This window comes from Tachyglossus aculeatus, chromosome 23, assembly GCF_015852505.1.
Source record: "Tachyglossus aculeatus isolate mTacAcu1 chromosome 23, mTacAcu1.pri, whole genome shotgun sequence".
Classification (NCBI taxonomy): domain Eukaryota; kingdom Metazoa; phylum Chordata; class Mammalia; order Monotremata; family Tachyglossidae; genus Tachyglossus; species Tachyglossus aculeatus.
This window is the reverse complement of record NC_052088.1, coordinates 4612869-4750924: the sequence shown is the minus strand read 5'-3', so window position 1 is coordinate 4750924 and position 138056 is coordinate 4612869. Positions and strand designations below refer to the sequence as shown.

At 46.4% G+C, this 138056-nt stretch overlaps 2 protein-coding genes across 2 annotated transcripts in view; both read left to right on the top strand.

The window, feature by feature from the left end:
- The first annotated feature begins 35867 nt into the window (after window positions 1-35867).
- MTHFD1 (methylenetetrahydrofolate dehydrogenase, cyclohydrolase and formyltetrahydrofolate synthetase 1) lies at window positions 35868-116695 on the top strand. Its single transcript, XM_038765475.1, has 28 exons — window positions 35868-36064; window positions 56541-56625; window positions 58804-58863; window positions 61008-61061; window positions 65409-65545; window positions 68217-68317; window positions 76038-76174; window positions 78104-78215; window positions 81568-81695; window positions 83219-83316; window positions 84358-84531; window positions 87153-87289; window positions 90464-90510; window positions 91150-91257; window positions 92583-92657; window positions 93068-93170; window positions 96964-97040; window positions 97730-97870; window positions 99955-100023; window positions 100272-100383; window positions 100533-100672; window positions 102495-102536; window positions 104108-104208; window positions 107819-107996; window positions 110042-110149; window positions 111010-111162; window positions 116265-116358; window positions 116538-116695. The coding sequence occupies exons 1-27, from the start codon at window positions 36024-36026 to the stop codon at window positions 116352-116354; spliced, it is 2808 nt and encodes a 935-aa protein (XP_038621403.1). The 5' UTR covers window positions 35868-36023; the 3' UTR covers window positions 116355-116358; window positions 116538-116695.
- Window positions 116696-134727: 18032 nt separating this feature from the next.
- Window positions 134728-138056, top strand: part of AKAP5 (A-kinase anchoring protein 5) — an 8885-nt gene continuing 5556 nt past the window's right edge. Inside the window, exon 1 of the mRNA XM_038765592.1 lies at window positions 134728-134822. The gene's annotated coding sequence lies outside the window, so the exon portion shown is untranslated. The remainder of the gene's footprint in view (window positions 134823-138056) is intronic.

Below are 138056 nucleotides of genomic sequence, written 5' to 3'. Positions count from 1 at the left end.
ATATCACTCCCCTCCTCAAAAATCTCCAGTGGCTACCAATCAATCTGCGCATCAGGCACAAACTCCTCACCCTGGGCTTCAAGGCTGTCCATCCTCTCGCCCCCTCCTACCTCACCTCCCTTCTCTCCTTCTCCAGCCCAGCCCGCACCCTCCGCTCCTCCACCGCTGATCTCCTCACCGTACCTCGCTCTCGCCTGTCCCGCCGTCGACCCCCGGCCCACGTCATCCCCCGGGCCTGGAATGGCCTCCCTCTGCCCCTCCGCCAAGCTAGCTCTCTTCCTCCCTTCAAGGCCCTGCTGAGAGCTCACCTCCTCCAGGAGGCCTTCCCAGACTGAGCCCCTTCTTTCGTCTCCCCCTCGTCCCCCTCTCCATCCCCCCGTCTTACCTCCCTCCCTTCCCCACAGCACCTGTATATATGTATATATGTTTGTACATATTTTTTTACTCTATTTATTTATTTATTTTATTTGTACATATCTATTCTATTTATTTTATTTTGTTAGTATGTTTGGTTTTGTTCTCTGTCTCCCCCTTTTAGACTGTGAGCCCACTGTTGGGTAGGGACTGTCTCTATGTGTTGCCAATCAATCAATCAATCAATCAATCGTATTTATTGAGCGCTTACTATGTGCAGAGCACTGTACTAAGCGCTTGGGAAGTACAAATTGGCAACACATAGAGACAGTCCCTACCCAACAGTGGGCTCACAGTCTAAAAGGGGGAGACAGAGAACAGAACCAAACATACCAACAAAATAAAATAAGTAGGATAGAAATGTACAAGTAAAATAAATAAATAAATAAATAAATAGAGTAATAAATATGTACAACCATATATACATATATACAGGTGCTGTGGGGAAGGGAAGGAGGTAAGATGGGGGGATGGAGAGGGGGACGAGGGGGAGAGGAAGGAAGGGGCTCAGTCTGGGAAGGCCTCCTGGAGGAGGTGAGCTCTCAGCAGGGCCTTGAAGGGAGGAAGACAGCTAGCTTGGCGGAGGGGCAGAGGGAGGGCATTCCAGGCCCGGGGGATGACGTGGGCCGGGGGTCGACGGCGGGACAGGCGAGAACGAGGTACGGTGAGGAGATTAGCGGTGGAGGAGCGGAGGGTGCGGGCTGGGCTGGAGAAGGAGAGAAGGGAGGTGAGGTAGGAGGGGGCGAGGTGATGGACAGCCTTGAAGCCCAGGGTGAGGAGTTTCTGCCTGATGCGCAGATTGATTGGTAGCCACTGGAGATTTTTGAGGAGGGGAGTGATATGCCCAGAGCGTTTCTGGACAAAGATAATCCGGGCAGCAGCATGAAGTATGGATTGAAGTGGAGAGAGACACGAGGATGGGAGATCAGAGAGAAGGCTGATGCAGTAGTCCAGATGGGATAGGATGAGAGCTTGAATGAGCAGGGTAGCGGTATGGATGGAGAGGAAAGGGCGGATCTTGGCAGTGTTGCGGAGCTGAGACCGGCAGGTTTTGGTGACGGCTTGGATGTGAGGGGTGAAGGAGAGAGCGGAGTCGAGGATGACACCAAGGTTGCGGGCTTGTGAGACGGGAAGGATGGTAGTGCCGTCAACAGAGATGGGAAAGTCAGGGAGAGGACAAGGTTTGGGAGGGAAGACAAGGAGTTCAGTCTTCGACATGTTGAGCTTTAGGTGGCGGGCGGACATCCAGATGGAGATGTCCTGAAGGCAGGAGGAGATGCGAGCCCGGAGGGAGGGGGAGAGAGCAGGGGCAGAGATGGAGATCTGGGTGTCATCAGCGTAGAGATGATAGTTGAAGCCGTGGGAGTGAATGAGGTCACCAAGGGAGTGAGTGTAGATCGAGAACAGAAGGGGACCAAGCACTGAACCTTGGGGAACCCCCACAGTAAGGGGTTGGGAGGGGGAGGAGGAGCCTGCAAAAGAGACTGAGAAAGAACGACCGGAGAGATGAGGAGAACCAGGAGAAGACGAAGTCTGTGAAGCCAAGGTCAGATAGCGTGTTGAGGAGAAGGGGTTGGTCCACAGTGTCGAAGGCAGCTGAGAGGTCGAGGAGGATTAGGACAGAGTATGAGCCGTTGGATTTGGCAAGCAGGAGGTCATTGGTGACCTTTGAGAGGGCAGTTTCCGTGGAATGAAGGGGACGGAAGCCAGACTGGAGGGGGTCGAGGAGAGAGTTGGTGTTGAGGAATTCTAGGCAGCGCGTGTAGACAACTCGTTCAATTTGTACTTCCCAAGCGCTTAGTACAGTGCTCTGCACATAGTAAGCGCTCAATAAATACGATTGATGATGATGATGATTACGGCCGCCAGGGGGCGGAGCCGAGCCCGCCCCGGGGGGCGGGGATGGGCCCGCTACGGCCGCCAGGGGGCGGAGCCGAGCACGCTCCGGCCGCCAGGGGGCGGAGCCGAGCCCGCGTCGGGGGCCGGGGCCGGGGCCGCTACGGACCTGCCTCTTGTCTGCTGTGTGACTTTGGGCAAGTCACTTCACTTCTCTGGGCGCCAGCTCCCTCATCTGGAAAATGGGGATTAAGGCTTTGAGCCCCCCCCGTGGGACAACATGATCACCTTGGAACCTCCCCAGCGCTTAGAACAGTGCTTGGCACATAGTAAGGGCTTAATAAATGCCATTATTATTATTATTATTATTATTATTACGGCCGCCAGGGGGCGGAGCCGAGCCCGCCCCGGGGGGCGGGGATGGGCCCGCTACGGCCGCCAGGGGGCGGAGCCGAGCACGCTACGGCCGCCAGGGGGCGGAGCCGAGCCCGCCTCGGGGGCCGGGGACGGACGGGGCCGCTACGGCCCTGTCGCTTGTCAGCTGTGTGACTTTGGGTAAGTCACTTCACTTCTTTGGGCCTCAGTTACCTCATCTGTAAAATGGGGATTAAGACTGTGAGCCCCCCCGTGGGACAACATGATCACCTTGTGACCTCCCCAGCGCTTAGAACAGTGCTTTGCACATAGTAAGCGCTTAATAAATGCCATCATTATTATTAGTAGTAGTAGTACGGCCGCCAGGGGGCGGAGCCGAGCCCGCCTCGGAGGGCGGGATGGGGCCGCTACGGCCGCCAGGGGGCGGAGCCGGGCACGTGTCGGGGGCGGAGCTGCGTCAGGGGGCGGGGCTGTGTCAGTAGGAGGGGCCGGTGTGCGTAATAGGGCGTGGCCATGATAAAGAGGCGGGGCTACGTCGGGGGGCGGGGCCACGCTAAATGGGCGGGGCCACGTTAAAGGGGCGGGGCCACGTTAAAGGGGCGGGGCTGCTCCTCAGATAATAATAATAATAATAATAATGGCATTTATTAAGCACTTACTATGTGCAAAGCACCGTTCTAAGTGCTGGGGAGGTTCCAAGGTGATCAGGTTGTCCCACGGGGGGGGCTCCCAGTCTCCATCCCCATTTTACAGATGAGGTCACTGAGGCCCAGAGAAGTGAAGTGACTTGCCCAAAGTCGCACAGCTGACAATTGGCAGAGCTGGAATTTGAACCCATGACCTCTGACTCCAAAGCCCAAACTCTTCCCACTGAGCTATGCTGCTTCTCTGCGTGACTTTGGGAAAGTCACTTCACTTCTCTGGGCCTCAGTTCCCTCATCTGGAAAATGGGGATTAAGGCTGTGAGCTCCCCCCCCCCCCAAGCCCCCGTGGGACAACATGATCACCTTGGAACCTCCCCAGCGCTTAGAACTGTGCTTGGCACATAGTAAGCGCTTAATAAATGCCATCATTATTATTATTATTATCATTACGGCCGCCAGGGGGCGGAGCCGAGCCCGCCTCGGGGAGCGGGATGGGGCCGCCACGGCCGCCAGGGGGCGGAGCCTGGCACGTATTAGGGGGCGGAGCCTCGCCAGGGGGCGGGGCTGTTCGTGGGCGGGGCTGTGTCCGTGGGAGGGGCCGGTTTACGTAATGGGGCGTGGCCATGACAAAGAGGAGGGGATGCGTCAGGGGGCGGGACCACGTTTAAAGGGGCGGGGTCACGTTAAAGTGGAGGGGCCGCGTGGGGCAGGCGGGGCTGCTCCTCAGATAATAATAATAATAATAATGGCATTTATTAAGCGCTTTCTATGCACAAAGCACCGTTCTAAGCGCTGGGGAGGTTACAAGGCGATCAGGCTGTCCCACGCGGGGGCTCACAGTCTTCATCCTCATTTTCCAGATGAGGTAACTGAGGCCCAGAGAAGTTAAGTGACTTGCCCAAAGTCGCACAGCTGACAATTGGCAGAGCTGGGATTTGAACCCATGAACCCGTGACCTCTGACTCCAAAGCCCAAGCTCTTTCCACTGAGCTATGCTGCTTCTCTGTGTGACTTTAGGCAAGTCACTTCACTTCTCTGGGCCTCAGTTACCTCATCTGGAAAATGGGGATTAAGGCTGTGAGCCCCCCCGCCGTGGGACAACATGATCACCTTGGAACCTCCCCAGCGCTTAGAACAGTGCTTGGCACAGAGTAAGCGCTTAATAAATGCCATCATTATTATTATTATTATTATTAACATTACGGCCGCCAGGGGGCGGAGCCGAGCCCGCCTCGGGAGGCGGGATGGGGCCGCTACGGCCGCCAGGGGGCGCAGCCGGGCACGTGTCGGGGAGCGGAGCCGCGCCAGGGGGCGGGACTGTGTCAGTGGGCGGGGGCGGGGCTACGTAATGGGGCGTGGCCATGAGAAAGATGGGCATGCGTCGGGGGCGGGGCCACGTGAAAGGGGCAGGGCCACATGAAAGGGGCGGGGTCACGTGAAAGGGGCGGGGCCACGTGGGGCAGGCGGGGCTGCTCCTTAGATAATAATAATAATAATAATAATGGTGGCATTTATTAAGCGCTTACTATCCGCAAAGCACCGTTCTAAGCGCTGGGGAGGTTACAAGGCGATCAGGTTGTCCCACGGGGGGGCTCCCAGTCTTCATCCCCATTTTCCAGATGAGGTCACTGAGGCCCAGAGAAGTGAAGTGACTTGCCCAAAGTCGCACAGCTGACAATTGGCAGAGCTGGGATTTGAACCCATGAACCCGTGACCTCTGACTCCAAAGCCCAAGCTCTTCCCACTGAGCTATGCTGCTTCTCTGCGTGACTTTGGGTAAGTCACTTCACTTCTCTGGGCCTCAGTTACCTCATCTGGAAAATGAGGATTAAGGCTGTGAGCCCCCCCGCCGTGGGACAACATGATCACCTTGGAACCTCCCCAGCGCTTAGAACAGTGCTTGGCACAGAGTAAGCGCTTAATAAATGCCATCATTATTATTATTATTATTATCATTACGGCCGCCAGGGGGCGGAGCCGAGCCCGCCTCGGGGGGCGGGCTGGGGCCGCTCTGGCCGCCAGGGAGCGGAGCCGAGCCCGCCTCGGGGGGGGCGGGATGGGGCCGCTACGGCCGCCAGGGGGCGGAGCCGGGCACGTATCAGGGGGCGGAGCCGCGCCAGGGGGCGGGGCTGTGTCAGTGGGCGGAGTCGGGGCCACATAATGGGGCGTGGCCATGAAAAGGAGGCGGGGATACGTCAGGGGCGGGGCCACGTTGAAGGGGCGGGGCCGCGTTAAAGGGGCGGGGCCACGTTAAAGGGGCGGGGCCGCGCGGGGCAGGTGGGGCTGCTCCTCAGATAATAATAATAACAATAATAATAATAATGATGGCATTTATTAAGCACTTACTATGCGCAAAGCACCGTTCTAAGCGCTGGGGAGGTTGCAAGGCGATCAGGTTGTTCCACGGGGGGGGGCTCACAGTCTTCATCCCCATTTTACAGATGAGGTCATTGAGGCACAGAGAAGTTAACCAATCAATCGTTATTTATTGAGCGCTTACTGTGTGCAGAGCACTGTACTAAGCGCTTGGGAAGTACAAGTCATGAGTGGAGTGACTTGCCCAAAGCGACAAAGCTGACAATTGGGGGAGCCGGAATTTGAACCCATGACCTCTGACTCCAAAGCCCGGGCTCTTTTCCACTGAGCCACGCTGCTTCTCATTTCTAACAGGCCACTACTCTCCCCCTCCATCCAAGCCATCCTAATAACACATCTCCTCTGTTATCGACAAGCAGGGTACAAAATAGGTTAATCGGTGTAAATCGGCCGCAGGGTTCTTGTACCCAGGGTGGTGACGCAGATAGGAAAAATGACTCGGAGACATGAGTTCAGATAGAGCAGTAAAGAAGGAAAGTGGCCACCTGCCCGTTCACCTCCCGGGAGAGGTACAAGTGACAAGCAGGGCCGATCCCATTCTCACTGTTTCTTTTATTGAGTTACAGCAACATGGGAGCGGAGCATTTAGGAATTTCAGGAATCCGATCAGGACCGACAAGATGTTACAAATTCTCATTATTCTCTGTTCTCACTGCCTTGTGCAGGTTGTTATCTGCCCCGTGGCCTTGCATAGGTACTTGTTACTTGTTACTGGCCTTGAAGACATCTGTTGCTGAGCCTTGCATAAAATACAAAAAGGAGTTGTTCTCTCGGCCTGTGCAAAATAGAGGGTTACTGTCAGCGTACACAAAATGGAGTCAGTCATGTCAAGTCCGCTAGTGGACAACACCTCCAGTTTTAGACTGGCCCATGTGGACCCACTCCAGGTCTCCCCTGGCAGCAACTTCCATCAAGCACTAGGCTGATGTGGGATTCCCATGCCACCACGCATGCGTGCATGGTGCAGTTAAGTAAGGCCTGATAGCTCCGTGGACTATAAGTCCCAGCCACCTATAGGATCTGGCCTAGACACATGCCTTTTCCTCTGCTCCCCCTCCCCTCCCCATCACCCTGACTTGCTCCTTTTGCTCTACCCCCCTTCTCGCCCCACAGTACTTATGTATATATGTACATATTTATAATTCTATTTACTTTTATTAATGATGTATATATAGATATACCTATAATCTTATTTATAATGATGCTACTGATGCCTGTTTACTTGTTTTGATGCCTGTCTCCCCCCTTCTAGACAGTGAGCCTGTTATGGGCAGGGATTGTCTCTACGTGTTAGAATTGTACTTCCCAAGCGCTTAGTACAGTGCTCTGCACACAGTAAGTGCTCAATAAATACGGTTGGATGGAAGAGGCCTCCCTCAAGTAATCTTCCCCACAGGCTCTCTCTTTTGCATTGCCTATGCACTTGGATTTATACCCTTTAGGCATCTGATAGCCAATTTACCCTCAGGCCTACACCACTTATGTACATAGCCTTATTCTCTGCCATATCCTCTATATTGATTTCAGTGTCTTTTCTCCCCCTTTCTACACCGTGAGATGGAGCAGCTCTGGGCGTCAGGGGGCGGGGCTACGTCAGGGGGCGGGGCTACGCCAGGGGGCGGGGCTACGTCAGGGGGCGGGGCCGGGCGGAACTACGTTAAAGGAGGCGGCTACGTCAGGGGGCGTGGTCACGTCAGGGGAGGGGCTACGTTAACGGGGCGGAGCCACGTCAGGGGCGTGGCCATACGGGGTGGGCGGGGCTGCTCCGCAGATGGAGCGGCTCCGGGCGTAGGGGGCGGGGCTGCGTCGGGGGGCGGGGCCACGTTGAGGGGGCGGGGCCACGCTTGGGGGCGGGGCTGCTCCCCCTTCCCACCTCCATCCCCCCCTTACCTCCTTCCCCTCCCCACAGCACCTGTATATACGGATATATGTTTGTGTGCATTTGTTACTCATTTATTTATTTATTTTATTTGTACATATTTATCCTATTCATTTCATTTCGTTAATATGTTTGGTTTTGTTCTCTGTCCCCCGCTTCTAGACTGTGAGCCCGCTGTTAGGTAGGGACCGCCTCTCTGTGTTGCCAGCTTGTCCTTCCCAAGCGCTTAGTCCAGTGCTCTGCACACAGTAAGCGCTCAATCCATACGATTGAATGAATGAATGAATGAAGATGGAGCGGCTCCGGAGGTAGGGGGCGGGGCCGCGATAAAGGGGTGGGCGGGGCTGCTCCGCAGCAGGAGCGGCTCTGGGCATCAGGGGGCGGGGCTGCGTCAGGGGGCGGGGCCGTCTTAAAGGGGTGGGGCCACGTAAAGGAGGCTGGGCCACGCATGGTAGGGCGGGGCTGCTCCTTGGATGGCGCTGCGCGGGCGTACGGGCGGGGCCACGTTTGGGGCGGGGCCACTCGGGTGGGCGGGGGGCACGTTAAAGGGGCGGGGGCCACGTAAAGGGGGCGGGGTCACGCATGGGAGGGCGGGGCTGCTCATTGGATGGCGCTGCGAGGGCGTAGGGGCGGGGGCACTCGGGTGGGAAGGGGAACGTCAGGGGCGGGGCTGCGTCAGGGGGCGGGGCCACGTAAAGAGGGCGGGGCATGCATGGGGGCGGGGCTGCTCCTTGGATGGCGCTATGAGGGCGTAGGGGCGGGGCCACTCGGGTGGGCGGGGCCACGTCAGGGGCGGGGCTGCTCCTCAGATGAAAGGCTCGAGGCGTCAGGGGGCGGGGCCACGCTAAAGGGGAGGGGCGGGGCCATTCTGGTGGGCGGAGCCACGAGGGGCGGGGCTGTGTGAAAGGGGCGGAGCCACGTGAAAGGGGCGGGGCTGTGTGAGGGGGCGTGGCCGCGTGAAATGAGAGGGCGGGGCTGCTCCACCTCTCCCCTCGCCATCCCCCCCAACCTCCTTCCCCTCCCCACAGCACCTCTATATATGTACATGTGTTTCTACGTATTTATTACTCTATTTACTTATTTTACTTGTACATACTTATGCTATTTATTTTATTTCGTTACTATGTTTTGTTTTGTCGTCCGCCTCCCCCTTCTAGACTGTAAGCCCGCTGTTGGGGAGGGACCGTCTCTCTATGTTGCCAACTTGGACTTCCCAAGCGCTCAGTCCGGTGCTCTGCACTCAGTAAGCGCTCAATACATACGACTGAATGAATGAATGGATGACCGTCTCTCTATGTTGCCAACTTGGACTTCCCAAGCGCTCAGTCCGGTGCTCTGCACGCAGTAAACGCTCAATAAATACGATTGATTGATTGCACGCAGTAAACGCTCAATAAATACAACTGAATGAATGAATGACTGTCTATGTTGCCAACTTGGACTTCCCAAGCGCTCAGTCCGGTGCCCTGCACACAGTAAGCGCTCAATAAATACGACTGAATGAATGGATGACCGTCTCTCTATGTTGCCAACTTGTACTTCCCAAGCGCTTAGTACGGTGCTCTGCACACAGTAAGCGCTCAATAAATACGATTGATTGCATGCAGTAAGCGCTCAATAAATACGACTGAATGAATGAATGACCGTCTCTCTATGTTGCCAATTTGGACTGCCCAAGCGCTCAGTCCAGTGCTCTGCACGCAGTAAGCGCTCAATAAATACGACTGAGTGAATGGATGACCGTCTCTCTATGTTGCCAACTTGTTCTTCCCAAGCGCTCAGTCCGGTGCTCTGCACACAGTAAGCGCTCAATAAATACGACTGAATGACTGGATGACCATCTCTCTATGTTGCCAACTTGGACTGCCCAAGCGCTCGGTCCGGTGCTCTGCACACAGTAAGCTCTCAATAAATACGATTGATTGATTGATTGATTGATTGCACGCAGTAAACGCTCAATAAATACGACTGAATGAATGGATGACCGTCTCTCTGTTGCCAACTTGGACTTCCCAAGCGCTCGGTCCGGTGCTGTGCACACAGTAAGTGCTCAATAAATACGATTGAATGAATGAATGAATGAATGACCGTCTCTCTATGTTGCCAACTTGGACTGCCCAAGCTTTCAGTCCAGTGCTCCGCACGCAGTAAGCGCTCAATAAATACGACTGAATGAATGAATGACCGTCTCTATATGTTGCCAACTTGTACTTCCCAAGCGCTTAGTACGGTGCTCTGCACACAGTAAGCGCTCAATAAATACGATTGATTGATTGCATGCAGTAAGCGCTCAATAAATACGACTGAATGAATGAATGACCGTCTCTCTATGTTGCCAATTTGGACTGCCCAAGCGCTCAGTCCGGTGCTCTGCACGCAGTAAGCGCTCAATAAATACGACTGAATGAATGAATGACCGTCTCTCTATGTTGCTAACTTGTACTTCCCAAGCGCTCAGTCCGGTGCTCTGCACGCAGTAAACGCTCAATAAATACGATTGATTGATTGATTGCACGCAGTAAACGCTCAATAAATACGATTGATTGATTGCACACAGTAAACGCTCAATAAATACGACTGAATGAATGAATGACCGTCTCTCTATGTTGCCAACTTGGACTTCCCAAGCGCTTAGTACAGTGCTCTGCACACAGTAAGCGCTCAATAAATACGATTGATTGATTTATTGATTGCACGCGGTAAGCGCTCAATAAATACGACTGAATGAATGAATGACCGTCTCTCTATGTTGCCAACTTGGACTTCCCAAGCGCTCAGTCCGGTGCTCTGCACACAGTAAGCGCTCAATAAATACGATTGAATGAATGACCGTCTCTCTATGTTACCAACTTGTACTTCCCAAGCGCTTAGTACAGTGCTCTGCACACAGTACGTGCTCAATAAATACGATTGATTGATTGATTGCACACAGTAAACACCCAATAAATACGATTGAATGAATGAATGACCGTCTTTCTATGTTGCCAACTTGTACTTCCCAAGCGCTCAGTCCAGTGCTCTGCACACAGTAAGCGCTCAATAAATACGATTGATTGATTGATTGATTGATGGCACGCAGTAAACGCTCAATAAATACGACAATGAATGGATGACCGTCTATGTTGCCAACTTGGACTTCCCAAGCGCTTGGTCCGGTGCTCTGCACACAGTAAGCGCTCAATAAATACGACTGAATGAATGAATGACCGTCTCTCTATGTTGCCAACTTGTACTTCCCAAGCGCTCAGTCCGGTGCTCTGCACGCAGTAAGCGCTCAATAAATACGATTGATTGATTGCACGCAGTAAGCGCTCAATAAATATGACTGAATGAATGAATGAATGACCATCTCTCTATGTTGCCAACTTGTACTTCCCAAGCGCTCAGTCCAGTGCTTTGCACCCAGTAAGCACTCAATAAATACGATTGATTGATTGATTGCACGCAGTAAATGCTCAATAAATATGACTGAATGAATGGATGACTGTCTCTCTATGTTGCCAACTTGTTCTTCCCAAGTGCTCAGTCCAGTGCTCTGCACATAGTAAGCACTCAATAAATACGACTGAATGAATGAATGACCGTCTCTCTATGTTGCCAACTTGTACTTCCCAAGCGCTCAGTCCGGTGCTCTGCACGCAGTAAGAGCTCAATAAATACGATTGATTGATTGCACGCAGTAAGTACTCAATAAATATGACTGAATGAATGAATGAACGACCGTCTCTCTATGTTGCCAACTTGTACTTCCCAAGCACTCAGTCCGGTGCTCTGCACCCAGTAAGCGCTCAATAAATACGATTGATTGATTGATTGCACGCAGTAAATGCTCAATAAATACGACTGAATGAATGGATGACCGTCTCTCTATGTTGCCAACTTGTTCTTCCCAAGCGCTCAGTCCGGTGCTCTGCACACAGTAAGCGCTCAATACATACAACTGAATGAATGAGTGAATGACCGTCTCTCTATGTTGCCAACTTGGACTTCCCAAGCGCTCAGTCCGGTACTCTGCACGCAGTAAGCGCTCAATAAATACGATTGAATGAATGGATGACCGTCTCTCTATGTTGCCAACTTGGACTTCCCAAGCGCTCAGTCCGGTGCTCTGTGCACAGTAAGCGCTCAATAAGCGCAACTGAATGAATGAATGACCGTCTCTCTATGTTGCCAACTTGGACTTCCCAAGCGCTTGGTCCAGCGCTCTGCACGCAGTAAGCGCTCAATAAATACGATTGAATGAGTGAATGAATGAATGAATGAATGAATAAATACGAATGAATGAATGAATGAAAGGAGGGGCTCCGGGTGTAGGGGGCGGGGCCACATAAATGGGAGGGATTAATAATACCACTACTACTACTACTACTACTGCTACTACTACTACTACTACTACTACTACTGTCTGTCTCCCTCTCTAGACTGTAAACTCGTTGTGGGCAGGAAGTGTGTCTACCAACTCTGTTCTATTTGTCCTCTCCCAAGGACATGGTACAATGCCGTGCACACACTCTGTGTGCACACAGAGAAGCAGCGGGCTCAGTGGAAAGAGCCCGGGCTTGGGAGTCAGAGGTCATGGGTTCAAATCTTTGTCGGCTGTGTGACTTTGGGCAAGTCACATAACTTCTCTCTGCCTCAGTTACCTCATCTGTAAAATGGGGATTAAGACTGTGAGCCCCCCGTGGGACAACCTGATCACCTTGTATGGCTCCAGCGCTTAGACCAGTGCTTTGCACATAGTAAGCACTTAACAAATACCACCACCATCATCTTCATCATCAGTAAGCATTCAGTAAGTGGGATCGACTGATTCAGCAGGATTAGGTTTAAGGTGTGGGTAAAGGCAAGGATAATGTTGAGGATTAGAGTTAGATTTAGGTTTATGGTGAGTGTTGTGATTAGGATTAGGGTTAGGATTACGCTGAGACATAAGGTTTGGAGTTGGGTTTATGGTGAGTGTTGTGATTAGGATTAGGGTTAGGATTACGCTGAGACATAAGGTTTGGAGTTGGGTTTAGGGTAGGGATAGGATTAAGGTAAGGTTGCAGTTCAGAATAGAGTTAGGCATGAGGTTTGGGGTTTGTTTTGGAATTAGGGGTAGGTGTGAGGATTAGGGTTGAGGTTAGGGTTGCCTTTGGGATTACAGTTAAATTTGGCATTAGTGATAAATGTGAGGGCTGTGGTTAGGGAAATTGTTATTTATAGGGTTAGTGTTATCATTAAGGTTAAGGTGAGGACCCCTTTCAGGGTCGCACCTGGAAAGTTTCCGGGACTCCACCCGACTTGGCTATGGGAGGGAGAGGCAAGCAAAGGCCTATCATCATCATCATCATCATCATCATCATCATCATCATCATCAATCGTATTTATTGATTCCGTTCCTAGCTTGGGCAGCGGCTAGCGAGGGGAAGGCAATCGGCTACAAGTCAAAACCCACCCGTGCTGGGCAGCGGCGGCGCGGGAGAGAGTCGAGGGCGGAGACTCGAGTTTACCACATGGAAGGGGGCAATGGTCAACCCCTTCCGGATTTTTACCGAGAAAACTACAGATATGCTACCAGAACGATTGCAGGTGGAGAGCGGGGCGTTCTCTGGGAGAGATGTGTCTGTGGTGTCGCTTCTAGGCTGTGAGCCCGCTGTTGGGTAGGGACCGTCTCTAAATGTTGCCAACTTGTGCTTCCCAAGCGCTTAGTACAGTGCTCTGCACACAGTAAGTGCTCAATAAATACGAATGAATGAATGACAGCATAAAAGAAGGGATTAGGATGGGAATTAGGATTCTGAGAGGGTGGAGGTCGGATTAGGGTCAGCTTGGGTTAGGGTCACAGATAGGGTTAGGTTTAGTGTTAGCGTTGTGGTTGGGTTTAGATTTCATTCAGTCGTATTTGTGGAGCGCTTACTGTGTGCAGAGCACTGTACGAAATGCTTGGGAAGTACAAGTCGGCAACATAACTAGTCCCGCAATAAATACGATTGAATGAATGAATGAATCTAGCTTTATTTCAGTTTATTCTGATGACCTGACACCTGTCCATATGTTTTGTTTTGTCTTCTGTCTCCGCCTTCTAGACTGTGAGCCCGTTGTCGGGTAGGGACCGTCTCTAGATGTTGCCAATTTGTACTTCCCAAGCACTTAGTACAGTGCTCTGCACACAGGAAGTGCTCAATAAATACGATTGAATGAATGAATGAATATATGTTGCCAACTTGTACTTCCCAAGTGCTTAGTACAGTGCTCTGCACACAGTAAGCGCTCAATAAATATAATTGAGTGAATGAGTAAATCTAGCTTCATTTCTATTTATTCTGATGACCTGGCACCGGTCCACATATTTTGTTTTGTCGTCTGTCTCCCCCTTCTAGACTGTGAGGCCACGGTTGGGTAGGGACCGTCTCTAGATGTTGCCAACTTGGACTTCCCAAGCGCTTAGTACAGTGCTCTGCACACAGTAAGCGCTCAATAAATACAATTGAATGAATGAATGAATGAATTTCATTGATTACTTGCATTGTTCACCTTCGGGGTTAATACTACTACTACTAATAATGATAATAATAATACCGTATTTATTACTTGTACATATTTACTGTTTCTTTTGTTAATGATGTATATATAGCTTTAATTCTATTTGTTCTGATGATTTTGACACCTGACCACACGTTTTGTTTTGTTGTCTGTCTCCCCCTTCTAGACTGTGAGCCCGTTGTTGGGTAGGGACCGCCCCTATATGTTGCCAACTTGTACTTCCCAAGCGCTTAGTACAGTGCTCTGCACACAGTAAGCGCTCAGTAAATACGAATGAATGAATGAACGACGGCATAAGACAAGAGGATTAGGATTGGAATTAGGATTCTGAGAGGGTGGAGGTCGGATTAGGGTCAGTTTGGGTTAGGGGCACAGATAAGGTTAGGTTTAGTGTTAGCGTTGTGGTTGGGTTTAGATTTCATTGATTAATTGCATAGTTCACCTTCTAGGTTAATACTACTACTAATAATGATAATAATAATACCGTATTTATTACTTGTACATATTTACTGTTTCTTTTGTTAATGATGTATATATAGCTTTAATTCTATTTGTTCTGATGATTTTGACACCTGACCACACATTTTGTTTTGTTGTCTGTCTCCCCCTTCTAGACTGTGAGCCTGTTGTTGGGTGGGGACCATCTCTATATGTTACCAACTTGTACTTCCCAAGCACCTGGTACAGTGCTTTGCACACAGTAAGCGCTCAATAAATACGATTGAATGAATGAACGAATGAATAATAATTATTATGGTATTTGTTAAGCGCTTCCTACGTGCCAGGAACTGTACTAAGCGCTGGGGTGGATACAAGCAAATCAGGTTGGACACAGTCCATGCCCCACGTGGGGTTCACAGTCTCAATCCCTATTTTCCCAGACTGAGCCCCCTCCTTCTTCTCCCCCTCCTCCCCCTCTCCATCTCCCCCACCTTACCTCCTTCCCTTCCCCACAGTACCTGTATATACGGTTGTACGTATTTATTACTCTATTTATTTATTTATTTTACTTGTATATATTTATTCTACTTATTTTATTTTGTTAATATGTTTTGTTTTGTTCTCTGTCTCCCCCTTCTAGACTGTGAGCCCGCCGTCGGGTAGGGACCGTCTCTATATGTTGCCGACTTGTACTTCCCAAGCGCTCTGCACACAGTAAGCGCTCAATAAATACGATTGAATGACTGAGTGAATTTTCCAGATGAGGTAACTGAGGCACACAGAAGTGAAGTGACTCGCCCAAGGTCACACAACAGACAAGCGGCGGAGCGGGATTAGAACCCATGACCTTCTGACTCTCAAGCCCGGGCTCTAGCCACTACGCCGTGCTGCTCCGGTACGTTGCCAGCGTGCCGAGGTGGAAGAACATGTGATGAGCAGCATCGTCCATTGTCTCTTAACCTCAGCATTTCCTTTCGAGGTGGTTTTCTTAATAACTTTGATTAGCCTTCCTATTCCGTATGTTTTCACTGTTTTGGGGAGAAGTACTTTAGATCCATCACCAGAGACCACTTTCTGGCAAGTGGCTCCAGTTGAAATTTATTTCCTAGGGACTGTCTCTATATGTTGCCAATCTGTACTTCCCAAGCGCTTAGTACAGTGCTCTGCACATAGTAAGCGCTCAATAAATACGATTGATGATGATGATGATGAAGCGAAATTGCAAAAGCACTGTGGATCGAGGTTCCAATTTTAAGAACCCTATACTACTAATAATAATAATAATGGTGGTATTTGTTAAGCACTTACTATGTGCAAAGCACTGTTCTAAGCACTGGGGGGGATACAAGGGGATCAGGTTGTCCCACTTGGGGCTCACAGTCTTAATCCCCATTTTCCAGATGAGGTAACTGAGGCACAGAGAAGTGATGTGGCTTGCCCAAGGTCACACAGCTGACGAGTGGCGGAGCTGGGATTCGAACCCATGACCTCTGACTCCCAAACCCGCGCTCTTTCCACTGAGCCACGCTGCATACTACAAAAACACATAGGCAGGCGATATACAACTGATCAATCGATTGCACCGTACACCTCCTAGAGGGATCAGAGGTCATGGGTTCGAATCCCGGCTCCACCACATGTCTGCTGTGTGACCTTGGGCAAGTCACTTAACTTCTCTGTGCCTCAGTTATCTCATCTGTAAAATGGGGATTAAGACTGTAAGCCCCACGTGGGACACCTTGATCATCTTGTATCCCCCCCAGCACTTAGAACAGTGCTCTGCACATAGTAAGCACTTAACAAATGCCATCATTAATTAATTAATCAGTTGTTCCCGGAGCCATTATCAATCAATCAGTCAATCAATCGTATTTACTGAGCGCTTACTGTGTGCAGAGCACTGTACTAAGCGCTTGGGAAGTACAAGTTGGCAACATATAGAGACGGTCCCTACCCAACAGTGGGCTCACAGTCCTTCTAGCTTGCTAAGGAGGAGAGCCGGGCGGAAGATACGAAGAGCTGCTCACCGTCTCTGTTTTCTCCCTCCGTTCGGAGGTCCGTTCAGAGCTGTGACGGTTATTTTAATTCCAACCCAAAGCTTTTCACATTTTATTCGAGGTTGAAACACTGCCAGGACACCAAGCTAGAAGAAAATGTGCTGGGCGGCCCTGCCCGTTATCTCTAACCCTGTACATTTCATTCAAAGAGGTTTATCTCATAAACCCCGTTTAGCCTTACAGATTCTGTATACTTTAGTTATGGGGAAAAGTACTTGAGTCGACCAAGTGTCGACCACCAGAGACCGCTTTCTGGCAGGTGGCGTCGATTGGCACTCATCATATTTACTACTCTATTTTATTAATGATGTGCATATAGCTCTAATTCTGTTTATTCTGACGGTTTTGACACCTGTCTACGTGTTTTGTTGTCTGTCTCCCCCTTCTAGACTGTGAGCCCGTTCTTGGGTGGGGACCGTCTCTATATGTTGCTGACTTGTACTTCCCAAGCGCTTAGTACAGTGCTGTGCACACAGTAAGCGCTCAATAAATACGATTGAATGAATGAATGAATGAATGAATCTTGTTATTCCGCTGTGAAACTGCACAAGCTCTGTGGATGAAGGTTCCAATTTTAATAATAATAATAATAATGATGATGGTATTTGTTAAGCGCTTACTATGTGCAAAGCTCTGTTCTAAGCAATAGCAAGGTTACAAGGTGATCAGGTTGTCCCACGGGGGGCTCACAGTTTTTAATCCCCATTTTTCAGATGAGGTCACTGAGGCACAGAGAGGTTAAGTGACTTGCCCAAAGTCACGCAGCTGACAGTTGGCGAAGCCGGGATTTCAACCCATGACCTTCGACTCCAGAGTCCGGGCTCTTTCCACTGAGCCACGCTGCTCCCTGTAACACATCTCTATATGTTGCCAACTTGTACTTCCCAAGCGCTTAGTACAGTGCTCTGCACATAGTAAGTGCTCAATAAATACGATTGATTGAAAGAATGAATGAATACAGAAATGCAGTGACAGGTGATATGAAAATAGAGCAGCCAATTGCACCGCACACCTCCGAGGAGGATCAGTTATCTTCAAGGCCACTGGCCTTCTAGCCTGCTGAGGAGGCAAGTTTGAGGAAGATTTGCAGTCAGGTCTAGGTTTTTTCCCTTCGGTAGAGAACTGTTTAAAGCCGCAACAGCGATTTTGAACCCAAGCCAAAGCTTTTTGCATTTTATGCTAGCTTGATACATCGCCAGCACACCGAGCTAGAAAGAAATGAGATGAGGAGTTTTGCCCATTGCCTATAACACTGCACATTTCAATCCACGAAGTCTTGTGTAGCCTTACATTTTCGGGATACTTCCCCTCCTCTCTGGACAAGTTTTCTCCGAGCATAAGAGGTGGTGACCTGACCATGGCAAGGACTGCACAGATTCCTGACCCAAAATATGGTGATGCACCTCATGGATGCCCAGGTTTGCCCAGACTGACCTCGGTGGGTGAGGAAGCCCCACTTTCGTGGCAGAACCAGAGAGGGGCAAAGGATATGGAGGGATATCCATAAAAGAGGGATATGGGCAATTACAGAATGAACAAGAAAATGTATTTAGATTCCCAAAGTCCCCATCTTCATCCAGGTGATGCTAATATCCACTTCCTCTCAATCAATCAATCAATCATATTTATTGAGCGCTTACTATGTGCAGAGCACTGTACTAAGCGCTTGGGAAGTACAAATTGGCAACATATAGAGACAGTCCCTACCCAACAGTGGGCTCACAGTCTAAAAGGGGGAGACAGAGAACAAACCCAAACATACTAACAAAATAAAATAAATAGAATAGATATGTACAAGTAAAATAAATAAATAAATAGAGTAATAAATATGTACAAACATATATACATATATACAGGTGCTGTGGGGAAGGGAAGGAGGTAAGATGGGGGGGATGGTGAGGGGGACGAGGGGGAGAGGAAGGAAGGGGCTCAGTCTGGGAAGGCCTCCTGGAGGAGGTGAGCTCTCAGTAGGGCCTTGAAGGGAGGAAGAGAGCTAGCTTGGCGGATGGGCAGAGGGAGGGCATTCCAGGCCTGGGGGATGACATGGGCCAGGGGTCGATGGCGGGACAGGCGAGAACGAGGTACGCTGAGGAGATTAGCGGCGGAGGAGCGGAGGGTGCGGGCTGGGCTGGAGAAGGAGAGAAGGGAGGTGAGGTAGGAGGGGGCGAGGTGATGGACAGCCTTGAAGCCCAGGGTGAGGAGTTTCTGCCTGATGCGCAGATTGATTGGTAGCCACTGGAGATTTTTGAGGAGGGGAGTGATATGCCCAGAACGTTTCTGGACAAAGATAATCCAGGCAGCAGCATGAAGTATGGATTGAAGTGGAGAGAGACACGAGGATGGGAGATCAGAGAGAAGGCTGGTGCAGTAGTCCAGACGGGATAGGATGAGAGCTTGAATGAGCAGGGTAGCGGTTTGGATGGAGAGGAAAGGGCAGATCTTGGCAATGTTGTGGAGCTGAGACCGGCAGGTTTTGGTGACGGCTTGGATGTGAGGGGTGAACGAGAGAGCGGAGTCGAGGATGACACCAAGGTTGTGGGCTTGTGAGACGGGAAGGATGGTAGTGCCATCAACAGAGATGGGAAAGTCAGGGAGAGGACAAGGTTTGGGAGGGAAGACAAGGAGTTCAGTCTTCGACATGTTGAGCTTTAGGTGGCGGGCAGACATCCAGATGGAGATGTCCTGAAGGCAGGAGGAGATGCGAGCCTGGAGGGAGGGGGAGGGAGCAGGGGCAGAGATGGAGATCTGGGTGTCATCAGCAGAGAGATGATAGTGGAAGCCGTGGGAGCGAATGAGGTCACCAAGGGAGTGCGTGTAGATTGAGAACAGAAGGGGACCAAGTACTGAACCTTGGGGAACCCCCACAGTAAGAGGATGGGAGGGGGAGGAGGAGCCTGCAAAAGAGACTGAGAAAGAACGACCGGAGAGATAAGAGGAGAGCCAGGAGAGGACGGAGTCTGTGAATCCAAGGTCAGATAGCATGTTGAGGAGAAGGGGGGGGTCCACAGTGTCGAAGGCAGCTGAGAGGTCAAGGAGGATTAGAACAGAGTATGAGCCGTTGGATTTGGCAAGCAGGAGGTCATTGGTGACCTTTAAGAGGGCAGTTTCCGTGGAATGTAGGAGACAGAAGCCAGACTGGAGGGGGTCGAGGAGAGAGTTGGTGTTGAGGAATTCTAGGCAGCGCCTGTAGACAACTCGTTCAAGGAGTTTGGAAAGGAATGGTAGGAGGGATATGGGGCGATAACTAGAAGGTGAGGTGGGGTCAAGAGAGGGTTTTTTTTAGGATGGGAGAGACATGGGCATGTTTGAAGGCAGAGGGGAAGGAACCAGTGGAGAGTGAGCGGTTGAAGATGGAAGTTAAGGAGGGGAGAAGGGATGGAGCGAGAGATTTCATGAGATGAGAGGGAATGGGGTCAGAAGCACAGGTGGCCGGAGTAGCACTTGAGAGGAGGGAGGAGAGCTCCTCTGAGGATACTGCTGGGAAGGATGGGAGAGTAGCAGAGAGTGTTGAGAGCCGGGGGGTTGGAGAAGCGGGGGAAGTGACTTTGGGGAGGTCGGACCTGATGGATTTAATTTTGTTAATGAAGTAGGAGGCCAGATCGTTGGGGGTGAGGGAAGGAGGAGGGGGAGGAACTGGGGGCCTGAGAAGGGAGTTGAATGTACGGAAGAGCTGGCGGGGGTGATGGGCATGGGTGTCCACCAGTGACATGTCACTATCGCAGTCCAGTCAATCAATCGATCAGTCGATGGTACTGAGCACTTACTATGTGCAGAGCACCGCGCTAAGTGCTTGAAAGAGTACAAACCAACACAGTTGGTGGACACGGTCCCTGCTCACAACGAGCTTACAGTCTTGAGTTCTAATCCCGGCTCCACCGCTTGTCTGCTGCGTGACCTTGGGCAAGTTGCTTCACCTCTCTGGGCCTCAGTTACCTCGTCTTTAAAATCGGGGTGGAGATGGCGAGCCCACGTGGGACTGGGACCGTGCCCAACCCGATTAGCTTGTATCCACCCCAGCGCTTAGTACAGTGCCTGGCACATAGTAAGCGCTTAACAATTACCGTAATTATTATTATTGAGGGAGGAACAGACATTAATATAAATGATTTATAATATACAATTTATAGCTATGTACAGAAATGCTGTGGGCCTGAGGGTGGGGTGAATACTAAATGCCCAATGGTCAGAGATCCATTGTAATAATAATAACAATGGCATTTGTTAAGCACTGACTATGTGCAAAACACGGTTCTAAGTGCTGGGGGAGGTTACAAGGTGATCGGGTTGTCCCACAGGGGGCTCACAGTTTTAATCCCCATTTTCCAGATGAGGTAACTGAGGCACAGAGAAGTGAAGTGACCTGCCCAAAGTCACACAGCTGACAGTTGGCGGAGCCGGGATTTGAACCCATGATCTCTGACTCCAAAGCCCGGGCTCTTTCCACTGAGCCACCCCACACTAATGTACCTCTGGCCTATACCCACCCCGCTCTGGCAGGTCTCACTCAGGGCCACGGGGTGTTATCTATCAGGCCCATTGTCTATTTGGGAAAGTCTGGGACAGGAGATTACTTTTCACCATGACCTACATTTATTAAGATCATCTCATTCCAAAAACAAAAGTGATCCTAAGCAACTATCACACCAGAGGCTGGTGCAACATCCTTTCCTATAGGCGAACGGGATGGACGGTCAGAATTTGTTGTTTTAGGTAAAAGGGATTCTTATTTTTGTAAACTTGAGTACCTGAAGTTGGCCAAGGTGCCTAGTTTTCTGTTCGTACTTCTACATCAGACTTGTTTTTCTCCCTCTTTTTCCTGTAATGGATTTCTTGACTGAGTTCTTCAGCCGGCGTGCAGAGCATTGTACTCCATCAGGTCTCTTAGGATTGAACCTAGAGAGTTTCCAGGGATTTGCCAGTCTCGGCTATGGTAGGGAGAGTCAAACAGAGGCCTAACCATTCCATCCTAAGCTTGGCCAGTGGCTAGCGAGTCGAAGGCCATCGGCTACGAGTCAAAACTCACCTGTGCTGGGCAGCCACAGCACGGGAGAGAGTCGAGGGTGGAGATTCAAGTTCACTGTGTGGAAGAAGGTGATAGTACACCGCTTCTGGATTTTTACCAGGAAAACTCTATGGATACACAACCAGAATGATTTCAGGTGGAGGGCCGGGTGTTCCGGGAGAGGTGTCTCCACAGAGTCGCTATGGGTCGGAGACGACTCGACAGCGTAAGACTCTCCCAATCAATCAATCAATCAATCGTATTTATTGAGCGCTTACTATGTGCAGAGCACTGTACTAAGCGCTTGGGAAGTACAAATTGGCATCACATAGAGACAGTCCCTACCCAACAGTGGGCTCACAGTCTAAAAGGGGGAGACAGAGAACAGAACCAAACATACCAACAAAATAAAATAAGGTAGGCACTTAGTACGGTGCTCTGCTCACAGTAAGCACTCAATGACCTCACCGTACCTCGTTCTCGCCCGTCCCGCCATCGACCCCCGGCCCACGTCATCCCCCGGGCCTGGAATGCCCTCCCTCTGCCCATCCGCCAAGCTCGCTCTCTTCCTCCCTTCAAGGCCCTGCTGAGAGCTCACCTCCTCCAGGAGGCCTTCCCAGACTGAGCCCCTTCCTTCCTCTCCCCCTCGTCCCCCTCTCCATCCCCCCCATCTTACCTCCTTCCCTTCCCCACAGCACCTGTATATATGTATATATGTTTGTACATATTTATTACTCTATTTATTTATTTTACTTGTACGTATCTATCCTATTTATTTTATTTTGTTAGTATGTTTGGTTTTGTTCTCTGTCTCCCCCTTTTAGACTGTGAGCCCAGTGTTGGGTAGGGACTGTCTCTATATGTTGCCAATTTGTACTTCCCAAGCGCTTAGTACAGTGCTCTGCACACAGTAAGCGCTCAATAAATACGATTGATGATGATGATGATGAATAGGATTGAATTAACTGAATGAATGAATGAACCTGGTCTCGGGATGCTTCCCACAGTTTCCAAGGTGCAGAATCAGATCCTTGAGACATTTTGACACATGCTGATTTCTGATCCACACCCCAGGGCCTTGCCCACGAGTGCCAATGTGCTGATGTAGATACCATGGCTCTTCTCTAAGTGCCATGACGCCGAAACCGTCCCCAGCGTACTCCCGAGAGGTTCCAGGGGACCAAACTGGGATCCGGGGCCTTGACTATCTCTCCCTCTAGACTATAAGGTATCAGGTTGTCCCACGAGGGGCTCACAGTCTACATCCCCATCTTGCAGATGAGGGAACTGAGGCCCAGAGAGGTGAAGTGACTTGCCCAAAGTCACACAGCGTCTCTATATGTTGCCAACTTGTACTTCCCAGGTGCTTAGTACAGTGCTCTGCACACAGTAAGCGCTCAATAAATACGATTGAAGGAATGAATTGAATGAATGAACAAGTGGCGCAGCCGAGATTTGAACCCACGACCTCTGACTCCAAAGCCCGGGCTCTTTCCACTGAGCCACGTCCTTCTAGACTGTGAGCCCGCTGTTGGGTAGGGATCGTCTCTAACTGTTGCCGACTTGTACTTCCCAAGCGCTTAGTACAGTGCTCTGCACACAGTAAGCGCTCAATAAATACGATTGAGTGAGTAAGTGTGGGCAGGGAATGGGTCTGTTTATTGTTGTATTGTACTCCCCCAAGCACTTACTACAGTGTGGCTCAGTGGAAAGAAAGTCAGAGGTCAGAGTCTTTGGAGTCAGAGGTCATGGGTTCAAATCCCGACTCCGCCAATTGTCAGCTGTGTGATTTTGGGCAAGTCACTTCACTTCTCTGGGCCTCAGTTACCTCATCTGTAAAATGGGGATTAAGATTGTGAGCCCCCCCGTGGGACCACCTTGTAACCTCCCCAGCGCTTAGAACAGTGTTTTGCACATAGAAAGTGCTTAATAAATGCCATCATTATAATAGTAAGTGTTCAATAAATACCACTGATTGACTGACTTCACCGATTTTGGGAGACACTCCAGGCTTGTTCCTACTTTCATTCATTCATTCAGTTGTATTTATTAAGCGCTTACTGTGTGCAGAGCACTGTACTAAGCGCTTGGGAAGTACAAATTGGTAACATATAGAGACGGTCCCTACCCAACAGCGGGCTCACAGTCTAGAAGGAGGAGACAGACAGACAAGTGGAGTCAGCACGGTCTTGAAGAAGTCCACTAGACTAAAATATAATATGCACTAAAAAAATGCATTTTTAAAGCTTGGCAAAAAAAGCAAAGAAGGTACTATGCTTGAGGTAAAAAAACAAACAGTATTACACTAAATGAATGGGCAACTGGTAACTAATGCACATTTTAGTTTGCTGTGAAGGTTTGATCATATTTACAAAGGTACATTAAAACCAGAATGGGGCACCTGCATCAACGGCCACCTTAAATCACCAACGTTGAGTTCCCACTGTTCAACTGTCACCTAGTTTTTTCACCTTTGCTAGTTCAAGTATAAAGTCGTTAAAAATGAATATACGCAGGCAGAATATAAAATTAGACAACTCGGAGGTGTAAAATTGATGTTTCAATTAAAAAAAGCCCCACAGCATAATAGAAGTTTTACTTCTGATCAAATATTAAGTCGGATCTCGGGGCCCTGCTCGCAACTGCTGGTTTGGTGGCCTACGTTTTATCGTTCTGTCTAAGGGTGCGGAAGGCTAACACACTAGGCTTTCGTGTGAACCAAGGGCGCAGGATGTCCCTCAGTCGCCAATGGGTTGACCCATGTCCCGAGACCCTCCCCAACCTCCAACGCGTCCTGTCTTGTCTTCTGCTGTTGAGTCGTCGTCGTCTCCGACCGCTACTCCCTGGACACATCTTGCCCCGAAACGTCCCATCTCCACCTGCAATCGTCCTGGTAGTGCATCCGGAGAGTTTTCTTGGTAAAAATGTGGAAGTGGTTAACTTCGCCACCTTCCACGTGGTAATCTTGAGCCTCCGCCCTCGGCTCTCTCCCAATGCAGCTGCTGCCCAGCACAAGTGAGTTTTGCCCTGCGGCAGATTGCTACGCGCCCTCATTCATTCATTCAATCATTCAAACAGGGGGGCCTGATCTGGCTAAGGGAGAAACAGCTCCTTCCAATTTTATGAACTTCACCAAGGTCCCTAATAAGGCAGACACCTGGACAGAATGAAAAAAGGGGGAGAGGATCCGTGATGTGCTCAGCCATCTTACCTCCTTCCCTTCCCCACAGCACCTGTATATATGTATATATGGTTGTACATATTTATTACTCTATTTATTTATTTATTTATTTTACTTGTACATATCTATTCTATTTATTTTATTTTGTTGGTATGTTTGGTTTTGTTCTCTGTCTCCCCCCTTTTAGACTGTGAGCCCACTGTTGGGTAGGGACTGTCTCTGTGTTGCCAAGTTGTACTTCCCAGGCGCTTAGTACAGTGCTCTGCACATAGTAAGCGCTCAATAAATATGATTGATGATGATGATGATGATGAGGGCAGCTTGGCCGGACAAAATGGCACCCTACCGCTCCTAAGGACTCTAGTGATTGGAGTTACTTTTGTTCACGTAAACAAGACGGCAATGAGGCAATCAAGTGGACCTAGAGGCAAAACCGGTCAGAGGGGACAGTTGGAAGAGAAGAGGCAGATGCAAAGCCCACATCAAAATGCTTCCACGCTATCCTCAAAAACTCTGGAATTCCTCTATAATAATAATAATAATGATGATGGTATTTGTTAAGTGCTTACTATGTGCCACGCACTGTTCCAAGCACTGGGGGAGAGACAAGGTGATCAGGTTGTCCCACGTGGGGCTCACAGTCTTAATCCAGCGAAGCAGCGTGGCTCAATGGAAAGAGCCCGGGCTTTGGAGTCGGAGGTCATTGGTTCAAATCCCGGCTCCGCCAACTGTCAGCTGGGTGACTTTGGGCAAGTCACTTCACTTCTCTGGGCCTCAGTTCCCTCATCTGTAAAATGGGGATGAAGCCTGTGAGCCCCCCGTGGGACAACCTGATTACCTTGTACCCCCCCCCCCAGTGCTTAGAACAGTGCTTTGCACATAGTAAGCGCTTAATAAATGTCATAAAAAAAAATCCCCATTTGACAGATGAGGGAACCAAGGCACAGAGAAGCGAAGTGACTTGCCCAAAGTCACACAGCCGACAAGTGGCGGGGCCGGGATTAGAACCCTCGACTTCTGACTCCCAAGCCAGGGTTTTTTCCACTAAACCACACCTCTATCCGACCACAGCCTCCCCATCCTGCCTTCTCAGTCTCTTTTCAACAGTTTCCTCCTGCGACTCCCACCCTCTAACTGTGGGAGTCCCTCCGGGCTCAGTTCCGCATCCCCTTCTGTTTCCCTGTTCTCCCCCACTCCCTCGGACAACTCATTTGCTCCCACGGCTTCGACTACCATCTGTGTCCGTGTGGACGATTCCCAAATCTACCTCTCTGTCCTTCTCTGTAATCTTGCATCTTCTACTGCCTTCAGGGCATCTCTACCTGAATGTCCCGCTGACACCTCAAACTTTAGCGATCCAAAACAGAACTCCTCACCTGCCCTCTCAAACCCTGCCGGCCCCAGAGACTTTCCCACCGCTGTAAACACGCCGCTACCCTCCCTGTCTTACAAACCCATAACCTTGGCATTGTCCTATTTCTTTCATTAAACCCACCAGCTCAGTCTGCCACCAAATCCCGCCATTTCTACCTCCACAACATTGCTAAAATCTGCCCTTTCCCCTCCATCCAAACAGCTACTATGTTGATTGAAACACTTAACCTGTCCCGCCTTGACTACTGCCTCAATCTCCCCCCACTCCAGTCTTTACTCTGCTGCCCAGCTCCTTTTTCTAAAAAAACTTTCAGTTCATTCAATTCAGTCGTATTTATTGAGCGCTTACTGTCTTTCCCCACTCCTCAAGACTCTCCAACGGCTGCCCCACCCACCTGGCCATCAGACACAGAGCCGTTAAATCATCATCAGTCGTATTTATTGAGCGCTTACTATGTGCAGAGCACTGTACTAAGCGCTTGGGAAGTACAAATTGGCAACATATAGAGACAGTCCCTACCCAACAGTGGGCTCACAGTCTAAAAGTTAAATGACTTAGTCAAAGTCACACGGCAGGCGTGTGGCAGATCTGGGATTAGAACCCCAGTCCTCACCATCTATATGTTGCCAGCTTGTACTTCCCAAGCGCTTAGTACAGTGCTCTGCACACAGTAAGCGCTCAATAAATACGATTGATTGATTGATTGATCAGGAAGGTTGTCACTGGACAGAGACCCTCCGCTAAGGTCACACGGCAGACAAAGAAGCATTGTGGCTCAATGGAAAGAGCCCGGGCTTTGGAATCAGAAGTCATGGGTTCAAATCCCGGCTCTGCCACTTGTCAGCTGTGTGACTTCGGGGAAGTCACTTAACTTCTCTGTGCCTCAGTTACCTCATCTGTAAAATGGGGATGAAGACTGTGAGCCCCACGTGGGACACCCTGATCACCTTGTATCCTCCCCAGCGCTGAGAACAGTGCTTTGCACATAGTAAGCACTTAACAAATGCCATCATTCTTATTATAAATGGAAGAGCCAGGGCCAGACCTTTTTTGCCTGCTCTAACCACTAGCCTTCTTATTCAAACCACATTTATACTGGTCACATATGAAGAGGATAGTCTACCCAATTTACTTATATTTCTCCTTTACCATTCTTTCATTCATTCCTTCATTCAATCGTATTTATTGAGCGCTTACCAATTTAGTAACTCTACAAAGAGTGTCCTTCAATTTGCAATATCCAGAAGCATCGTGGCCTAGTGGATAGAACACCGGCCCGGGAGTCGGAAGGACCTGAGTTCTAATCCCGGTTCCGCCAGTTGTCTGCTGGGTGACCTTGGGCAAATCACTTCACTTCCCTGGGCCTCGGCTACCTCATTTGTCGAATTCATTGATTCATTCATTCAATCGTATTTATTGAGCGCATACTGTGTGCAGAGAACTGTACTAAGCGCTTGGGAAGTACAAGTGGGCGACATATAGAGATGGTCCCTACCCAACAACAGGCTTACAGTCTAGAAGGGACTAGAAGGGTCGAATGAGGATTAAAATTAAGGATTAAGGTTCACATGATTAAGACTGTGGACCCCCTGTGGGACAGGGACTGTTTCCAACCCGATTCGCTTGTATCCACCCCAACGCTTAGTACGCTGCCTGGCACATTGTAAGCACTTAACAAATAGCACAATTATTATTATTACTAAGTGCAGATCAATTAAATCCCCACTAGCCTGTTTAAACTACTGCGCATTCTCCTCTCCTAGTCAAATATTTTGTATGATCACACTTACCCATTAGATAACAAGCTTTCCAACGAGTGAAGTCCATACCGCACCAAAGAAAAAACAAGTTAAACATTTGCTTGAGGAAGGCACCTTCCCCCAAAACAGATGAACTGTAATAAAACCCAATGCCCATTTTTTACTCTTTTAAAATGATAGCTCCAACCCCCAGAGGTTTTCCCTTATTCCCAAGGAGGTCAGGAAAAAAACAGATGATGGAGTAGATTCATTGCCTTCTTGCCTCAACTGAAGATTCCCTGCAACTAGTTATATGATTTGAAGAATGGCAAGGAGAAGGTAAATAGATTATAAACAACATACCAAATAAGGCTCAACCTGTGAAGCTATCCAGTTATAAACTTTTCCATATAGAAGACACATTTTCACAAACAGGTGCACCCGATCCCAACACAGTCATACAATCCTTTGAGAACCAACTTTAAAGCCAGTCCCAGATAAGTCAATCGTATTTATTGAGCGCTTACTGTGTGCTCAATAAAGTACTCGGGAGAGTACAATATAACAACAGACACATTCCCTGCCCACAGTGAGCTTCCAGATGTTTACTGGTCACTTTCAGGATCATCTCCTCACTTGGCTGAGGCTGAAGGAACCTCTAATCTCTTCTTCCAGAGATGTGATCATCCAGTTAAAGTACAAACAATAACTTTTCATGAGATGCTGGTATGGTGTCTGCAATTTAAACTTGGACAATGTCGATTTAATACATGCTTTGATCCCGTAAGTACCCCCATCTCCATCCAGAACCCTTTACACCCCAGGATTCAGGACGGCCCCATGATCCCATTTGGAGAAAACTTTCTCAACCTTTCACTGGGCTCTTGGAAAGCAGCTCCCATAGAGCCAGAGAAAGGGCCATTCCGGTATTGAGCAAATCTAGTTGCTGCTAAAGTTTTGTGAACCCTTAAGTCAACCCCTTGGGCCCCAAGGTCACACCCCTCCTCATGTCAGAGAGATGAACGTGATTCCGTCAATCAATCCTACTTATTGAGTGCTTCTGTGGGCAGAGCACTGTACTAAGTGCTTGGGAGAGCATAATATAACAATATAACCAACATATTTGCTGCCCACAAGGAGCTTACAGTCTAGAGGAGGAGACAAACATTAATATGAATAAAAAATAAATGACAGATAGATAGATACAAAGTGCTGTGGGGTTGGGATGGGGATGAATAAAGGGAAGAAGTCAGGGTGACTCAGAAGGGAGTTGAAGAAAAGGAAAAATGGCCTAGTCAGGAAAGGCCTCTCGTGCCTTCAGTAAGGCTTTGAAGGTGGGGAGAGTGATTGTCCGTCGGATTTGAGGAGGGAGGGCATTCCAGGCCAGCGGCAGGACGTGGACGAGAGGACTTTGTTTTCATTTTCTGATCACTTTCATATTTTGACCATTTTTTGACCATTTTCTTAGCGTGTCCGTGTTCTGGGGAATCCGTGGCTCCTGCCCCTGGGTCCCGAGCCCAGGGATGCAGGAACCACCAGTAAGGTATAAATCCGGGCCCATTTGCCTTCAGAGACACTTTTTGGCTGTTGAGCCAGGGGGTAGGGGTTGGCGGGTAGCAGGGTCTGCCTTTATCCTTTCCTCTTAGGTCAGGCCAATCACTGTAGCACTTATGGTAAGAGGAGTCGGCTCCGAGCAACTTCAGCTCCAGATATAATCTCTCCTGCATCTCTGAGGTTGCTAGGGGACGGGTCTCCGAGTGCATCCTTCTTGTGGGCTGGAGTTCCCCAGTGATCCTTAATCACTTCTTCCACTCCCTGAAGTTGTCCCGCTAGCCTCTGAATCTCCTCTCTCTTTTCCTGTAACTGTGGAGTCAACTCCCTGGCCGACACCGAATGACTAGTGGCTGTCTGTTGGATATTCTCCACCTCCTAAAAAGCCGCAATCCCTACTTTTAGGAAGCTTTGCCACAGCCCGTCGCCTCCTTTCCCTCCCAATCGGTCAATCAGTTGTATTTATTGAGCGCTTACTGTGTGCAGAGAACTGTCTGAAGCGTTTGGGAGAGTACGCAAAATTCAGATTCAGTCTGTCACCAAATTCTGTCGGTTCAACCTTCACGACATCACTATGTTGGCCCTTTCCTCTCCAACCAAACTGCTGTCTTGTTCTACTTATTTTATTTTGTTAGTATGTTTGGTTTTGTTCTCTGTCTTCCCCTTTTAGACTGTGAGCCCACTGTTGGGTAGGGACTGTCTCTATATGTTGCCAACTTGTACTTCCCAAGCGCTTTGTACAGTGGTCTGCACACAGTAAGCGCTCAATAAATACGATTGATTGATTGATTAGCCCAGCCCATCTTGATTACTGCATCAGCCTCCTTGCTGACCTCCCTGCCTCCTGTCTCTCCCCACTCCCGGCCGTACTTCACTCCCCTGCCCAGATCATTTCTTTACAAAACCATTCAGTCCACATTTCCCCACTCCTCAAGAAACTCCAGTGGTCACCCATCCTCCTCTGCATCAAATAGAAACTCTTTACCACTGGCTTTAAAGCACTTAACCACTTTATTCCCTCCTCCCTTATCTCCCTGACTTAACACTTCGCTCTTCTAATGCCAACCTACTCACTGTACCTCAGTCTCCTCTTTCCCGCTGTTGACCTCTTGCCCACATCCTGCTTCTGGTCTGGAAACTCCTTCCTCTTCTTATAAATAATAATAGTAATAACGGCATTTGTTAAGCGCTTACTATGTGCAGAGCACTGTTCTGCACAAGGTGATCAAGTTGTCCCACGTGGGGCTCACAGTCTCAATCCCCATTTTACAGATGAGGTAGCTGAGGCTCAGAGAAGTTAAGTGACTTGCCCAAGGTCACACAGCAGCCATGTGGTGGAGCCAGGATCTGTCTTCTTATCCGACAGATGATCACTCTTCCTACCTTGGAAGCCTTATTACATCTTCGTAATAAGTACATCTTGTCCGAGGGACCTTCCCCAACTAAACCCTCACTTCCTCTAATCCCATTCCAGTCTATGGATTTGCATCCTTTATCCACCCCAACCTCAACCCCACAGCACTTACGTACACCTCCCCTATTTATTTATTTATTTATTTATTTATTCATTAATATCAATGTCTGTATTCCCCGCTAGCTCACTGTGGGCAGGGAATGAATCTATCAGCTCTGTTTTATTGTACGCCCCCAAGTACTTAGTACAGTGCTTGGCATGCAGTAAGCATTTGCTAAATATTATTGATTGGTCGATTGAGAGAAGATGATTGATACAATTTAAGAAAGTTGGTAGACATGTTTCCTGCCCACAGAGAGCTTACAGTCTAGAGGTTCTTCACGCCTTCCAAAATACCTGCAGTAGACCTTCGTTTTTGAATCCCTGCTGGTCTCCTTACCCGGCAAGCAAACCTTCTCTACCGATGGGTATGTGCTCCTTATTGGACCTCCTGCATGGGGCAAGGGAGAAGAGGGTGAAGTGGGGTTGGAAAGGGCTCTGATCTCCAAGGAGAGGGGGAAGGGGACACCAGCCCCACGGCGGCCCGAGCTCTCGACGTTCATTCGTTCATTCAATCGTATTTATTGAGCTCTTACTGTGTGCAGAGCACTGTACTAAGCGCTTGGGAAGTATAAGTTGGCAACATATAGAGACGGTCCCTACCCAGCGTTGTGCGGGTGACCACCCTTGTTGCCGCCCGCGTCCCAGACCCGGGGCAGTCCTCCCTGCCACCAACAGTGCCAGGGCAGCCCAAGCTTCACTCCTGCCCGTGACCCAGAAACGATGCTTTCCACATCCCAAGGACCCCAAAACACCCCACTTCACCCCACTAGGCACAACAGGCACGAACTCCTGATTGAGATCCTGGGCTCTGCCCGGCTGCGCAACGAGCACGGCCCATAACGGGTGGCCCTCATCGCCCTCAATATCAGGCAGGGGGTCACCCAGGCACAAAGTAGCTGCCTGGGTAACCAGTACAGTCGCCCAGTAAGACGAGGGTGGAGGTCAGACTGAGTGTGGCCAGTATAATAATAATAATAATAATCATGATGGCATTTATTAAGCGCTTACTATGTGCAAAGCACTGTTCTAAGCGCTGGGGAGGTTACAAGGTGATCAGGTTGTCCCACGGGGGGCTCACAGTCTTAATCCCCATTTTACAGATGAGGGAACTGAGGCCCAGAGAAGTGAAGTGACTTGCCCAAAGTCACACAGCTGACAATTGGCGGAGCCGGGATTTGAACCCATGACCTCTGACTCCAAAGCCCGGGCTCTTTCCCACTGAGCCACGCCGCTTCTATAATGAGAGAAGAAGTTGAAGAGGTACCCCACAAGTACTCTGCACACAGTAAGCGCTCAATAAATACGATTGAATGAATGAATGAATGAAAAGTAGGTAGGCAGGTGAGACTGAGCACGTACAGAAGCGGGACAGAGGTGGTGGGACGGAGGGTATCCAGTACAGTGACAGGCGAGGTGTAACTGAACACCCAGTTGAATGCCATGGGAGGTGGGATGACGGCACCCAGTAGTTTTAGAAGGGCAGCGGGAAGCAGTGTATTTTAGTGAAGAGCCCAGGCTTGGGACTCAGAGGACGTGGGTTCGAATCCTGGCTCCGCCACTTGTCCGCCCCGTGGGCTTGGGCACGCCACTTACCTTCTCTGTGCCTCAGTTAACTCATCTGTAAAATAGGGATTATGACTGTGAGCCCCACGTGGGACAACTGATTAGCCTGTATCTACGTGCGTGTGCTCAGAACAGTCGAGGGGGGAAGTTGGACTCAGTGCACCAGTCCGATCAGGCGGGAGAGGGGACTGAGCAGCCCCAGTATAATAATACTAATAACTGTGGTATTTGGTAAGCACTTACTATGTGCCAGGCACTGTACTAACCGCTGGAGTGGGTACAAGCAAATCAGGCTGCACACAGTCCCTGTCCTACGGGGGGCTCACCGTCTCAATCCCCGTTTTCCAGATGAGGGAACTGAGGCCCAGAGAAGGGAAGTGACTTACCCAAGGTCACACGGCAGACAAGTGGTGGAGCCAGGGTTAGACCCCATGACCTTCTGAGTCATTCATTCTTTCAATCGTATTTATTGAGCGCTTACTGTGTGCAGAGCACTGTACTAAGCTCTTGGGAAGTGCAGGTTGGCAACATATAGAGACGGTCCCTACCCAACGCTTAATAAATGCCATTATTATTACTATTATTACTGAGGTTCTCCGGGCCTCAGTTCCCTCATCTGTAAAATGGGGATGAAGACTGTGAGCCCCCAGGGGGACAACCTGATCACCTTGTAACCTCCCCAGTGCTCAGAACAGTGCTTGGCACATAGTAAGCACTTAATAAAAGCACTTTACATTGCCAAGATCCGCCTTTTCCTCTCCATCCAAACCGCTACCCTGCTCATTCAAGCTCTCATCCTATCCCGTCTGGACTACTGCACCAGCCTTCTCTCTGATCTCCCATCCTCGTGTCTCTCTCCACTTCAATCCATACTTCATGCTGCTGCCCGGATTATCTTTGTCCAGAAACGCTCTGGGCATATCACTCCCCTCCTCAAAAATCTCCAGTGGCTACCAATCAATCTGCGCATCAGGCAGAAACTCCTCACCCTGGGCTTCAAGGCTGTCCATCCCCTCGCCCCCTCCTCCCTCACCTCCCTTCTCTCCTTCTCCAGCCCAGCCCGCACCCTCCGCTCCTCCACCGCTAATCTCCTCACTGTACCTCGTTCTCGCCTGTCCCGCCGCCGACCCCCGGCCCACGTCCTCCCCCGGGCCTGGAATGCCCTCCCTCTGCCCCTCCGCCAAGCTAGCTCTCTTCCTCCCTTCAAGGCCCTGCTGAGAGCTCACCTCCTCCAGGAGGCCTTCCCAGACTGAGCCCCTTCCTTCCTCTCCCCCTCGTCCCCCTCTCCATCCCCCCATCTTACCTCCTTCCCTTCCCCACAGCACCTGTATATATGTATATATGGTTGTACATATTTATTACTCTATTTATTTATTTATTTTACTTGCACATTTCTATCCTATTTATTTTATTTTGTTGGTATGTTTGGTTCTGTTCTCTGTCTCCCCCTTCTAGACTGTGAGCCCACTGTTGGGTAGGGACTGTCTCTATGTGTTGCCAATTTGTACTTCCCAAGCGCTTAGTACAGTGCTCTGCACATAGTAAGCGCTCAATAAATACGATTGATTGATTGATTGATTGATTAATAAAAGCCATTATTATTATTAGGGACCGTTTCTAGATGTTGCCGGCTCGTCCTTCCCAAGCGCTTAGTCCAGTGCTCCGCACCCAGTAAGCGCTCAATAAATACGATGGGATGAATGAATACGATTGCCTGTCTCCCCCCTCTAGACTGTGAGCCCGCTGCTGGGTAGGGACCGTCTCTCTATGTTGCCAACTTGGACTTCCCCAGCGCTTAGTCCAGTGCTCTGCACACAATAAGCGCCCAATAAATACGACTGAATGAATGATGGCCTGACAAACCAATATGCATATCCCCACCGCCACTGTCAGGCCTGAGAGTAGTTGGAGAGGGCCGTTCGGTGGGGCCCCCCAGCGCGCATGCGCCGTGGGGGCGCCCCGTCCCGTCCCCCCCGTCGAGCGCGGGGTGCGCATGCGCCATGGGGCTGAGCAGGCCCGACCGTCCCGTCCAGCGCGGAGCGCGCATGCGCCATGGGTCAGGGAAGGCCCGGCCCTCCCGTCCAGCTCGGGACGCGCATGCGCCGTGGGGCCGGCCCGTCTCGTCCCTCCCGTCCCGCGCGGTCAGCGCATGCGCCATGGTGCGGGGGCGGCCCAGCCCGCCCATCCCGCGCGGGAATGCGCATGCGCCGTTGGGCAGGGAAGGCCCGGCCCTCCCGTCTAGCACTAACGCGCATGCGCCATGGGGCAGGGGCGGCCCGGCCCTCCCGTCCCGCGCGAGAACGCGCATGCGCCGTGGGGCAGTGAAGGCCCTGCCCTCCCGCCCCGCGAGGGACTCGCATGCGCCGTGGGGCAGGGGCGGTCCGGACCTCCCGTCTAGCACGAACGCGCATGCGCCACGGGGCAGGGGCGGCCAGGCCCTCCAGCCCAGCGCGGGAACGCGCATGCGCCTTGGGCCCGTCCCGTTCCGTCCCTCCCGTCCAGCGCGGCAACGCGCATACGCCGTTGGGCAGTGATGGCCCGGCCCTCCCGTCTAGCGCGAACGCGCACTAGCCGTCGGGCAGGTGCGGCCCGGCCCTCCCGTCATTCATTCATTCAGTCGTATTTGTTGAGCGCTTACTGTGTGCAGAGCATTGGACTAAGCGCTTGGGAAGTACAAGTTGGTAACATAGAGAGACGGTCTCAACCCAACATGGGCCTCACAGTCTAGAAGGGGGAGACGCGAGGGACGCTTATGCGCCTTGGGGCTTGCATGGGCCGTGGGACAGTGAAGACCCGGCCCTCCCGTCCAGCACGGGACGCGCATGCGCTATGGGGCAGGGGAGGCCCGGCCAGCCAGTCCCGCGGGGGAACGCGCATGCGCCATGGGGCCGACTCGGCCCGTCCTGCGCGAGGCGCGCATGCGCCGTGGGGCAGGAAAGGCCCGGCTCTCCCGTCCAGCGCGGGATGCGCATGCGCCGTGGGGTACAGGAGGCCCGGCTCTCCCGTCCCGCGCAGGAACGCGCCTGCGCTGTGGGGCACGGGTGGCCGGGCCCTCCAGTCCCGCGCGGGAACGCGCATGCGCCGTGGGGCCGGCTCGGCCTGTCCTGCACAGCTCTCCCGTCCAGCGCGGGACGCGCATGCGCCGTGGGGCGGGGAAGGCCCGGCCCTCCAGTCCCGCGCGGGAGCGCGCATGCGCCATGGGGCAGGGGCGGCCCGGCCCTCCCGTCCCGCGCGGGAACGCGCATGCGCCATGGGGCCGACGCGCCTCGTCCTGCGCGGGGCGCGCATGCGCCATGGGGCAGGGAAGGCCCGGCTCTCCCGTCCAGCGCAGAACGCGCATGCGCCTTGGGGTAGTGGAGGCCCGGCCCTCCCGTCCCGCGCGGGAACGCGCATGCGCCGTGGGTCCGCCTGGGTCCGTCCCGCGCGGGGCGCGCATGCGCCGTGGCTCGGATAGTGGCGTTGGGCGGTCCACGTGGGTTGTGCCGTCGGGGCAGAGGGCAGGACAGGCCTCGGCCATTCTCGGCCATCCTCGGGCATCCTCGGGCAGCAATGGCACCGGCCGAAGTCCTCAGCGGGAAGGCGGTCTCCGCGTAAGCAGCCAGCCCTCCTGAGAGCTCACCTCCTCCAGGAGGCCTTCCCACACTGAGCCCCTTCCTTCCTCTCCCCCTCCTCCCCCCTCCATCCCCCCTTCTTACCTCCTTCCCTTCCCCACAGCACCTGTATACATGTATATATGTTTGTACATATTTATTACTCTATTTATTTTACTTGTACCTATCTATTCTATTTATTTTATTTTGTTAGTATGTTTGGTTTTGTTCTCTGTCTCCCCCTTTTAGACTGTGAGCCCACTGTTGGGTAGGGACCGTCTCTATATGTTGCCAACTTGGACCTCCCAATAATAATAATAATGTTGGTATTTGTTAAGCGCTTACTATGTGCCAAGCACTGTTCTAAGCGCTGAATAATGGCAGTTATTAAGCGCTTATTATGTGCCAAGCACTGTTCTAAGCGCCGGGGAGGTTACAAGGTGATCAGGTTGTCCCACGTGGGGCTCACAGTCTTCATCCCCATTTTACAGATGAGGGAACTGAGGCCCAGAGAAGTGACCCAAGCGCTTAGTACAGTGCTCTGCACACAGTAAGCGCTCAATAAATACGATTGATTATTTGTACATGTTTATTCTGTTTATTTTATTCTGTTAATACATTTTGTTTTGTTCTCTGTCTCCCCCGTCTAGACTGTGAGCCCGCTGTTGGGTAGGGACCGTCTCTATATGTTGCCAACTTGTATTTCCCAAGCGCGTAGTACAGTGCTCTGCACACAGTAAGCGCTCAATAAATACGATTGATTGATTGATTGATCCTTCCTCGTCGTATATGGATCCACTTGTACATATTCTATTTATTTCATTTAGTTCAAATGTTTTGTTTTGTACTGTCTCCCCCTTCTAGAGTGTGAGCCCGCTGTTGGGTAGGGACCGTCTCTAGATGTTGCCAACTTGGACTTCCCAGGCGCTCAGTACAGTGCTCTGCACTCAGTAAGCGCTCAATAAGTACGATTGAATGGATGAATGAATGAGCAAGACCCCAGCCCGACCCCTTTGTCCCTCTCCCTCCTTCACTCACTCACTCTCTCTCTCCCCCCTCTTTTTAATAATAACAATAATGATGGTATTTGTTAAGCGTTTACTATGTGCAAAGCACTGTTCTAAGCGCTTACTACAATCTAATCCCGGCTCCCCCACGTCTGATGTGTGACCGTGGGCAAGTCACTTGACGTCTCTGAGCCTCGGTTACCTCATCTGTAAAACGGGGATTTAGACTGTGGGACAACGTGATTACCTTGTACCAGCAGCGTGGCTCAGTGGAAAGAGCCCGGGCTTTGGAGTCAGAGGTCATGGGTTCAAATCCCGGCTCTGCCAGTAGTCAGCTGTGTGACTTTGGGAGAGTCACTTCACTTCTCTGGGCCTCAGTTACCTCATCTGTAAAATGGGGATGAAGACTGTGAGCCCCCCGTGGGACAACCTGATCACCTTGTGTCCTCCCTAGTTCTTAGAACAGTGTAAGCACATAGTAAGAGCTTAATAAATGCCATTATTATTATTATTAGAACGGTGTAAGCACATAGTAAGAGCTTAATAAATGCCATCATTATTATTATTATTATTATTATGTGTTACCATGGGCAAGTCACTTAACTTCTCTGAGCCTCGGTTACCTCATCTGTAAAACGGGGATTAAGACTGTGGGACAACGTGGTCACCTTGTATCAGCAGCGTGGCTCAGTGGAAAGGGCCCGGGCTTTGGAGCCAGAGGTCATGGGTTCAAATCCCGGCTCTGCCAATTGTCAGCTGTGTGACTTGGGGCAAGTCACTTCACTTCTCTGGGCCTCAGTTACCTCATCTGTAAAATGGGGATTAAGGCTGTGAGCCCCCCGTGGGACAACCTGATCACGTTGTAACTTCCCCAGCGCTTAGAACAGTGCTTTGCACATAGTAAGCGCTTAGTAAATGCCATTATTATTATATTATTATTATTATTCCCAAGCGCTTAGTCCAGTGTTCTGCACATACTAAGTGCTCAATAAATACAATTGAATGAATGAATGAGCAAGACCCCGGCCCGACCCCTTTACCTCTCTCCCTCCTTCACTCTCTCTCTCCGCACCCCCTTTTTAATAATAACAATAATGATGGTATTTGTTAAGCACTTACTAGGTACAAAGCACTGTTCTAAGCGCCAGGGGGCTACAAGATTTATTCATTCAATTGTATTTATTGAGCGCTTACTGTGTGCAGAGCCCTGTACTAAGCGCTTGGGAAGTACAAGTTGGCAACATACAGAGACGGTCCCTACGCAACAGCGGGCTCACAGTCTAGAAGGGGGAGACAGACAACAGAACAAAACGTATTAACAAAATAAAATAAATAGAATAAATATGCACAAGTAAAATAGAGTAATAAGTATGTACAAATGTATATACATATATACAGGTTCTATGGGGAGGGGAAGGAGGTAAGGCAAGGGGATGGGGAGGGGGAGGAGGGGGACTCTTGTACATATTTACTATTCCATTTATTTTGTTAATTATGTGCATCTAGCTGTATTTCTATTTATTCTGGTGACTTGACACATGTCCACATGTCTTGTTTTGTTGTCTCTCTCCCCCTTCTAGACTGTGAGCCCGTTGTTGGGTAGGGACTGCCTCTATATGTTGCCAACTTGTACTTCCCAAGCGCTTAGTACAGTGCTCTGCACACAGTAAGCGCTCAATATGATTGAATGAATGAATAATAATGATAATGATGGCATTTATTAAGAGCTTACTATGTCCAAAGCACTGTTCTAGGCCCTGGGGTAGATGCAAATTATTATTATTATGGCATTTATTAAGTGCTTACTATGTGCAAAGCAGTGTTCTAAGCGCTAGGGAGGTTACAAGGTGATCAGGTTGTCCCACGGGGGGCTCACAGTCTTAATCCCCATTTTACAGATGAGGTAACTGAGGCCCAGAGAAGTGAAGTGACTTGCCCAAAGTCACACAGCTGACAATTGGCTGAGCCGGGATTTGAACCCATGACCACTGACTCCAAAGCCCGGGCTCTTTCCACTGAGCCACGCTAATCAAGTTGTCCCATGTGGGGCTCACAGACTTAATTCCCATTTTACAGATGAGGGAACTGAGGCCCAGAGAAGTGAAGTGCCAGCTTGTACTTCCCAAGTGCTTAGTACAGTGCTCTGCACACAGTAAGCGCTCAATAAATATGATTGAATGAATGAATGAGGTAACTTGCCCAAAGTCGCGCAGCTGACAAGTGGCGGAGCTGGGATTTGAACCCATGACCTCTGACTCCAAAGCCCGAGCTCTTTCCACTGAGCCACGCTGTGTCTCTGCTTCAGGTTGTCCCACGGGAGGCTCACAGTCTTAATCCCCATTTCAATAATAATAATAATGGCATTTATTTAGCGCTTACTATGTGCAAAACACTGTTCTAAGCGCTGGGGAATACAAGGTGATCACGTTGTCCCACAGTCTTAATCCCCGTTTTACAGGTGAGGTAACTGAGGCTCAGAGAAGTTAAGTGACTTGCCCAAGGTCACACAGCAGACGTGGGGGAGCCGGAATTAGGTGGTATTTGTTAAGCTCTTACTATGTGCAAAGCACTGTTCTGCTACAAGGTGATCAGGTTGTCCCACGGGGGGCTCACAGCCTTCACCCCCATTTTAATAATAATGATGGCATTTATTAAGTGCTTACTATGTGCAAAGCACTGTTCTAAGTGCTGGAGGGATACAAGGTCATCAGGTTGTCCCAGTGGGGCTCACAGTCTTAATTCCCATTTTACTGATAGGAGAACTGAGGCACAGAGAAGCTAAGTGACTTGCTCAAGGTCACACAGCTGACAGTTGGCAGAGCCGGGATTGGAACCCATGACCTCCGACTCCAAAGTCCGTACTCTTTCCACTAAGCCACGCTGCTTTTTCTCCCTTCTCCTTCCCTCTCCATGTCTCCTCTCACTCGCTCCTTCTTGCTTGGCACATAGTAAGCGCTTAACAAATGCCATCATCATCATCATTGTTATTATTACCTTTCTTTCCCTCTTCTCTGTCTTTCCCCATGGCTCCGTCCTTCCCTCTCTCCCTCCTTCACTCTCTCTCTCCCTCTTTCTCCCGTTCCTTTCTCTCTCCATGTCTCCTTCTTCCTTTCCTCTCTACCTCTCTCTCCCTCCTCCCTCTCTCCTTTTTTTAAAATGGCATTTATTAAGCACTTACTACGTGCAAAGCACTGTTCTAAGTGCTGGGGAGGTTACAAGGTGATCAGGTTGTCCCACATGGGGCTCACAGTCTTAATCCACATTTTCCAGATGAGGTAACTGAGGCCCAGAGAAGTGAAGTGACTTGCCCAGAGTCACACAGCTAAGTGGCGGAGCCGGAATTTGAACCCACGACCTCTGACTCCAAAGCCCATGCTCTTTCCACTGAGCCACACTGCTTCTCTCCTTTCTCCCTCCTTTTCTCTCTCTTTCCCCATGGCTCCCTCCTTCCTTCCCCCCTCCCTCCTTCACTCTCTCTCCCTCTCTTTCTCCCTCCCTTCTCTTTCACCTTGTCTCCTCTCACTCCCTCTTTCCTTCCCTCTCTGTCTTTCCCTCCTTCCTTTTCTCTCTTTTCCCATGGCTCCCTCCTTCCTTCCCTCTCTCTCCCTCCTCTCTTTGTCCCTTCTCTTTCCATGTCTCCTCTCACTCCCTCCTTCCCTCTCTACCTTTCTTTCCCTCCTTTCTCTTTCCTTTTCTCTCTTTCTGCATATCTCCCTCCTTCCCTCTCTCTCCCTCCTCCCTTTCTCCCTCCCTTCTCTCTCTCCATACCTCCTCTCTCTCCCTCCTTTCCTCTCTACCCTTTTCTCCCTCCCTTCTCTCTCTCCATACCTCCTCTCTCTCCCTCCTTTCCTCTCTACCCTTTTCTCCCTCCTTTTCTCCCCCATGTCTCCTCCCTCTCTCCCTCCTTCCTTCCTTCTCTCCCTTTTTCATTCTCTCGCTCCTCTCTCCCTCCTTTCTCCCTCCCTGCTTCCCTCTCTATGTTTTTCCCTCCTCCTCTCCTTTTCACCTTTTTTCTCTCTCTCCCTCCTTCCTTCCCTCCTTTCTTCTTTCTCCCCCTTTTCTCTCTCAATCTCCCTCCCCACTCTCTTCCTCTTTTCTTCTCTGTCTCACTCTCTCTTCCCCATGGCTCCCTCCTTCCTTCCCTCTCTCTCCCTCCTCTCTTTGTCCCTTCTCTTTCCATGTCTCCTCTCACTCCCTCCTTCCCTCTCTACCTTTCTTTCCCTCCTTTCTCTCTCCTTTTCTCTCTTTCTGTATATTTCCCTTTTTCCCTCTCTCTCCCTCCTCCCTTTCTCCCTCCCTTCTCTCTGTCCCTCCTTCCCTCTGTACCCTTTTCTCCCCCATGTCTCCTCCCTCTCTCCCTCCTTCCTTCCTTCTCTCCCTTTTTCATTCTCTCTCTCCTCTCTCCCTCCTTTCTCCCTCCCTGCTTCCCTCTCTACATTTCTCCCTCCTCCTCTCTCCCTTTCTTCTTTTTTTCTCTCTCTCCCTCCTTCCCTCCTTTCTTCCCCTTTTCTCTCTCAATCTCCCTCCCCCTTCCTCCTTTCTTCTCTGTCTCAGTCTCTCTCCCCCATGTCTTCTCCCTCTTTCCTTCCCTCTCTCCCTCTTTCCCTCCTTCTCTCTCTCTCTGTTCCCCCCATGTCTTCTCCCCCACCCCCATCTCTCCTTCCTGCTCGGCCAACGCTACCAGCCGTGCCCTTGGGCACTGGGCGGACTCAGGAACCCGGCCAGGGCTTCGCCCCCACTGCATGCGGAGAGCGCGGGCCAACAGGGCCACAGGACAACATCTTTTTTTTGAAGTGTTATGTTAAGCCCTTCCTATGTGCCAGGCACTGTGCTAAGCGCTGGGGTAGATACAAGCTAATCAGGTTGGACACAGCCCCTGTCCCACGTGGGGCTGACAGTCTTAATCCCCATTTATAGATGAGGGAACTGAGGCCCAAAGGAAGGAAGTGATTTACCCAAAGTCACACAGCAGACACGTGGCGGAGCCGGGATTAGAACCCAGGTCCTTCTGACTCGCAGACCCGGGCTCTATCCATTAGGCCACGCTGCCCCTCCAGTCGTGAAACCAGAGACCCAGGACCGGCACGGAAGTTTCGTACAGACAGTGGGACTATGAGATTTAAAGCACATGAGTAAATGGGTGGCTGAATAACCTGTATAGATGAATAAATCTACAAAGTCAATATATTGGCTTAACCATTAGTGCAAATGGGCATTTTGGCCTTGGTAGGGCCTGGGCTAGGAGGAGAGGTTTTTTTTTTTTTTTATGGTATATGTTAAGCAATTACTATGTGCCAGGCACTGTAATAATAGTTATGGTATTTGTTAAGCACTTCCTATGTGCCAGGCACCGTACACTATAATAATAATAATAATAATGATCGTATTTGTTAAGCACTTACTATGTGCTAAGCACTGTTCTAAGCGCTGGAGGGGATACAAGGTGAACAGGTTGTCCCACTTGGGGCTCACATTTTACAGGTGAGGTAACTGAGGCACAGAGAAATGAAGTGACTTGCCCAAGGTCATACAGCAGACAAGTGGCGGAGTTGGGATTAGAACCCGTGACCTCTGACTCCCAAGCCCGGCCTCTTGCCACTGAGCCACGCTGCTTCTCCTTGCTGGGGTAGATTCAAGCTAAAGCAGGTTGGACCCAGTCCTTGTCCCCCATGGCCCTCACGGTTGTAGTCCCCGTTCTACAGGTGAGGTAACTGAGGCCCAGAGAAATGAAGTGATTTGCCCAAGGTCACACAGCAGACAAGTGGCGGCCGCTGGGCCACTCTGCTTCCGAGATTTCAGCGGTGTTTTGAAGACGGGAGAGCTGCTGTCTGACCGATTTGAAGGGGCAGGGGGGAGGGAGGTGGCCAGAGCAGGAGAGCCGAGAGGGAGATCCATTTAGGGGGCGGTGGGCTTGGGGATGTGTCCGGCCAGAGCCGCTAACTTGGCCGGGCCGGGAATTTTAACAGCGACCCTTGGACTTGTGACACTGTCACTTTGGAGCTAGGCCGAAATCACCTTGGACCCAAACCCGCCACCTGTTCCTTTCCAACCCCCTCTGCACCTCTCCACAGTTTTGTATCCATTCCAGAAGCCACCCGGCGCAGTGGAGAGAGCAAGGGCCTCTGAGTCAGAAGGTCGCGGCTTCTGATCCCGGCTCCACCGCACGCCCGCCGAGTGACTTTGGACAAGTCACCTGACTTCCCCGTGCCTCAGTTGCCTCATCGGTGAAATGGGGAGCGAGACTGTGAGCCCCACGTGGGAGAGGAACTGTCCAACCCGATTTGCTTGTATCCACCCAAGCGCTTGGTACAGTGCCTGGCACAGTAAGCGCTCAATAAATACGATTGTTCTTTCTACAGCATTGTCTGCTGCCTGAGCTGCTTCTGGGGGACCGTAGAACCTACTGAGAGCTCACCTCCTCCTAGAGGCCCTCCCAGACTGAGCCCCCTTTTTCCTCTCCTCCTCCCCATCTGCCCCACCCAAAATCCTTCCCCTCCCCACAACACCTGTATATACGTTTGTACAGATTTATTACTGTATTTATTTTACTTGTACATATTTACTATTCTGTTTTTGTTAATGATGTGCATTTACCTTTAATTCCATTTGTTCTGACGACTTGACAGCCGTCCACATGTTTTGTTGTCTGTCTCCCCCTTCTAGACTGTGAGCCCGTTGTCGGGTAGGGACCGTCTCTATTTGTTAATGACTTGGACTTCCCAAGCGCTTAGTACAGTGCTCTGCACACAGTAAGCGCTCAGTAAATACGACTGAGTGAATGAACCAGGGGGTCTGGGCCAGGAGTGGTGAGGCCAGGGAAGAAGCCGAGACTGTGAGTAGGGTTGGAGCAGGTTGAGGGGTCCGAGCTGGGAAATCAGCAGACAGATGGAGGAGACCCCGGAAGCCTTGTGGGGGAGGAAATTAGGGAGCAGCGGGGGGTTTCTAGGGGAGGGGTGACAAATGTACCCTGTGACGACGTTAAAGATGATCAGGATGGCGTGGAATAAACCGAAGTGGGGAGAGGCAGCGAGACCAGCGAGGAGGGTGATTATTTGTGAAATGAGGAGAGCTCGAACCAGGGTGGAGAGGAAAGGGGCCATCCGATAAATGCAGCGAAAGATCTGGCAGGATTTAGGGATAGACAGAATGTGAGAATTGAAAGCCAGTCGGGATGTCTGAGATGGCACGTAAGTTGCCGGCTGCCGAGACGGGGAGTGCGGTATCGGCCAGGATGGGAAAGTTAGGAGGAGTGTGTCTGGAAGGGATGAAGAGTTTCAGTTTTTGTCACTCATTAGTCTGAGGGGTGGGTGGGACATTTGTGTAGAGATACCCAGCCTGCTGCCCTCCTGGATCAAACCACCTCTCGATGGGTTTGTTACTAGAAAGAACACGGGCCCGGGGATCAGGAGACCTTGAGCTTGAATCCTAGCTCTGCCACTTACTTGCCATGTGACCTTAGGCAAGTCATTTTACTTCTCTGTTTCCTTAAGTGTAAAGTGGGGGCGCTTCCTTCTTAGACTGTGAACCCCTTATGGGGCAGGGACTGTGTCTGACCTTATGTCCTCCAGCAAGGCTTAGCACAGAGAAAGTGCTTAAAATATATCACTTTTATTATTTATCCTCTGTGCCTGTCCAGGAAAAGGGGGGCTTCTAGGGAAGTGTCGATCTCCTGGCTTACTTGGAGTTGCATTTGCTTCAGTGGGCGCAGGCCCTCTCTACATGTTTTCCTCGTTTTTTTCACCATATACAACCAGCACTTCTATTTCATCTATTTCATTTATTTCAGTTATATTCATCTGTTATTTCTTCTGTTATTTCATCTTTTCTAATTTATAATAATAATAATAATGGCATTTATTAAGCGCTTACTATGTGCAAAGCACTGTTCTAAGCACTGGGGAGGTTACAAGGTGACCAGGTTGTCCCACAGGGGGCTCACATTCTTCATCCCCATTTTACAGACGAGGTAACTGAGGCCCAGAGAAGTCAAGTGACTTGCCCAAAGTCACCCAGCTGACAAGTGGCGTAGCTGGGATTCGAACCCATGACCTCCGACTCCAAAGCCCGGGCTCTTGTCCACTGAGCCACGCTGCTTCTCTAATATAATATTATTATATTACAAATTATAATGTAATATAATATTATTATATTACAAAGTATTATAATACTTTGTACTCCGAAACGAGAGTCTCACTGAACAGTAGTTTTCAAAGGGGGGTCCAGGCAATCCATCAGTCGGATATAGTGAGTGCTTACGGTGTGCAGAGCACTGTACTAAGCGCTTGGGAGGGTACAATATAACGGACATGTTCCCCGCCCACAGTGAGCTTAGAGTCTAGAGGAGGAGACTGACATTAATACATATAAATAAATTACAAACATGTACCCAAGTGCTGTGGGGCTGGGAAAGGGGGTGAATAAAGGGACTCGGGGCGAAGCAGAAAGGAATGGAAGGAAAGGAAAGGAGGCTTAGTCAGGGCAGGCCCCTTGCAGGAGATGTGCTTTCAGTAAGGCTTCGAAGGGCGGGGAGAGTCATTGTCAGATAAGGAGAGGGAGGGTGTGCCATGCCAGAGGCAGGACATGGGGGAGAGGTTGGCAGCGAGATGGATGAGATCGAGGGACTTTGAGAAATTTAGCATTAGAGGAGAAAAGCGGGTGGGCTGGGTTGTAGTAGGAGAGTAGTGAGGTGAGTTAGGAGGGGGCAAGGTGGTTGAATGCTTTAAAGCCAATGATGTGGGGGTGGATGGGCAACCGCTGGAGTTTCTCGAGGAGTGAGGAAACATAGTCTGAAAGTATTTGTAGAAAAGTGATCCGGGCAGCAGAGTGAAGTATGGAGTGGAGTGGGAAGAGCCGGGAGGCTGGGAGGTCAGTGAGGAGGCTGATAGAGTAATTGAGGCAGGGTAGGATAAGCGATTGAGTTAACGTGGTAGCAGTTTGGATTTTAGCGGTGTTAGGGAGTTTGAACCAACAAGATTAAGGGATAGTTTGAATTTGTGGGTTGAATGCGAGAGAGGAGTCAAGAATAACGCCAAGATTATGGGCTTATTGAACAAGAAGGATGGTGGTGCCGTCTACCGTGGTGAGAAAGTCAGGGCAAAGACGGTTTGGGTGGGAAGATAAGGAGTGCTGTTTTTGACGTTAAATTTGGGGTGCCGGGAGGACATCCAAGTAGAGATGTCTTGAAGGCAGGGGGAAATGTGAGACTGCAGAGAGGGACAGAGATCAGGGCTGGAGGTTTAGATTTCGGAATCCTCCACAAAGAGGTGGTAGTTGAAGCCATGGGAGCAAATGAGTTCTCCAAGGGAGTGAATGTAGATGGAGAATAGAAGGGGACTGAGAACTGAGTCTTGAGGGCCTCCCACAGTTAGGGGGTGGGAGGCTGAGGAGGAGCCCTGGAAAGACACTGAGAATGAGCAGCCAGAGAGAGAGGAGGAGAACCAGGAGAGGACAGCGTCAGCGAAGCCGAGGTTGGATAATGTTTCCAGGAGAAGGGGGATGTTGACAGCATTGAAGGCAGCTGAGCAGTTGAGGGGGATTAGGATCTAGTAGAGGCTGTTGGATTTGGCAAGAAGGAGATCATTGGTGACCTTTGAGGAGGTAGTTTCTCTGGACAGAAGGGGATGGAAGCCAGATTGGAGGCGATCAAGGAGAGAATAGGAGGAAGGGAGCCGCTCTAGACACCTCGCTCAAGGAATTTGGAGAGGAATGGTAGGAGGGAGATGGGATGATAACTGGAGGAAACTGTGGGGTCAGGAGGGCTTTTTGAGGATGGAGAGACTTGGGCATGTCTCATTGGAGAGTGAACATTCAAAGATGGCAGTTAGGGAAGGGGTCAGTTGTGCAGGTGGTGGGTTTTGAGAGAAGGCAGGAGATCTCCTCTTGAAATACTGTTGGGAAAGATGGGAGAGTTGAAGGAGGGGCGACAGAGTGAGAAGCAGTGTGGCCTAGTGGAAAGAGCAAGGGCTTGGGAGTTGGAGGACCTGGGTTCCAATCCTCGCTCTGTCACTTGTCTTCTGTGTGACGATGGGCAACTCACTTAATTTCACCATGCCTCGGGTCCTTCATTGGCAAAATGGGGACTCTGTCCTCTTCTCCCTCCTGCTGAGACTGGGAGCTCCATGTGGGACCTGATCATCTTATATCTACCCCAGTGCTTGGCACATAGTAAGTACTGAACAAATACCACAGTTGTTAAGGTAGTAAGGTGAGTAAGATGTCTGTGTGCTTTCTCTGACCTGTTTCAGAAAGGGGGGGTTTCTGGAAAGGTAGCGTTCTCCCTGCTCCTGGTTTCCTGGCTGGTGTGGTGAGGAGTGTAGGCTTTTATTGTTTTAAATTTTGCCTCTCTTGCTTCTTCATTTTCATTTTGCTTCCGTATCAACCCCTTTCTGTTGGCGATGATCAGGGGGTTGAGAGAGATGGGAAAACCCCTCACGTTACAGGGGCCAGAGTACTTTGCACACCGTAAATAATGTTAATATGACTAGGAGAACTGAGTGTGTAGGAATAGCTGTGACAGTGTATTTCTAGGTGTTTAATGGGCTTTAATCCTTTGCGCCTCTATTGTGAACTCAGTTGAGAGCATTTGTGTCTCTGAAACTTTGGTATTTGATTCACTTCCCCCAGTAGATAATAAGCTTCTCTAAGTTCAAGGACTCTCCTCTTCCTATGACTTCTCCATACTTGATACGCATTGTCCACTGTGACCACAAAAGGGCCCTTCACATCCAAAGCCTTCACACACATGCACTTTGCCACCTACTTGTTCGTTGTATCTCTTGTCGCAGCAGGGATGCTACTAGCAGGAAAGAGAGAGGGTGAGTAACGCCGTTGAGAAGCAGTGTGGCCTAGTGGATAGAGCCCAGGCCTGGAAGTTAGAAGGACCAGCTCTCCCACCTGTCTGCTGTGTGACCTTGGACAAGTCACTTCACTTCTCTTTCCCTCAGTTACCTCATCTGTAGAACGAGGAATAAGACTGTGAGCCTCAGGTTGGTTCTCACTGGGGAAGAGATTGTCACCGTTCTTGACAGAAGATGTCACCATCGCACAGTAAATGTTTTTCCCTACTTGGGGCTTTCACAAAAGATTACAAAACGGCATTAGCCTCCTCTCCCCTACTCCAGTGGCCCTTAATTTTCTGTCCTCTTCTATGCAGCCTCTTGTCTCCTGGACTAAAGGGATGCAGGGCATTTAAGGTGTGTGTCAGTGACATGGGAAAATAGCAAACATTGATTAGTGTTTCTACTTTCAGGATGTTTGTCAAATACTGGCTGAACAAAAACGAGGGTAATGACAGATTAATGATTAAATGTAGATTTACTGCAGTCAGTTTTAATGGGAAAATCACAGAATTGATCCAACTAGTTGTCATAGAAGAGATCACGAGACTGTGAGCCCACTGTTGGGTAGGGACTGTCTCTATATGTTGCCAACTTGTACTTCCCAAGTGCTTAGTACAGTGCTCTGTACACAGTAAGTGCTCAATAAATACGATTGATTGATTGATTATGTTGGAAACTTGTGCCAGTGATGGGAAAAAAACAGATTTTTTTGACCACTCCTTGAAGACCTATCAAGGTTTAGTATTTTCTGGACTGTTGGATTAAGTGTATTAGGTGTAGAATACTATTGCTAGCCAAAGATCCAAATATCGTAGTTCATAGGAGTAATGAAGTTAACCATATTCAAGAAACCTGATCCAGTACTGTGTCTGAGCATTGCGGAGCCTGAAACTCCTCCGTTAATATTCCGCAGCACTTATTGTTTTTTCTTGTTCTTGTAGTTGGTGCAGTTTCCTCTATTTGTGCTGTTGCATGTGTAAACTTATGGCCCAGTTGGCATCAGGATGGGGCCTGGCACAACGGCTTTATTGTGAAATCTTCAGTATGCTTTCCTCACGAGGCCTAGTACATAGAGCACGGCCTTGGGAGTCAGAAGGACCTGGATTCTAATCCCGGCTCCGCCACTTGTCCGCTCTGTGACCTTGGATAAGTCACTTTACCTGTGCGCCTCAGTTCCCTCATCTGTCAAATGAGGATTAAGACTGGGAGCCCCATGTGGCACAGGGACTATGCCCAACCTGACTTGTTTGCATCCATCATGGCACCTAGTACAGTGCCTGTGACAGAATGCGTAACAGATATCAATCAATTAATCAATCATATTTATTGAGCGCTTACTGTGTGCAGAGCACTGTACTAAGCGCTTGGGAAGTACAAGTTGGCAACATATAGAGACAGTCCCTACCCAACAGTGGGCTCACAGTCTAAAAGGGGGATGTCGACAGAGAACAAAACCAAACATACTAACAAAATAAAATAAATAGAATAGATATGTACAAGTAAAATAAATAAATAGAGTAATAAATATGTACAAACATACCACAATTATTATTATATATAGCAAATCATTTGTACGCCTTTGAGTAATCACTCACCTGAACACTTGTGTTCAGCGAGAAGCAGCGTGACTCAGTGGAAAGAGCACGGGCTTTGGAGTCAGAAGTCATGGGTTCAAATCCCGGCTCTGGCATCTGCCAGCTGTGTGACTTTGGGCAAGTCACTTAACGTCTCGGTGCCTCAGTTACCTCATCCGTAAAATGGGGATTAAAACTGTGAGCCCCCTGTGGGACAACCTGATCACCTTGTAACAACCCCAGTGCTTAGAACAGTGCTTTGCACATAGTAATCGCTTAACAAATACCATTATTATTATTATGTAGAAGCATAATTTGGTTGATTCGGTGATTTTTAGCGAGTTGGAACCCAAGGGATTTGCAGTCCCCTGAATCACTAGGTGGCCTCCCAATCAGTGACTTTTTGGATTTGTACCACAAATTCAGAGTTCAATCCTGTGTGTTCTGATACAGTGGAATCCCGTCTTCATACTAATCACTAAACAGCATTGTACTTAGAGAAGTAACTATTTACACGTCAGCTGGAGCTTTGTAATTTCCATGAGCCTCTTAGATCTTCTCGATCATAGCACAGGTAAACTGGCAGTTCGTTTTAATAAGAACAATGATGATGATAATCATAATAATGGTATTTCTTAAGCACTTACTATGTACCAGGCACTGTTCTAAGCCCTGGGGCAGTTACAAGATAATCGAGTTTTTGATTGAGTTGGACACAGTCCCTGTCCCACATAGGGGTCACAGTCTTAACCCCCATTCATTCATTCATTCATTGAGTCATATTTATTGAGCGCTTACTGTGTGCAGAGCACTGTACTAAGTGCTTGGGAAGTACAAGTTGGCAACATAAAGAGACGGTCCCAACAGTGGACTCACAGTCTAGAAGGGGGAGACAGACGACAAAACAAAACATATTTACAAAATAAAATAAATAGAATGAATATGCACAAATAGAGTAATAAATACATATATACAGGTGCTGTGGGGAGGGGAAGGAGGTAAGGCGGGGGGATGGGGACACAGAGAAGTTGTGACGTGCCCAAGGTCACACAGCAAACAAGTCGCGGATCCAGGATTAGAACCCATGACCACTCCCAGGCCCATGCTCTATCCAATAGACTATGCTGCTTCGATGTCGTTGCCCAGTTTGTAGATTTTGCAGTCCCTTGCATATCCTTTGGCAGTCTGTTTGGACCCAAAATGCTGATTTCTCCTAACGTCAAGGTTCAGATGCCAAGTATTTTGTCAGGTTTAAGACTTGCTGGCAGGGTGGTGCAAAAATGAGCTGTATTTTCATAAAGCCAGTTTAACTCCATTTTCCACTTGAATGTGCACACCGATAATCAGTTTAGTCAGTTCACAGAGTGAGTTCTTTAAAGGGGTTCTCAAAGAGTTGCCTACAATCTTTCCTTCCCACCAGAGCCAAAAAATTGCTAAGCCCTCTGAATCAGAGTCAGTGTAAACAGCAAACAAAACCTCCAAGAGGTGGAATTTGGAACCAACAGTAAAGCTGATTTTGTTTTTAAAATAATCTGGTTTTCCTCCCACCTGGGTAAATAGTAAGTTCATGACCAGTCGACCATTAACATTCATTTTGGATCTGTGACATCAATTAGTTTATCAGTGGAAAAATGGAATAACGATTGAAGGTGGGATAAAAAGAGCAGACAGGATTGAGAGAGATAGCAGATAGGTAGGATTTAGACAATTATTGTATGCTTCTATGCCTATTTTTGGTAAATAACTTTGATTTGATCAAGCCTAGCTGCCGTTTCATTATTTGGATCCAAAATAGTGGTTTCTTCTAATGTCAAGGCTTAAATGTCATGTTTTCAAGCTAACCTACTCCTGGTGCCTTTTTTTCTGGCCGTTTCATTATTTGGATCCAAAATAGTGGTTTCTTCTATTGTCAAGCTCAAATGTCATATTTTCAAGCTTATTTACTCCTGGTGCTTCATTCTTGTCTCTCCTTTTTTGTTATTATTAATGGTACTTGGTACATGCTTAGTATGTTCCAAGCACTGTTCTGAGTGCTGGGGAAGATACGAGTTAATGACATTGGACACAGTCACTGTCCCATGTGGCTCTCACAGTCTAAATAAGAGGGAGTAGTAACTGAAGCACAGAGAAATTAGGGTGATGCAGCAGACGTGGCAGAGTCGGGATTTGAATCCAAATCCTCTAATTCCCAGGCCTGTGTTCTTTCCGCTAGGCAACGCTGCTCTCCTGCCATCAATCAATCAGTGACATTTATTGATCGCTTACTGTGTGCCCAGCACTGTACTAAGTGCTTGGGGGAGTTCAGTATAACAGAGTTGGCAGGCACGTTCCCTTACGTCTCTTGCATAAACCCACTCCTCTCTTTGGAACTTTATCCCCCTTCATATTTATTCCTCTTTACAGCTCTACCCCTCTTTAAAACCCTTCTGAAATCAAGAGAACCTTCTCCAACTAATCTCTAAATCTCCCCACTTAATATTCCCCAACTGCCACTTCAGCCCTTGGGCACCATTTAAGCAAGCACAACCCCCGTCTCCCTTCTCCGCGTTTCCTGTGGAATACTCTGTTTCTCCCCATCTCTGAAATTAAATGTCTATCCCCGCCACTGACCCGTCAGGTCAGGGATTGAACCCCCTAACTCTTTTGTATTCTCTCAAGGGCTTGGGGTGCCCAGTTTTCATTTTGATCAAAAAAGCGATGTGTTCTAGGAGAAGTGAGGGCTGGGTGGGAACAGACTTTGCAGGTATAACTATTATTATTAAAGAGCTAATAGACTGGAAAGGTACCTTTTTGGTCTTTTCAGTTCTACGTGGAATCTCTCAAGTCTTGCCAGAGACCTGAGGTGAGGTGAGAATCAAAATCCAGCTAAGACATCTTTGGAGTGGACACCTGTAGTACATCTTCAATAAATGCTGTTGATATCCCATCAAATTTTAGATTCAGGAGTCAGCCTCCTCCATTGGTTCTGCTTCCCAGCTCTCACCCGAGCTGGGGCCCTGAAGACACCGCTCTCGGTTAAGCAGCCCAGGATATGCAGATAAAATTCTCCATCCTTAACGTATCTATGAACGCCCATCTCAGCCCAGGCTTTATTAGAAACCCTCCAGTAAATGTAGCTTCCCCGCTTGGCAAAGTCATTATTCAGATGCTTTCTTTGCTGGAGGTGAGTTGCTTAGTTTTCTCGTCCAAAGCCTTGAGGAGAAGGTCTTAGTGTCAGTGGTGTCCGAGTTATCACTGCTGATGCTGATGCAGTATTTTTGCTGCATCTCTAGGCGAAGCAGTGTGGCCTACTGGATAGAGCACAGGCCTAGGAGGCAGAAGGTCATGAGTTCTAATTCTGGCTCTGCCACTTGTCTGCTGTGTGGCCTGGACTTCCCTGGGCCTCAGTTACTGCACCTGTAAAATGGAGATTAAGACCGTGAACCCCTTGTGGCGCAGTGACTGTGTCCAACCCAATTTACTCATATCCACCCCAGTGCTATCCACACAGTAAGCACTTCACAAATACTATCATTATTATTATTATCTTTCTGGGTGGTTGTAGCACTGCAGATATTCACCCCACCCTCAGCCCCACAGTGCTGGTGTATATCTTTATTCTCTGACATTTCCCCTGCCTTGTAATTTATTTCCGAGTCTGACTCCCTCTCAAGAGTGTAAACTCCTTGTGGGCAAGGATCATGCCTACCAGCTCCATTGTATTATACTCTTCAAGCACCTCATACAGTGCTCTGCAATCAGTAAAATAGTAAATGATCAATAAATACCACTGACTGATAGTTCTACTTTTCATTTTCTACTCTGAGGGTCACAGCCAAAGAAAGGAATTTTATTTGTGCATTCAACTGCCTTGGTTTTTTTTTCTTTTCCTTCTCACCAATGAATACCGAGTAGGACTAGTGTACAGGCCGGAAGATGTGTATATCTTATAATTTCCCTGGAGACATTATTTCTGGGGGCTCATCACAGACTTAAATTTAAAGAGTTCCTTATTTCTAAGGCGCTTGATATACTTATTTTATACTTATAATATTATACTTATTATTATTATTATTGTAATTGGGCTGTCATGTAGGCTTGACTTCCCTGAGCACAGTTAGCCCCAGGACAGCTAGAAGAGGGTGGGAAATTCTGGGGGCCCACACAACTAAAGTTTACCCTCTGGGCCCACACACTCACAGCCCCACAATTGGGGCACAGAACCCAGGCGTCTCGAAACCCTGCGCAGGTCACCCTGAGATCCCTCAAATCCCTCCTCAGGGCGAGCCCTCACAAGCAAAATATTTCTGATGTTTTCTGAAACCATTTGTGTGCCGCTCCCCATGGATATCTGTACCGGTTTTGGTGTTAAAAGTATATTGTTTGGGTTACGAAACTGACAGTGGGAAGATTTTTTTTATCCATCTGATAATTCTTTAATTGGTATAATTGAAAGGAAAGAGATTGGCACAATATGTGCGCTTTGAAGCCATTATATTTCTTCTAGGTGGAGTTGCTTCTTTCGTTCTCTGCACCACAAATTTCCTTCGGTAATATAATAATAATAATAGTAATTTGTGGTATTTAAGTGCATACTATATAACAACCACGGCCGTAGGTGTTGGTAGATACAAGATCATCAGGTCCCATATGGGGCTCAGAGTCTAAGTAGGAGGGAGAACAGGTAGTGAATCCCGATAATCCAGATGAGGGAACCGAGCACAGAGAGTGAAGTGCTTCCTTGAGGTAGGATTAGAACTCAGGTCTCTTCCACTAGGCCAGGCTGCTTCTTACTCAGTGGATACTAGGCCTGGGAGAGCCAGGGTACCAGGGAACAGGTCTGCTCCATTAATTGATTCTTTTCATTCTGGGGGTTGGCTAATCTGGGATTTTTTTTTTTATTAATTCATTCGTTCAGCCACCTTGCCCCGCTGCTTTGGTTTTTGTTTTGTGCATTTGTCCTTGTCTTTTATGTTGTGTAGGTGTTTTATTGTTTCATCTTTGCTGATGTGTTTGTCCCCCACCTATCATCAGCAGCATCATAGTCTTAGATTGTGAACCCCTTGAGTGTCAGGCTAATGCCCACCTTTGTATTCTTCCCCAGAGCCCAGCACTGTGCCCTGGATGTAATATGTGCATAGTAAATTTGATTATTACTACAACTGTAACGTGGTCTCCAAAGTGGGATGGGGAGTTGTGAAGGCTAAGAGGCACGGAAGGTCCAATGAGGCAGCTGGGGGTAGTATTATTCTATTTATTTTATTAATGATGCGTATATATATATATAAAATTCTATTTATCTATTTTGATAATAATAATAATGATGGTATTTGTTAAGTGCTTACTATGTGCAAAGAACTGTTCTAAGGGCTGGGGAGGATACAAGGTGATCAGGTTGTCTCACGGGGGGCTCACAGTTTTAACTCCCATTTTGCAGATGAGGTAACTGAGACCCAGAGAAGTTGTGACTTGCCCAAAGTCACACAGCTGAAAGTTGGCGGAGCTGGGATTTGAACCCATGACCTCTGACTCCAAAGCTATGGATGCCTGTCTACTTGTTTTGTCTGTCTCCCCCTTCTAGACTGTGAGCCCGTTATTGGGTAGGGATTGTCTCTATCTGTTGCCGAATTGTACTTTCCAAGCGCTTAGTACAGAGCTCTGCACACAGTAAGTGCTTAATAAATACGATTGAATGAATGAGTGAATTAGAAATTACTGAGGGAATAATAATAATAATGGCATTTATTAAGCGCTTACTATGTGCGAAGCACTGTTCTAAGCCTCCCGATGTCCACAGTCTTTGAAGAAAGGGAGGGATGTGGCTGTCAAGGGGAGTAATTCCAAGCAGAGGGGAGGGTGAGAGAAAGGTCGGTTGGGGGAGATCGGAGAAAAGATGATGACAGGAATGAAGTCTGCAGGCAGTGTGGCGAGGGGGAAGGGGCAGAGCGGGAGACGGCAGGGAGGGTGGGGAGAGGACACAGTTACTTGGTCCCTCATCGAGCAATCTGTGGTCTTTGTTGAATCCCTTCATTTCCCTTTCTCTCACTCCCTTCTGCGTCGCCCCGATTCCCTCCCTTTACTTACGCTCCCTTCCAGCCCCACAGCAGTTAAGTATTCATTCATTCATTCAATTGTATTTATTGAGCGCTTACTGTGTGCAGAGCCCTGTACTAAGCACATGGGAAGGACAAGTTGGCAACATATAGCGACGGTCCCTACCCAACAACAGGCTCACAGTCTAGAAGGGGGAGACAGACAACAAAACAAAACGTGGTCAGGTGTCAAGTCATCAGAATAAATAGAAGTAAAGCTAGGTGCACATCATTGGCAAAATAAATAGAATAGTAAATATGGACAAGTAAAACAAATAGAGTAATAAATCTGTACAAACATATACAGGTGCTGTGGGGAGGGGAAGGAGGTAGGGCGCGGGCGATGGGGAAGGGGAGAATTATATTAACGTCCGTCTCCCGCTCTAGACCGTAACCTCTTTGTGGGCAGGGAATGTGTCATTTATTGTTACATTGTACTCTCCCAAGCACTTAACATAGTGTTCCACACACAGTGTGTGCTCAATAAATACGATTGATTGATTGTGCAGGGTCAGCCCAAGCAGGCCTAAACCTGGCTTGCATTTAGTTACTCCCTCAGTTCCACCTGCTTGCAGCTTGCTTTCCCTTTGCCGGTTCCCTCTGCTCATTGCCCATTGGCAGCCTTTCATTAGTTGAAATTCTTCTTGGGCTAAATGTTCTGTTGGTAGTGGAATGATGGGGTATTGCTTTTCAGAAAAGCAAGATCAGTGGTTGGGGCCAGAACTAGCTTGTTTAATAATAATAATAATAATGGCATTTATTAAGCGCTTGTTTCCACCCCAGTGCTTAAGTGCTTAACGAACACCATTAAAAAGAAAATCGAGTCATCCCCAGGCAGTGTTTGGTTCCATCACCACGTACTCCCCAAAAGAGACCGTAGGGTGGGTGTAACGTTACAGTTTGGGAACAAATGCATTTCACCTGTCTAAGACCTGTCACTTCTGCCAGTTCAGGACTCCTGTTGACTTTCTCTTTTTTTTCCTCAGGCAAATAAGGGAGAAACTGAAGAGGCAAGTTGCCCAGATGCGAGAGCAAGTGCCAAATTTCAGACCAGGCCTGGCGATATTACAGGTATTTTGCTACTCTGCTGGAGTGAGCCGTTTTCATTTGCATTGTTCCACAGAATTCATTTATTCATTCATTCAATCGTATTTATTGAGCACTAACTGTGCAGAGCGCTGTACTAAGCGCTTGGGAAGTACAAGTTGGCAACATATAGAGACGGTCCCTACCCAACAGCGGGCTCACAGTCTAGAAGGGGGAGACAGACAACAAAACAAAACATATTAACAAAATAAAAGAAATAGAATAAATATGTACAAGTAAAATAGAGTAATAAATGTGTGCAAACACATATACATATATACAGAACAGTGCTTTGTACATAGTAAGCGCTTAATAAATGCCATTATTATTATTATTATATACAGGTGCTATGGGGAGGAGGAGAGGAGAAAGGGGGCTCAGTCTGGGAAGGCCTCCTGGAGGAGGTGGGCTCTCTCTCAGAACAGTGCTTGGCCCAAAGTAAGCACTTAACAAATATCATCAGTATTATTATTATTATTATTATTATTATTAAATGGGGGTGCCATTATTATTATTAAATACAGGTGCTATGGGGAGGAGGAGAGGGAAAAAGGGGCTCAGTCTGGTAAGACCTCCTTGAGGAGGTGAGCTCTCAGAACAGTTTTTGGCCTAAAGTAAGCGCTTAACAAATACCATCAGTATAATAATGATATAATAATAATTATTATTATTAAAAAGATGGGGGAAAACACTCGCACGAGCCCCTCCACCAACACCAAAGATCTCATCTCCACCACACACCAGTATGTGTTCTCCTGGGGCATTACGGTATTGTAAACACTTCTAAATTGCTACAGTATGCTGCAACGCCACAAAAAAGCTCTTCAAATAAGGGAAAATCAGGTTCACTAGGTAAGACCAAATGGGCTTACTAACTCGCTATGGTCTGACTTACCGTTTTCCTGTCCTCAAACTTGTCTCTCTCTCCTTTGACCCCTTGCATGCGTCCTCCCTCCAACCTGAAACTCCATTCCCGTTCAGTGGCTCAATCAGTCAATGATGTTTATTAAGTCAATCAGTTAATTGTAGTTATTGAGCACTTACTCTGTGCAGAGTACTGTACTGAGCGCTTGGGAGAGTACAGTATAACAGTTGTTAAACATGTTCCTTGCCCACAAGGAGCTTATAGCTTAGAGGGGGAGACAGACATTAAAATTAATTATGGGTGTGTGCATAAGCACTGTGGGGCTGAGGGTCCGGCGAATAAAGGATACAGAGCCAAGTGACAAAGAATTTTCCCCAGGAAAGCCTGGGGCAGTGGTGCTTATCATTTGGTAGCCCTGCCTTCAAGGCTGTAATGCATACATCCTTTACCATCTTTACCCACCCCTGTGCGCAAACATTGCTTTTTAGAGCCTTTGGTTATGAGTAGCAGAAAGAACCGTTATTTGTCCTGCGATCTTGGAAATTAGAAGATGGTGGATCAGAAGTCCTTTTCTTCCCGGTTTGAATAGCTGTAATGAGTGACTGTGGCACATGTATCAGAAATGTGTCAGAAATGTGAGTTTTTATTTCTTTGCAGCCCTGAGCCGATCTGTCTTGTATACCTTTAAGTAAATGCCCTGAATTTGAAGAGCAGTCATGCCGTTTTCCCAAAGTGGGCTGAGAAGGCATCTACACCACGAAGAATTCGGCCCCATTTTCAAATTTTTAAAACAACTTCACTCTGCCCTTTCATCACGATCTAATTTCATTTGAAAAGGCGAGGGAGAAGCTCCTTCAGTCTCATTAACAAATGCTGTGAAGGGGATAGCTTCTAGCAACCAGGTAGCTATTTTCAGATGTCAGGAAGCCAGTGCTTCCTTCCTTCCTGCAAAACCCAGCACATGGTGGGGAGGATAGATTGATGTTTTTCCAAGGGAGAGGTAGTTCACACCTTTCCCATAACTCAGCATATTTCTTGATGGTGATGCCATGTAATTTAGAAAACCTGGGAAAAAAAGATCTGCATGGGAAGGCTGTATCTGGTATTTCTGTGATATATCCTTCTTTGTGTGTCACGCTTTCTTAGATTAGTAAGATTCTTAACTTTTTCTACATTCCCTAAACACAATTCGAGTTGCTTCATTTAATGTTTACTTCTCCATCTAAGTTGGACCGGGGAGACTGTCTGGATTTTCTAGATGTACGTGATCTGATGAATATTCTTTTGCCTATTTTTAGGTTGGAAACCGAGAGGATTCACATCTCTATATAAATATGAAGCTGAAAGCGGCTGAAGAGGTAAAGAAAGGATATTCCAAACATCAGCTGTCTCTTGCACTTTACCCTTTCTGTTCCTACCCCACCCCCTTTTTTTGAAACCTCTTCTTTATACCATTTTTGGGAAACACAACGTGGCCATTTTACAGAGGTAGAGTAACTTTGGCAGTTGATATTTTTTGTTGACATTTGCATTCACGGTAATCATCATAAATAATAACGATTTAATTTTAACAAAGTTATTATAAATAACAATAATTGCAGTATTAAATGCTGACTGTGTGTCGAGCACTGTACTAAACGCCGGAGTAGATAGTCATCATCGTCCAAGCTATTTATTGAGGTCTTACTGTGTTCGGAGCACGGATACGGAAACACGTTTGAAAGCAATGTGGGGAGAAGCCATTGGAAAGGGAACGGTTGAAGATGGCAGTTGGGGAGGGAAGGGGGCAAGTGTTTTCATAAGGTATGAAGGGGTTGGGTCAGAAGCACAGGTAATAGCGGTAAATTTTGAGAGGAGGCGAGAGATCTCTTGATACAGCTGGGACTATAGGGAGAGTCGAAAAGGACGAGGCAAGAGGAACAGGGAAGAGTTTAGGGAGATCACACATGATCACTTCAGTTTTGTTATTGAAGTATGTGGCCAGGCCATTAGGGGGAAAGAGATGGTGGGGGATGGGAGGTTTGATGAGGTAGTTAAATGTCTGGAACGGGTGACGAAGACAATGGATAAGAGAGTGAATTAGGAAGGAGAAGTTTTGTTGTTGGGCAGAGAAGAGGGATGACTTGAATTGAAGCAGGTGAGAATAAGGTGGACGTGGTCAGACAGATGTCTGGATTTCTGCCAGCGGTCTTCCACTTGCGGGTTAGTGGTACAGTATCGACAGAGGGACAGGAGAGCAGGTGAGTTGAGTTCAGCGGGGAGGGTGGTGTGGAGGGAAGTTTGTGCCTCAGGAAAAAGTAGTTTGGGTATGGGGACCAAATGGGACATGATTGATGGCTTTAGAATATTGCAGGGGATCAAAAGTTCGGAGGTCTCTGTGGGGGAATAGGACAGACTTGTTGGGGACGGGTGAATGGGAAAGAGAACAGGTGAGGAGGTTATGGTGTGGTGGAGTGTCTATAGATTATAAGATCAAATGTGTCCCCAGGCTGGTGAGCGTGTGAGATGGGGTGAAGCAAGAGGTCATTGGACTTTTAGACTGTGAGCCCACTGTTGGGTAGGGACTGTCTCTATATGTTGCCAATTTGTACTTCCCAAGTGCTTAGTACAGTGCTCTGCACATAGTAAGCGCTCAATAAATACGATTGATGATGATGACTAGAAGAACGAGAGGAGGTGGGGGTGGAGAAGGGTGGTTGGGACATCCACCTAGATATTGAAGTCCCCAAGAATCAATACAGAGGTGGAGAGTGAGAAAAGGAATGCAAGAAAAGGTACAAGATCATCAGGTCCCACACGGGGCTCACAGTAGGAGTGGGAACAGGCATTGAATCCCCATTTTGCAGATGAGGGAGCTGAGGCACAGAGATGCAAAGTTACTTGCCCAAGGTTACATAGGAGACAAGTGATGGAGCCAGGATTGGAATCCAGGTTTCCTCACTCTCAGGTGCATGCTATTTCCCCTAGGCCAAGTTGCTTCTACGTGGTTTGCTTCCCCTTCGTAAAACAAATTGTAAGAATTGAATAGAAGGGAAATGAAAATTTCTCAGATAATAATTGAAGAATGAGTTGGGATTAAAAAAGTTTTAAAAAACTGTTCAGAAGTTCCTCTAACAGAGGGAATTAATGATAAATAGCATTCTTTGTCTTGTTCCAATGTATATTTACAAGTAGTGGCTAGAGAATGGCCCCGGGAGTCAGAAGGACCTGGGTCCTAATCCCACTCCACCACTTGCCTGCTGTGTGATCTTGGACAAGTCACTTCACTTCCGTATGCCTCATTTCCCTCTTCTGTAAAATGGGGATTAAGATTGTGGGCTCTATGTGGAACAGGGACTGTGTTCAACCCAATTTGCTTTTCTCCACCCTAGGGCTTTGTACAGTGCCTGGCACAAAATAAGTGCTTAGCAAATACTACAATCGTTATTATTATTGTTATTATTCTCTAGAGTCCATTAGTTAAGAACTCAGGTTTTAATTGTTTTAATTTTTCTTTTCCCAGATTGGGATCAAAGCCACACATATCAAGTTGTCAGACACTGCAACAGAAACCGAGGTGAGTCCTTGAATTGATGCATTTTGTCCCTCAAAGTCTTGCATAGATTCATATATAGAAAAGAGTAGGAAATATATTACATACATGCATTTACTTATTTACTTCTCCATCTCTTCATTCTCATTTTGATACTAGCTAAATCTGTATTTTTTTTCCTAATTAAAAATGAACTTTTGTCGGTCTCTCTGCCCTGTTCATTTGTAAGTCCTCGAGGATATGGATCATGCCTTTTAGTCAATCAATCAGCAGTAACACTGATAGGTTGGCGGCGAGATAGAAGATCAAGATAAAGTGAGTAAGTGGGTATTAAAGGAGCGAAATGTGAGGGCTGGGTTGTAGTAGTTGTATTGTACGTACTTTCCCAAGCACTTAGTTGCGTGCCCTACACAATAAGAGCTCATAAATATGATTGATTGAAATCAGGGAAGTATGGTAGGAGGGACAAGGTTATTGAGTGCTTTTAAAGTCTTCTGCTTCCTATCAGGCATGAGAGTAAAACGTGACTCATAATAATAATAGTAATGGTATTTAAGTGCTTACTATGTGCCAAGCACTGTTCTAAGCACTGGGGTAGATACAGGGTCAGCAGGTTTTCCCACGTGGGGCTCACAGTCTTAATCCCCATTTTACAGATGAAGTAATTGAGGCTTAGAGAAGCTAAGTGACTTGCCCAAAGTCACACAGCTGAGTCATACCAGAATGGGGGGCCGGGTCGGGGCAAATTGAAAGACCTGGCTGTTCCAATGTTGGGAGGCGAACGAAGCAAGGCATTCCATCAATCGATCAATTGTATTTATTGAGCTCTCACTGCGTGCAGAATACTAAGCATTTGGAAGAGTACAATACAACAGCGTTGATAGACATGTTTCCTGCCCACAACGAGCTTACAATCTGGAGGGGGAGACCGACACTTAAGATAACGAAATTATGGGTCTGTTTAAAAGTGCTATGGGGCTGAGGGAGGGATAAATATGGGCTGCGAATCCCAGTTCAAGGGTGACACAGAAGGGAGTGACAGAAGAGGAAATGAGGAGTGAGTTGGGGAGGGCCTCTTGGAGAGGATGTGGTTTTAAGAAGATTTTGTAGTGAGGCACGTGATTGTCTATTGGATGTGAAGAAGGAGGGCGTTCCAGGCCAGAGGCAGGGTGCGGGCAAGAGGTCTATGTCCAGAGAGGTGAAATTGAGGTGCAGTGAGTAGGTTGGCATTAATCAATCAATTATTTATTGATTGCTAACTGTGTACAGAGTACTGAACTAAAGAGCTTGGGGAGAAGAGAAGAGCGAAGTGTGTGGGCTGGGTTGTAGTAGAAAATCAGAGAAGTCGGCAAGGTGACTGATTGCTTTAAAGCCGTTGGGAAGGATTTTCTGTTTGCAGAGGCGGGTGGGCAACCACTCTAGGTTCTTAAGGTTCTTAAGGTTCTCAAGCGCTTAGTACAGTGCTCTGCACATAGTAAGCGCTCAATAAATACAACTGATTGATTGATTGAGTGGGGAAGCACGGACTGAACGTTTTTGTAGCAAAGTGATCCGGGTAGCAGAGTGAAATATGGACTAGAGTGGGGAGAGAAAGGACAGGAAGGTCAACAAAGAGACTGAAGCAGTATTCAAGGCGGGATAGGATAAATCTTTGGTTTAACTTGGTAGCAGTTTGGATGGCTCAAGTATGAATCAACGCCTTGTGGCAGGTGAGTTTGCATACACGGATGAAGCTTAGAGCTGTGCCATGTAGGGCTACCCAGAATGGAAAGGTCAAAGCTGAAGTGTCAAAGTCAGTTCACCTGTGCTGGCCAGCAGCAGCATAGGAAAGAGTCAAAGATCAAGTCAAAGAGTCAGAGATCAAGTGATCAAAACTTTGAGATCAAAGGCAACAGCAGAGACTCAAGTTTTTACTGAGCAGAAGGAGGCAATGGTAAACCACTTCCATATCTTTACCAAAAAGCCCCAAGGGATATACATACCAGAATGACTTTATGACAGAAGATGGGATGTTCTGAAGAGGGTGTGTCCATGGAGTCTCTATAGGTGGGAAACGACGGCATTTGAAGAAGAAGAGTTCGGATGGAGAGAACAGCGTGGATTTTAGCAATGTTATAAAGGTTGACCCGGCAGGGAGTGGACTGTGGAGGTCATTCGGGTTAGTCATATGAGATTGACAAAGGTATGGGGAAACGAATGAGTTAATAGTAATAATAATAATAAGGGCATTTATTAAGCACTTACTATGTGCAAAGCACTGTTCTAAGCGCTGGGGAGGTTACAAGGTGATCAGGTTGTCCCACGGGGGGCTCACAGTCTTAATCCCCATTTTACAGATGAGGTAACTGAGGCCCAGAGAAGTTAAGTGACTTGCCCAAAGTCATACAGCTGACAATTGGCAGAGCTGGGATTTGAACCCATGACCTCTGACTCCAAAGCCCGGGCTCTTGCCACTGAGCCATGCTGAGTTGACTTCAGAAGAGGGGGTGATGTTGAGGCTCTCATGGGAATGGAGTTTGGGTATGGAGGCCAAGTGGGACGTGATGACTTGAGAAGATTGGAGGGGGTCAAAAGGTCGGCGGTCTCCGACACGCCAGATTTGCGGGGAGGGGATCTGTGGGAAAGAAGACAGGTGGGGAGGTTGTGGTTGGAGAGAGGGATTTTAGAGTCGGTGAGGATAGACGTTGTGAGTGACTAGAGGTGATGAGATTGAGCGTGTGTCCACGTTGGTGAATGGGTGAGATGGGCTGGAGCAGGAGGTCAGTGGGATTGATGAGCGATAGAAAGCGGGCAGCCAGAAGGGTTGTCGGGCACATCCACATGGATATTGAAGTCGTCAAGGATCAAGGCGGCACTTAGGCTCTGGCTCACCCTGCCTGCGGGAGAAGCAACGTGGCCGCTTGGATGGAGAACGGGCCTGTGAATCAGAAGGCCGTGGGTTCTAATCCTGCCTCTGCCACTTGTCTCCCCCGAGACCAGGGGCAAGTCACTTCACTTCTCTCTACCTCAGTTACTTCATCTTTAAAGTGGGGATTAAGACCGTGAGCCCTGTGTGGAACAGGGACTGTGTCCAACCTGATCATCTTGTATCTACCCCACTGCTTAGAACAGTCATAAAGCTTCGAAAGCTTTATGACAGCAAGCTTTGGACTGGCCAGAAAAGCCACACCTGATTCCTTGAACAATTCCATCAGCCTCACAAGCCATACTTTATGTTCTGTATGTTGCCAATTTGCACTTCCCAAGCGCTTAGTACAGTGCTGTGCACACAGTAAGCGCTCAATAAATACGATTGATGATGATGATGATACTTTGCTTCCAGTGACAGGACAGCGTCTAAAGGTAACCAAGTCCTGGTACGTAAACCCTTAATAAAGGCCCTCTCCTCCAAGAAGCCTTCCCTGACTAAGCCCTTCTGCAGCACTCTTGCATCCTTTATTAAACCCTCCTTCAGCCTCACAGCACTTACGTACCTATCCATAATTTATTTCTATGAATGTGTTTCTCCCACCTCTAGACCATAAGCTCACTGTGGGTGGGGAATTGTGGGCAGGGAACATATCTACCAACTCCTTTATATATTACTCTCCAAGTGCTTAGTAAGGTGGTCTGCACACAGTACGTGCTCAGTAAATATCTATGATTGATTGATTTAATTGATGTAGTCAGTTGTCTAGCGTTGGAGCCATGCTCCCTTTTAATCCCACTTTGTCGCTCTCAAATCGTAGCATCCAGCGGAAAAATAAGCGACACTTTGGAACACATGCCATCGTGAAGAACACTCAATATACACTATTGATCAATTGACTCTTTTTGAACACTAGGTTTTAAGAGGATCTTGAGACAAATGGAAACAAAAACAGCAGAGAGAAAGAACATTAGTGAAAGAGAGTGACTACTTTTCGAGACCCCTAAATACTACCCCCAACTCTGGGTCGCACCTGGAGAGTTTCCAGTCCTCTACCAGTCTTGACTCTGGGAGGGAGAGTCAAGCGGAGGCATACCCATTCCATTCCTAGCTTGGGCAGTGGCTAGCGAGTGGAAGGCCATCTTCTATAAGTCGAAACTCCCGTGCTGGGCAGCAGCGACATGGAAGAGAGTCGAGGGCGGAGACTCGAGTTTACTGTGCGGCAGGCGGCCGTGGTAAAACACTTCCAGATTTTCACCAAGAAAACTCTATGGATCCACTACCGGAACGATTCCAGATAGGGAGTGGGGTGTTCTGGAAGAGATGCGTCCGTGGTGTCGCTATGGGTCGGAAATGACTCGACGGCGAGATGAAATATTACCCAAGCAATCCATCTAACCCTGTTTTTTGCCCTTAGAAATTCCCTTCCAGTCCTTTAATAGCTCATTTCGACCCTCTTGTAGGTATTGAGATGTGTCACGTCGCTGAATGAAGATCCTTCCGTTCATGGACTCGTAGTGCAGTTACCTCTGGATTCTGAGAAAACGATCAATGTCGAGGCAGTGACCAATGCTGTTGCACCTGAAAAGGACATAGACGGGTATAAGTGGAGTTTCCTCTATTTGATCTGTTGCATGTGTAAACTCGAAGGCCCAGGCGCCTCAGCTTTATTAGGAAACCTTCATTATGCTTTGCTTCTAAGAATGCACACGGCCATATACACGGCTGATCAGTTGGTGCACTTCCATGCTGCCGTTCACCTGAACACTTCTTATTTAGGAGTAATGTGGTAGAGTGGAAAGAGCACGGGAGTGGGAGTCAGGAGAGCTGAGTTTTAATCTCGGCTCCGCCTGTTGAATGGCCTTGGGTAAGTTGCTTAATTTACCCGTGCCTCCATTTCATCACCTGTAAAATGGGGAGTAAATATCTGTTTTCCCTCCTAAACTGTGAACTCTGTGTGAAACAGGGACTGGCTCTGATCCGACTGTTTCATAACAACAATAATAATAATAATGGCATTTATTAAGCGCTTACTATGTGCAAAGCACCGTTCTAAGCTCTGGGGAGGTTACAAGGTGATCAGGTTGTCCCATGGGGGGCTCACAGTCTTAATCGCCATTTTACAGATGAGGGAACTGAGGCACGGAGATGTGAAGTGACTTGCCCAAAGTCACACAGCTGACAGTTGGCGGAGCTGGGATTTGAACCCATGCCCTCTGACGCCAAAGCCCGTGCTCTTTCCACTGAGCCACGCTGCTTCGTAGTTACCTCAGTGCTTAGCACAGCACTTGATAATACCAGAAACACTAAACAGTAGCGCTTGATAATACCAGAAACACTAAACAATTATCACCGTGGTCATTTTACTCATTAATTGAATACGGAGCAGTAGCCTGGAGGTGGGGAGAAAGATAATGCTCCTACTTGGGAATGAATATGAATCCATCCTGAAGGAGTGGGAAAAGCAGCCAATAGAGGCCACTAATTCTGTTTCATTTCCTGTGCTTTTGGGATCTGGTCAGTTTCCTTCTCAGTCCCCTTAGGGTTAACTCACTGCACCTGATTAGTCCACTAGGATTGACCAAACTGGTGCCTATCTACAGGAATTACTGGTCACTCCTTTTGGACCCCTACAAGTGAAAATAGAAACTTGAACGCCTTTGGCTGAATGTGTATTGCAGTACCACTCCAACTGTGCCTTGTTCCCTAAACCCTCCAAATCTTGGGATTGAAACCCTTCACCTGACAGTCCGTGATTTACCAATAATACCTGATGTATGTCTTCTGTGGCGATGCCTTCTGTATCTCCGCTGGGTTCGTTCTTTTGAGTAGTGGCAATATTCAGCATATACCATGCAATTCAGTCTGACTTGATCCTAAGCCTGAATACTTAGGAATCTGTATGCCTTGCCATATATATATATATATGTATAAAAATATCTATATAGATATATAGATATATCTATATCTATATAGATATCTATATATAGATATATAGATATATACATATTTGTTTCTGCCACTCTGATCATTTCCAGCATGTGCTTGCTCAGCGTCGATTTCCCCTCCAGACTATAGTGGGCAGGGAATGTGTTGGTTTATTGTTGTATTGTACTCCTCCAAACGCTTAGTACAGTGCTCTGCACACCGTAAGCGCTCAATAAGTACGATTGACAGACTGACAGACATTGCTTCCGTTGCATTGGAAATGCGTCCTCTGTTATTTTAAGAATCTTTGTCAGGCAGGGGATGAAGTAATCCCAAACAGGCCAGGACTCGGTTTCAGTGTAAAAACAATTTCACCCCGGTGCTCTTTTCACCCAGGATCCTAGGACATGTGGCTTCAAGCTCGTCTTCTGGAGTGTCTGGTGAACTTTTTATTTTTTTTATAGTATTTATTAAGCACTCACCATGTGCCAAGCAATGTCTAAGCATTGGGGTAGATACAAGGTAATCAGGTTGTCCCACTTGGGGCTCACAGTCTTCATCCCCATTTTACAGATGAGGGAACTGAGGCACAGAGAAGTTAAGTGACCCACCCAAAGCCACACAGCTGACAAAGTGGTGGAGCCGGGATTAGAATCCACGTCCTCTGACTCCTAAACCCGCCCTCTTTCCAATAAGCCACACAGCTTCCTTGATTGTGGCAGGTCTCAGTCCCTAGCCTGGCCTGGCGGGCCGTGGGGCCAAACTGGTGATTCCCTGGCTGGGGAACGCACTGACCCCATGCTGGTCTTCTATTGTCACCATCTTATTTATAATATTTTTTTACCCAATAACAATAATGACATTTGTTAAGCACTTACTATGTGCCGAGCACCATTCTAAGCGCTGGGGAGGATACAGGGTCATCAGGTTGTCCCCCATGGGGCTCACAGTCTTCATCCCCATTTTAATAATAATAATAATGGCACTCGTTAAGCTTTTACTATGTGCCGAGCACTGTTCTAAGCGCTGGGGAGGATACAAGGTCATCATGTATAGTACTCTGACCACCCTTCATCCATGCTTTTCTGTCAAATATCTATCTTTGTAGATTGCATGAGTTTCATTTGTACTGCAAAACCTATTTTTTGCCTGTGTATCTAAAATTATCAATCGTCTAATCAATCAGTGGTACTTATTGAGCGCTTACTGGGTGCAGCGCACTGTATTAAGTGCTTGGGAGAGTATCGCACAGCGGAAGTGGTCTGCCTGTTCCTTGCTCACAACGAGCTTATAGAGTGGAGAGGGGCTTATAATCTAATACCCTTGTTGTTGTAACTTTTTAGACTAACCAGCATCAACGCTGGGAAGCTTGCTAGAGGTGACCTGGGAGATTGCTTTATCCCCTGTACGCCTAAGGGGTGTTTGGAGCTCATCAGAGAGACTGGTAAGTAATAAAATCTTGTCATCTGTTTTTCAAGACCCCTGTGTTAAACCCTTCATTGTTAGCATCAGCATATACTTATAAGGGTTCTCGTAAAAGTCTGAGGAATTTATCCTTCCCCCAAAAGTCCAAAATCAGCCTCTGAGGGATGGGAGGAGACCTTTATCAGAATCTGATGGACCAAGTTCTCAGTCATTATCAGGGCTTGATGAGTAGTGGGAGAGAACAGGGAAGTCCGTTAAGAATGAAAAGTCACGTACAGGTCAGAAATTGGGTAGGCCAAAAAGGATTTTGGAGAAGATGCTTCAGGAAATGCCAAAGCTAATAAGAATTTTTCAGAAATTATTCAGAAGTGTGTAACAGAATGTGAATGGAGTCTTTCACTTTGGCGTCGGTGGGGGGGAGGTCTCTGCTAGCTAAGGAATTTGAACTGAACGAGAGCGTTTTCAGGGTCGGTAAACCTAAGATGGTGTTCAGCCATTCAGCTGCAAGATAGTGGATCCTTTGCTTCCACAGGGGGAAGTGAAGAAAGCAGGGGTAGACAATTAAAGGAGTTTGGATTGGTAAGAGGGAGATGGAGTGATAACTGGAGGAAGCCATGGGAGGGTTGGTTTTTTTAAGGATCTGGGTCTATCATTGAATTTATAATCAGTAAGCACTTCAACATTTGTGTGGAAAGACAACAGTGTAAGGGGAGAGCACGCCTCACTGATAGCTGGAGTTCTCTGAATAAATAAGCGTGGGGATAAAGGGAAATCTGGAAATAACATTTTGATTTCCAAAAGATCTTTAGCCTGGTTCCAAAGATGTGTTCTAAGAAGTCCTAGAATTGGAGGGAATGTGGTTTTTTCAGGAGGAAACAGAGGGTTGGGGAAAAAATGACCACTTTTTGCAGTGGAGAAATGTAAATAGTTGAATCTTCTGAGGGTTAGTGCTAAGACCAGTTTTACTTAATATTTTCATAAGTGATCAGAAACGGGTTGCTAGATTTTCAACTAATTGAGAGCAGGAGTCATGTTTCAAGTCTGTTTCGGTGTTGTTTTAGCTGTTTTCTGCTCAGTCCCATCCCGAGCTTGCCACGCTAGGTCTCCTAGAAAACCCAATCAGTGGTATTTATTGTGCACTTACTGTGTGCAGGGCACTGAATTAATAAGCTCCTTATGGGCAGGTAACACGTCTGCCAACTCTCTTGTGTTGTACTCTCCCAAGCGCTTAGTTCAGTGCTGTGCATACAGCAAGCAATCTGTTCAACCTCTTTCATTCAGTCGTATTTATTGAGCTCTTACTGTGTGCAGAGCACTGTACTAAGCGCTTGGGAAGTACAAGTCAACTTGTATCTACTCCAACACTTAGAACAGAGCTTAACGCAGAGTTAACGCTTAACAGATGGAAAGAGCGTGGGCCTGGGCGTCAAGAGGACCTGAGTTTTAATCAGCAGCGCGGCTCAGTGGAATGAGCCCGGGCTTGGGAGTCAGAGGTCGTGGGTTCTAATCCCACCTCTGCTACTTGTCAGCTGTGTGACTTCAGGCAAGTCATTTCACTTCTCTGAGCCTCAGTTCCCTCATCTGTAAAACGGGGATGAAGACTGTGAGCCCCACGTGGGACAACCTGATCACCTTATATCCCTCCCAGCGCTTAGAACAGTGCTTCGCACATAGTAAGCGCTTAACCAGTGCCATCATTATTGTTATTATCCCAGCTCTGCCACTTACCTGGTGTGTGACCTTGGGAAAGTCACTTCACTTCTTTGTGCCTCAGTTCCCTCATCTGCAAAATAGGATTCCATACCCGTTCTCCCTCCTACTTAGACTGTGAGCCCCACGTGGGACCTGATTATTTTGCCTCCACTCTAGTAGTACAGTGCTTGGCGCACAGTAAGCACTTAATAAATTCCAGTTATTCATTCAGTCGTATTTGAGCGCTTACTTTGTGCAGAGCACTGTACTAAGCACTTGGGAGTGTATACTGCAACAATAAACAGACACATTTCTATACTGTGAGCCCACTGTTGGGTAGGGACCGTCTCTATATGTTGCCAACTTGTACTTCCCAAGCGCTTAGTACAGTGCTCTGCACACAGTAAGCGCTCAATAAATACGATTGAATGAATGAATAGATGGCTTTAACGACCTCCTAATAATTATAATCCTGTCTGAATTGATGTCTTTGTTTCCCAATTGCCAGTCACTATTCCATGAAACGAATTAGATACTCTTAAATGTGACAGATTAGCTGGTTGTCAACCTTTTCATTTTTAAGTGTGGGTTTTCATCCCACTCTTCTCTGACTCAGTGAATGGATTTCGCTTAAACTGCATTTGACTTTTAAAATGTTAAAAAAAATCTTCACCAGAAGGAGAGCCCACACGAAATTTTCAGTTTGTGGATGGGACCCAAGGCAAAATTTTCCAGCGGATTGGACTCTTGAAGTGGAAATCTTGTGGCGCCCTGCCTGATGGGAGCCTTCTGATCTGCCCCCTCCTCCACACCCTCTGCCCCTCAAATTCAGACCTCGCCCCAAGTCACAGCTTCTGCACTCTAGATCCACTCCTCCATCCCAGGCCATTTTGCCTCATCGTCACTTCCTCCCGCCGCTCTGGGCGCAAGCATACACATCCTCAATTCCGCCTTCTCCATCAACCTCAACTCCCCGGCCATGAGTGTGACTTTGTCACTCTCACACCTGCAACCCACAGCCCTCCTTTGTCTGTTTCGGCACCGGCTAAACACAGTGGGCGGGAAATCCGGGCTCCAGAGCAGACTTTTTCTGCTACATATCCATTCTCTCGTGCTCTAACTCGGGTCCGTTTTCTGCTTGGCAACTTTGCCGTTCGTCATTGATTCACACGCCCATTATCCCTATCAACTCTTCCACGCCTACAAATCCCTTCTGGCACCCCCACTACCCTCACCCAATAGGTAGTAAAGTCAAAGCCATCAGGCAGGAACTTTGCCAAATCTTTCCATTATCCCTCTCTATTCCTTGTCTTTTTCCCTTCTTCCAGCTGTCTCCCAGGAGATCTCCTACCTGCTCCTTAATCCACCACCTCTACCTACCCCTCCAACCCCTGTCCCCTCTCACCTCCTAAAATCTCAAGCCTAAATTCTCCGCCCATGGCCCCCTTCAACTTCTCACTCTTCCTCCTGCTCCTTCCCTTCTTCTTTCTGTCACACTGTCTCACCCTTTTTATAAAAGCCCTCTCTCGATCTCACGGTCCCCTCCAGCTAGCATGCCCTCTCCCTCCTCCCACTCCTATCCGAATTCCTAAAATGGATCCTTTTTTATTTTTTTGATCTTAAACACTTTCTGTGTACTAGACACTGTACTGAGTGCTGGGGTAGATACATGATAGACGGGGCATAGTCCATGTCCCACGTGGGGCTCACAGTTGTAATACCATTTTACACATTGGGAAACGGAGGCACAAGAGAAGTTAAGTCTTGTGCCCGTGCCACACAGCAGACAGTCGGAGCCGGGATTAGAACCCAGGTCCTTCTGACGCCCGGGCTCTGTCCACCAGGCCGTTAATCTCCTCTCCACTAACTCCCCTCTCAACCATCTTCAGTCTGTGAGCCCCAGAGGGAACAGGGACTGTGCCTCGCTTGATTGTCCTATATCTTACTCAGCACTTAGTACTTCGCTTGGCACATAGTAAGTTCTTAATAAATGCCACATGCACACACACACACAAAATTGAGACTGCTCTCTCCTCTGTCATCGATAGGCCTTGTCTAATCACTGGGGCTAACCTTCTCTCTGCTTCCTTAGAAACTGTTGCCCCCTCCTTCCTCCTCCTCAGACTCGACCAGCCCTCGGGTTTTTCTGACCCGTGCTGTCCTGGGTCTCGTCCTTGCTCTCTGTGCCTTCTCAGTTACGTTATCTGGCTCCTCCTCTGTGTCTTTCCCTCTTACAATGGGCTTCTCCCAGTCACTCACTCTGTTGGAGAGCTCATCTGCTCACAGGGCTTTGTGTCAAGCACCGCACTGGCATAGATACAGGGTAATCATATTGAAAACAGTCCTTGTCCCTCATGGGTCTCACAGTCTAAGGGGGAGGGAGAACAGATACTTGGGTAAATATTCTTATGCTCGGCTATTTCCCCTGTCTACTTGAAAGTCCCTCTCCCCTTGTAATCCGTAAATTCTTTTTGGGCAGGGTTCGCAGCAACCCAATCTGTTGCACTGTACTTTTCCAAGTGCTTAGTACCATGCCCTGCTCACAGTGACTGCTCAACAAATGCCACTGATTGATCAGTAGACCGTGTCCCTGCCCCCAAGGGGCTTACAATCTAGGTGGGGGTGACAGATGTTAAATTACAGGGGAATTAACTGAGTATAAAGATATGTATTTGAGTGCTGAGGTGGGGGTGTGTGTGAGGGAGAATCGGATGGGGAGAAGAGGGATGTCAGGGAAGCCTTCTTGGATGAGATGCAATGTAACTGAGCTTTGAAGATGGGGAGAGTGGGGGATTGTCAGTTATGAAGGGGGAGAGCATTAAAGCAGAAGGGAGGGCTTGACCATGAGGTTGGTGGTGAAAGTTAGCAAGGCACAGTGAGTCGGTTGGTATCAGAGGAGTGAGGTGTGTGAGCTGGAGAGAAGCGAGAATCAATAAACGGGGAGAGAGAGCCAATGGTGAGGAGTTGCTGCTCGATGCAGAGGTGTATAAGCAACATTTGGAGGTTTCTGAAGAGTAAAAATGGTAATGATAGTAATTGTGGTATTTGTTGAGCACTTACTGTGTGCCAGGCACTGGTCTAAGCGCTGGGGTTGGAGAAGCAGCATGGCTCAATGGAAAGAGCATGGGCTTTGGAGCCAGAGGTCATGGGTTCAAACCCCAGCTCCCCCAACTGTCAGTTGGGTGACTTTGGGCAAGTCACTTAACTTCTCTGTGCCTCAGTTACCTCATCTGTAAAACGGGGATTAAGACTGTGAGCTCCCCGTGGGACAACCTGATCACCTTGTAACCTCCCCAGCGCTTAGAACAGTGCCTTGCACATAGTAAGCGCTTAATAAATGCCATTGTTATTATTATTATTATTACAAGCAAATCAGGTTGGACACAGTCCATGTTCCACATGGAGCTCACAGTCTTAATTTCCATTTTACAGATGAGGTGATTGAGGCACACGGAAGTGAAGTGATTTGCCCAGGGCCACACAGCGGACAAGTGGCGGAGCCGGGATTAGAACCCGTGACCTCTGACTCCCGGGCCTGTGCTCTATCCACTGGGATATGGGCATAGAGTGACATTTTAGAAAAGCCTGGGCAGCAGAGTGGTGTATGGAATGGTGAAGGGGGGGGCAGCTAAAGTCAGGGAGGTCAGTGAGGAGGCTGGTGGCTTAGTCAAGATGGGATATGGCAAGTGCTTGGGCCAGCGAGATAGTAGTTTTGGATGGAGATGTTAAGACAGAACTGGCAGAATTTGGTGATGGGCAATGAGGGTTGAAGAAGGGAAGTGACCAAATGATAATAGAAAGGTTGCAGGCTTGTGAGACGAAGTGGAGTTGTCCCGTCACCACTGATGGGACAGTCAGGCAGGGTAGGATTTGTCGGGGATGAAGAGTTCTGCTCTGGACAGCGCTGGAGTTGGTGATGTTGGCGGGACATCTAAGTAGTAGTGGCCTGAAGGCGGGAGGAAATGTGAGACTGTCAAGGAGGAGAGAGGTTGGGGCTGGAGCTGGAGATGTGGGAGACATCTGCAGAGATGATAGTAGCTGAAGCTGTGGCAGCTGATGAGCTCCCCAAGGGAATGGGTGTAGTTGGAGAATAGAAGGGGTCCCAGAACTGAGCCTTCGAGGACCCCACAGTTAGGGGGTGGGAGGCTGAGGAGGAGCTGCAAAAGAGATTTATCAATGGGTTTATACCCCCCTTACGCTCCTGTGTTTGTGTGTGTGTCTGCTTTATTTTTGACCTTTCTAGCATGTTTGTCTCACTCTTAGAGTTTAAGCTTCATGAAGGCAGGGCACTTGCCACTTTCATTCATTCAGTCATATTTATTGAGCCCTTACTGTGTGCAGAGCACTGTACTGAGCACTTGGAAAGTACAGTTTGACAACAGAGACAGTCTCTACCCAACAACAGGCTCACAGTCTTATTTTTCATGCACCTAGGACAGTGGACTGCAACCCAGCAGGTACTCAGGAAATGCTGTTCATTCAATTCAATCGTATTTATTGAGTGCTTACTGTGTGCAGAGCACTGCGCTAATATGCTAGTCCTGTAACACTCCCTCCTTCCGTCCGACCCTATCATCTTGGCCAACAAGACATTGCGTAGAGCACTGTTAAGCTGGAGGTGTCTCTTTTTTCTCTGATTTTCCCTTCTCACCTTCTATCAACTGCCTGCTACATCCCTTCGTTTTGCCAAGTCAGCCCCTCCGCAGTATTTATTGCGTGCCTACTATGTGCAGAGTACTGTACTAAGCTCCTTAGTGGGTATGAAATAATCGGAAGACACAGGGTGTGTGCCCAAGAAGCTTACAGTCCATTGGGGGCCAGAGATCTTGAGCTGATTCTGTTCCCCATAATATCTCAGTACGGTTTAGCACTAGATGATGATGATGATGATGGTGTTTATTAAGCGCTTACTATGTGCAAAGCACCGTTCTAAGCTCTGGGGAGGTTACAAGGTGATCAGGTTGTCCCACATGGGGCTCACAGTCTTCATCCCCATTTTACACATGAGGTAACTGAGGCCCAGAGAAGTGAAGTGACTTGCCCAAAGTCACCCAGCTGACAATTGGCGGAGCCGGGATTTGAACCCATGACCTCTGACCCCAAAGCCCGGGCTCTTTCCACTGAGCCACGCTGCTTCTCCGCGACCTGGTGGGAAAGAGCCAGGACCTGGGAATCAGAGGACCTGGGTTCTAATACCGCTTCGCCACTTGCCTGCCCTGTGGCCTTGGGCAAGACACTTCTCTGTGCCTCAGTTCCCTCAGCTGTAAAATGAGGTTTCGATACTGTTCTTCCTACTCTGAGTCCACCTGGGACCTGATTATCTTGTCCCTACCCCAGTGCTTGGCAGATAGTAAGCGCTGAACAAATGGCATTATTATTGTTGTTGTCATTGTTATTATTATTATTAATAATAATAATGATGGTATTTATTAAGCCTGGAATTTATTATTGGCCTGGAATGCCCTCCCTCCGCACATCCGCCAAGCTAGCTCTCTTCCTCTCTTCAAAGCCCTACTGAGAGCTCACCTCCTCCAGGAGGCCTTCCCACACTGAGCCCCCTCCTTTCCCTCCCCACAGCACCTGTATATATGTTTGTACAGATTTATTACTCTATTTTACTTGTACATATTTACTATTCTATTTATTTTATTTTGTTAATATGTGTTGTTTTGTTGTCTGTCTCCCCCTTCTAGACTGTGAGCCTGCTGTTGGATAGGGACCGTCTCTATATGTTACTGACTTGTACTTCCCAAGCGCTTAGTACAGTGCTCTGCACACAGTGAACACTCAAATATGATTGAATGAAGTGCTTATTATGTGCAAAGCACCGTTCTAAGCGCTGGGGAGGTTACAAGGTGATCAGGTTGTCCCACGGGGGGCCCACAGTTTTAGTCCCCATTTTACAGATGAGGTCACTGAGGCCCAGAGAAGTGAAGCGACTTGCCCAGAGTCACACAGCTGACAGTTGGGGGAGCCGGGATTTGAACCCATGAACCTATTATTATTAGAATCGGGGCCGTTTGTAACCCGGGCTGCTTTTGTTCCAGGGGTGCAGATTGCCGGGAGGCACGCCGTGGTGATTGGCCGCAGTAAGATTGTCGGTGCCCCAATGCATGATCTCCTGCTGTGGAACAATGCCACCGTGACTACCTGTCACTCAAAGACCGCCAAGTTAGCTGAGGAGGTAAGAGCTCATTAATCTGCCCAGCGTACCCCGCTTCAAGTTGGGCCTGAACAAAGAAGAAAGTTTCTGCGGTATGCGGGGTGACGGCGCAACAACTTGCTTCATTGCTCACTTTGATCCGATTTCGTTGAACGTTGAATCTTGGTCTAGACCCCTTCGGTATTTTACGGGGACAAGTCACAAGGACCCGGGTTCCGAGCCCAGCTCTGCCACTTGTCTGCTGTGTGGCCTTGGGCAAGTCACGTTGCTTGGCTGCCTCAGTTTCCCACATCTTGAAAAATGGGGATTAAGACTGGGAGTCCCTTGGGGGACAAGGACTGTGTCCAAACTGATTAGCTTGTATCATCATCATCATCATCCTCAGTCGTATTTATTGAGCGCTTACTATGTGCAGAGCACTGTACTAAGCGCTTGGGTAGTACAAATTGGCAACATATAGAGACAGTCCCTACCCAACAGCGAGCTCACAGTCTAAAAGGGGGAGACAGAGAACAAAACCAAACATACTAACAAAATAAAATAAATAGAATAGATAGGTACAAGTAAAATAAAGAGTAATAAATATGTACAAACATATATGCATATATACATATATCCACCCCTGAGCTTAGTACAGTGCCTGGCGTATAATAAGTGCTTAATAAGCACCATAAAAATCAAAGATGAATCAAGCAGTCATCAACTAAGGGAATGCGCTTTCAGCCTGAACGTTTTCAGATTGAAACGGGTCACTTTCTAGGTGTGTTAGTTCTAGTGCCAGGTTTGGTCCTTTTTAGCCTTGTGCAAACATATATGCATATATACATATATCCACCCCTGAGCTTAGTACAGTGCCTGGCATATAATAAGTGCTTAATAAGCACCATAAAAATCAAAGATGAATCAAGCAGTCATCAACTAAGGGAATGCGCTTTCAGCCTGAACGTTTTCAGATTGAAACGGGTCACTTTCTAGGTGTGTTAGTTCTAGTGCCAGGTTTGGTCCTTTTTAAGCCTTTGCCACCTTAACAGCTTGATTGTATTGTATTCTTCTGAGCAGTCTTAGAATGTAAACTCCTCCTTTAGACTGGAAACTCCTTGTGGGCAGGGAACGTGTATACCAACTCTGTTGTTTGGTATTCCCCCCAGCGCTTAGTGAAATGCTCTGCACACAGTAAGCGCTCCGTACATACAGTTGATTGATTGACTGAACAAGTTGCATAGTCAAGAAGTTATTTTCCACCATTTCTTTTGAGCCACAGTAATACCGTGATGGCACTATCCCCTTGTGCTTAGTACAATGCTCTGCACAGAGAAAGCATTTATCATTCCCCCCCTCGCCCTTCACGTTTGACATACTTTTAGTGCTTAGAACAGCGCTTGGCACATAGTAAGCGCTTAACGAGTACTATTACTATTGCTTTCCCCATCTTCAAAGCCCTATTAACACATCTCTAGACTGTAAGCTGTCTGTGAGCAGGGAATGTGTCTACCAACTCTGTTATAGTTCTCTCCCAAGTGCTTAATACAGTGTTCTGCACACAGAAAGCGCTCAATAAATCCGACCGATTGATTTTTCTCAGGGCCCTTGCTGTTTTGCTGAGGGCGCCAGGTAAATTGTGTGTTGTTCAAGTCCTTTGCCATGCTGGTTGTAAATAATGCCTTGATTTCTTTGGGCTTTACGTCCCAGGTACGTGAAGGGCAGATTCCCGTATCGTACTATCCCTGTGCAGATTATAATTACGTTTTCCACTGTGAGAAAACTGGGGTTTAGAATTTCTGCAGCTTATTTTGGATTATGAATCGAGAAAACTGGGCTTTAGAATTTAGGTAGCTTCTTTTGGATTATGAATTGAGCTGAGAATAGAAGCAGGTTGCCTGATCCGTCCACCGAACTTGGCGGCCAAGTGCCTGAATTAACCAAAGGGATGATGAATTGTTTTGTTTCCAGATCAGCAAAGCTGATATTCTGGTGGTGGCGACCGGAAAACCTGAAATGGTGAAAGGAGAGTGGATAAAACCCAGCGCTGTGGTTATAGACTGTGGAATCAACTATGTACCCGGTGAGCGCTATGAGGAATACTGTGAAGCATATTTGCTTGTGGTGCAAGTTTTCCATTGCTGCAGATGTTGATCACGATTCTAATCTGGGATTTGGGCCATTAAGCATTTTTGAAGGAAGTGCGGAAATTGAGGACTGGAATGATTCTGCAGGTGGCCGCCAGCTAATGTCTTTCTTACAGCAGTGGAATAATCATCTTTCCCCCTCCCACTCCTAGGTGTGAGATACAGTTATTAAATTGCTAGGAAAGTTTGTCACCGTGAAGTTTTCCCCATTTCTAACCTCCCCCCTTATCCTCCCACCGTGCTTTTTTTAAGCCTTAGCTTATAATTGATTGTTCATTTTCTCGCAGGGTAATTATCTAACGGAAGATGGAAATTGCTCTCATCACTTTCACTGCTTGCAGTATGACATTTGAATTGATTCTGTTTCAAACCTTGTATCTCCTGCAAAACAAAATTTCTTCCCTAGCTGTTCACGATAAAACGCCTAGATTGAATAAGAGCAGGAGTGGTTTTGTGCATCCTTAGAGATGAACACGAAACACAAAACAAAATACTCTGCCCTTTTAGTCCCTAACCAGCTCTATCAGATCAGAGGGGAAAAAAGAAAAAACTTTCCTTTTGACTGACTGAATCCTTACTTACTCTGCCAGGCTGAGTACTGTTGTTCCCTTACCAAGCTGGCAGCCACTCCTGAATTCCAGAATGGTAGAAAGGAGAGTAACCAGGAAATAGCACTGTGCCCCTCAATGTTTAATTATAGGAGCATTAATCCTATCTGAGTATCATTCCCCGATTGTCTTGTATATTTGAATTTTAGCAGTTTTCTCAGTGCAGTGCTGGTGGTTCTGTTGGACACCCAATCTCTTAACAGGCACAGCTTTAGTTGTGGAGAATTTGTCAAAAGGAATATTTATTTTGCCAAGTTTAGGAGCAAACTCATGGTTAGAGATGTGTGTAAGATTTTTCTTTTTCTAGTTTGCTGACCTTCAGGTCCTTTGGCTAGAAGGAGCTAGGAAAACCTTGGGTGGTTGACCAGTTCTGCCTTCTCAGTTACAAGGACTGGGAAAAACCCTACAGTAGAACTAGCCCTCTGCTCAGGTATTTCTATCTCAAGTCCTAATGATGACTACAGTATAGGTAAATGTACCTGTAAGTAGGTATTAATCTACCTATATCAATCAATCGTATTTATTGAGCGCTTACTGTGTGCAGAGCACTGTACTTAAGCGCTTGGGAAGTACAAGTTGGCAACATATAGAGACGGTCCCTACCCAACAGTGGGCTCACAGTACCTATATAAATTGGTATATGTACCTGTGAATAGGTATAGGTACCTATATTGTAGTAGGTAAATGACTTTCTTGTATAGCGATTGCTAGAAAAATACCATGTCATTGTCCACTTCAGCTTCTGCATTATGTCACAGTATTTCCAAAATTTCACCTGCTATCATGCGACAGGGACTCACAGTTCCCTAAAATGAAGTTATTTCCTGCATGATCCTTTAGGAATAGGTTGTGTGGAAGTGTGTGACCTGTTGAGAACATCGTCCATCACTTGCCTCTGTCAATCACTGGACCTCTTGGTTACAACAGCGTTCTGTGTGCAGTTCAGATTGGGATTATTAAAGAAAAGATATGAAAGCGGTGATTTGGCCTGTTGAACTCAGCTTTTGGAAGCTGTTGATTACATCACTTTACTCTTCCTAGGCAAGAAGAGGTTGAAATGATTGCAGCACTGACAGAAACGGGGGGACGGTTTCCCAAGTTACACAGCAGAGAGGAGTGTAAAATGAATCAACCCCCCCACCTTGTTGCTTTTGCGTTGGGGGCTGCAGAATGAAGCAGTGTTTTCTAGGTTGCTGTTTTCTGTACTTCTCATGGCACACCATTCCTTCAGAGTTCTGTGTCTTACCAAATCATCCTCCTCCTCCCCTCTATCCAAGGTCCAAGTGTTTTTCCTTCAGCCCAGGAAAGGGAACTGTAGGGGTGTAAAAGGGAATGGTAATTCAAAGACCAAAAGTGTCCAGATTGCAAGGCTCAGAGGCTGATAAAATCACGAGATGTGTAGGTCTCCCCAATCAAATGTAGGATGTTCTTTGTGTGGGGGGTGGGGGGGAACGGGGGGAGGGAGAAAGTGGGGTGGAAGGGATATAATTTTTGCATTTGTTTTTGTCCAGAATTGCCGTCCTTTCTGCGGTACGTACTTGTTCTTGACACTCTTTCGAAGGGAGTGAAATTGCATTCTTTGCCTTTTGAATGTATTTATGGCGCTGCTTTTTGGAATTAGATGCTGAGTTATTCCTCGGCTCCCACAGTGAGCTTACACAGTACTGCCAGTTGCTGTAGAAACGGGATTCGGGCAGCTGTGGTATGGTTGAGGCTTTGTGCACCCATTATATGCCCTTGTGGGGGGTTTGTAAATTAGCATTTAAAAAAATACAAGTAGCATTTAATTGGCATCAAGAATTTTGAACTGTTTTCATTGTTTTAACTCGAAGCTTCTTGGTGAACTGGAATCACGTGCAGTGATTCTCATTAAACACCAAAAATCTTAACATTTTATTAATTTTTGTAAATCTTTGGAAGCTTTTAGTGGGTTTATTTAAAAAGCAATGTAGGGAATACCCTTGTCTGTATTTTTGGGGGGAGTGAAATGGGAAATCAAACTTTGCTAGTCCATACTGAGCCCGCTGTTGGGTAGGGACCGTCTCTATATGTTGTCAACTTGTACTTCCCAAGCGCTTAGTACAGTGCTCTGCACACAGTAAGCGCTCAATAAATACGACTGAATGAATGAATACTTCTTGCTTGAAATTACTGCACACTGTGAGATACATTATTAGACAGATCTCAGCATTTTCCCTGAAAGGGCTTTCCCTCTCCATTTGGTCAAACTATGTATTTGGGGGGTTTTCTCCCTTTTTATATAAACTATTCAGGACGAGGAAGCTCAACTTCTTTTCTAATTAACTTTGGCATCTAGTATGATGTCCTGCAAAATGGCCCTCCCCCTGTTAATGATGTCCATAATATATTGTAATAATGATGGAGGTTTGTTTATGGAAAAAGAAATTGAGGAAGAGAAGTGTAACCAGGAAGCTTTGTTTGGACTGTCAGGGGACCAGTCTTTTCATCTGAACAAGAAGGTACACTGATTAGCTGAACAAAGATTTGCCCTGCCAAAATTCAGTGGGGCCAAGGAACACAACAGCACAAATATCACGGCGTTTCATTTTTAAGACAAAATTGAGGAAATGGGGATTCAACCCAGTCTGCTGTGATTTTTGTTGTTCGTGACCATGTAGATTTGCTTGGGATTCTGAGGATTTTCCTTTGTTTTCTGCAGACAATTCAAAGCCCAACGGGAAAAGAGTTGTTGGAGATGTGGCTTATGCGGAAGCCAAAGAGCGGGCTTCATACATCACTCCTGTTCCAGGAGGAGTCGGACCTATGACCGTTGCAATGCTAATGCAGGTGATTGGGTTGGCAAAAAAAAAAGAAGACCCTTTGCTTTCTTCTGGCATATGTAAAATGATAAGAATAGATGAGAAGCAGTGTGGCCTAGTGGATAGAGCATGGGCCCAGAAGTCAGAAGGTCATGGGTTCTAATCCCAGCTGCACCACTTGTCTGCTTTGTGACTGGGCAAGTCACTTCACTTCTCTGTGCCTCAGTTACCTCATCTGTAAAATGGAGATTGAGACTGTGAGCCCCACGTGGGACAGGGACAGTGTCCAACCGATATGCTCAACTCCATCCCAGGGCTTAGTACAGTGCTCGGCACATAGTGCTTAACCAATGATGTTATTGTTATAAATAGTAATAGTATTAGGTTATTAATACAAGACAGCTACTTTTCAATGATAGTAAATAATTGTGGTATTTGTTAAGTGCTTACTATGTGCCAAGCACTGTACTAAGCCTTAGGGTAGGTACAAGAAGAAAAGGGTGGACACAGTCCCTGTCACGTAAGAGGTTCACAGTCTTAAGGGGGAAGGAGAATAGAGATGTAATCATCATTTTAGGGATGAGGAAACTGAGACACAGAGAGGTTCAGTGACTTCCCCAAGGTCACAGTGTTAAAGTTAGAATCCACATCCTCTAACACTAAGCCATTTTGATAGGAGCATTTTTGAAGAATAGGATTTAAATTGCATTTTATCCCAGAAACCTGGGCCAGTCAGAAATCTTTCAAGAAAACTAATGTCCCACATTACGGCCTGCCAAATTGTCACCTTTGTTTCCGCCCATTTCCGGTTTTCTTCCTGTGACTTCAGTCTATAGTTTTCAGCTTTTCTCTTCCCCTGTTTTAATTCAGGGGATTAAAGATTATCCAGGTTTCTTCCTGTGACTTCAGTCTGTAGTATTCAGCTTTTCTCTTCCCCCATTTTCAGTCTGGGCTCTGAAGATGGCACTGGGCTCACTGGGGGGAAGAACTGCAAATCCTCAAGCTCCGTTTTCACTCCCAGGCACTTGAGTCCCTCATCCTTGGTGGTGGTCCCCTTTGAAAGAGATGATGCCAATATCCTTCCAGCATTGCTTCAAAAGTGGGGTTCAAAAAAAGGCAAGCGCTTCCCCGTGCAGGCCGAGGTCCACTGCCTCTGCTAAATATCCAAGCAGGCCAACTCTTGAAAGGCAGCGCTTCTGAATGCCCGCTTTCTGCGATTTAAGAATCCCTCAAGCCAAGCCGGTTGGGTGGCCCTGACCTTTAGACTGTGAGCCCACTATTGGGTAGGGACTTTCTCTATATGTTGCCAATTTGTACTTCCCAAGCGCTTAGTACAGTGCTCTGCACATAGTAAGCGCCCAATAAATACAATTGATGATGATGATGACCTGCCGACCTGATGATTTTCTGTACATGTTTGGGAGGTGAGATCGAGAAGATGTAACCGAAGGAGAAAGCAGTCTCAAAGATGCACTGTGAACAAGGAAAGGAGGAGTTGGATTAATCGACTTCATAATGCTACATGAATGTCTCACGTGTGTATTTATTTAGAGCACAATAGAGAGTGCAAGACGTTTCCTGGACAAATTCAAGCCTGGAAAGTGGAACATCCAGTATAATCAACTCCGGATTCTAAATCCCGTCCCCAGGTACGGTAATTACGGCCTACTTTGGCATTGCGTGTGGCTATTCATTGCAAGGTCTGATCGGCGCATATTGGGATTTGTGAGGAAGTTCTCTTGGTGTTTTTTTATGTAGTCATTAAAAACTTTCAAAGTACAAGTAGGTATCTTCAGAACTCTCCTAAAATGATATCTACAAGGAGGAGCCTTCCCTGACAAAGCCCTCATCCCCCCTTCCGACCCTCCCCTCTGTGCTGCCTAGGCAGTTGGCTGTTCGTTCCCTTCAAGCGCTTTGATATTCATCCCACCCCCAGCTCCGTAACATTTATGTACGTATCCTTATACTCTATTCTTTCCCTTATCTGTAATTTATCTTAGTGTCCGGCTTCTCCTGTAGACTGTCGGCTTTTTCTGGGCTGGGATTGCCTCTATGAACTCTCATCTCTGCATTTAATAAATACCAGACAGGTTGACTGATTTGTAATTTGATGATACAATGCCAGATGCCAAAGTCCTATCCTGAGCAAAATAAAGAACTGCTGTCCTGTACGGAAATTAATTGGAAAGCAGTAGTTCAGCAGAAGTAGTTGGCTTTGTCCTCTGTGCTGAAGAGCACTTGATTACAGTACTCAGCTCGATCAATACCACTGATTGGTTGTGTGTACTTCTCAGTAAATTTCGTTAATATTTATTGTGAAGTTTGAGTGCATTGCTTCCAATACCCATATTCAAGAAAACAGCAGTCGATTAGCTTGTTTGCTTTTTCTTTTTCGTTTCATTTTCTGGAAATGAAGTATATCTTAAAATTTTAAGTACTTGCAGGCTGTCAAACAAGGATAAAGAGCGCCTACTCTAAAGCAATCGATGTGAAACTGTCTTTGGTAGCTGTGAGCGGTAAACTCCCTGGAGATTTCTTCCTACAGCTCTGACTTCAGTTGGAGTATGAAATCTGTAGGTTCTCGGGCAGTGACTGTTGAAAGCTGCTACTTTAGTTGGGGGAAAATTAGAAGTGTGAGGTTGACTTGAATGAAGGCCCCGCTAATTGAGTTATCTAACATTTCTTTTAAGCGACATTGAAATATCGCGATCTTGTATCCCGAAGCCTATCGGCCACCTGGCTCGAGAGATTGGTTTGCTTTCCGAAGAGGTGGAACTGTACGGCCAGACCAAAGCCAAGATTCTGCTCTCTGCCATAGAACGTCTGAAGGATCAACCCGATGGAAAATACGTCGTCGTTACTGGGTGGGTTTTGCTTTCTACTAGTTGACTTTCTGGGCCGTTATCAAGTGATCGATCTCAGTGTCACTGGGTGGTTTTCTTACTGTTCGACAAATATGTGGTATAAAATAGATGGAATGGCAGTGGTAGTACCGTATTTAGTCACGGTTTTCTAGGCTTTGGATACATCACACATTGCTATGTCTGTCTTGCCGCCGACCCCTTTCCCACGTCAGCCTGTTAGCCTGGAACTCCTCCAAATACGTCAAAACCGCCACTCTCTCCATCTTCAAAGCATTATTAAGGCCACATATCCACCAAGAGGACTTCCCCAATTAAGCCCTCTTTACCCCAGCTCACTCTCCCATCTGTCTCACCTATGCACTTCAATCTGTGACCTTTGGACACTTGATATTCGCCTCATCCCCAACCCCACAGCTCTTGTATATACGTATCTATAAATTATATGTTATAAATTATTTATTCATATTAATCTCTGCCCCCCACCCCCAGACTGTAAGATCATTATGGCAGGGAATTTGTCTGCTAATTCTGTTGTATTGTACTCTCCCAAGGGCTTACTTAGTACAGACCCACTGCTCATGGAAAGTGCTCAATAAGTACAACTGATTGATTACTTCTGTCTCCAAGAAAGGTTGTTCTTGGCTCTTGTTCCATGAAGAAACGTTGTGGCCTAGTGGATTGAGTATGGGGCTGGGAGTCAGACGGACTTGGGTTTTAATCCCGGCTCCACCAGCGTCTGCTGTGTGACCCTGGGCAAGTCACTTCCCTTCTCTTTGTCTGTTACCTCATTTGTAGAATGGGGATTAAGACTGAGAGTCTCATGTGGGACATGGACTGTGTCCAACCTGATTAGCTGGCATCTACCCCAACGCCTAGTACAGAATCTGGCACCAGTAAGTGCTTAACAAATACCATAAATGAAAAAAGAGAGAGAAAGAACAAATTAGGGCCTTTTTCTGATATCACCTCTTAGTCACTAGAAAGGTAGACACAAACTCTCTAAAGATAAAGGCTTTTTCAGAAGAGGAGGAGCAATAGTCTTTGGGTGAAGTGCTACTGCTGAATTTTTCAGGGCCGAAGCTAAAACCTGCTTAAGGGCATATTTTTGGATTTGGTGTTTGGGAGATTTTTTCAGCAATGCATATTTTTTTCACACAAAAATTCACCCCTTTTAGTAGAGAACTAATCTAGAAATTTTAGGAGTGTATGAAGAAGGTGCAAAGGACCCTTGGCATAATCCTTGGACTCATCTCTCTCCTTCAGTATGCATATTCAGTCACTGTCTTGTCACCCCTATTGCTTTTTTAATGGTAATCATTACGTGCTTCCTATATGCCACTGTACTAGGCTAATCAGGTTGGACCCAGTCCCTGTCCCATATGGGGCTCACAGTCTTAATCCCCATTTTACAGATGAGGTGACTGAAGCACAGAGAAGTTAAGTCACTTGCCCAAGGCCACACAGCAGACAAGTGGCCAAACTGGAATTAGAGCCCAGCTTCTTCTGACTTGCAGGCCCATATTTTATCCAGTAGGCCACACTGCTTCTGTGATCGTCTCCGCTGCAACATCTCTCGAATTCACCCCTTCCTCTCCATCCACATTTGCTATCAATACCCTGTTTGGTCCCTCCCTTTTTTCTGCCTGGGATTCCCTTCCTCCATTTAGCCAACAGAGTAGAACTCTCCCCATCTTTAAAGCCCTCCTAAAATTGTATCGCTTCCGGGAAGCCTTCCCTGACTAAACTCTCATTCCCCAACCCTATTTTCCCTCCCTACTGCCTCCTCTCTGCACCTAGTCCCACCCCCAAAGCACTTAAGTAATAATAATAATAATAATAATAATAATAATAATGATGATGGTACTTGTTAAGTGCTTACTACATGCCAAGCCCTGTTTTAAGCACTGGGGTAGGTACAAGGTAATCAGGTTGTCCCACATGGGGCTCACAGTCTTCATCCCCATTTTCCAGATGAGGGAACTGAGGCCCAGAGAAGTGAAGTGACTTGCCCAAAGTCACACAGCTGACAAGTGGCGGAGCCAGGATTAGCCCTGTGCTCTTTCCATGAGGAAAGCTGCTTCACACTTTGATACTCACCCCCACTCCCACCCCAACCCCACGGCACATTTGTCCTCATCCTGTACTTGGTTGCTTCCCTGACCTGGAATTTATTTTAATACCTGTCTCCCCTACTAGCCTGTAAGCTCCTTGAGAGCCGGGATCATGCCTACCAACTGTATTGTACTCACCCAAGTGCTTAGTACAGTGCTCTGCACACTGAAAGCACTCACAAAATACCGTTGGTTGATTGACTGATTGATTGTATTAATCAGACCCCTATGTTGCGGTTCAGGAAATTATGTGTGCTATGGGATTTTGTTTTCTAATGGTTATCGTGTATTGCAGAATATGCCTGGGGCTGATTTATTGATTCGACTGGTAATATTAATCAAACCCCTCTGTTGCAGGTTCAGGAAATTCTTTGGGTTATGGGATTTTGTTTTCTAATGGATATTCTTTCCTGCCGAATCTATTTCGGGCTTTGGTAGAGCAGTGTCAGAGTAGATAAGATCCAAGCCACGTAGATCATTGCTTTACGGATATTTATTTTTCTGCCGAAGAATCACTCCCACACCCCTGGGAGAAGGGAAGAGCACGACCACAATCGGCTTAGTCCAAGCTCTGGGAGCCCATCTTCAACGCAACGCCTTTGCTTGTGTACGACAGCCATCTCAAGGGCCAACCTTTGGGATCAAAGGTATGAACGATCGTATGTTTTATTGGTCACTAAAGGGTCCGACTCCGTGGAGGTGAAGGTGGGTTGGCTCCACCCCCACAGCATCCCTTGGAGCTAAGCAGAAATCAGAGATGGGCCCAAGATGCTGGCTCATTCATTCATTCAATAGTACTTATTGAGTGCCTACTGTGTGCAGAGCACTGTACTAAGCACTTGGGAGAGTACAAAAGAACAATAAACAGTCACATTCCCTGCCCCTTTTTCCCCCAAGCCGGCAAGCCATCTTGCCCCATGGAAACGAGCAGTCTACCCACGAAACCTTTCTCCCTTAAAGCCTCCCTCGTCCTCGGCACCCCTCTCTGGAATTTTCATTTTAACTGGGGGATTAAAATTGGGGTTGGGTTTTGAAAAAGCAGGAAAGAGGGAGAGGGGATCTTGCCCCATGGAAATGAGCAGTCTACCCCAACCCCTCAATCTGGGGGATACATTGGGGTCACCGTGGGGACAGGGAACTGCTTCAACAAGTGCTTGGGGGCCCTGAGCCCGCCGTTTTCACGCCTGTGCCATCTGCCGCTTGTACCCGCTCCGGGCCCGAAGTTGGCACAGAGCCTTGCCCGGCTGTGTGGTAAACTGCCACTCTAGCAGCTACTCCACCCCCAGCTGTGGGTAAGATCCCCCTGGACGGAGGGAGAAGAAGAAAAAGAGGTGGAGGTGACAATGAGGCAGGGACCGTGAGCTTTTTCATTCAATAGTATTCATTGAGTCCTTGACATAGTAAGGGTGAGGGACACGGTCCCTGCTTTAATATACACCTGTATATATGTATATATGTTTGTACATATTTATTACTCTATTTTACTTGTACATATCTATTCTATTTATTTTATTTTGTTAGTATGTTTGGTTTTGTTCTCTGTCTCCCCCTTTTAGACTGTGAGCCCACTGTTGGGTAGGGACTGTCTCTATATGTTGCCAACTTGTACTTCCCAAGCACTCAGTACAGTGCTCTGCACACAGTAAGTGCTCAATAAATGCGATTGATTGATTGATAATGTTAATGGTACTTGGTAAGTGTTTACTATATGCCAAGAACTGTGCTAAGCGCTGGGGTAGATATAAATTAATCGGGTTGGACACAGTCCCCGTCCCACATGGAGCTCACATTCTGCTCCCCATTTCATAGATGGGGTAACCTAGGCACAGGAGAAGTTAAGCGACTTGCCCAAGGTCACACAGCAGACATGTGGCGGAGCCTGAATTAGAACCCATACTCCCAGGCCTGTCCTCTATCATTCATTCATTCATTCAGTCATATTTATTGAGTGCCTACTGTGTGCAGAGCACTATACTAAGCGCTTGGAAAGTACAATTCTATCCACTAAGCCTTGCTGCTTCTCAGAGGGCCCTCTGATCTTCCTCTCCCTGCCTGTCCCACATTTCATTCATTCATTCAATCATATTTATTGAGCGCTTACTGTGTGCTGAGCACTGTACTAAGCGCTTAGGAAGTACAAGTTGGCAACATATAGAGACGGTCCCTACCCCCAACAACGGGCTCACAGTCTAGAAGGGGGAGACAGACAACAAAACATATTAACAAAATAGAATAGTAAATATGGACAAGTAAAATAGAGTAATAAATCTGTACAAATATATATACAGGTGCTGTGGGAAGGGGAAGGAAGTGGGGCGGGGGTGATGGGGAGCGGGAGAAGAAGGAGGGGGCTCAGTCTTCCTCCTTTTCCTTTCCCCCTTAAAGCCTCCCTCGTCCTCAGCACCCCTCTCTGGAATTTTCATTTTAACTGGGGGACTAAAATTGGGGTTGGGTTTTGAGAAAGCAGGAAAGAGGGAGAGGGGAGGAGGGGAAGCCTAACGCATAGCAGACCCATGAGAAAACAGTGTGTTTTTACTCTGCTGTTAGGAAATTCTGAGCGCCCACATTTATCTGTGTAGAACCCAGTGCAAATGTCAGAAGATCTGGTTGTATGCGGGAACGTGGTGCCAGTGAAGACATTTCTGCTATCACACTGATTTCTATATTGTGGGGTTTGTCTGGAATGAAGCCCCAACAAGAAGCGAGGTGCTCAATACATACTACTGAAAAATTTTACCCTCCCAACTGTGCAGGCTTCTCTGCTGGCATGGTGGTTGCTTCTTTTAGACCGTGAGCCCACTGTTGGGTTGGGACTATCTCTATATGTTGCCAACTTGTACTTCCCAAGCGCTTAGTACAGTGCTCTGCCCACAGTAAGCGCTCAATAAATACGACTGATTGATTGATTCTCTGGTCCCGCCCAGAGTCTGGGGCTCAGCAAGAGAAATAGCTGCCATCATGACTCCTGCTCTGGCCCCACTCTCAGCATTCCCATTCACCCCTCCTCTCAAAATGAAAAGTTGACATGTCTGTTGAAGACAACGGTGAGGGCATTTAATCCGGGAGAAAATATTGTGTCAGCCCATATAAGGATTGAAAGCTTTTTACCCATCTTAGAGTGATTGACGCTTTGGGGAAATGATCACACTCAGTATATTGTTAGATTCTCTAAAATATCAAGTGAAGGGACACGGCTAAAGGAGGGCTAACTCCTTTTCAAAGAAAAGAGGCACTGGAGCTTTTTTTATGCGACATTGTTCATTAGCCAATTTAGAAAGCAGTCTGTTTAACTGTGAAATAACATTGTGGGGTTGATGTTAGAGTAACTAAAGCATAGGCGTCTATTTATATTTTATAATTAGATCTTTTTCCCCCTTCAAGCACAACTTTGTCCATTTATGATCGAGATGAAAGTCTTTCTTCTCATCGTTCAGGGTATGAATATTAAAGCCACGTTGTCCTCCAAAATTGGTAAACTTTTACCATCAACCACATTCACTGAGCACCTGTTATGTTCTGGGATCTGTCCTAAGCTCTGAAATAACTTCCCAACTTAACTCTTCAACGGTGGCAAGGAGGCCCTTGACTCCCTCAGGTCAGAGGAGCAGAGAGAGGAGGGTTGACCAAAGAACCAAGGTGGCGTGCAGAAACTCTGGGAAATGGGATTGCTGTTGATAAGAAGTGGGATGTGAGTCTCAGACTACATTCTGGCAGGATAAAAAGACTGAATGTGGAGCACAAATGAGTTTTATTGATCTGATTTTGAAGAGGTATCAGGGAAGAAACCCAATTCTTTTTTTTTTCCTCTTGCCTTTACATAGGTGGAGCTGCAGGTGGGGGATATTCTCAAGTTATTCCAATGGAAGAAGTAAGTTTTAAACAGGAATCACATGTTGTCTTCCCAGGGTAAATGATTTTCCTCTGTCACTTGGTGATGTTTTCCTAAGTAGTTTTTATCTTAGCAAAGAAAACACTTGACTTTTGAATCCAGACTCCTATACTTGGTTGAGGCTATCCACCTGAATCCTCTGGGGATTCAGTATCAAGAAAACTATCTGGTTAATCATTGATCCACCCGTCTTGACTTAGTATTTGAGGTGGGCGATCAACTATGAGAGCTTATATTCCCCAGAAGATAACAATCCATGGAGAGTTAATTTGACATGACTGTTGCGGGGAAAAGTTTGGAAGCACCAAACTGTTCACACTCCCATGTAACTCAGCGGCAGAATCCCTCTCTCCCATTTCTACTTTGCAAGTTGGATTGTTTGAATTTAGCTCTTCCTGTTTTTAGTATTAATAGGGTGAGCGGGGCTTTTTGGCTATATTATCTGGACACTTCACTAAGGAATCAGGAACAGGGCAGTCGCAGGTTGGTTCTGTTGCTAGCGTTTACCGTATGCCCTGCTTTTCAAATTGTTCTGCTGCTAATAGAAGGCTGTCATAAATCCGGATTCACTCAGGACCGCTTCTGCTCTGGAAAACTGATGTTACTCTTCTTTTGTAGTTCAACCTTCACCTCACTGGTGATATTCACGCCATTACAGCTGCTAATAACCTAGTTGCTGCTGCTATTGATGCCCGCATGTTCCATGAGATGACCCAGACGGATAAGGTACAGTGCAACGTAAAAACCAGGGTTCAGAACCTCTGGATTTTTCCTGAGATGGCCCAAGTTACCTTTATTCATTCATTCGGTCGTATTTATTGAGTGCTTACTGTGTGCAGAGCACTGTACTAAGCGCCTGGGAGAGTACAACAATAAACAGATGCACTCCTTGCCCACAACAAGCCTCCAGTCTAGAGCCGGGGGAGACAGACATGAATACAAATAAATAAAATTACAGATCTATACACATAAGAGCTTTGGGCTGGAATGGGGTAGAGCAAAGGGAACAAGTTAGGGTGACCCAGAAGGGAGGGGAAGATGAGGAAAGGTGGGGTTTAGTCTGGGAAGGCCTCTTGGAGGAGATGTGCCTTCAATAAGGCTCTGAAGGGGGGAGAGTGATTGTTTGGCGGATTTGAGGAGGGAGGGCATCCCAGGCCAGAGGCCAGGGATCGGCGATGCGAGATGGAGGCACAGTGAGAAGGTTAGCACTAGAGGAGCAAAGTATGCGGGTTGGGTTGTAGAAGGAGAGAAGCGAGGTGAGGTAGGAGGGGGCAAGGTGGTGGAATGCTTTAAATAAATAGATAAAATGGGGATGAAGACTGTGAGCCCCCCTGTGGGACAACCTGATCATCTTGTAAGCGCTTAGTACAGTGCTCTGCACACAGTAAGCGCTCAATAAACACGATTGATGATGATGATGATCTTGCAGCCTCTCCAGCACTTAGAACAGTGCTCTGCACATAGTAAGCACTTAATAAATGCCATTATTATTATTATTATCATCCCCATTTAACAGATGAGGGAACTGAGGCCCAGATAATAACATCTGGCAGGCAGGAAAGGACAGGACGGGAAGACATCAGCGCTTAGAACAGTGCTTCCTCCAGGAGGCCTTCCCAGACTGAGCCCCTTCCTTCCTCTCCCCCTCGTCCCCCTCTCCATCCCCCCATCTTACCTCCTTCCCTTCCCCACAGCACCTGTATATATGTATATATGTTTGTACATATTTATTACTCTATTTATTTAGTTTACTTGTACATATCTATTCTATTCATTTTATTTTGTTGGTATGTTTGGTTTTGTTCTCTGTCTCCCCCTTTTAGACTGTGAGCCCACTGTTGGGTAGGGACTGTCTCTATATGTTGCCAATTTGTACTTCCCAAGCGCTTAGTACAGTGCTCTGCACACAGTAAGCGCTCAATAAATACGATTGATGATGATGATGATAAACAGTTAATAATAAATAGATAAATCTTTAGATAAATAGTTGCAATAATGGTGTTCCAGTGGTCCTTATTTTCCTTCACATGTGTATTTCTTTTTCCTTCAAGGCACTTTTTAATCGTTTGGTTCCTTCAGTTGGTGGTGCTAGGAAGTTTTCTGAGATCCAGATTCGAAGATTACAGGCAAGTCAGTTATCTCATTTTGGTGCTTGGAGAAATTTAGGAGAGGGGGCAGAACTATTATGTTGGTCTGCAGTCCACGTACAGCTAGAGAGTGCCAGCGATCTCAAATGCTTAATTGAGTGTTTGAACACGGTGGGTTCTCAACAAATCCCTTTGGTTAAGTGGTAGTGGAGCAGCAGCTTGAGTGATGCTGGTGTCTGGGTAAAGTGAGATGTGGCACCTCTTATTAAGAATCCTTTTCGGTTTATATTACTCCTTTCTCCAGTAATATGCCATTCAAGAGTAAACCTCCAGTGACTTTTTTTAATGAAGTGAGATTGAGAATTCCTCTACCATGAAAATAAAATTCCTAAAGCCAGTAGCTTCGATAAATCTCCCCTTCTCTGAAAGCCTGTTTCTCCCAATTTCAGAGACTGGGCATTGAGAAAAACAACCCTGGAACATTGACAGAGGAAGAGATAAACAGATTCGTGAGATTGGATATCGATCCAGAAACCATAACCTGGCAAAGAGGTATCACCAACCATTGAGGTGGTTTCTATTGCAGTAAAAATGGATGTACAAAGATGAATATGTGGATTTTTGTGTGTGTGGTTCGAAGGGAAGCACTCTGTGTAAATGACTCCTTATTTTGTTCAAAGATCCGTGTCTCCGAACTTTAGTTTGAGCCAACAGAGTTTCCATTATGCAGCTCTCAGAGTCGTTGGAAAAATTGTAATCCAATCATTATGTTGGCAATCTTAAACCAACACTTTGTTGGTTAATTGAAGGTTGCTCAGTAACTGGTACAAGTTAGTGACATTTAATTAAGACCGTTATTGTAATGCCAGAACCAACATCGAGGGCTCTTTTTGTTTTCCAAGAATAACTTTGAACAGATGGCATAATTAAACTTCATCTAACAATCAACATTCTAGAAACTCATTTGGAAAAATTTTCTTTTGCTCTTTCATTTTCTGTCCTTAAATATAGTTTAAGCCTGCTAAGCTAAAGAAAGGGTGGAGAGGGGAAGGGAACTAGAAAACAATGTTGGAAACATACAACCACCTGTAGGACTTTTGCACAAAGAGGCTGCAACCCGCTTTACTTTAATCATTCAGACGTCCATTCATTTTCCTCCTATATGTCATTATTTTGTGTCTGTGTACCCCAGTAGATTTGAAGCTCCTTGAGGGCATGGATCGTGTCTCCTTTATTGTACTCTTCCAAGCCCTTAATAGAGTGCTCTGCACAAAATAGGCATTCAATAGATTGATTGGAAGTTACCCGTCCTCCCATTATCCAGGAAGACAGAGTCTTTCATTCATTCAGTTGTATTTATTGAGCGCTTACTGTGTGCAAAGCACTGTACTGAGCTCGTGGAATAGTACAATACAACAACAGACACGTTCCTTGCCCACAATGAGCTCACAGTCACATTTTGAGATAGATTACCCCTGCCATAATTGTTATGTATTGGAGGAGGGGAAGGAATATATATGGATAAATGGGTGCCAATAATGGTGGAGAAAGATTAATGTGATTTGGAATTATTCATGCAGCAGCAGCAGTTGTGTCCATAATATCACACAGTGTACACGTAACAACAAAAACTGGCTTTCCTCCAAATCCCGTATCAACAATCAACCAGTGGAATTTATTGAGCGCCTACTGTGTGCAGGGCACTATACTAAGCACTTGGGGAAGTACACTACAACCGAGTTGGTAGAAACGTTCCATGCCCACAACAAGGTTCTGATTATTTGGTTATTTGCTGTGCTCCTCACCCCCAACCCCCCCCCTCTAAATCTTAACCCTCCTCATTTCAGGCTCCCAGAAATATTCCCTAACCCTCTGTTAGCTTTGTTGTGATTTTAAGTCTTCCTTCGTGAGTTTCACGTGCCTGGCCCCAAGACTCCCAGAGTCCAACCCTAATCAGAAAAGCAGCGTGGCTTAGTGGAAAGAGCAGGGGCATGGAAGTCGGAGGATGTGGGTTCTAATCCCGGCTTTGCCCCTTGTCTGCTGGATGACCTTGGGCAAGCCACTTAACTTCTCTGTGCCTCAGTTACCTCATCTGTAAAATGGAGATTGACTGTGAGCCCCACGTGGGACAACCTGATTACTCTGTTATCGACCCCGGTGCTTAGAACAGTGCTTGGTGCTTAGTAAGCGCTTAACAAATACCATCATTTTTTTTTTAATCAATCAGTGGGATGTATTGAGCGTTCCCTGCCCACAGGGACCTTCCAGTTTAGAACCTCTAGCCCTAAGCGACTGTGCACCTCCCAGGCTCCCAAAGACAAGCAATTCACGGCTAAATTTTGTTTCCTGGGTCAAGGTTCCCGCTTCCAACCCTCATCTGATATGCCTTAGGGGTTACCCCATTTCCTTGGATGCTCCCTGGCCGTGATGAATCCCAATTACCCTCTGGTTTGGTTGACAGAATTTCTTTATATCTAAATCAGACACATAGCTATGACGGTTAAAGTCTTCCAAAATGGAAGCTTGGCAGTCTGAGGACCCCTTTCCTAGAGGGTTTCTTCCTCTTCCCGCTCCTCCTCCTAACTTGATGAGGAGATAAAAGAATTCTCTAGGAAGGAACCCCTCTGAAAACTCCTCCGTGCCTAAGGAAAAATGACCTGGAGTTCTCGTGGTGGAGTGCAAAGGCAAATTGAGTCTTTGAAAGGATCAGCCTACTTGTGTAGGCTGGTTTTCAATGATTTTTATTTTAAGCACCATTTTCCTGCTCATCAATTCTGTTAGCCTGACGTGGCTCAGTGGAAAGAGCACGGGCTTGGGAGCCAGAGGTCAAGGGTTCTAATTCCGGCTCCGCCACTTGTCAGCTGTGTGATTTTGGGCAAGTCACTTAACTTCTCTGGGCTTTAGTTACCTCATCTGTAAAATGGGGATTAAGACCGTGAGCCCCGTGTGGGACAAACTGATTACCTTGTATCCACTCTAGCACTTAGAGCAGTGCCTGGCACATAGTAAGTGCTTAACAAATGCCATCATTATTATTATTATTATTATTATTACAGATGTTTCCTGTATCTTGTGTTTATGAGGGACACCCTCTGCTCTTCGTTCTAGCCTCTTCACATTTCATCCTCATCAAGAGAATTTTACAATTTAGGCTCGTCAAAGATTTGAATCTTCATAGACTGTGAGCCCCTTGTGGGACGGGAACAGTGGCTGCCCTAATTAATTTGCAGTTATGCCCGTACTTAGAATAGTACTTGACACATAGTAAGCACTTAACAAATACCATAATTATTCATCATTATTAGTTTGTGCCTGATTTCCTTGCGACTGAGCCAGTTTACCCCAGATAGTTTATTTTCCTCAATTCTCACCTGTCTGTATTTTTAAATTTCCGTCTACTGCTTTATTAGAGAAGCAGCATTCATTCAGTCAGTCGTATTTATTGAGTGCTTGCTGTGTGCAGAGCACCATACTAAGTGCTTGGAAAGTACAATAAAGTAATAAAGAGAGACAGATCCCTGCCACCACAGGCTTACAGTCTGGGGCAGTGAGCGGAGACAGACATCACAACAAGTAAACAGGCATCAATGTAAATAAATAGAATTATACATACACACATAAGGGCTGTGGGGCGGGGAGAGCGAAGGGAGCGAGTTGAGGTAAAGCAGAAGGGAGGGGGAGCCGAGGAAAGGGGGCTTAGCAAGATCCAGTGTGGGAAGAACACAAGCTTAGTCCAGAGAGTCTAAATCCTGGCTCCACCATTTGCCTGCCCCGTGACCATGGCCAAGTCACTTGGTTTCTCACCATTTAAATGGGGATTAAATTCCCCTTCCCTCTCCCCCTCTGACCAGAAGGTCCAGGGGGGACAAGGATTGGGTCTGATCTGATTGCTTCGGATCTACACCGGTGCTTAGTTACTTCTAGTAGGGCCTCAGAAACGTTTCAACCCATGCAGATACAATTGAATCTCTGCCTTTGGAAAAATGTGATCTAATTTTGGGTTAGGTTGAGGTGTATGGTTGATTTTGGGGGGTGCACATGAAATGTGATGTGAATATAAGTGAATCATTTAGTTAACTCTGTACAACATAAAGGACTTGGTTTGCACAGGATTCATGATGCATTTTCTCCACCACGTTGCTTTGCATTGTGGCTTCTGTCTGAACTATTTTAAGGTGGCAATGTTAGTTGTGGGTTAGATGTTGGTATCATATCCTAAAATAGTCATCAGACATTTCTTATTACTTTAAAAAGTAAGTGCAACACTAGTAACCCAGAGCCTCTTGTTTTTTTTAATACATGTTAATATTTAAATATTTCCATCTCTGTGCACGTTGTCCTGCAGTATTAGATACAAATGACAGATTCCTGAGGAAGATCACAATTGGACAATCTCCAACTGAGAAAGGCTTCACAAGAACGGTAATTCTTCCTTTTTTTCCCCTCTCCAAACAACTAGGGGTCTGGAGTTAAAATCGTATTTATTCCTCCTCTCCTTTCATCAGAACCGCCACACATAGCTTCTTCCCTACAGTAGGTGCTGCTACGTGGTGTTTCTGTCGTCTTGTTCTTAAAATCGAAAGGGAGTATGTAGGAGATACTGAATTTTGACAGCTTTGACAATGAATCCCCAGTTACCACCTGAAAAATCTTCCCAGAGTGTTTGCCTAAAATGTATAATCCTGGGAAAATATCTCTGCCTTATCAGTTGTTTGTAGCCAATTTTTTCCTTAAATGTAAATTTTCCAGTATTTGTGAACATCGGAGCTCATGGGCCAGCTTAATAGAGTAGCTCTTGGTGTGATTCTGTATTCAGCTACTTAATCCATAACAGCTCACAAATCATGTCTTATTAACCCCGAACTACATATTATTTTCATTGATAGGTTGTTTTATTGCCTGCAATTTGAAACTTGTCCAAAATTCGTGTGGTGCTCGTTGTAGTTTATTTTGCAGTCTCCACAATAACACTCCTTTTTGAAATATAAAAAAAATCTAAAAATTTGTAAAGTAGTCTAAAAAGTGTTTCACGCCTGACTCTTTAGTCCCCACTTCATAGAGAGTTTTCTGTATTTTCTAGTTTTTTGAAGGCTTCTCGTCTCTTTCCGTAGACCCAGTTTGACATTTCCGTGGCTAGTGAAATCATGGCAGTCTTGGCTCTCACGAATAGCCTGGAAGACATGAGAACAAGACTGGGCAAGATGGTGGTGGCTTCTAGCAAGAAAGGAGATCCGATCAGCACAGAAGATTTGGTAAGGAGAACTTTTTAACTCTAGCAGCTGCAGCGTCCTGGGAATCCAGAGAATTTGCAGTCTGCCCCTGCTGCTGACTTTTGCTGTAGTTCATTCAGCCTGTTGGGGCTTCCGTGTCTTCACCTGCGATCCCAACTCTGGTTCTTCCATCATCTCATTTCCATCCCTGCTCCCCAAACTAACCTCTAAGGAAAATGAAAGAAGAAAATCTGCTTTGCGGGAGGGTGGATGATGGCCCCCGGCTGACATGCCCCCAATATGAAATGCATTTTGGAATATTTTGGCCCATAGATATATGTGCAATTAGTTTCCATCCCAGAGTCAGCCCACCGTGACTCACGGCTGAGCATTACAGATAAACAAAATAAAGAGACTGTAAATCCCTCCCGCCCCTTTTTCTCCTCAATCCATCCTCCTCTATTCCCAGTGTTTGTTCTACCTCTAGCTGCTCCCTGCATCCCCAACTTTCCTTCTTGGCCCACATCTCTTTTCCATTTTTTGACCTTATCATGTTGTCAGGCAGGGACTATGGCTTGGGTGGGGTCCACCATTTTGCCCTGGTCTCTCCCCATCTTTCTTTCTTCGGCTTTGGCCTGGGCAGGGAAGATTGCCTATAAATAAGGAGGGAAAGGGCAAGGAAAAAGGGCAAGGGCAAGGGAAAGAGCATCTGTGCTCACTGAGGATGCCATGGTGAAAGTGTGGGAAGGTGGGCAAGGGATCTCCAGGATGCACATACTTTGGGGTGGTTGTGTTGTGGGGTACGCCGTCTTTATCATAGCATAAATGTAGCTAAGGGCAGTCACAACATTTTGAAAGAGATGGCAGACTGGAAAGACAACCAGTTTTGATCTTCATTAGGTTAATCTCTTTTCCTTGCAAATCGAACCGGGTTTAAAATGTTTTAGGCTTAGGGAAAATGAGGAAATTGTGATGAAGCCAAACGTTTCGGTCCATTTCAGGAATTTCTGAGACTAATTTGGTAGCAACAGAGGAAATATTTCAAGTGAATGAGTGAAAGACTGCCCATCAAATGGGAACAAAAATCAAGCCTGAGATTTAGACTTGTTGATAAATTCAGCGAGGTTTAAACTGATGGCAAGAGTTATTGGAATTAGATTTGTCGGTCTGTTGTTCCATTTAAGTTATAATATCTTAGTAGACTTTGTATGGTCAGCAGTGACTCCATAGCCTTCCTGATGTCTGGCTAATGAATGTTTTGGAAGGGTTTGTCTTTCAACTGGTCAGTCATAATCAGCGATGCCATAAATAGAGAAGGCAGAGACTGAATCATCTTTTTTAAGATACTTCCCCAATGCAGTTGGGTAGGAGCAGCACTGAACTTCTCTGTGCCTCAGTTACCTCATCTGTTAAACGGAGATTAAGACTGTGAGCCCCATGTGGGCCTTGGACTATGTCCAACCTGAGTAGCGTGTATCTAACCCAGTGCTTAGTACAGTGCCTGGCACATAGTAAGCCTTTAAGAAATGCCATAAATAAACTTGTACAATACGCAGCAGTTTTCTGAAATCATGTTTCTTCTTAAATCCCGACTGAAAATTGCTTCTGCTGTTATTCTGCAACAGTTCCTTGGTGTCGGTGGCCTGTTTCTTATTCATTCATTCACTGTCGTATTTATTGAGCGCTTACTGTGTGCAGAGCACTGTACTAAGCGCTTGGGAAGTACAAGTCGGCAACCTACAGAGATGGTCCCTACCCAACAACGCGCTCACAGTCTAGAAGGGGGAGACAGACAACCAAACAAAACATGCAGACAAGTGTCAAAACCATCAGAATAAATAGAATTATAGCTATATGCACATCATTAACAAAATAGAGTCGTAAATATGTGCAAGTAAAATAGAGTAATAAATCTGTACAAATATATACAAGTGCTGCGGGGAGGGGAAGGTGGTAGGGCAGTATATGCGATTTCCATAACGGAAAGTACTGTTACTAGGTGTATGACTAGGTGTATGTTACTAGGTTACTAGGTGTATGACTTAAAATGACAAATGGAAAAAATGTGCAATTGAACCCAAGAGATAGGGCCCTTGAACTTTTATTGACTATTCATTTATTCCCAGGGGGTGAGCGGAGCCTTGACAGTGCTCATGAAGGATGCTATAAAGCCCAATCTTATGCAGACATTAGAGGTGAGCATGATGCCTTCTATCACCTTCTGTAAAGTTTTTAAAGCTCAAGATGAGTCTTTCAAACCCTGGCCATGCCCAGACATTTTTGTACCGCAGAGTCAGAAAATTTGCCTGTCACTGAAAGGTCGCATATTGCCAGTGGAGGGAGGGGTGGTGCGGAGAGGGCAAGAATGAATATGAATGAGAATTTTTCCTAGTTTTGAAGCTTCAATTTGCAGTGGTTTATGATTATGCTTTATTTTCTACAGGGAACTCCAGTGTTTGTTCATGCCGGACCATTTGCCAATATTGCACATGGCAACTCCTCAATTCTAGCAGATAAAGTCGCGCTGAAGCTCGTGGGCCCTGAAGGTTTTGTAGGTAATATTTTTGCATAATTTTCAGAGCTTTGAAGCAAGCCGAACTGACTCTTTTTTTAAGAAAAAAAAAACAAAAACAAGAGTCAACACCAGAGACGAGGTTGGCATGCCTCTTCTACAATGGTCATTTGTCTCTTTTCCCACTTGCAGTGACAGAAGCAGGATTCGGAGCGGACATTGGAATGGAGAAATTTTTTAACATTAAGTGCCGATATTCTGGTCTCCGTCCTCATGTGGTTGTGCTCGTTGCAACTGTCAGAGCTCTTAAGATGCATGGGGGAGGCCCCACAGTAAGTACTGAAGAACCAAGGGGAATCAAGCCCGTAACCTTGGAGTTAGCAGCAGCTCATCTCTCATTCAACCCACGTAGTCATTCTGTCACGAAATCTTGTTGGTTCTGCCGTCACAACATTGCTAAAATCTGCCTGTTCCTCTCCATCCCGACTGCTTCAGTGCCGTTCCAGGCATTTATCCTGTCCCACTTTAGTACTTCAGCCTCCTTGCTGGCCTCTTTGGGAACCTCCTGATCCTCCCCACTCCGGTCCATCCTTCCCTCTGCTCCCTGGATTATTTTTCTAAAAAAAAAGTTCGGTCCGGGTCTCCCCATTCCTCAAGAACCTCCGGTGGTTGCCTGTCCACCTCCACGTCAAACAAAAACTTATTACCAGTGGCTTTAAAGCGCTCAATCAGGTTGCCCCTTCCTCCTCCTCCTGATTTCCTACACTTCACTCCCAACCTGTTTGCTGTACCTCAATCTCGTTTGTATCACTACTGACTCTCTGGCCTGGAACCCCCTGCCCCTTCATTATACAACAGACCCCAACTCTACCCACCTTCAGAGCCTTAATAAAAGCACATCTCCAAAAGGGCTTCCCCAACTAAACCCTTATCTCCCCTACTCCCTCTTCCTTATGCATCACATTTGCAGAATCTGGACCCTTTAATTCCTTGATATTCAACCCCCCTCCCCTGCCACTTAGGTACATATCTGTAATTTATTTATTTTAGTGTCTGTCCCCTCCTCTAGACTGTAAGCTCCTCACGGGCAGGGATCATATCTACCAACTATGTTGTACTGAGAAGCGGAATGGTCTAGAGGTTAGAGCACGGGTTTGGAAGACAAAAGGACCTGGGTTCTAATCCCAGCTCTGCCACTTATCTGCTGTGTGACCTTTGGCAAGTCACTCAACTTCTCTGTGCCTTAGTTACCGCACCTAGAAAATGGGGATTAAGGGGATTAAATGGGGGTTAATGGGGAAAATTGGGCAGCCCCTTGTTAAACATGGACTGGATCCAATCCGATTAGCTTGTATCTACCTCAGCGCTTAGTACCATGCCTGGCACATAGTAATTGTTTAACAAGTACCATTATTCTACTCTCTCAGGTGCTTAGTACAGTGCCCTGCACACAGTAAGCGCTCAAGAAATACCATTGATTGCCATGAACAAGTAAAACCTGAAATGATACTAGAGGTTGGTGTGCATTTCACAGAAGCAGCGTGGCTCAGTGGAAAGAGCCCGGGCTTTGGAGTCAGAGGTCATGGGTTCAAATCCCGGCTCCGCCACTTGTCAGCTGTGTGACTTTGGGCAAGTCACTTGACTTCTCTGTGCCTCAGTCACCTCATCTGTAAAATGGGGACTAAAACTGTGGGCCCCCTGTGGGACAACCTGATCACCCTGTAACCTCCCCAGCGCTTAGAACAGTGCTTTGCACATAGTAAGTGCTTAATAAATGCCATTATTACTATTATTATTATTTCTGTGTGGCATGTGTTTTTGGGGGAGGTATTTTTTTTGGTTGTCTTTTTGAAAAAATAAAATTACTTTCCTGTGAAATATCGAAAGTACTGTTAACAAAACAAATGAAATAGCTTAACAAAGGACAAAAACAAAGTATTGAGTCAGACTAAAGGCCTCTCCACTCTTTTCTTGTCATATCGTCATTAAACTTTCCTATTAGTCTCCTGCCCAGTGTCCTGTCCCGTCTTTCCCTAGTCCATTCACAGCACTTGCTGCTGCACAGATCACTCTGAAGCGATGCACATGGAAAGCTAAAATGAGATGACAGTTTTTGCCATTGATATTTCCTGGGTTTCTGTTTTTCTGTTGTAGGTTGCTGCTGGAGTGCCTCTACCAAAAGAATACACAGAGGAGGTAAACTTGGTTTGCATGCATAATTCCTTCAGTCGTGAGAGAACTCTGTAGTTTGTGTTTGTAACCATTTTCAGGAATGTATTTTTTTTTCCAGAACAGAGTTAGAGTAAGTGCCTTCCTTGGAAGGGCAAAGCGAACAGTCACTCTTGTCATGGCAGAAGCCCTCTTTCTAGAAATAAACTATTCCCGTCAGACCTGTCTCCCCGTTGGGTCAATCCTCTGAGTTCAGATCCCCTTTCATGTCATGTGTAGATTTGATGAGGAGGTGGTAAGTTCAAAATCTGTGCATTCCTTTTTCTTCACAAGGGTCATCCCTCAGTAATAAGTAGAGTTTTTTGTAGTCCAACTGGATTCTTTATTTGAGAAATTCTGTACATCTTAGAAATTCCCCATTTTAGGTGCCTCCTTGATTACTCTGAAAGGCTCATTTGCTGGAGGGCAGGGGGCATCCAAATGAGGAGTCATCTAGTCAGTTTCCGTCAGTGTTAAAATGTCATTAGGACACTAAATGTTCTTCAGAATACTGTAATGCAGAGGCTATCAAACTACATGACTTTAGGGCTTCTGGAGAGACGGAAATGGACACTTTCCTGTCCACAAGAAGCATATTCTCTATTGAGAACATGGGCATAAAACATTTACAAATATGGAATGAGAATAAATGAGAATAAATCCAGAGATGGAAATTTCAGTGGAAGTACCCGCAGCTGTATCATGTCTTGACACAGACCTGTGAACCACATAGCAGAAAGATATTACTGCTCATTTTGCTCCTGCCCCACTGTCTCTTGGCTTGAAATATCTTCCGTTAGAAGAACTCTTGGGTGTTTCTTCTTTCCTTTAGCTTGTACAGGAATCTTCGTCAGTGAACCTTCACCGGCAGCTTGTATAATCAGGGGTCACTGAATGTTGGGTGTGTTGCCAGAGTTTTATCATAGAGAATCTTTACTGTGTCCAGGAAATTTGGGCTGACAATTGTGAGCCCAAAAATTCCTTTAATCAGAGAAACTCTGGACTAAAGCTGGTAATAATAATAATAATAATGATGGCATTTGTTAAGTGCTTACTGTGTGAGAGGCACTGTTCTAAGCGCTAGGGGGATACAAGGTAATCAGGTTGTCCCACATGGGGCTCACAGTCTTAATCCCCATTTTCCTGAGGACCAGAGAAGTGAAGTGACTTGCCCAAAGTCACACAGCTGACAAGTGGCGGGGCCGGGATTAGAACCCATGGCCTGTGACTCCCAAGCCCGGCTCTTTCCTCTGAGCCACACTGCTTCTCCAGCTGGTGAGAAACTGAGTGATGATGGATCACAAATAGAAAAATTCACCCAGGAAGAAAACTCTGTGAAATCTGCCTCAGGTACTTTTTTAACTTTAATGAAAGCAAAAGATATGATGTCGTTGTTTTTCCAGTACGGGGTAGCAACTGTCAGAGCTAGGTTTCTCTGGGACAGATCTCTCCCACTTTTCCCAGACAAGATTGAATGCTCCCCTCCCCTTCATCGCAAGAAGGCTGCTGTTTTACTTCTGTCATCTAACAGAAGTAATTTTCACCTCTTGCTTTTACAGAACTTGGACCTACTGGAGAAGGGTTTTAAAAACTTGGGCAAACAAATTCAGAATGCCTGGCAGTTTGGAGTTCCAGTAGTCGTTGCTGTCAATGCTTTCAAGTAAGTGGAAGATAAAGTTAGATGCTTAGGACGCTTTCCTGCCCACAAGAAGCATATTCTGTATTGGGAACGTGGGCATAAAACATTTACAAATATGGAATGAGAATAAATCTTTTTTCACATAAAATTGAATGTGTATGTATGTGCACAAGTACTGAGGCAGGGTACGATAAATGTCATTGTTGGGTTGATGTAGCATAGTATTTATTGAGCATGTTCTGAATTCAATGCCTGTACTAAGTATTTGGGAAGTACAGCGGAAGCATAGGACACATCCCTGGACCATATGGTGCTTTCAGTCTAATGAAGGAGATGGAAAATTCACAGGCAGTGAAATCAGAAGAAATAAAATGGACAGTTAATAGGTTATTAAATATTCTCTATTATTAGATTATTATAATCCTATTTAATTGAATATTAAACTTGAGAAGCAGCCTGGTCTAGTGGATAGAGCATGGGCCTGGGAGTTTGAAGGACTTGGGTTCCATCCAGATCTGCCACTTATCTGCTGTGTGACCCTGGGCAAGTCACTTCACTTCTCTGGGCCTCAGTTACCTCATCTGTAAAATGGGGATTAAGACTGTGATCCCCATGTGGGACGTGGGCCGTGTCCAACCTGATTAGCTAGTATTCGTTCAGTCATATTTATTGAGCACTTACTGTGTACTAAGTACTTGGGAGAGTACAGTGTAACAACAGACACATTCCCTGCCCACAGTGAGCTCACAGTCTAGAGGGGGAGACAGACATTAATATAAACAAATAAACAAGGATATATACCATTATATACATATGTGCTGAGGGGATGGGAGGGAGGATGAATGAAGGAGCAAGTAAGAGCAGTGCAGAAGGGTGTGGGGGGAAAAGGAGAGGAGGATTCAGTCAGGGAAGGCTTCCTGGAAGAGGTGTCTTCAATAAGGCTTTGAAGTGGGGGAGAGCAGTTTTCTGTCTGATTCATTCATTCTATCATATTTATTGAGCGCTTACTGTGTGCAGAGCACTGTACTAAGCACTTGGGAAGTACAAGTTGGCGACATATAGAGACGGTCCCTACCCAACAGCGGGCTCAAATGAAGAGGGAGGGTGATCCAGGCCAGAGGTATCTGCCCCAGTGCTTAGATCAGTGCCTGGCACACAGTAAGCACTTAACAAGTACCATAAAAAATTAATAGAATATATATATATATATGAGGATTGGCAAAGTAAATACATACTTGCAAGAAGTGAATGATGGATTGAGAATATTTGGGATACTGAGAATTAGGTGGGGGTGACATATGAGGGGAGGTGGGATTTGGTGGGATGGTCAAGGTCTGGCAACTTTCATGGAAGAAGGAATTCCAGGCTCTGGGGACAACGTGAGTAAAGGGTCAGAGACAGGCAGAATGAAAGCACGAGGCAGACCTGGGAGGAGGGAAGAGTGCGGGCATGGAGAGAGTAACCCGAGGAGATGATGTGAGGTGGTGATGCGATCCAGCGTGTCGGCAATTAATCAAGAAAGACTCATTGGAGGAGGTGGGATTTTAGAAGGTCTTGAAAATGGTGGGGGACCGGGGGGTGCTATGTTTTGGTGGATTTGGTGGAAGTTCCAGGCCTGGTGAGTAGCAGGTTAGGAGCCTGCTACTAGGGAAGCGACGTGGCACAGTGGAAAAATCACAGTCCTAGAAGTCAGAGAGCTTGGCTTCTAATCCCAGATCTGCCACTTGCCTGCTGTGTGACCATGGGCAGGTCACCTGACTTCTCTGTGCCTCAGTTACCTCAACTGTATTCAATACCTGTTCTCCCTCCTACCTTTTTTTTTTTAATGGTATTTGTTAAATGCTAACTATGTGCCAGGGACTGTGCAAGCTAATCAGGTCGAACACAGTCCATGTCCCACTTGGGGCTCACAATATTAATACCCGTTTTATAGTCGAGGTAACCAAGGCACAGAGAAGTTGTCACTTGCCCAAGGTCCTACTTAGACTGTGAACCCTATGTGGGACAGGGACTCTGTTCAACCTCTTTCATTCAATCGTATTTATTGAGCTCACTGTGTGCAGAGCACTGTACTAAGCGCTTGGGAAGTACAAGTCAACTTGTATGTACTCCAACACTTAGAACAGAGCTTGATGCAGAGTTAACGCTTAACAGATGGAAAGAGCGTGGGCCTGGGCGTCAAGAGGACCTGAGTTTTAATCAGCAGCGCGGCTCAGTGGAAAGAGGCCGGGCTTGGGAGTCAGAGGTTGTGGGTTCTAATCCCACCTCTGCCACTTGTCAGCTGTGTGACTTCGGGCAAGTCACTTCACTTCTCTGAGCCTCAGTTACCTCATCTGTAAAACAGGGATGAAGACTGTGAGCCCCGCGTGGGACAACCTGATCACCTTGTATCCCTCCCAGCGCTTAGAACAGTGCTTCGCACATAGTAAGCGCTTAACCAGTGCCATCATTATTGTTATTATCCCAGCTCCGCCACTCACCTGGTGTGTGACCTTGGGAAAGTCACTTCACTTCTTTGTGCCTCAGTTCCCTCATCTGCAAAATAGGATTCAATACCTGTTCTCCCTCCTACTTAGACTGTGAGCCCCACGTGGGACCTGATTATTTTGCCTCCACTCCAGTAGCACAGTGCTTGGCGCACGGTAAGCACTTAATAAATTCCAGTTATTCATTCAGTCGTATTTGAGCGCTTACTTTGTGCAGAACACTGTACTAAGCTCTTGGGAGAGTACACTGCAACAATAAACAGACACATTTCTATACTGTGAGCCCACTGTTGGGTAGGGACTGTCTCTATATGTTGCCAACTTGTACTTCCCAAGCGCTTAGTGCCCTGCACACAGTAAGCACTCAATAAATACAATTGAATGAATGAATGAATTCACATTCCCTGTCTAGATGGGGGGAGACAGACATTAATATAAATATAGTATTAACAAATGCTATAAAAAGAGACAACCTGTAAGTTGGGGTGAGTTTATTGGGGGTCCTTGAAGCCAGCTTTAGGGAGTATGTGCTTGAAGCTCTCAGTAAATACCATTGATTGATTATGCAGAACCGGTAGCCAGCTAAAAGTGGAGACATTCTAGACTAGCAAACAATATGTGAAGTAAATGGCCCTTTAGCTTTCAGAGGAAACAATTTCACACCATGCCTTAGTTTCATACCACACATGAGACTATTTTTAATCTGCTGCTAGTGTGGAACAATTACCTTTAACAAGAGACCTGTGCTACTTATCCTGGCAGATAGGATCCTATTGAAATAATATAAATTCCCACCGTGGAATTTCCCTCTGGTCCAGTTTCATCGAGGGTCTCTTTCCTCCTGACCTAGTTTCCAGACCAGGGGCCGGCGTTTGTGGGCTTGTTTTATTTAATGTCCGTCTTGGAGTCGTGTATAACCTGTATGCAAAGAGCCGAAGGAGTCAGTAGTGGAGAGCTGTTTCCATCAGTTCAGGGGAAAGCGTCGAAGACCCTGGCAGTTAGTTACCCTGAAATGGTAGATCTTTCTAATCCTTCAGATCTGATTTAGGCAAAGCTAAGCGCTCACTGTTCTGTACTGTTGTGCTCCCTGGACACCAGGAGCTCTGAGGCATTTGTGGAAATCCCGAATGCTGCATTTATTACAGAACTGACACAGAAGCCGAACTGGAGTTGGTCCGCAGCCTGTCGAAAGAAGCGGGAGCGTTCGACGCCGTGAAATGCACTCACTGGGCCGAGGGGGGGAAAGGAGCCGTTGCTTTGGCCCAGGCCGTCGAGCGGGCCTCACGGTCACCCAGTGATTTCCGACTCCTTTACGATGTGGAGGTGAGATCTCGTAGCGGGGGAGAATGCGGGAATGTCTCTTGAAAAGTCTCGGGATAATGTAAGGTCTCTTTATTCACGTTGCTGTTTATGTTTAGTAGGTTTCCTGAGTTTTATTTGCTGTGGTTCTTGTTTCCCCCTAGTGAGTCTCTGTCTAAAGAGGCTCCTCTGTAGCAGAGTTCCTGATCCTTATGTCCCTAGCCTCAGGGAAACACACAGGTGTGATCAGTATTAGAGAGCCTCCAGTAGCATTTGACATAAGTGAGTAGAGTGAATTCATTCAGGCCAAGCAGAAGTTTGTCCTTCATGCCCCAGATCTGTAATGAAATTACACGTTTAAATTGTGTGGGTGTTGGTTTTTAGTCTTCTATTTCAGATCATTCAAAATAATGATGGTACAGCATGGCTCAATGGAAAGAGCCCGGGTTTGGGAGTCAGGTCGTGGGTTCTAATCCCGGCTCCGCCACTTATCAGCTGAGCGACTTTGGGAAAGTCACTTAAATTCTCTGTGCCTGTTACCTCATCTGTAAAATGGGGACTAAGGCTGTGAGCCCCACGTGGGACAACCTTATACCCTCCCCAGCGCTTAGAACAGTGTTTTGCACATAGTAAGCGCTTAATAAATGCCATCATTTTTTTTTGTATCTATCCCAGTGCTTAGAACAGTGCTTGGCACATAGAAAGCGCTTAACAAATACCATCAATACTATTGAGTACTTACTATGTGCCGAGCACTATATTAAACACTTGGGAAAGTACAGCACACTAGAATTAGCGGAAACGTTACAGCCTAGGTATGTAAGAGAGAGCCAGCAATCAAGTTTTAGATTTTATGGAAGAAAAATAAGGAGTTTGGGTTAGTTTTTGAGCAGGGGAGAGTACATAATCTGAATTGCAGATAATCCTGGCCACAAGGTAGGGTAGACTAAAGAGATTTAAAAACGGGTTACTGGTAAAACAGCTGGTACGGTCATCTAATCTGGGATGAGACAGCAGGGAGTAAAGTAACCTCAAGGTTGTGGATTTCTGGAAGTGGTTTCAACAGAAATGGGAAAATTGGAGGAAACCATGGATGGTAAAGATGGAGGAAGAGTGGGTTTAGAAGGGAAGAGTTTAGTTTTAGACATACTGGATTTCAGGTTCCCGTTGGGCATCCATGTGCAGGTACTCAAGAGGTCCGAGGAAATATGAAGTGCAAGCAGGTGAGAAAGATCTGGGAACTGTATAAGGAGAGGTAGCCAAAGTAACGCAGGTGGATGTGAAGTTAACCTATTTATTGGCAACAAAACACAAATGAATATTGCCTTAGTCTTGCCCTAGTAGAGAATCTCTAGTAATTGAATCTCTGTCCCTTTCCTGAGGCTGAAAGAAGTTTTAGTTGAAATTGGAATTTGGCTATAATACCAGCTTACCACCCCTAGCCATTTGGAGAGCTTTTAACAGTTCTTTTTTTTTTTTTTAAATCATCAGTAAAATTTATGGAGCACCTACTGTGTGCAGAGCAATGTCCTAAGTGCTTGGGAGAGTACAACAGGAAAAGAAGACATGATCCCTGCCCCCAAGGAGTTTACAACCTATTTATGTACTATGTGAAAAGTATTATCTCTCAGTTCACACATTGATTTGGCAGTCAAATGTTCCTTTCCCCTTGCGTCAGACTTTTAAAAATTAGGAAGTCTGTGTTCAGATCAAAGGTGGATGGCTTTTGAGGTTTTTTCTTATTTTTATTTTGTCAGCTGCAAAGCTAGAAAGCATATTTTCTAAGCTACAGCCTCTGCTAAAAGTTCCAGAATCAGTAACTGAAGAAACTGCTCGAACACAATAAACAATGTTCTCTTTTTCCAAAGAGAACCTCAAGCTCAAACGCCAAGCTGTTTTCTATGTCTTTAAATAGAATTATGTAAGCTAACCATTTGGTAGTGTGTGTTTCACCCAGATTCTAAGTTATTTTGGGTTTTTTTTAAATCCTAGGAATTTTAAAATCCTGGGAAATGTAGTGAAAATCATTTTCTTCTGTGTCCTCTTTCCCATCCCACCACTGTTCTTAGCTTCCAGTTGTGGAGAAGATCAGAATCATTGCACAGAAGATCTATGGAGCAAATGACATTGAATTGCTTCCAGAAGCTCAGCGCAAAGTCGAAGTCTACACAAAACAGGTAGTTTTTTTTTAAAAAAAGTCTTTTACTAGTCACTGTTTGTTTCTACCTCATCAGGGTTTTATACTGAAATATTTTTTGTCAATGTATTTTACTGAAGTTGAAGGGCAGTGTCAGTGTTACTGAACAGCATTCAATTTATCTCTCCAACTGGGTGTATTAACGTAAAAGAGGAACAGAAGAAAAGTAATATGTTGGGTTTTACCTCCTAAAAAATTGCTGCCCCAAATGCTTCCAAGTACTTTAGTTTCTCAGTCAACTGGGTTGGATATTTAAGATACTCCACTTTCTGTAGAGGGGAGGTCTCATCTTCCACTCCTCAAGACTCGCTGGGAAAGGGGGAGGAATGGGCTTCTTTCTCTGTCCCCAACCCCTCTCTTTCCCTTCCTGTAATCCACCTCTACCACCCACTCCAGTTACTAGTCACGGCCATCTCCCGCTCCCTGCCCGCAAACCCCATCTCTCAATTTCTGAACCATTTTGATTCCTTTTTCACATTCCTTCGTTCTCCATCCCTACATTGGTCCTTGGGGACTTCAGAGTCCACGTGGATGTTCCTGATGACCCTTCCGCTGCCGGCTCTCTGTCACTCCGTTGACCTCACCCACTCACAAATTTGGATACACACTCAACTCTGCCCTCACCATCCCTCCCCTGACTAACTCTGAAATCCCTCTCTCCATCCCCGCCAGAGACCTTCGATGTTTTGACCTGCACCATTTTTCTGGAATCCTCCTGCCCCATTTAGCCTCCATGGCCAGATTACCTTCCTTGGACTCCGCAGAGCAGTGTTCAAATTCTCGTACTGTTGTACTCTTGTGTTATCATGTTGTGCTTCCCCGATTCTCTTTGTCCTCCAGGGATTTGGAAACCTGCCAATATGCATGGCCAAAACACACCTGTCCTTGTCTCATGACCCAGAAAAGAAAGGTGTGCCTACAGACTTTGTTCTGCCAATCCGAGATATCCGGGCCAGTGTTGGTGCTGGTTTCCTGTACCCCTTAGTTGGCACAGTAAGTACCGTATAGAGAGAGAAAGGAAAAAAAAATGTGTTTCTCTGTGTGGGTATAAGGCTTGTTGTTTTATTTTCTAGTTGTATTCCTTACTAGGAAGTGATTAATTGAGCAAAGTGATTAGCAGACAAAGGAAATTGATGGCATTGTCAGCTGCTGTGTAGCACTGGGGAATCATTGATCATCAATTCAAGTACGATGTTCACTCTATGTGCCCAAAGTGAGCTGGGGTCTGTTTCTAGTGTTTCCTGTGACTCTCACTCAGTTTCTCCATTGGTAAATGAATACACTGAGCCCCGCTCTTGGCTCAGTGGCAAGAACGTGGCTCTGGGAATCGGAGCTTGGATTCCAGACCCTGCTCCACAAGAAGGGAAGTCCTTGCTGGAACTATGCCATGGCAGTCAAGGTTTCTGGCTGAAGAATCGCATTCCACAAGGCAGAGGGGCCTGAAGGAATTTTGAAAAGACATGCTGGGTTATGATGCTACAGGTCTGCAAGTTAAGGAGAAAAAAAAACCTTTGTGTGCACCTCTGCCCACCTACTCATTTGGTATGGGCAGGGACCATGTCTACCAATTCTGTTGTTTTATACTCTCCCAAGAGCTCAGTACAGTGCTCTGCACACAGTAGGAGAGGAGGCGTGCCTTGGGCGAGTCACTTCACTTCTCTGTGCCTCAGTTCCCTCGTCTGTAAAATGGGGATTGAAACTGTGAGCCCCATGTGGGCCGGGGACTCTGTCCAACCCACTTTGCCTGTATCTTTCCCAGCGCTTAGTGCCTCGCACATAGTAAGCGCTTAGTAAATACCGTAATTATTATAGTGTATAGAGCACAGGCCTGGGTGTCAGAAGATCATGGGTTCCTATCCTGCCTCCACCATTTATCTGCTCTGTGACCTTGGGCAAGTCACTTTACTTCCCTGTGCCTCGTTTACCTCGTCTGTAAAATGGGGATCTAAACTGTGAGCCCACACAGGACAGGGACTGTGCCCAACCCAATTGGCTTGTATCCACCCTTGCAGTTAATACAGTGTGTGCCACATAGTAGCACTTAACAAATACCACAATTATTATTAAATAGGATTGATTGATTGTGGTACTCCGTGCCCCAACAGGAACACGATTGGGTGGGAGAGATGTGCAAATGGAGCTGCACAACCTACCATCTTGATCATTCCTTCACGCGGGTTTTGGTACTGAGGTTTCAGAACCAATGCTCATCCGTCGTCCTTGATGGGAGGCTTCAGCATTCATTCATTCATTCATTCATTCAATCGTATTTAATGAGCGTTTACTGCGTGCAGAGCACTGTACTAAGCGCTTGGGCAGTACATGTCGGCAGCATCTAGAGACGGTCCCTACCCAACAATGGGGTCACAGTCTAGAAAGGGGAGACAGACAACAAAACAAAACACGTAGACAGGTGTCAAAATCGTCAGAACAAATAGAATTATAGCAGTGATTCTTTGAAGTAGTTATACTTAAATCTGTGCTCCCTTAAACCTAATAACAGAACAACCTTTCATAGTCTCTAACTCGTCTTTTAACTGTGCTTTTTTTAAAAAAACTTGCAAGATGCTGCCACATATCTCGTTTTTTGCAATAATATTATCAAGTAATTGGGACTACTAAAAACACTATATTCAATCATTCATTCAATCGTATCTATTGAGTGCTTACCACGTGCAGAGCACTGCACCAAGCATGTGAGAGAGTACAATACCACAAAAGACACATTCTCTGCCCACGAGTTCACAGTCCAGAGGGGGAGACAGACACTAATAGGCCTAAATAAAAAAAAAAAAATAAATCACAGGCATATACATATGTGCTGTGGGGATAGGAAGGAGGATGCATAATCAGAGTGGTACTAGTCAATAGCTGTGCTGTTCTTTACATGCTAATACAGCAGTGCAATCTGAAATTTGCCCTTAAAACCATACACACAGAGAAAAGGGAGTAAGTTGTGGACATGGGTTCGAATACCGGCTCTGCCACGTTCCTGCCGTGTGACCTTGGGTAAGTCGCTTAAGTTCTTCATCCCTCATTTTCCTCGTCTGTAAAATGGGGATTCAGTACCTGTTCTGCTTCTTGTGTGGGACAGGGACTGTGTCTGGCCTGATTATCTTACATCTTCCCCAGCACTTGGAACAGTGCTTGACACATAGTAAGCACTTAACGCAAACCACAATTAGTAGTAGTAATAATATTTATTAAGCACTTAGCACTGTACTAAATGCTATTTATTTTGCAATGCTACACTAACTTTCTCAGGCAGCCGGAAAGACAGGCTTCAGAGATCATTTACTAAGTTGAAGCCCAGTGACCTGGAAGTATGATTGCTTTGCTTATATCCCCTTCTTGGCAAGGGGTCACGGTAACTGCCAGAGCAGCAGTGTCAGTGAGAATTCAGTATTACAATTGCATACATAGTTCAAGTGTGGGAGGGGGGACCAGCGAAAATGAAGGCGATCGAAAGTAGACGCGTCCTCAGAATAGCCAAGAGCCTCCAGTTGCCTTGTCCCTCCCTAGTTCTACATGCTGCAAATAGTCATTCAAGTGTACGACTTCTCTAAATCACCTTCCCCTGTTGCGGTTCCATCCCACTTGGGGACAGACAGTTAACTAGAGTTGTCAGTAGTTCTGTACTTCATTAAACATAGGAATTGATCCTTCTCTGAACTATTATTTGGGATTGAAGACTCGCATTCCTTATCCGTTGTTGAATTGCCAGGAGTTTGAACATCCGTGAAGTTCTCAGAAGTATATCAGAGACAAAGATTGTCGTCAGTTTAGCCTGCCCAGCCAACAGAGGCCTATCACTGCCACTAGACCTCTGTCCTGAATATAGGCAGTGTGGCCTAGTTGAAAGCACGTGAGTCTAAAAGGAGACTGGTGTTCTGTTCCGTGGCCTTGGGCTACCTTAGGCCTCTCTCTGGGTTTCTTCACCCATTAAGTGGAGATAACTACCTCTCCCTTTCCTCACAGGACTGTGGAGATCTAAATGAGACGACCGATGTCCCAAGCGCTTTGGCTGCGTGTAGCTTTTTTTTTTTGCATCTTTCCCAGAGCGACATCGTTACCACCCGTCCTACCTCCAGAATAGCTCTATTCAGCCATTCACATGAGTCTCTCGCCTTCAGTCTTCCTCCTAGCAGCGGAATCTGTCAGATAAATCACGGAGGGCTTCTTTGCTCCCATGCCTTGGGAGCTGGTAATGTCGCTCTATTCCACTGACACTTAGAGGTGGTGGTGGTAAGTAGTGGTAAATAGTAGTAGCAGCAGCAGCATTTATTGAGAATCCATTTGGTGTGGTGCGATTAGTCCTATACTAGGTGCTTGGGAAGTACAGAACAAAGGTGACAAGTTCCCTACCCGAATAATAATAATGGTATATGTTAAACGCTTACCATGTGCCAAGCACTGTTCTGACCACTGGGCTAGTTACAAAGTAATATATGTTATATATTATAACGTATATTACAAAGTAATATATGTCCCATATGGGGCTCACAGTCTTAATCCCCATTTTAGGAACCTACCCTCTAATGGGGGAAAAAAGCTTAAAAAATATTTACATCCAGGGTGGTCAAAATAAATTACTGAGTCATATCTGTAACAAGTGAGTGAAGAGGCTGGTATAAATAAGTTCAGAAGTACCGGAGCTGACAGAGAGGAAAATATGACTCAGGGGGCCGGGAAATTGACAGAGGAGAGGTTGTTGAAGGAGCTGCGATTTTAGGCCAGCTTGATGTAGGTAGGGAGGAAAGTTAAAGAGATTGTAAATTTTTGCGCATCAGGGAAAATGGGGTTGGTTTTCTTTTTTTTTAAAGATCAATTCTGTTTACAAATAATTCTGAAGGATAATGCCTTAGTATCCTACTTGCCGAGGCTCTTCGTACTCTAAAACATTTTTCTTTCCAGCTAAGGTTAAGGCAAAGAGTTAATTTGATGTCTCTAATGTTCTTACAGAACAGGTATACACTATTCGGTGCCTTAGCACCGAATAGTAAAGAGAATTTATTGACTGTCTGGTAGGCAACACCTCATAGAAAAAAAACCAGTTCAGTAGTATCATTGGTTGTGGAAGGTGGGGCTTCTTATTCTGACAGTGCTGCTTGGATGTTGATTTAGGAGAAGCAGCATGGCTCAGTGGAAAGAGCCCGGGCTTTGGAGTCAGAGATCATGGGTTCAAATCCTGGCTCTGTCAGCCGTGTGACTTTGGGCAAGTCACTTAACTTGCCTGTGCCTCAGTTACCTCATCTGTAAAATGGGGATTAAGACCGTGAGCCCCCTGTGGGACAACCTGATCACCTTGTAACCGCCACAAATACCATTATTATTATTATTATTATTATTATTATTATTATTATTATTATTATTATCATTTAAGCTTCTTTAGGGTGCAATTGAGCCAGTTTTTTAGTTATATTGCATTTCAGGAGATTGGCAAATTTGATTTAATCCCTTATTGAGACATCTCTCTTACAATTACATGTATAGCATCTTTTGGGGGTGCATTAAACTTAAGATAGTACAACAGTTTATTCTGTTTTGGGTTACCTGAAAATGAAAATGTTAACTCATTCTTGGCTATATAATTCCATGGCGGTGGAGGATGTCACCAGTATCCTCCTCCAGTTTTGCCTTCTGTAGGAGAAGTGGAAACCTAAGTCGGTGTATAGAATCCCACGTACGCGTGCAGTAGACTGCAAGCTTCGTAAGGGTAGGGATAATTATTATTACGCATTTGCTAAGCGCTTGCTGTGTGTCAGGCACTGTTCTAAGCGCTGGGCTCGACACAAGTTGATCAGGTGAGACATAGGGCCTGTCCCATGAAGAATAGGACCCGAGGCCCAGAGAAGTGAAATGATTTTCCTGAGGTCCCACAACAGACAAGTGACGGAGCTGGGATTAGAATCCAGCTCCTCTGATCCCAGGCCCGTTTTCTTTCCACTAGGCAACACTGCTTCCCCAAATGATGTCTAGATTGTGTCTGCCAACTTTATTGTATTATACTCTCCCAAGTGCTCTGCACGCAGTCAGCCCTTCAATAAATAGCACTGACTGATTGGTTTGCATCGCGGTTTTACTTTGTTCCCCAGATGAGCACCATGCCAGGCTTGCCAACTCGACCCTGTTTTTATGACATCGATCTGGATCCTGTATCGGAGCAAGTCAGTGGGTTATTCTGAAAAGGTAAGTTGTACTTGGCAAGGGCTTTCACATGAATTTTGTGTAGAGCCTTTCCTTGTAGACGTAGGATTCATGTACCCATCGAGCTGTCCTACTGAGTTGCAAGCGATGTGCTTTCAAATTCCGATTCACAATTATTTTCAGTAATAAATATGTATTCTTTTTGGTATTCCTTTCTCCAGGTCAGATCCATCTTCTAGAAGCCGAAGTCCCCTCGAAACTTCCCTGTATTTTAGAGCCTAATTTGCTTTATCACTGGATTAAACCTGTAGAAATTACACTTGCCTCTGTTCTGCTCTTATGCCCAGTAGATTAAATAAAATAATTTTATGATCCGAAAGGTGTGATGTATTGATTCCTCCCACCTGTCCTGTGCCCCCTCCACTCCCTTTTCCATCTTCTCAATACTGTGGGATCTGTGAATTTTCCAGGGTGTGCCTGACCCCGATTTTCTCCTTCACCTCCTCCGAGTCCCTAAAATGCCCCTCCGCACCCTTAGCCCGGTGCCTGGGAATGGAGTGGAGCTGCGCTCGAACTCTAGAGAAGGTGTTGAATCCCGTCAAACGTGGCTGCAGGGAACCCATCTCTTCGTGTTCCGCCTATCAATCAACAGTATTTAGTGACTGCCTGCTGTGTGCGCAAAGCCTTGTGCTGAGCACTTGAAAAAGTACAGTAGAAAAGAGTCCGGGAGCCTTACCCAAGAAGGGACTTAAGTTCTCCCACTGCATCTTCTTTAGCTATCACTTATTTTTGAAAGTTCGCTGAAAGGTTATCGGGAAGATTTATCAGTTCCAAACCCTTTCCTGGAGGAAAGATGTTTAGATGTTGGTATGAGCGAACCTTCTGTCGAGCAATTCCAGGCCAGATTGTCCACCCTGGACTGATGCAGGCTCAGTGTGGGGATCTTGCCGCTGTTAATCTGCAGCTGGTGTAACATGTCTACTCGCCCAAGCACTTAATGAAATGCTCTGCACACAGTCCCCTCCCCACGGCGCCTGTATATATGTTTGGACAGATTTATTACTCTATTTTACTTGTACATATTTACTTGTACCAGCCATTGATGTGTTGAACAAGTGTCTTAGTCGAGAAATTATTTTCTACCATTTCTTTTGAGCCACAGTAGTACTGTGATGATAATATCCCCTTGTGCTCTGCACAGAGAGAGCAGCGAAGCAGCGTGGCTCAGCGGAAAGAGCCCGGGCTTGGGAGTCAGAGGCCTTGGGTGCGAATCCCAGCTCCGCCACTTATCATCATCAATCGTATTTATTGAGCGCTTACTATGTGCAGAGCACTGTACTAAGCACTTGGAAAGTACAAATTGGCAACATATACAGTCCCTACTCAACAGTGGGCTCACAGTCTAAAAGGGGGAGACAGGTGTATGCTGTATGACTTTGGGCAAGTCACTTCACTTCTCGTTACCTCAGCTACCTCATCTGTAAAATCAATCAATCAATCAATCAATCAATCGTATTTATTGAGCGCTTACTATGTGCAGAGCACTGTACTAAGCGCTTGGGAAGTACAAATTGGCAACACATAGAGACAGTTCCTACCCAACAGTGGGCTCACAGTCTAAAAGGGGGAGACAGAGAACAGAACCAAACATACCAACAAAATAAAATAAATAGGATAGAAATGTACAAGTAAAATAAATAAATAGAGTAATAAATATGTACAACCATATATACCTATATACAGGATTAAGACTGTAAAATGGGGATTAAGACTGTGAGCCCCGTGTGGGACAACCTGATCACCTTGTATCCCCCCCCCAGCGCTTAGAACAGTGCTTTGCACGTAGTAAGTGCTTAACAATCAATCAATCGTATTAACAAATACCACTATTATTATTAATAGAGGAGTAAGGGGCAAGAGGAGCAAGTAAGGCAGCTTTTCTTGGCCGTTAACTCCAGCCAGACCGCGGGGCAGTAACGGAGCAGCAACATGGCAGCAATGAAGGGGTTATGCAACCGACTGTGTTTCCTTCTACCAATTATTAGCGTTATTAAAGACACATCTCCAAGAGGCCTTCCCCAGTTAAGCCTCTTTTCCCCAGCTTGTTCTCCCCTCCGCCTCATCTATGCACTTTCATCTGTCACCTTTGGACATTTGTTATTCACCCCACCCCCAACCTCAGCAATGTACACATCTTTAAATTGTATATTATGAATTGTTTGCATTAATGTTTGTCTCCCCCTTCAAAGCCCTCCTGAGAGCTCACCTCCTCCAGGAGGCCTTCCCAGACTGAGCCCCCTTTTTCCTCTCCTCTTCTCCATCCCTCCGGCCCGACCTCTTTTCCCACCCCCACAGCACCTGTATATATGTTTCGACAGATTTATTACTCTATTTATTTTACTTGTACATCATCAATCATCAATCGTATTTAGTGAGCGCTTACTGTGTGCAGAGCACTGTACTAAGCGCTTGGTAAGTACAAGTTGGCAACATATAGCGACATATTTACTATTCTATTTATTTTGTTAATGTGCATCTAGCTGTACTATATATTCTGATGACTTGACACCTGTCCACATGTTTTGTTTTGTCATCTGTCTCTCCCTCCTAGACTGTGAGCCCACTGTTGGGTAGGGACTGGCTCTATATGTTGCCACCTTGTACTTCCCAAGCGCTTAGTACAGTGCTCTGCACAATGTAAGCAATCAATATGAATGTAAACTCAAGCAGCGTGGCTTAGTGGTAAGAGCCCAGACTTGGGAGTCAGAGGTCATGGGTTCTAATCTCGGCTCCGCCACTTGTCTGCTGTGTGACCTTGGGCAAGTCACTTAACTTCTCTGGGTCCAGTTCCCTCATCTGTAAAATGGGGATTAAGACTGTGAGCCCCACGTGGGACAACCTGATTACCTTATATCTACCCCAGCGCTTAGAACAGTGCTTGGTACATAGTAAGCGCTTAACAAGTACCATCAGCATTATTATGGGCAGGGAATGTGTCCACCAGTTCTGTTTTATTGTACTCTTCCAAGCACATAGTACAGTGCTCTGCACATAGTAACATAGTCAATCGTATTTATTGAGCACTTACTGTGTGCAGAGCACTGTACTAAGCGCTTGGGAAGTACAAGTTGGCAACATATAGAGATAGTCCCTACCCAACGGTGGGCTCACAGTCTAAAAGTATCATTGATCATTGATCATATCATTGATCTGTTCCAGACAGGGTACTTAGCCTTTTCACTGTTGTTCCAGATACTTCCCAAGGGCTTAGTACAGTGCTTTGCACACAGTAAGCGCTCAATAAATACAACTGAATGAATGAATGAATATAAGCAACTTGTGGTTGAACTACTTTTCAGTCCCTTGCTTCCACTGACCCCTGTGAAATTAAAATGCAAAAATTCCAAACTGAGTTTTCCTGGTGACATGCCATGAATAGGTTGTCAATTTTTTTTCCAAGGTGGTACCCTTTTTCAGTCAATCGTATTTATTGAGCACTTACTGTGTGCAGAGCACTGTACTAAGCGCTTGTTTGCAGGCTGCCTAACAAATAAGTAACCAAAAAACTCGCACTGTAGGCCGACAGGATGCCAACATGCCAGACGCTGCTTAATCATTTGGATCTGTGTAGAAAGCCAAATATTGGGAACAGGGGGAAGAGTGAGGATGTTGTTGGAGAATATCCCAAGTAATGAGTCAAGTTAGGCCAGCCTTTTATTCATTTTAAATAAATAATTCAATATCTATCAGTAATAAAAATGGGAATATATAAAGAAGTTCCAAGGCTGACGGTTAGATTGACACGTTTGGGGTGTTAGGAATTCATGAGGTACAGCTTCCTGGAGGAGGTAAGATTTGAAGGAGGCTTTTGAAAATGGGGAGAGTTGTGGCCAGGCCCATTTGAAGGGGAAAGGCATCCCAAAGCCAAGGGGACCATTAGCAGTGTGTTTTAGGGGAAACACTACTGGACCAGGACTTGGGTTCTAATCCTGGTTCCACTGCTTACCTGCTGGGAGACCTTGGGCAAGTCACTGAACTTCTCTATACCTCCGTATCCTCCTCTGTAAAAGGGGGTTAAATAACTTCTCTCTCCATAGATACTGGGTCCTGTTTAGTACAGAGACTGTGTCTGATCTTACTGTATTATATCAAGCACAGTGCTTAGCACATAATTATCACAGCTGAGAGCAACTAAGAGGAATTCATATATTCTAACAATGATAAAATGATGGCATTTGTTAAGTGCCTACTAAGGTGCCAGGCACTTTACTAATCTAGAATTCATAGATCCTTGCTGAAACTGATTTAAATGTAATTTGTGTTTGAAATGAACAGGACTGCAGTATTTCTGGTTCATCATCAATCATATTTATTGAGTGCTTACTGTATGCAGAGCACTGTACTAAGCGCTTGGGAAGTACAAGTTGGCAACATATAGAGACAGTCCCTACCCAACAGTGGGCTCACACTCTAAAAGGGGGAGACAGAGAACAAAACCAAACATACTAACAAAATAAAATAAATAGAATAGATATGTACAAGTAAAATAGAGTAACAAATATGTACAAACATATATACATATATACAGGTGCAGCGGGGAAGGGAAGGAGGTAAGATGGGGGGGATGGAGAGGGGGAGAGGAAGGAAGGGGCTCAGTCTGGGAAGGCCTCCTGGAGGAGGTGAGCACTCAGTAGGGCCTTGAAGGGAGGAAGAGATCTAAGTTTAAGTTGTTTAAGTTGACACCTAAAACAAATTGTGAGGAGTTTAAATTTTGTAACTGAAAGAAAGCCTGAGATTTAGAATTCCACCTGAGTAAAATTCTGGGACTTAAAGATTAGTGATTGTGTATTGATGCCCTGAAACTGAATTTTGGCATTTACGCACGCTGAAAAGACAACTGTGAAAGTCTGAGTCCTGTTTAGGTGAGTAAACCATTGTGTTGGCACAATCTAAATAATGGTCTGAGACTAACTGCAAAACTGCTGCTGAATTGAAGACGGTAGTTTGTGCCAAAAGAGCTGGAAGATATTCAGAGACGAAAGTTTCTGATTATGTAATGGATTTTCAAAGCTTCTATCTCAGCACAATGTAGTCACTTGAAAAGTTCAGGGATGACAGCCTGCTCTCAATCGATCAATCAATCGTATTTATTGAGTGCTTACTGTGTGCAGAGCACTGTACTAAGTGCTTGGGAAGTCTAAGTTGGCAATATATAGAGACTTTTCCTACCCAACAGTGGGCTCACAGTCTAGAAGGGGGAGACCGAGAACAAAGCCAAACATATTAACAAAATAAAATAAATAGAACAGATATGCACAAGTAAAATAGAGTAATAAATGTGTACAAACATATATACATATACATCCTACAAAATGTGGCTGATGGTATTTAATGGAACTCAGAGGAAAGGCTCAATACCATGCCATACCACCAACTAAGAGGAATTCATTTATTCTAATAATGATAAAATGATGGCATTTGTTAAGTGCCTACTAAGGTGCCAGGCACTGTACTAATCTAGAATTCGTAGATCCTACTCACCAACTTGGACACACACTTGAGGTAAGTAGCGTGGCCTAGTGGAAAGAGCCCAAGGCTTAGTCAGAGGACCTGAGTTCTAATTCTGCCTCTGTCGCTCGTCTGCTGTGTAACGTAGGGCAAGTCGCTTCTCCGTGCCTCAGTTCCCTCATCTGCAAAATGGGGATTCAATGCATGTCTCCCTCCTTAGACTGTGGGCCCCATGTGGGACCTCCAGTGCTTACTACAATGCTTGGCATATAACGTTAAATCAATACTGCCGTTAATTATTATCTCTAGTCACTCTACAATCTCTAATTTCACCAGCTCTGAAGTCCCTCTGTTCAATAACATTTATTGAGTTTTTACTGTGTGCAAAGCACTATGCTAAGCACTTGGGAGAGTGTAATATAACAATAAACGGACACATTCCCTGCCCACAATGGCCTAGTGGTAAGAAAACAGGCTTGGGAGTCAGAGAATGTGGGTGGGTTCATTCATTCAGTCAGTTGTATTTATTGAGTGCTTACTGTGGGCCGAGCACTGTACTAAGTGCTTGGGAGAGTACAGTATAACAAGGAATAGACACATTCCCTGGCCACAGTGAGCTTACAGTCTAGAGGGGGAGGAAGGCACTAATATAAATTACAGATATGTACATAAGTGCTGTGGGGCTGGGAAGGGGGATTAAATAGAGTGAGTCAGGACGATGCGGAAGGGAGTTGGAGAAGAGGAAAGGAGGGTTTAGGGAAGGCTTCCTGGAGCAGATGTGCCTTCAGCACATAGTAAGTGCTTAATAAATGCCATTATTATTATTATTATTCAATAAAGCTTTGAAGAGGGGGAGAGTAATTGTCGGATTTGAGGACGAAGGGTTTTCTAGGCCAGAGGAAGGCTTGGGCAAGGGGTTGGCGGTGAGAGAGACGAGATTGAGGTACAGGTTAAATTGGCATTAGAAGAGAAGTGTGCGGGCTGGGTTGTGACTAGGAGAGTAGCCAGGTAAGGTATGCCGGGGTAAAGTGACTGCTTTAAAGTCAATGGTGAGGAGTTTTTGTTTGATGCAGAAGTGGATGGGCAACCACTGAAGTTTCCTGAGGAGTGAGGAAACACGTCCTGGACATTTTTGTAGAAACATGATCCGGCCACTATATAATGGATTTTCAAAGCTTCTATCTCAGCACGACGTAGTCCCTTGAAAAGTTCAGGGATGACGGCCTGCTCTCCTACAAAATGTGGCTGAAGGTATTTAATGGGACTTAGGGGAAGGGCCCAATGCCACGCCAGTTTTTCCCTTGCCAACTTGGACACGCACTTGAGGTAAGTAGCGTGGCCTAGAGGAAAGAGCCCGGGGCTCAGAGTCAGAGGACCTGGACATTTTTGTAGAAAAGTGATCTGGGCAGCAGAGTGAAGTGACGCGCAAATTCGTGAAGCGTTCCATATTTTTCTTCCCCACAGCACCTGTATATATGTATATATGTTTGTACATCTTTATTAATTTATTTTACTTGTACATATCTATTCTATTTATTTCATTTTGTTAATATGTTTGGTTTTGTTCTGTGTCTCCCCAGAGGACCTGGACATTTTTGTAGAAAAGTGATCTGGGCAGCAGAGTGAAGTATGGTCTGACACGCAAATTCGTGAAGCATTCCATATTTTTCTTCCCCACAGCACCTTTATATATGTTTGTACATATTTATTAATTTATTTTACTTGTACATATCTATTCTATTTCTTTTATTTTGTTAATATGTTTGGTTTTGTCCTCTGTCTCCCCAGAGGACCTGGACATTTTTGTAGAAAAGTGATCTGGGCAGCAGAGTGAAGTATGGTCTGACACGCAAATTCGTGAAGCATTCCATATTTTTCTTCCCCACAGCACCTGTATATATGTATATATGTTTGTACATATTTATTACTCTATTTTACTTGTACATATCTATTCTATTTCTTTTATTTTGTTAATATGTTTGGTTTTGTTCTCTGTCTCCCCAGAGGACCTGGACATTTTTGTAGAAAAGTGATCTGGGCAGCAGAGTGAAGTATGGACTGACACGCAAATTCATGAAGCGTTCCATATTTTTCTTCCTCACAGCACCTGTATATATGTATATATGTTTGTACATCTTTATTAATTTATTTTACTTGTCCGTATCTATTCTATTTCTTTTATTTTGTTAATATGTTTGGTTTTGTTCTCTGTCTCCCCAGAAGACCTGGACATTTTTGTAGAAAAGTGATCTGGGCAGCAGAGTGAAGTATGGACTGACACGCAAATTCGTGAAGCGTTCCATATATTTCTTCCCCACAGCACCTGCATATATGTATATATGTTTGTACATCTTTATTAATTTATTTTACTTGTACATATCTATTCTATTTATTTTATTTTGTTAATATGTTTGGTTTTGTTCTCTGTCTCCCCCTTCTAGACGGTGAGCCCACTGTTGGGTAGGGACTGTCTCTATGTGTTGCCAACTTGTACTTCCCAAGCGCTTAGTACAGTGCTCTGCACACAGTAAGCGCTCAATAAATACAATTGATTGATTGATTGACTGGCGTGGGGAGAGACAGGAGGCTGGGAGGCTGATGCAGTAATCCAGGCAGGAGAGGAAGAGTGGTTGTAGTAACGTGGTAGCAGTTTGGATGGAGAGAAATGGGCGGATTTTAGCGATGTTGTGAAGGTGGAACTGACAGGATTTGCTGTAAACTCGTTCTGGGCAAAGAGTGTGTTTAGTGTTGTATTGTACTTTCCCAAGCGCTTAGTACAGTGCTGTCCACACAGCGCTCAGGAAGTACGATTGAATGATTTAGTGAGCGATTGAACGTGTGGATTGAATGAGAGAGATGAATCGAGACTGTGAGCCCGCTGTTGGGTAGGGACCGTCTCTCTATGTTGCCAACTTGTACTTCCCAAGCGCTCAGTACAGTGTTCTGCACACAGTAAGAGCTCAATAAATGCGACTGAATTGAATGAATCAAAGGTAACGCCAAGGTTACTGGCTTGCGAGACAGGAAGGCAAGCGGTGCCTTCTGCAGTGATACAGAGGCCTCTAATCCGGCCTCTGACATTTGTCGGCTGCCCAACCTTGGGCAAGTCACTTAACTTCTCCGTGCCTCAGTAATCTGCAAAATGGGGATGATCTGCAAAATTCATTCATTGATTCATTCAATCGTATTTATTGAGCACTTACTGTGTGCAGAGCACTGTACTAAAAGTTTGGGAAGTACAAGTTGGCAACATATAGAGACGGTCCCTACCCAACAGCGGGCTCACAGTCTAGAAGGGGGAGACAGACAACAAAACATGAGGACAGGCATCAAGTCATCAGAATAAATAAAAGTAAAGCTAGGTGGACACCATTAACAAAACAAATAGAATAGTAAAGATGTACAAGTAAAATAGAGTAATAAATCTGTACAAACATATATACAGGTGCTGTGCAAAATGTGGGATAGGGACTGTCCTGATTACCTTATACCTGTCCCAGCGCTTAAAACAATGCTTGGCACATAGTAAGTGCTTAACAAATACCATTATCATTATTGTTATTATTATTTATTATTATTAATCTCCCCACCTGCCTTTTGTCCCACGTGACCCTCCGTTTCCCCCACAGAAACCTCCCAACTCTCCACTCCCTCCAATGGTCTCAAGCCTTCATGCCCCTTTAGGTCTCCACACCCAACCCACCTTTATATATATATATATATATATATATATATATATATATACACACTTTTATATATATATTTATATATACATACATGCATACACATATCTGTATCTATATCAAATGAAATCACTTCACTTCTCTGGGCCTCAGTCCCTCATTGTAAAATGGGGATAAAGACTGTGAGCCCCACGTGGGACAACCTGATTACCTTGTATCTACCCCAGCGCTTAGAACAGTGTTTGGCACATAGTAAGTGCTTAACAAATACTATAATAATTATCATAACTATAATTATTATATTATTAGTAGTAGTAGTAGTAAGTGCTTTAATTCTGTTTATTCTGACGACTTGACACCTGTCCACATGTTTTGTTGTCTGTCTCCCCCTTCTAGACTGTGAGCCCGTTGCTGGGTAGGGACCGTCTCTCTATGTCGCCAACTTGTACTTCCAAAGCGCTTAGTACAGTGCTCTGCACACAGTAAGTGCTCAATAAATACAATTGCATGAATGAATGAATGAATGAATGAATGACAGGGACTGTGTCCAACCCGGATGACCTTGTATCCTCCCCAGCGCTTAGAACAGTGCATGGCACATTGTCAGCGCTTAACAAATGCCATAATTATTATAATTATTATTCATTCATTCAATCGTGTTATCAAGCACTTACTAATACTTATAATAATTATTATAGTATTTGTTAAGCGCTTACTATGTGCCAAGCACCGTTCTAAGCGCTGGGGTAGATACAAGGTGATCAGGTTGCCCCACACGAGGCTCACAGTCTTCATCCCCATTTTCCAGATGAGGTAACTGAGGCCCAGAGAAGTGAAGTGACTTGCCTAAAATCACCAGCAGACAAGTGGCGGAGTGGGGATTAGAACCCATGTCCTCTGACTCCGAAACCCGGGCTCTCGCCACTTAGGCCATGCTGCTTTTTGCTGTGTGCAATCAATCAATCGTATTTATTGAGCGCTTACTGTGTGCAGAGCACTGTACTAAGCGCTTGGGAAGTACAAGTTGGCAACATAAATGTGCAGAGCCTTGTACTAAGCGCTTGGGAAAGGATAATAAAGAGTGACAAACGTCTGGGCAGGGCGGGGATGAGGGTCTGTCGATGATGCCGGGGTGGGCAGGGATTGTCTCTCTTTATTGCTGTACTGTACTCTCCCAAGCGCTTAGTACAGTGCCCTGCACACAGTAAGCGCTGGCTTAGTGGCGAGAGCCCGGCCTTGGGAGTCAGAGGTCGTGGGTCCTAATTCCGGCTCCACCACTTGTCTGTTGTATGACCTTGGCCAAGTCACTTCATTTATCTGGGCCTCAGTGACCTCATCTGTAAAATGGGGATGAAGACTGTGAGCCCCCCGTGGGACAACCTCATCAGCTTGGAACCTCCCCAGCGCTTAGAACAGGGCTTTGCACATAGTAAGCGCGTAATAAATGCCATGATGATGATGATTATTATTCTCTGGGCCTCAGTTTCCTCATCTGTAAAACGGGGATGAGGACGGTGAGCCTCCCGGGGGACAACCTGATCACCTTGGAACCTCCCCAGCGCTTAGAACAGTGCTTTGCACACAGTAAGCGCTTAATAAATGCCGTCATTATTATTATTATTATTACCCCAGCACTTAGTACAGTGCCCTGCACACAATAAGCGCTGGCTTAGTGGCGAGAGCCCGGGCTTGGGAGTCAGAGGTCGTGGGTTCTAATTCCGGCTCTGCCACTTGTCTGCTGTGTGACCTTGGGTAAGTCACATCACTTCTCTGTGCCTCAGTGATCTAATCTGTAAAATGGGGATGAAGACTGAGCCCCATGTGGGGGCAACCTGATGACCCTGTATCTACCCCAGCGCTTAGAACAGTGCTTGACACATAGTAAGCGCTTCACAAATACAGTGTCCGGCGTTTAGAACAGTGCTTGGCTTGTTTTGTTGTCTGTCTCCCCCTTCTAGACTGTGAGCCCATTGTTGGGTAGGGACCGTCTCTATATGTTGCCAACTTGTACTACCCAAGCGCTTAGTACAGTGCTCTGCACACAGTAAGCGCTCAATAAAGAAGTGGCTCAGAGGAAAAGAGCACAGGCTTTGGAGTCAGAGGTCATGGGTTCAAATCCCGGCTCTGCCAATTGTCAGCTGTGCGACTTTGGGCAAGTTACTTCACTTCTCTGTGCCTCAGTTCCCTCATCTGGAAAATGGGGATGAAGACTGTGAGCCCCACATGAGGCAACCTGATCACCTTGTAACCTCCCCAGCGCTTAGAACAGTGCTTTGCACAGAGTAAGCGCTTAATAAATGCCATTATTATTAATAAATACGATTGTAGATTGTAGTAAGCGCTTCACAAATACATTATCCAGCGTTAAAAATAATGCTTGGCACCTTGGAAGCGCTTCACAAATACAGTATCCAATGCTTAGAACAGTGCTTGGCACCTAGTAAGCACTTCACAAATACATTATCCAGCGCTTAGAACAGTGCTTGGCACCTAGTAAGTGCTTAATAAATGCCATTATCATTATGCTATTTATTATATTATTTATTATTATTTATCATGTATTTATCATACTATTCATTATATTATTTATTCTACCACGCTAATATTATTATATTATTCTATTGAGAAGCAGCGTGGCTCAGTGGAAAGAGCCCGGGCTTTGGAGTCAGAGGTCACGGGTTCAAATCCCTGCTCCACCACTTGTCAGCTGGGTTTCTTTGGGGAAGTCACTTCACTTCTCTGGGCCTCAGTTCCCTCCTCTGTAAAATGGGGATGAAGACTGTGAGCCCCCCGTGGGACAACCTGATCACCTTGTAACCTCCCCAGCGCTTAGAACAGTGCTTTGCCCATAGTAAGCACTTAATAAATGCCATCATTATTATTATTCTCTGGGCCTCAGTTCCCTCATCTGGAAAATGGGGGTGAAGACTGCGAGCCCCCCGTGGGACAACCTGTAACCTCCCCAGCGCTTAGAACAGGGCTTTGCACATAGTAGGCGCTTAATAAATCCAGCGCTTAGAACAGTGCTTTGCACATAGTAAACGCATAAGTGCCATAAAAAATAAATAAATGCTATTATTATTATTATTCTCTGGGCCTCAGTTCCCTCCCCTGTAAAATGGGGATGAAGACTGTGAGCCCCCCGTGGGACAACCTGATCACCTTGGAACCTCCCTAGCGCTTAGAACAGTGCTTTGCACATAGTAAGCGCTTAATGAATTCCATCATTATTATTATTCTCTGGGCCTCAGTTCTCTCCTCTGTAAAATGGGGATGAAGACTGTGAGCCCCCCGTGGGACAACCTGATCACCTTGGAACCTCCCCAGCGCTTAGAACAGTGCTTGGCACGGAGTAAGCGCTTAATAAATGCCATGATTATTACTATCATTATTCTCTGGGCCTCAGTTCCCTCCTCTGTAAAATGGGGATGAAGACTGTGAGCCCCCCGGGGGATAACCTGTAACCTCCCCAGCGCTTAGAACAGGGCTTTGCACGTAGTAAGCGCTTAATAAATCCAGCGCTTAGAACAGTGCTTTGCACCTAGTAAGCGCTTAATAAATCCAGCACTTAGAACAGTGCTTTGCACATATTAAGCGCTTAATAAATTCCATAAAAAATAAATAAATGCCATTATTATTATTATTCTCTGGGCCTCAGTTCCCTCCTCTGTAAAATGGGGATGAAGACTGTGAGCCCCCCGTGGGACAACCTGTAACCTCCCCAGCGCTTAGAACAGTGCTTTGCACATAGTAAGACTGTGAGCCCACTGTTGGGTAGGGACTGTCTCTATATGTTGCCAACTTGTACTTCCCAAGCGCTTAGTACAGTGCTCTGCACACAGTAAGCGCTCAATAAATACGATTTATTGATTGATTAATAAATCTTGCGCTTAGAACAGTGCTTTGCACATAGTAAGCTCTTAATAAATTCCATAAAAAATAAATAAATGCCATTATTATTATTATTATTCTCTGGGCCTCAGTTCCCTCCTCTGTAAGTGGGGATGAAGACTGTGAGCCCCCCGTGGGAAAACCTGATCACCTTGGAACCTCCCCAGCGCTTAGAACAGTGCTTTGCACCTAGTAAGCGCTTAACAATTATTATTATTATTATTTATTATTGTCATTATTCTCTGGGCCTCAGTTCCCTCATCTGTGAAATGGGGATGAAGACTGTGAGCCCCCTGTGGGACAACCTGATCACCTTGGAACCTCCCCAGCGCTTAGAACAGTGCTTTGCACCTAGTAAGTGCTTAATAAATGCTATTATTATTATTATTATTATTATTCTCTGGGCCTCAGTTCCCTCCTCTGGAAAATGGGGATGAAGACTGTGAGCCCCCCGGGGGATAACCTGTAACCTCCCCAGCGCTTAGAACAGTGCTTTGCACATAGTAAGCGCTTAATAAATCCAGCCCTTAGAACAGTGCTTTGCACATAGTAAGCGCTTAATAAATCCAGCGTTTAGAACAGTGCTTTGCACATAGTAAGCGCTTAATAAATCCAGCGTTTAGAACAGTGCTTTGCACATATTAAGCGCTTAATAAATTCCATAAAAAATAAATAAATGCCATTGTTATTATTATTCTCTGGGCCTCAGTTCCTTCCTCTGTAAAATGGGGATGAAGACTGTGAGCCCCCCGTGGGACAATCTCATCACCTTGCAACCTCTACAGCTCTTAGAACAGTGCTTTGCACATAGTAAGCGCTTAACAAATACTATTATTATTATTATTATCATCATTATTCTCTGGGCCTCAGTTCCCTCATCGGTAAAATGGGGATGAAGACCGTGAACCCCCCCGTGGGACAACCTGATCACCTTGGAACCTCTCCAGGGCTTAGAACAGGGCTTTGCACATAGTAAGCGCTTAACAAATCCCATCATCATCATTATTATTATTATTCTCTGGGCCTCAGTTCCCTCATCTGTGAAATGGGGATGAACACTGTGAGCCCCCCTGCCGTGGGACAACCTGATCACCTTGGAACCTCCCCAGCGCTTAGAACAGTGCTCTGCACATAGTAAGCGCTTAATAAATGCCATCATTATTATTATTCTCTGGGCCTCGGTTCCCTCCTCTGTAAAATGGGGATGAAGACTGAGCCCCCCGTGGGACAACCTCATCACCTTGGAACCTCCCCAGCGCTTAGAACAGGGCTTTGCACAGAGTAAGCGCTTGATAAATGCCATGATTACTATTATTATTATTCTCTGGGCCTCAGTTCCCTCCTCTGTAAAATGGGGATGAAGACTGTGAGCCCCCGGGGGACAACCTGATCACCTTGGGAACCTCCCCAGCGCTTAGAACAGTGCTTTGCACATAGTAAGTGCTTAATAAATGCCATCATTATTATTATTATTATTCTCTGGGCCTCAGTTCCCTCCTCTGTAAAATGGGGATGAAGACTGTGAGCTCCCACCGTGGGACAACCTGATCACCTTGTAATCTCCCCAGCGCTTAGAACAGGGCTTTGCACACAGTAAGCGCTTAGTAAATGCCATGATGATGATGATTATTATTTTCTGGGCCTCAGTTCCCTCCTCTGTAAAATGGGGATGAAGACTGTGAGCCCCCCGGCGGACAACCTCATCAGCTTGGAACCTCCCCAGCGCTTAGAACAGTGTTTTGCACAGAGTAAGCGCTTAATAAATGCTATAAAAAAATAAAAAATGCCATGATGATTATTATTTTTATTCTCTGGGCCTCAGTTCCCTCCTCTGTAAAACGGGGATGAAGACTGTGAGCCCCCCGGGGGACAACCTGTAACCTCCCCAGCTCTTAGAACAGTGCTTGGCACCTAGTAAGCGCTTAATAAATCCAGCGCTTAGAACAGTGCTTTGCACATAGTAAGCTCTTAATAAATGCCATTATTATTATTATTATTATTATTATTATTATTCTCTGGGCCTCAGTTCCCTCCTCTGTAAAATGGGGATGAAGACCGTGAGCCCCCCGTGGGACAACCTGTAACCTCCCCAGCGCTTAGAACAGTGCTTTGCACCTAGTAAGCGCCTAATAAATCCAGCGCTTAGCACAGTGCTGTGCACCTAGTAAGCGCTTAATAAATCCAGCGCTTAGAACAGGGCTTTGCACAGAGTAAGCGCTTAATAAATGCTATGATTATTATTATTATTATTCTCTGGGCCTCAGTTCCCTCCTCTGTAAAATGGGGATGAAGACTGTGAGCCCCCAGTGGGACAACCTGTAACCTCCCCAGCGCTTAGAACAGTGCTTTGCATATAGTAAGCGCTTAATAAATCCAGCGTTTAGAACAGTGCTTTGCGCATAGTAAGAGCTTAATGAATTCCATAAAAAATAAATAAATGCCATTATTATTATTATTCTCTGGGCCTCAGTTCCCTCCTCTGTAAATAGGGATGAAGACTGGGAGCCCCCGGGGGACAACCTCATCAGCTTGGGAACCTCCCCAGCGCTTAGAACAGTGCTTTGCACATAGTAAGCGCTTAATAAATTCCATGATTATTATTATTATTATTATTCTCTGGGCCTCAGTTCCCTCCTCTGTAAAATGGGGATGAAGACTGTGAGCCCCCCGGGGGACAACCTGTAACCTCCCCAGCTCTTAGAACAGTGCTTGGCACCTAGTAAGCGCTTAATAAATCCAGCGCTTAGAACAGTGCTTTGCACATACAGTAAGCGCTTAATAAATGCTATAAAAAGGAAAAATGCCATTATTATTATTATTATTATTATTATTATTATTATTATTATTATTATTATTATTATTATTATTATTATCTGGGCCTCAGTTCCCTCCTCTGTAAAATGGGGATGAAGACAGTGAGCCCCACGGGGGACAACCTGTAACCTCCCCAGCTCTTAGAACAGGGCTTTGCACCTAGTAGGCGCTTAATAAATCCAGCGCTTAGAACAGTGCTTAGCACATACAGTAAGCGCTTAATAAATGCTATAAAAAATAAAAAATGCCATGATTATTATTATTCTTATTATTCTCTGGGCTTCAGTTCCCTCCTCTGTAAAATGGGGATGAAGACTGTGAGCCCCCCGGGGGACAACCTGTAACCTCCCCAGCGCTTAGAACAGTGCTTTGCACATAGTAAGCGCTTAATAAATGCTATAAAAAGAAAAAATGCCATGATTATTATTATTCTTATTATTCTCTGGGCCTCAGTTCCCTCCTCTGTAAAACGGGGATGAAGACTGTGAGCCCCCCGTGGGACAACCTGTAACCTCCCTAGCTCTTAGAACAGTGCTCTGCACCTAGTAAGCGCTTAATACATCCAGCGCTTAGAACAGTGCTTTGCACATAGTAAGCGCTTAATAAATGCCATTATTATTATTATTATTATTATTATTCTCTGGGCCTCAGTTCCCTCCTCTGTAAAATGGGGATGAAGACTGTGAGCCCCCGGGGGACAACCTGATCACCTTGGGAACCTCCCCAGTCTTTAGAACAGTGCTTTGCACATAGTAAGCGCTTAATAAATGCCATCATTATTATTATTTTTATTCTTTGGGTCTCAGTTCCCTCCTCTGTAAAATGGGGATGAAGACTGAGAGCCCCCCGGGGGACAACCTCATTACCTTGGAACCTCCCCAGCGCTTAGAATAGTGCTTTGCACATAGTAAGCGCTTAAATGCCATGATGATGATGATGATTATTCTCTGGGCCTCAGTTCCCTCCTCTGTAAAATGGGGATGGAGACTGTGGTCCCCCCCCGTGGGACAACCTGATCACCTTGGAACCTCCCCAGCGCTTAGAATAGTGCTTTGCACATAGTAAGCGCTTAAATGCCATGATGATGATGATGATGATTATTCTCTGGGCCTCAGTTCCCTCCTCTGTAAAATGGGGATGGAGACTGTGAGCCCCCCCCGTGGGACAACCTGATCACCTTGGAACCTCCCCAGCGCTTAGAACAGTGCTTTGCACAGAGTAAGCCCTTAACAAAGGCCATCATCATTATTATTATCAGTCTCTGGGCCTCAGTTCCCTCCTCTGTAAAATGGGGGTGAAGACTGTGCGCTTAGTACAGTGCTCTGCACACAGTAAGCGCTCAATAAATACGATTAATGAATGAATGAGCCCCCCGTGGGACAACCCGTAACCTCCCCAGCGCTTAGAACAGTGCTTGGCACCTAGTAAGCGCTTAATAAATCCAGCGCTTAGAACAGTGCTTTGCACATAGTAAGCGCTTAACAAAGGCCATCATCATTATTATTATTAGTCTCTGGGCCTCAGTTCCGTCCTCTGTAAGATGGGGATGAAGACTGCGCTTAGTACAGTGCTCTGAACACAGTAAGCGCTCAATAAATACGATTAATGAATGAATGAGCCCCCCGTGGGACAACCCGTAACCTCCCCAGCGCTTAGAACAGTGCTTTGCACATAGTAAGCGCTTAACAAAGGCCATCATCATTATTATTATTAGTCTCTGGGCCTCAGTTCCCTCCTCTGTAAAATGGGGATGAAGACTGCGCTTAGTACAGTGCTCTGCACACAGTAAGCGCTCAATAAATACGATTGATGAATGAATGAGCCCCCCGTGGGATAACCTGTAACCTCCCCAGCGCTTAGAACAGTGCTTTGCACATAGTAAGCGCTTAACAAAGGCCATCATCATTATTATTATTAGTCTCTGGGCCTCAGTTCCCTCCTCTGTAAAATGGGGGTGAAGACTGTGTGCTCAGTACAGTGCTCTGCACACAGTAAGCGCTCAATAAATACTATTAATGAGTGAATGAGCCCCCCGTGGGACAACCCGTAACCTCCCCAGCGCTTAGAACAGGGCTTTGCACCTAGTAAGCGCTTAATAAATCCAGCGCTTAGAACAGTGCTTTGCACCTAGTAAGCGCTTAATAATAATAACGTTGGTATTTGTTAAGCGCTTACTAGGTGCAAAGCACTGTTCTAAGCGCTGGGGTAGATACAAGGGAATCAGGTTGTCCCACGGGGGGCTCACAGTCTTCATCCCCATTTTACAGATGAGGGAACCTAGGCCCAAAGAAGTGAAGTGACTTGCTGACAAGTGGCGGAGCCGGGATTTGAACCCATGACCTCTTCCAGCGCTTAGAACAGTGCTTTGAACAGAGGAAGCGCTTAATAAATACCATGACTCTTCTTTTTTTCTTACGAAATCGGATTGAATGAAGGCAGGCAGGCAGGAGGACGGAATGGGGGGCGGAGCAGGGCGGAGCTTGCTAGGCCTAGGCCCGGGGTGGGCTGGTTTAGCCGCTCCCCACCGCCGCAGCCCCGCGGAGGATGCTCCCTCCGAGGTGCGGGACTCTGTGCTAAGCGCTCGCCCACCGCAGGCCGTCCTCAGGGCAGGTAAGCCACCGCACCGCGGGCGGGAAGGCCGCAGAGAGGCGTCCCCCCCACTGCCCAGCGCTTACAACAGTGCCTGGCCCAGGGGAAGCCGCCCCTTTCCTCTGCCCTTGAACGTCTACAACGTCTCGTTGTGGGCAGGGACTGTCTTGGTTCATCATCCTCATCATCAATCGTATTTATTGAGCGCTTACTGTGTGCAGAGCACTGTACTAAGCGCTTGGGAAGTACAAGTTGGCAGCATAGAGAGACGGTCCCTACCCAACAGTGGGCTCACAGTCTAAAAGGGGGAGAGACTTGGTTGCTGAATTGGACTCTCCGAGCGCTCAGTACAGTGCTCGTTTAGACTGTGAGCCCACTGTTGGGTAGGGACCGTCTCTCTATGTTGCCAACTTGTACTTCCCAAGCGCTTAGTCCAGTGCTCTGCACACAGTAAGCTCTCAATAAATACGATTGATTGCTCTGCACGCCGTAAGCGCTCAATAAATACGATGCGATGGATGAATAATCTGTATATATGTATATATGTTTGTACATATTTATTACTCTATTTATTTATTTATTTATTTTACTTGTCCATATCTATCCTATTTATTTTATTTTGTTAGTATGTTTGGTTTTGTTCTCTGTCTCCCCCTTTTAGACTGTGAGCCCACTGTTGGGTAGGGACTGTCTCTGTATGTTGCCAACTTGTACTTCCCAAGCGCTTAGTACAGTGCTCTGCACACAGGAAGCGCTCAATAAGTACGATTGATTGATTGCTCTGCACGCCGTAAGCGCTCAATAAATACGATGCGATGGATGAATAATCTGTATATATGTATATATCTGTATATATGTATATATGTTTGTACATATTTATTACTCTATTTATTTTACTTGTACCTATCTATTCTATTTATTTTATTTTGTTAGTATGTTTGGTTTTGTTCTCTGTCTCCCCCTTTTTGACTGTGAGCCCGCTGTTGGGTAGGGACTGTCTCTATATGTTGCCAGTTTGTACTTCCCAAGCACTTAGTACAGTGCTCTGCACACAGGAAGCGCTCAATAAATGCGATTGATTGATTGCTCTGCACGCTGTAAGTGCTCAATAAATACGATGCGATGGATGAATAATCTGTATATATGTATATATGTTTGTACATATTTATTACTCTATTTATTTATTTATTTATTTTACTTGTACATATCTATTCTATTTATTTTATTTTGTTGGTATGTTTGGTTTTGTTCTCTGTCTCCCCCTTTTAGACTGTGAACCCGCTGTTGGGCAGGGACTGCCTCTATATGTTGCCAACGTGTACTTCCCAAGCGCTTAGTACAGTGCTCTGCACACAGGAAGCGCTCAATAAATACGATGATTGATTGATTGCTCTGCACGCCGTAAGCGCTCAATAAATACGATGCGATGGATGAATAATCTGTATATATGTATATGTATATATGTTTGTACATATTTATTACTCTATTTATTTATTTATTTTACTTGTACATATCTATTCTATTTATTTTATTTTGTTAGTATGTTTGGTTTTGTTCTCTATCTCCCCCTTTTAGACTGTGAGCCCGCTGTTGGATAGGGACTGTCTCTATATGTTGCCAGTTTGTACTTCCCAAGCGCTTAGTTCAGTGCTCTGCACATAGTAAGCGCTCAATAAATACGATTGATGATGATGATGATGAATAAATGAATGAGCGCCTACCCAGGCCCGTTATTCTTTATTATTACCCGGTCTGGGCTGTCATTTTCCTTCCCCACCACCCCAAGCAGCCGGGCAAAGGCTGGAAAGGAAAGGAAAAAGGAAGGGAATCCAACTTGTACTTCCCAAGCGCTTAGTACAGTGCTCTGCACACAGTAAGCGCTCAATAAATACGATTGATTGATTGAAAGGAAAAAGGGCGGGGGCGTCTATCACGCAGGTCGGTCCCCCCTCCGGCTCTCCCCTGTCGCGACACCATCGGGCCGCTTCATCACGATTGCTTAGAATAGGAGTCCCTACCGGGGCCAACCCGATTCGTTTAAGCGCTTAGTACAGTGCTCTGCACACAGTAAGCGCTCAATAAATACCACTGAATGAAAGCCCCAGCGCTTAGAACAGTGCCCGGCACATGGTAAGCGCTTAACTTGTACTTCCCAAGCGCTTAGTACATCATCATCATCAATCGTATTTATTGAGCGCTTACTATGTGCAGAGCACTGTACTAAGCGCTTGGGAAGTACAAATTGGCAACATATAGAGACAGTCCCTACCCAACAGTGGGCTCACAGTCTAAAAGGGGGAGACAGAGAACAAAACCAAACATACTAACAAAATAAAATAAATAGAATAGATATGTACAAATAAATTAAATAAATAAATAGAGTAAAAAAATATGTACAAACATATATACATATATACAGGTGCTGTGGGGAAGGGAGGGAGGTAAGATGGGGGGATGGAGAGGAGGACGAGGGGGAGAGGAAGGAAGGGGCGCAGTCTGGGAAGGCCTCCTGGAGGAGGTGAGCTGTCAGCAGGGCCTTGAAGGGAGGAAGAGTACAGTGCTCTGCACACAGTAAGCGCTCAATAAATACGATTGATTGATTAACAAATACCACAATAATTCTCATTGTTACTTTGCCGGTCCCTTCCCGCGTAGGCCCCTTGTCAATCAATCAATCAATCAATCGTATTTATTGAGTTGGATTTATTGAGCCGGATGCAAAGACGCTGTACTGAGCGCTTGGGGGAGGACAGGACAGCAGAGTTGGTAGACAGGGGAAGGGAGGTTGGTCTGGGCGGGGGGGAGCCAGGCATTAATAGAAATAAATAAATTACAGATATGTACATAAGTGCGGTGCTCTGCACACAGTAAGCGCTCAGTAAATACGAATGAATGAATGCATGCTATGGGGCTGAGGGAAGAGGGAGAAAGGGTGCAAAATCTCCACCACTTGTCAGCTGTGTGACCTTGGGTAAGTCACTTCACTTCCTCTGTGCCCCAGTTACCTCCTCTGTAAAATGGGGATTAAGACTGAGCCCCGTGTGGGACAGAGATTGGGTCCAAACTGAGTAACTTGTATCAGAACAGTGCTTGGTACATAGTAAGCGCTTAATAAATATCATCATTTTTATTATTAAGGGCAAGGCTGGCACAGAAGGGAGTAGGAGAAGAGGCGGTGAGGGCTTAGTCTACTCTCCCAAGCGCTTAGTGCAGTGCTCTGCACACTGTAAGAGCCGAGTAAATGCGACTGGTTGA

What these genes read in the sequence shown, in the direction of transcription:
- MTHFD1 (XM_038765475.1), top strand. Translation starts at nt 36,024, where the DNA reads ATGGCACCGGCCGAAGTCCTCAGCGGGAAGGCGGTCTCCGC. An exon ending in AGCGGGAAGGCGGTCTCCGC is followed by an intron (nt 36,065 to 56,540) that starts GTAAGCAGCCAG and finishes TTTTTTCCTCAG; the next exon opens with GCAAATAAGGGAGAAACTGA. An exon ending in GACTCCTTTACGATGTGGAG is followed by an intron (nt 107,997 to 110,041) that starts GTGAGATCTCGT and finishes CACTGTTCTTAG; the next exon opens with CTTCCAGTTGTGGAGAAGAT.